Source organism: Electrophorus electricus, chromosome 2 (assembly GCF_013358815.1).
Source record: "Electrophorus electricus isolate fEleEle1 chromosome 2, fEleEle1.pri, whole genome shotgun sequence".
In the NCBI taxonomy this organism is placed as follows: Eukaryota; Metazoa; Chordata; class Actinopteri; order Gymnotiformes; family Gymnotidae; genus Electrophorus; species Electrophorus electricus.
In genome coordinates, this window is record NC_049536.1 from 22885767 (window position 1) to 23019625 (window position 133859).

Here is a 133859-nt window from a genome sequence, read left to right on the forward strand (position 1 = left end):
CATATGCAAAAATCATACACTGCAAATTATAGAAGTATGATTGTGCATATTTTTAAGTGTAAACCAACCTCATTAATGGCTAAGTAATATATACTCACTGGCAACTTTATTAGGTACAATTTGATATTACTGTGTTGGACCCTCTTTTGCCTGCAGAACTGCCTTATTTCTGGGTGGCATAGATTCAACAAGCTGAGAGAAACATCCCTCAGATATTTTGGTCCAAGTTGACATGATGGCCTCATACAGTTGCAGATTTGTCAGCTGCACATCCATGATGCAAATCTACTGTTCCACCACATCCCAAAGTTGCTCTACTGGACTGAGATCTGGTGACTGTGGAAGCTATATGAATACAGTGAACTCATTGTCATGTTCGAGAAACCAGTTTGAGATGATATAATGGGATGGGCATGGTCAGCAACAACACTCAGCTAGGCTGTGGTGTTTAAACGATGCTCAGTTGGTATTGAGGGACCCAAAGTGTGCCAAGAAAATATCCCCCACACCATTACACCACCAGAAGCCTGAATCATTGATACAAGGCAGGACGGATCCGTGCTTTCATGTTGATTATGTCAAATTCTAACCCTACCTTCTGAATGGTGCAGCAGAAATTTAAATTCCAATCTTCCAATTGTCCAATTTTTGTTATTCTGTGTGAATTGTAGCCTCAGTTGCCTGTCCTAGGCTGACAGGAATGGCATCTGGTGTGGTCTTCTGCTGCTGTAGCCCATCTGATTCAAGATTGAAAATCCCAGGAAATCAGTAGTTCTGGAAAACTCAGACCAGCCCATCTAATACCAACAAGCATGCCATGTTCAAAGTCACTTAAATCATCTTTCTTTCCCCATTCTGATGCTCCATTTGAACTTCAGCAGGTCACCTTGACCATGTCTAAATGCACTGAGCTGTTGCCATTTGTTTGGCTAATTAGATACTTGCATGTGGAGAGTGGTAACTTACTGGTTAATGTGTTTGACTAGTAGTCAAAGGTTTTCAGCTCAAGCCCCACCACTGCTAAGTTGCCACTGTTGGGCCCCTGAGCAAGACCTTTAATCCTCAACTTCTACTCAGTCATAATTGTAAGTTGCTTTGGATAAAATTATCAGCTAAATGCCACAAATATTAATGGACGTGTGTACCTAATTTAGTGGCCAGTGAGTGTATATTTATGTAAAACCTAATTGCACTTAAAAACCATGAATGATAGAACAATTCTAAAAAAAAAAAATTGGAATTTGTAAAAAGTACCATAAGATCTTTTTTTTCAGTTTGTGCAACAAACTTCAAATTCCAAAAAAAGTTCACATTTTGTTGCCCAGTGTAATATAATAAAAATAAAAATAATTAAAAAACCCCTCATGATCTAATAATATTTACTATAACATACTTGTTTAGAAACATCTATGGACAATGAGTGAAACTGCGCCCAGACCACAATAATGTCTGCATTTTATACTATAGGACTGAGTTCTAACATCACTGTTACTGAAGAGTCATGCTGTTTAGTGCATCGAGATACTTTTTTCAGAGAAAAATACTGATCGTATCAAGTTGAAGCAAATCAAATGGCTGAAAATGATATGTTGATGTGTTTGAGTATCGTCAAACATGCACAGACATATGATGTGACTGTTAGAACAAGTTAGAACACAAGATCTTTTATCTTATTTAAGTCCTACATCTGTGACACCTGGGACACATGCAAAAGCCAGTTATTTGAGTGAAATGTCTCATGTCCTGGACAAGGCATGTCTTACACTGCTACAGCCATACGGCCATACTCTAGTAGACTGCAGGGTCCATGTCCAGATCTCATGCATTTGGCTGTCAGTCTGTGTTGATTGTAGTTTGATGGCTGTCTGTCTGTTTGCAATTGAACAGTCTTTTGTAATAATAACACTCTTGCTGCCTTGTATTTTACAGCATTGTAGTGTATCTCTCAATCTAGATTTCAGAACGGACTCTTGTTTTTGGAGGTATCTTAGTTTAAGGGTATTCCCCCCCCCCCCCCCCCCCCCAGCTAGAGACACTTCTGAGTAGGCAGCTAAAACACTATTTTAAATTGCTCTGGATAAGATAGCCCACTAAATGCCATAAGTGCAAATAATAATAATAATAATAATAATAAAATAACTTTAAGAAATGATACTTCTGTAGCATGACACGCCAGAAAACCAGCTTGAATATTTCAGGTCAGCTATTAGAATTGAGATCAATATAGAATTCAACAGAAATAAACTTTTCAATGATTTTGCCTAGTAAGGGAACATTTGAAATTGGTTTATACTTGAAATTATTAATAATTATGAGAATACATGATTTTTTTCAGGAGAGGTCTGATAATAGCTGTTTTAAGACTGAAAAAAAATACTTGTTGAAGTGACTGGTTGACAGTGTGTGAAAGCCATTGAACATTGGTAGGTTGAGAATCGAAAAGGTGTCTAACAATGTGGAGAAGTGAAAACACAAAGAAGTGAAAACACTTTAAGAATTCTGTGCACCTTGTCTCACTGTGGACAAGGAGGTCTATAGACAGGTGATAATAATTTGCAGTGCTGTCTCTAATGGAATGTGTTTTTGGCAAAATGTCCATTGGAGTCAAGAGAAATCTAGGGTTATCTTTATGACTGTCGATGAGACTTAAAAAAAGTAGGCCTTCTTCACTGTATGGCCAAGGGTATGTGAACACCTGAGTTCAGGTGTTTCCGCCCTACCCATTTAGGTGTCTAAAATCATAGCCATGCATTTCCATAGACGAGCATTAGCAGTAGCTGTACTGAACAGCTCAGTGACATTGTCATAAGATGCCACTTTTCTGTCCAAGTCGTCTGTAAGTGCTACGAAATGAAAGTGTCAAGGAGAAACCACAGCTCAGCCATGTAAATTCTCAGAGCTTGGCCACCAAGTGCTAAAGCATATAACACATAAAAATCTCCTCTCATCTGTTCCATCACTAACTACAGCCTTCCAAACTGCCACTGGAAGCAACATCAGCACAAGAACTGGACCTTCAGGAAATGGGTTTCCATGGCTACACTGATGCCTAGGAGCCTAAGGTCACTCTGTGCCGAGTAAAGCACGCCGCCACTAGACTCAGTGGAGCAGTGAAAATGTATGTGCTTTGGATTAAGCCCCTTAGTTCCAATTAAGGGTAATGTTAATGTTACCGCATACGAAGGCAGTTCTTATTTTAAATGCACAAATACATGCATCCGACTTTGTAGCGACAGCTTGGGGAAAACCCTTTCCTGTTCTAGCAAGACTGTGCCCCTTTGCACAAATTGAGGTCTATAAAGATATGATTTGATTTTATGTGGAAGAATTCCAGTGGCCTGCAAAGACCCTTGACCTCACTGAGTACCTTTAGGGGTGAATTATGAACATTGATTGTGAGCCAGGCCTTCCTGTCCAGCATCAATGCCTGACTTCACATATGCTAAAATACTTCCAATGACCTACAAATACCCCACAGTACCTTAGAGAACTCCTAGTGCATTATGACCCACCATGTCATCTTAGATCAAAAGGTGAAGGCTCTTTACTAGTACCAAGAATAAAAATGGAATACAGCGGGCAGAGCCTTTTCCTATAATGCTCCCAAACTATGGAATAACCTTCCTGTAAATGTTCGAGACTCAGACACAGTCTCAATATTTCAGGCTAGGCTGAAAACCTATCTGTACAGTCAGGCATTTTATTAACTTCTTCCCATCTTAGGTAAAGGTGTAGATTTAGGGGTCCATGGGCATTGAGAGTTATGGTAATCTGGGATGTTATGATGCTGTCACTTCACCTCTCTCTTGTCACTCAAGTTTGTTGAGTGAGAGTGGTGGAGTGCTGATGTTCCAGGTTGCACTCATGTCTGTGTTTCCTTCTGGCTCTTTCTTTTTAGCTGTGCTGTGAGTCCATTTTTGCACATTATAATTCCCTAATTTACACACCTTTGTACCAGGACATGCCTAATCTATACTCTCTTTCTGCCGAGGTACACCAATCCCTGATGTCATGATGTTAGTGAGCCTCAACCCTTCTCAGCTGCAATGGCTACTCCCCCACCCCCTGATGCCCCCTACTGTAGCCCACCCAACCCTCCACCCCAGCCAACTACTACTCCGTTGCCCTTGATGGATGTTCTTTTGCAGGATGGGTTTCAGACAAGTGAACACAATTTGGACAAGACTATGATCTCTAGAAAACTGGACTAGACATTAATTGCTTGGTTTTTTCATTTTATTATTATTTATTTATTTTTCTCTTAAAATTGTTACTATTGTGGTGACCGTGTTCGACCAGAGGAGGATGAGGCCCCCCTTTGAGTCTTGGTTCCTCTCAAGGTTTCTTCCTCACGCTCTGGGGAGTTTTTCCTTTCCACTGTCGCACTTGGCTTGCTCATTGGGGGCTCGGACTTGGACATTTGTAAAGCATCTGTTGTAAAAAACGCTATATAAACTGATTTGATTTGATATGATTCAATAGGGTTTTCCAGGGTAGGAGTTGAAAATGACAGAATTCTATGTTTCTCTACAAGAGGATGGAGCATGTGGAAAAATGAAATGCATCAGAAGCACTTTAGTTATTGAATCAAAGACAACCTTTACTGAGCTGATGCCAGGGAAGAGCTACTCACGACTACCACGCAATTACCAGCTGAACTCAAAATAATCTTAGCTGTCCTTTTTTTCCCATTATAGGAATGAAATGGGCTCACCTGTAAGTGTGACTGTGTCTCTGACTGTATTGACATTACAAAGGCAGACATTAGTGGCTTGAGTCACAAGAGCTGGGCCACGCTGTTCATTTTCCTACTATAATCTGTCTGATGGGTGAACAAATTAAATGGAATGAAAAAATAACTGGTGTTTAGGTGTGTGGCCAGTCAAACAACAGGCTAAATATCACGCATCAATATGCATATCACATACATAGGCCTATTACTCAAACTGATGCAAAACCATCTTGCTGGCATACTCTTTGATGATGTTCTCATCTATTCTTAAGATGTGGTCTATGATTTGCAACCCAACTTTAGTTTCTCATCTTAAAGATATCACATACAATGTCTCATTTGCTAATACTGCTACAAATTATTGCAAATATTTTTTAAAGAGAAACAGGATGAGGTGTAACTGCATAAATGGAAGTACATATATGAAATTGCTCCTCAACCCACATTATATTTGTGCTGCTTCTGCAAAGCCACAAGCCAGGGTTAGGCAGAACACACTAATTAGCCTGCGTCATCAAATATGTCATAAACTAAGGGCTGTTGAAGAAATGAAGAGTTCCTTCCCCTGCTAATTTTGTGACTTGGCTGATGTTTCTGCTCACTTTCTTAAATGTCACTGAAACTTTGACAGTATGATCATATGAGACTAATTTAAAACCTTTTTACTACAATCACCATAGTTGAGTGAACATAAACAGAAAATATGGCAGGTGTGTCGTTGCAGGGCTGTATTGTTCCCAGAGGTCTTGAAAACGTGAGTATGACAGGGTTCACAATATGGACTCTATGGAATGAGTCAATCAATCTCAACCCTAAGTAGTCATATATTACAATAATCCACTAATGAATAACCCACCTCTAGAACTAATCCCAACCCTAAATAGTCATAAATTACAACTACCCCTAATGAATAACCCACCTCTACAACTAATCCCAACCCTAATTAGCCATGAATTACACCTATCCCTAATGAATAACCCACCTTTACAACTAATCCCAACCCTAAGTAGTTATAAATTACAACTACCCCTAATGAATAACCCATCTCTACAACTAATCCCAACCATAAGTAATCATATATTACAACTACCCCTAATAAATAACCCACCTCTATAACTAATCCCAACCCTAAGTAGTCATGAATTACACCTACCCCTAATAACCTACCTCTACAACTAATCCCAACCCTAAGTAGTCATAAATTACAACTACCCCTAATGAATAACCAACCTCTACAGGTAACTCTGATCATAAACAATCTGTGATATACTACAACAATTACTAGTGTTATTTAATCACATCCTAGATGACATGTTATGCATGACACTCAATATGCTGTCCAGAGCATTCTTTGCGGTTCCATCTAAGACTTGAGAAAATGCTATTCCAGCTGCTTGCTCTGTGGGCTGAACTGAGGGAGACATCGCTATGCTAGAGCCAAACACTTGCTCTGTATCAAGGAACAGACTCAGCTCTCCTGTCCTGTGTTGTTCAAACCCAGAAAAGATCTATGTAATTTATCAGCAAAAGGGAATATGTATAAGGGACTAAACTCAGGAATGCTGAGTCATCAAAAGTGTTTTTCTCTGAGCAATACTATCACAATAACATGAAGCTTTATGCATTTTGCACTTCTAGGCATCAGCATTGATCCCTGTATTTCTACAGTATTCTAGTTCATTGGTATGCTGGACTTTAACCTACTGTACTTTACTGGGATGTATTCTATGAGTAAATGACAAAGAACTTTTGTAAGTTGCTCTGGCTAAGAGAGTCTGCTAAATGCTGTAAATGTAAATAGGTTTTCTTAACAAATCTTTTTGAACTGAAAACATAATAATGGTAATTTGTTTCAATATTTTTGAAGAAAACATTTTCTTTCACATTTACATTTACAGTATTTGGCTTGAAAAATATATCCTGCAAAGAACCTCCTGGACCTGGCTTATAACTCACTCACTCACTCACTCACTCACTCACTCAGACAGGCTTAGCAGGATAAAGATACTCCAGAAGGGGGCAGTATTTGCAGTCAAGTAAGGGCTCCGTCTAAGGGTATTGATATATATAGATGGTAGCTGCGGGTAGGTGTGCTACAGCTAAATGTTTATCATAAATCTTTAGGAGAACATCATAGAATCAGCTGAAACATGGCAAATCACTATGACTCATTTGTCTCTGTTACTCATGAGCTATCTATCTATCTATCTATCTATCTATCTATCTATCTATCTATCTATCTATCTATCTATCTATCTATCTATCTATCTATCTATCTATCTATCTATCTATCTATCTATCTATCTATCTATCTATCTATACTGCAATATGAACTGGCTTGCTAACCATGAAACGAGGAATGACCAAACTAACTCATCATGTTAGACATTAAGCTTTTGTTTAATTGACAACCATCATATCAAACTGGTAGCAGGTTATGGGATACACACAGTGCATCAGTGAGACCCAGTTCATTACAATCAGCATAAATGCCCCTGATTGAAGGTGAAATTGTGGACAAGTTTGATTGAAGCGTCAGACAGACTCTGACCTTGCGATGCAGGGGCATATTCACCAGCTGCTCACACACTTTTACTTCTATTTTATTCCTTGTTCCTATTCCTGCTGGCCTTGGCCGGCCTAAGAAATATTATTTGAAATACCCACATGCCTTTTCTCTCTCTCTCTCCCTGTTTCTCTGTCTCTCTATCTCACTCTTCCTCTTTCTCTCTCTCCCATTTCTATTAAAATGATATCTACAGTGCATAGTTTGTAGTAACTAACTAATAAGAACATCTGTTTGTTGTTACACTCTTGTGTATCTGCTTCACCGGCCCCTTAATTAGAACCACCTAACTTGTAGGTGGGGGATAATCTACGCAGGATGGCAGCATTGGTGCCTTGTGGGAACTATAGTGTGTCTGTGGTCACACATTAGTCATCTAATATTAGTCATCTAGTTTCTGAGCTGTTGGCTAGTTATTTTTATATGGTGGGTCACTCTCAATGCAGCAGTGACAATAATGTGTTAAAAGCTCCAGAGGTGTGGTTGTGCCTGACATACTTGTACCATTGCAACACATGTATCAGAATGATATTAATGCTCTTAGGGTGTTGAAAATATACCACCATGGAAATGAGATCTGGTCAATGGTGGTCCTTTGATCAGAAACTGACCAGTGATGAATGGGGTAGATGGATGTGTCATGGGAGGGACTAGAGTCTGGAAGTGTACACTTATCAAGTGTGCCTATAAGATGTTACACTTTAACCTAATAAAGTGACCACTAGGTGTAGGTGTAGTCCCTACTGAGTCACAGAGTGGGTTTTTTATTCTCTCAGTCACTCAGAAGTGTCAGAAGAAGAAGAAAGGGAGACGTGTAGGCCTTTGCTAGAGGGGTAAAACCTTCAGCCAGCAAAACCAATAGCACAGTTTGGCCTTCTGCCAGCAAAACCAATAGCAAAGTTTGGCACACATGAGAATCCTGCACCTCTGACTTGAAGGAACCCATGAAATTCAGGCAGCACTTGGGCCTAAACAATAGTTTAGCCAGATAGCTGGCACACCACACAGAACCAAGGTACTGATGTAGGGCAGGAGTCCAGGGGAAGAGACAGAGCTTTGTTTGTGTAATGTGCATCTGTATACATTTTCCTTTCCATGCTCCAGCTCGCCTGGTAGTGAAGGTACAGCAAACTGTTAGCAAGGTCAGGGGTTCACTTCAGAGGGAACACAAACACTGTCATACCGATAATGATGTAAGTTGCTCTGGATAAAGGTGTCTACTGAGTGCTGAAAATGCTGACTCAGCTATGGCAGAGCATCCTGGATGTGAGAGATGACCGTAGCCTTTCTAGATAAGGTCATGGGATGTTGTCCCAGTGGCAGAAAGTGGAGTGCTGGAACTGGATTGGGGTGTTTGACTGTACATAAGATGCTTTCTTTAATCTGCTTAGCTGAGGTGACAGTCTAACTAAGACACAGTAATAAACCAGAGTCAGGTTGCATAAATCTGTCTGATCATGACATAGATAATGTGGGACATGTGTATGCGCTACACAAGTTCTACCTTAGGAAACAGGTCGTAGGTTTTCCACGTAGGTTGGCGTAACTAGTTGAATGACACCTGTGTTTTTTCCCGAACCCAAGTTTCTTTTTAAACTTCTGAGTGGTGAACAAACTTCCTGTCTGGTATGTATAAAGACGAGAACAGAGAGAGAGAGAGAGAGAGAGAGAGAGAGAGAGAGAGAGATAGATCGTTATCACTAGAAAGCATCTTTGTGAAAGGGAACATGCGTATGACAATATTTCTCATCGTGTTGTCTGTGAGCTTGGCAGATGATACTTTTGAAAGATGCAAAATCTTCAAGGCAATCAGGCAGGATCTTGAAATTCTTAAAAAACTCAAGAATGAACCAATCAGCTTTGTAAGTACATTTTAAATATTCACTGTTATATGCTATTGTTGTATAGGTATATATTTATACCTATACATTCTTTACATTTATATTATATAGTGGATGTTATTTTTTAAAATATGTACATATTGAGTTTGGATTGTGAATAGGACAGTGTAACGATAATGACCAGACTTAAAAACATAGTGGTGTATTATTATTTTTAAATTCTATTATTCTTTTCAGATCTCTGCCAACTCCCATTTGCTAGTACCAAAGCAAGATAATGTAAGTCATATATTCCTTCCTTTAACAGAACACTTAATTACTACTTTGATGAAAATGTGATGTGGGAAACGTATAACCAAACATGACGTTTCCTTTTGATCACAGCAGTGTTCATGTGACATGATGATTATGAAAAATCTACAGGACCAGCTACAGAAAGTGAATAAAACCAAACTTTCTGAACAACACAAGGCAGTTGTGGAAATGATTAAAATAAATCTAAGTCTTCTGCCACTTTCCACGGTGGGTAACTAATTCTTATAATAAAATATTAGATGTAGAAAAAAATCTTGCATTGTGACTTGGTACACAGTTCAGATTAATCAGTCAAGAAGGTCTGAGTCCAACAATTCAGCTAATTTACAGAACTCATGGATCCCCAAATGTTCCTTGATAAATACTACAGTAAAATGGTCTATAAGTATGTTCATATTAACTGGTATAATAAGAAATATTTAGTAAGAAACACACTATGTTTTATAACCTTAATATAACACCCATGGCCTGTAGACTGACGTAGGGGGAAAATATGGGTTGGTTATGAGAGTAAAGATCTTACCTTGAATAAATGATAAGATTTCTTTTGATTTTTTTTAAAGGCGAAGGGAGACTGCATGGTCCCATGGCGGCTCAGGAACACATGGAGTTTTTTAAACCCTTACCACAGGTACATCCTGAGATGTCACCAAATGCGATGTAATCACTCTTAATGGGAATAGCTGCTCCATAGACAATTCATTATTATTCTTATCCTAACTTATTTAGTTATTTATTTGTGTTATTTATTATCTTTTTAACATGTATTTTAAAAATCTTTTGGAAATATTTATATATTTATTTTGTATTTACAAATTTGAGGTGCTTTTTTATTGAATGTAATTTTTTTTTAAATACTACACAAAATTTTGTTAAGAATGCAACTGAACAGGTGTTCTGTTGTTCTATTCCAGTGTATTGCAACAATACAGCATATAATATGTTTACAGATACAGATGTTGAACTTTATTTTAAAGGTTCAACTGTTATTTATTTGTCAACATTGTAAATGATGAATCACTATATCGTAGATTCTGATTTGTTTATAACAAATAAACAATTTTAAAATAAAAAGCTGCATCATCTCATATTGTACATTTTATTCGCACTGAACTTCATGGCCCTAGAATATGTGTGAATATGTGTACAGATTAACATTAAACCAAATAACAAAAATACAAGAAACTGAGCACTGAAAATGACCCTGTAATAACATTTTTTTTTAATTTTTTAAATAAAAATATGCTCTCGGTTACAGCAGTATGGAATTTCTATCCTGAAAACCCAGAGTGGCTGGAGCTCTGACCGATAGTGCACATCCAGCTTTAGTGGATATGGGTTGCAGACATCATTAAAACTGTGTGTACTTTATTTAGTCCATATCTGGACTGAAGGAGATAGCAGTGTGATGAAGACCACCACTGAGGAGAGTGCCAGTGGCCTCTGGCTCCCATGCCAGGGAATTGATTCTTTGGTCTGGTGGTCAGAGCACACATTTGTCACCTTGATGCCCTGGGACTGAGGCTGGGCCTGAATGCTGCCCTCTTGCTTTTTCTACAGAGGGGTGTCAGAAATGGGAAAGCATTATGAGATCACTATGGGTGAACCCCTAATCAGAGAATCCTCTCCTACTGTAAGGGGACAGTGTAAACCCCTGGTGAGGGTTTTGAGTGTGACCCTTGATGATAGGTGGATGCACATGAAAAATGTGAATTCAATAATCAGGCAGTCCTAAACGCTCACCGTACAAGTTGTGTAGGGCTCCACAAATTGTGCAAGGATCTCCTCGTCCTGTCAAAGAAGACGTCAGCGTTTACAAGTTTGATGAGAAGATGAAGTGAAACTGTCTGGTCACCGCGAGAGTGAGGAACAACTATAAGATAAACATGTGTTCTCTTTTTTTCCGCCGAGTTTGATGCCAGTAAATAGCAGTAATATTAAGTTGATATGCTAGTATTGCAATGCATCTCTCCCTAGTCTGTCTTTTTCCCTAACCGAACTTGGTCTGGGTCTCTTCCAGGGTTGTGTTCTCTGACTTTGTGGCTAAAAAAAAGTGAGAGTGAAATACATCTATTTATTACATATGATAACTACCAACAGGTAACTGTGTTTCTAAATTGCAGCTTGGAAATTATAAGCTGTTGTGAACATGTGTTAATATGTGTGTTCAAGAAATGAAACTTGCACCTCAGCATAATTTTGCTTGTTGTCCCAGGGAGGCCAGGACCAGCATAGCTGCTGTGCTCTCAAGCAGTTGGCAGTGTGATGGAGATGGTTGTTAAAATGTTTAATCAATGTAGAGGCAAAAATAATTAAGTGAAAAGAAAAATATTTCTGGGAAATTGTCAAAAGATGCCAATGTTTTATTAATTCAGTGAACAGCTATAAACAATAATCATCATTACAGCCTTCCATTTAATATATTCTTATTTTTCCTAATAACTGAACAGATTAAAATATCTATGGATTAACATTAGCATTTTAGATAATGTGCAATGTGAATGCGAGATTCATTATATGCATGTCATAAGCCAACACTTCTGTTCTCTATGGAGAGGATAAATAAGATCTGCATCGCTAGTAAGCTAACTAACTGGCTAGCTAGCTAAGATCGCTAGCAACATAATGTCATTACAGTTCTCACATCAGGTCCATCAAACTTTCAAGTCTTCATACCACCAGAACTTCTGGGTCATAACATATATCATGAACCATTCTACCAGAAGTTCTGGGTCAAAACATATATCATGAACCATTCTACCAGAAGTTCTGGGTCAAAACATACCAGGGACAATTCTACATGAACTTCTGGGTCATACAAATCAAAACATATTCCAAAGTTAGAAATGTAAAAATATAAAATAAATATTCCAAAACTTAATGTACAGCACCCAGACCATCCGCTTAAAGCAGAAGTTTTGTAAATTCATAGCCAAGGAAATAAATCTGTAAATTCAGAAAAGAGAAGACATTTTTATTATCCATTTGTTGATTTTGTGACAAATTATCCTTGATATTTTTCGTGGTTTTCTGTGCTTAGTGTGCACTGGCAGACTTCTTCATTTAAACTTTCTACAGTTATTAAATATTGAAGGTCCGCTACTATTAATCAATCAATCAATCAATCAATCAATCAATCAATCTCTCTCTCTCTCTCTCTCTATTTCTATCACACCAAGACACACACAGACACCAAGACACACACACTAAAATGTACCTACTGAAATGGTGATTGGCTCAAATCATTTGGTTAAGAGATAGAAGATAAATCTAATTTTATCACATGAGCAAAAGGTCAAGTTTCACTAAGATTCCATATTTAGAATGACTGCCACAGTGTGAGGTTAGAGGAGGGAAGAGAAGTTCCCTGGTCTGAATTAGCGTGTGTGTGTGTGTGTGTGTGTGTGTATGTGTGTGTGTGTGTGTGTGTGGGTGTAGGGAGGTGATGGTGCTTTCCTTTATGTAATGGGCAAATATATATACAAACTTACCATCAGAGAGAGAATGAGGAGGAGACAAGGGAGGGGGGAGGGGGGGAGGAGTCCTCCTCCCCTCAAATCAGAGCATGTTCAGAAAAATGATAGAAGTACCAAGATAATATGAAATGGAATCAGTCACAAATGAAGCAGTCATGAGAGGGACATATCAATTCCGTCATCCTTTACATGCTACGCTGACAGGAACCATCTAGTCTCCGAAGAGAAGCCACTTCTGCAATTTTGCACAGCAGCACATGTGCTGGAGCCAGCTGAGGGCAGCCTCTGATCCTCTGTAGGCAGTGCAGGAGGGTGGGGGAAGGTTGGGGGAGGGAGGTGTTTCTGAAGAGGTGATTTATCTGTGACTGGGGCCACCTATGGACACAAACATGAACTGCTGAGACTCTGAAGTTTTATATTGAATTAGACCACGTTTAGCACTAACAGCCCGAGAAATCAGAAGAAGCATTAGAACTAACTGCTCTGCACATAATGTAGGTGAACTTCCTTAAGAAGAGTTATCATTAATTAATTCAGTTATGTTTAATCAGTTGAGTTAAACATATTTAATGGCTGACCTTTTTGTGCTTTAGTGCAGCAATTTAGATTTTAAGTGATATACATTGACTGTGGTAAACCAGAATGATAGTTTTAACTGGTGATGTTTTTAAACATTTATATATTTCTATCATAGTTTATACCTGCTAATCAACCCATGTGAGAGCACCAAAAGAGCACACATTGTGCTGATTGAGGAAGTTATGAGAAACGGTTTATTGCTTATTGTTTGCAATGACATCCAGTAACACATATAAATCACACGATTGAAGGTATCTTCCAGTGTGTTGTTCTGATGCTTAGTCCCTGCTGGCTTTCCTTGTTATGGCTCCTGCTAGGGGTTTTTTGCTTTATGTCTCATTCTTTTGTATGTGACATATTATTGGATTTCACCTGGTGACCGGCTTGGCCATTCTAAGAATTGTCTATTTTGTTGTCGGCATGATGCATTTCAGCTGATTGTATGTGTGCAGGATGGAGCTTTAGAGTGAATTGGTCATATCTGGGCAGTCGAGCTTGTTGTGTAGACTTCAGAATGGCCTATTGATAGAACAACCTCCTACGCGTTTCTCACATGAAGCGGCTTTAGACTATTGACAATTTCCTTTGCACGTTGTGAAAAGTTCAAGTTCATTTTCATTTCACCTGGCCTTAAGACCTTGTTCCCAACCTGAATTGTACATATATACTCTTCACATAATTATAGTGTGCTGTTTTGTCTGTGACCTTTATTAGTGATTTGCAATTTATGGTGTACTCCATTTGGTGATCTTGGACATAGGCCTAGCAAAGTCTAAAGAGTGTTTGGAATTTAATGATCTGTTTACGTTTTTTTCCTCAAGAACTGAAAGAACTCTGTGGTCAGGTACTGATATCAGTAGTCCTCTAGAAAGGTGTGTCTACATTCATAAACTCTTTCTTCCCTCTTAGTTGCGGATGATTCACCAGTGATTTTGGCATGCCTGACATTTGAATTGTCTCTCAGGTTGGTCTTCTTGTCACTCTCAGCATTTTTGGACAATGTTCTTTTTTTCAATGTTCTGAATGCCAGGCTGCAACAGGTGCACTTGACCTTTGCTTGATGGATTTTATGAGCTGAAGTGGACCAGCACTTGCGAACAGAGTCTATAGTTTATCTTTGTTCCGGAGGAAATGCACTCTGTATTGGCCTTGTATCATACTTGATCACTGGCAACTTTGTACAGTGTTTTTAAAAGCTATTTTGACATTACAACAGTTTTAAAGGTACATTACCACATTTTTAAAGTATTGAACAGGTGGTCAGTATTAACAGCACATCATTTCCTGTAGTGCCTCTTAATGACATTGTGTGATACCTTAAGCGTTTTTAGTAATAAGACTGTCTTCCCTGAGGACCTCGACGGACCTTTGTCAGGTGAACAGGTTTGTGGGAAGAAAGGGGAATAACATAGCATGTGGTGCCATATAGGTAAAACCCAAAAAGAGAATGAAGAGGAAGAGACACTAAGAAAGATGTCTCAGCACTTATGCTTTGCTTATCATTGCTTGTAAAGGTTTCATATTGGTTCATGATCAGCTAAAAAGAACTTTACACTTTAGTGACCTCAAACTTACTTTCAAAAGTTACCTTCAAGTACAGCTGTGAGCCTGTTTTGTGTATCTACAAGTGTGCATGAATGACTCATAAAACATGATCATTTAAGCTTTAATTGCAGTCAGATGTTCTAATCAATATTTGCTCAATATTTGATCTGGCCTGCTATATTAAAAGAAAATCATGCGTAACCCATCTGTAACCTGCTCTTCACAAATTAAATTTAGCTGCAATATAACTTGGTCAAAATACTCTTTGTAGAAAAAGTTATTTAAGAAAGTTATTTAAGCTCAAAAGATCCTTGATCAGTCAGACAGCTCAGAAATGGAAGTAATTCAGCACCAATTCTCCTATAGGGGTGGGTGTCCTGTAAAGATCAAGACAAGGGTATGCTGTAGAATTATTAAACGAGAAACAACGAACCCTGAGGTGACACCTAAAAATCTACAGGAAACTCTTGCACTTGATAACATTTGTGTTTATAAGTCTTCCTGCTCAATTTAGTCAATTGTAGTACACAATTTACATGATGGAATGATGTATTTATGGTATTCGTGGTATTCATACATGGTGTTCTACATGGGTGTTTTTTATGGTTGTCACCTATGATGGGAGACATTGCATTTGGGCCACAGGGCCAAACAGAGCTGGTGCTAGTATTTATAGGGCACTCTGGATACAGACAGTTAGGACCTATGATACATTAGCCACTCAGGGCAGGTGTCTTTCCACTTCCACCTGCTGTTAAGATATGAACACCCACTGTGCTCTGAATATTACTCACACCAGGTACACCAAAATACTTTAACAATTAATTTATACTTTTATATATACTTTTAGAGAATGCTTAATGTAACCCTTTGGTATTGTTGGACCCACTTTTGTTGTTATAAATTGGCATTGTTTAGCAGATTGATGTAAATATTTCTTGTAGTCGTTAGCTATAAATGATATATATTAGGGATGAAGCACTCCCAGTGCGTTTGTATTTTAACTTATGGCGAACCCATACAGACATATACAGCAATGCTTTTCATGGCTAAAAACAAACGTGAAAAATAAATGTAGGATGAACTGTGTGGTTCTGTGGCAAAATTAATCTCATACATGCTACCTTTTTTAAAATGTAAGTATGTAGATAAAATAGATTTTAATAGTATGTTTTTAAAGGTTGTAGATACATTAGCTCCATTAAAAAACACAAAAATAAAGCAAACAACTGCCGCTGGATGAATAGTGAGATTCTAGATGATATTAAGAAAAGGAAAAGACACTATTTAAAGTATATGAAAATAGAGATGAAGAGAGTTGGGCAGATTTTTTAAAAAAAGTAAATATATTAAAAGGCTTATTTTTAAGAAAAAATAAATTAATATAGGAAAGATACTAGTAAATTGAGGAAATCTCTTCAGCAGTTCCGATACAGTAAAAGATTGAAAACTAAAAGGAATGATATTAATTTAGAGTGTGATAAAATTATATTAGATAAATCCTTCAGCTACAGATGTGGATACTGTTCCAACCAGATTTGTAACAATGGCTGCTGAGGTAATTTCCCCAAGCATTATGTATAGTGTAAATAGTACAGTATATATAGTATAAATATGTCAATAAAATGTGTACATTTTCCTAAACAGATTAAAGTTGCCAGGTTAATGCTAGGGTGTACAAAAAGGGAATAAATTAAAACAAGAGAATTATAGGCTGCATTTATTTGGAGTATTTTATCAAAGATAGTTGAAAAAAAAATTACATTTGGACAGTTAGATTTTTACTTAGTTGTTGAAAATCTTATTTATGAATTTTAATCAGGTTTTAGAAAGCCTCACTCTACTGATGCTAACTCTACTTAACTGATTTTATTACAAGTGAGATAGACAAAAGGAATTTGTGTGGTATGGTAATGTTAGATTTGCAGAAGGCTTTTGATATCATTGACCATGATGTTTGATTATTTAAGTTAAAACCTCTGTGTTTTAATGATTTGGCAGTTAAATAGATTGCTTCTTACTTGAAAGAATGAAACAACAGTTTGATGTATGGGGTACTTTACAGATATTAATTGTTTACAACTATTAGCTGCGGAGTTCCCCAAGGATATATTTTGGGTCCTGTTTTTTTCTTTCATATATTAATGATTTAAATTATGCTTGTTCATGTAAGTTACTTTTGTATGCAGATGATTCTGCAGTTTTACTTTCTCATGAAGAGTGTCATAGAACGCACATTAAGTGAAGAACTTTTAAGTGTTAGTAGGTAGATGTCAGAGAATAGATTGTGATGTAATTTGGGGAAAAGTTAGTCAATATTCTTTGGAATAAGAAAAAAAGTTAGAAGATTCATTAGGCTTTAGTGTGGTGTTTGGGGATATGGTGGTTGAAGCTAAGAATTTTTAGATAGAAGAAATGCATTGTCAGGAGCTTTGGTACAGCCCCTGTTGTTTGTGGTACGATGGTATTCTTAAGTATATTAAAAACAGATTTCAAATTTCTCAAAATAAATTGATTAAGGTTACTTTAAATCTCCCAATGAGAACGCATTTGGAATTGTCTCATTATGAAATGATGGGATGGTTAAAAGTGCAGGACAGAGCTGCACTAATAGAGTTATATAAGGTATATAGGATTTTGCATGGAGTTGTTCAACAGTATTTGAAAAATTATTTTGTACAGGTGAAAGAAGTTCACATTTATTCTACTAGAAGAAGAACCACAGGATTGGTTCCAGTTGGTTTTAAAAGTAGAGTGTGGAGGGACTGCTTTACTTATGTAGCTGCAACTCTGTGGACTCGGTTGCCAAGGTGTTTTAAAATAAATGATTGATAGTATGTGAGGTTTTATAAATGATGTTAATAGATCGATTCAAGAGGGAGGTATGGGTAATAATTAGATGAATACATTATGTATTCATCAGGAGGGGTAGGAGTAGCGCAGTAGTTAAGGTACTTGCCTTGTAAGGCCCTTAACTCTCAATTGCTCAAGTTATTCTCAGTCATAATTGTAAGTTGCTTTGGATAAAAGCATCAGCTAAATGCATGATGTTATTTATTTTAGTTATTAGGAGCAAATGTATTGTGATAATTGTTTTATTATGCCACGTTTGCTGTTTTCATCTGCTGCCTAATATGGGATTTGGTATTGTATAATGGACTGTAGACCTTTTTTTGTTATCTGGGACTGTTTTTATTATGGTCACCACATGTAATGTCAGTGTGGATTTTGTTTGTGTAAAATATTATATGATCTAATAAAATAAAGTCAAATAAATGTGAACAGACTACCCATAATTTAGTGTGAGGTCTGAATTAGCTGTGGTGTGAACCGCAAGTGGTCTGAGATCACTGCTAAAGAGGACCAGACAGAGAATTGAGTCCTTTTTCCAAGTTCACAGGTGGTTTCCTTTTCTGATTCACATTAGCAGGACTTCATTTAAAAACAACTATATGAGAAAACACCTAAAAGGTTAGTTGCACTTCAACAAAAATCACTCCACCCCTGTTTGATAAATGTACACATAGTTAGATTTGGAGAAGTCAAAACAGCTGATCCCAACCGTGCAGCTGAATATGGAACAAAAGTGTGATTTGACTGCTCCAGTGCCTGAAGTGCGTGCACTCAATGAAGCACTTCTAAAGCAGAAAATAAGAGCGTCTGTAATCTAAGGCTCACCAGAGGATGGGGCGTGAAACATGGCAAATATGCAAAACAGGAAGTAAATCACAGCGTGGTTTAATAAACAGCGTGGTTTTAAAAGAAGACAACCAGGCAACCCACGAGCGGAATGGGATAGAATAACTGGTGTAAACCGCAGCTACTGAAAATGTTTGTTTGATGTTACTGCCAAAAACGAGGTTCCGGAAGTTACTAAATATAAGAGTTAGATTATTATGATGGTTTTGATTGTAATACTGATAAAATTACTTTTATGAAGAAGCAATTAAATGAATGCAATGGTCTAGGTAATTCCTATTGGTTCTCCAAGGTTTTTCCCACAATTATATATTTATGTACATGTATGCATGTGACTATAGAAAAGATTAAATAAACAGAGCTTCATGAATCACTGCGTGACTTGCCTTGGCCTATAGCTGTCTCAATAATATCTTATGTACGTAGACCGTATCGAAAGCTGATGTTCACTGTATTTACATAGTTACACGCGCCCATGCTTTTAAATGTCTATAAGAAATTATTTATGATATGATCTACAAGTTGAAAACGCGGCTTAATAATTTTCAGTAGTTTGCCATAACTAGAGCTGTTAGCCCTCATCAAAGGGCTGGATGTTTTCCGCTATGAGGCGTATTTGTTTTGTTAATTATTTTTGTTTCCTCTTGTATGCGAAATTCGGTAGAACTGAGGAATCACGGGAAGTGTGTCTGGGACCACTTTAATGAACTGTGGTTTATTTATTGAAACACATTCGAGTCTAATTTCGCCTGTACGAGGGTAGAGGGTTCATTCTGCGTAAATACGTTATTCCTAGCCTCAGTACAGACTTGTAGAGTCACTTGTTTGAGTGACAAAAACTGTAAGAAGAATAATGAAATAATTCTGATAACAATAAACAACAGCAACTAAACAATATCAATTTATTCAAAAAGCGATTCAAAAAGCGAGAAAGGTGATCTATCTATCTACTCTAACCGAGAAACCTTTGACACAGGACAGGTGTTGGGAAAAATTTAAACACACGTTTTCAAAGTCAAAGTTGTATACCCGGTAGGCTATAGCTACTATTCCATTACTAAGTTTATCTTCGGAAACCCAGTCAATGTGCAAAAGCGCAGACCGCGTAAATAAATTTCCTATTTAGTAAAAAACATAGTTGTTAAATTGTTGGGTTGTGGTTTGATCACTTTTAAGCGTTTGCCTGGAATGAGTAAATAATGTAAGATAGGCCTATTTTTAAAATAATTGTAAAGATAAATGTTTCGTGAAGCCTCATAGGCAGCTTAGTTTTGCAGCTGGAAGAAACATGAGGTGATGAGCCCACACAGTCCTGCAGAACACGCGCCTTGCAGACTACTGTGAAAGCGATACGGAGTGCAGGTTGCTGGGACTCGACATCATTTTGCAGGTGAGAAACGGGATCACACGTTACCTAGTATGGATGTCGAGTCAGCCACACCAGGTGGCAATTACGCACCTGCGATTTGCAGTTTATCCATCTATGTCAATTCGAATGTTTACTTTTCTTTCATTGAGCCAAACATGAGCAAAGAGGCACTCTGGATGAAACGAAGACATTTTATTTCACCGAGGCTTTCTAGAAGAATCGGAAAGTTTTAAATGTGTGCTTCGAAAACATCTCGCGGGGTAATGTTATTTTATTTTTATTTTTTTTACATTTTTAAAGTGCGCAACGAATGCAGTGAGCAGATTGACAAATTTTGGAGAAAGAAAATGGATAAGGCAACGTGCATGAGACACGCTGGTGCAGGCATATGAAGGAAAATCAAACCCGCTTTTAGCTCTCCCATCTCTGTTGGTGAGTGGACTTGAGGTACAGAGGACATGGGTATCGTTATGCACGCGCGTAAATAACAGACATACTCTTCGTAATGATTAAATGCCCTTTTCACGAAATCTCGAGGTTTACATCAGTTTTACCCAATTATTTTAATATGTATGAATATTCATTATATTTGGACTAAAGCAACTCGATGGCTTCTCATCTCGTTCGACAACGTGCGGGGCAGGAGCGTCTTCTCCGGGAAGCAGGGCATTTCAGAGGATAAGGTAAGTGGATGAATGGGAGCCATGTTTGTGTGAAATACTGAACAAGCAAGAAATAATAATAATATTTTAATTGTCATTCTCATTAACAAAATAGTTTTTAGTAATGATTTAATGCATTTGTGTGGGAAATGCATGCACACATGAGTGTTCTATAACAATCCAATTACAGACTAGAGTCATAACATGTTGACCAAAAACTGAAAATGAATACATAGGATTTTGCATATGAGAGTATAAAACTGAATCTAAAATAGTCAGGTGAAAGAATTGACCATGCTCAGTGATGTCAGTATTTACACTATATGTGAGTAAGTTTGATATTTTGGCCTCTGCTCTTTTAATTTCAATGATTCCAGGAAGGGCACCAACCGGCAGTGATGGATTTGAACTCTACAGTGAACGAAAGTGGTTTTAGGGAGCGTGACCAATCAACAAGAGTTCTCACTGGCTGCTTCCTGTCCCTCCTTATACTATCCACCCTGCTAGGGAATATGCTAGTCTGTGCAGCAGTCACCAAATTCCGTCACCTCCGCTCCAAAGTCACCAATTTCTTTGTCATCTCCCTGGCTGTATCTGATCTTCTAGTGGCCATCTTGGTCATGCCTTGGAAGGCTGTGACAGAAATTACTGGTTTCTGGCCATTTGGTTCATTCTGTAATGTCTGGGTGGCCTTCGATATAATGTGCTCCACTGCATCTATTCTCAACCTTTGTGTTATTAGCGTAGACCGATATTGGGCCATTTCTAGCCCGTTCCGCTATGAGCGGAAGATGACTCCCAGGGTAGCGTTCGTGATGATCAGCGCAGCCTGGACGCTATCCGTGCTCATCTCTTTCATTCCCGTTCATCTTAAATGGCACAAGGCTCCTCCCACAAACCTCTTGCTGCCAAACGCGTCCCGCAGGGCCCATCGGACGGACAACTGCGACTCCAGCCTCAACCGCACCTATGCCATCTCCTCCTCGCTTGTCAGCTTCTACATCCCTGTGGCCATCATGATTATGACATACACACAGATCTACCGGATCGCCCAGAAGCAGATTAGAAGGATCACGGCATTGGAGAGGGCTGCCGAGAGCGCCAAGATTCGCCACGAGGGCACGGCCAGTGCCCCTAGCGCAGATCCGGAGAGCTCCTTTAAGCTGTCCTTCAAAAGAGAGACGAAGGTGTTGAAGACGTTGTCAGTCATAATGGGAGTGTTTGTGTGCTGCTGGCTGCCCTTTTTTGTCCTGAATTGCGTGGTACCATTTTGCGAGCGTGACCATGCTGCTGGTGCTGACGTCCACGCCACATGCGTCAGCCCCACCACCTTTGATGTGTTTGTCTGGTTCGGGTGGGCAAACTCCTCTCTCAACCCCATCATATATGCCTTCAATACAGACTTTCGCAGGGCTTTTGCTTTGCTCCTGGGCTGCCAGAGAGTCTGTCCAGGGAAGAACATGATGGAGACGCCTTGTCTGAAGCAGCAACTGAAGAAGCACTATACTGCATTGCTCTCGTCCTCTGTTGGGCCAGATGGGCCACTGGCAAGAAAACAAACCTGCTCTAAAATGCAGCCAGTGTCACAACACTTAGTGCAAGAAAAAGCATCTGGACAAGAGGGTGAAGGGATTTGGGATTAAAACTCTTGGAAGAAAGTCCACCTGCTGCATAGTGAACCAGGTAGAATGTTTAAAGGGATCATCTTTATGCCAGGCAATGCTCCTCCAAAGGCTGAAGCATAGATGGCCTCTAACTCCTGTAGTTAACTACTCCAACCTCTGTACTGACAACTTCCGTGAATGTCCAAGTGACATTCGGGAATGTGGATTCCCTTCACTCCGGTAAATGTGCATCACGTAATGACCTCAATCTTAAGGATGACCATCAAACTGAGAGTGTGTTCACATGACAGGGCTCTTTAAATGTGACAGAAACTGTGTGCAGAATGAACATTTTATATTTACGAAGCAGAAATGAAACTGATTAATTCAGCTGGGCAAAAATGCAATACAATGAGACACATTGTCTATAGTTCTGCTCTCTTTCTCATTCATTTCCAGTTTTAACCTGGGTTCTTCGACCCGAACTGCATTATGTCCGGGGTTATTCCAAAACGAGGGCAGACGTCCAATTACCAGACAGCTGCTCTCTGATTGTCATAATGCATATGCATGTCATTCACTGTTGCCTGAGTTTCTCAAAACTCCATTACTAAACTCGGATAACTAAATACCACGATAACCTGAACAGATGGCCATTCAATATGAATGCAGAGGTAGCAATGAATAAAGATGTATGAGCCCTGATGAATATCTAATGGATCTATTGTTATTGGAGCCATTGGTCTAATGGACCATAACTGTGTTGTCTACATGAGGCCTGGTTGATTGTATTGTTCATGCTTTTATCTCATTAGTAAAGGGTGTTTGTCATTATACTTGTTGTATGTGAGCAATACAAATATTTAGCTGTATGGTAATATGGCGAAATCAAGTGGTCTGTGGATGAGAATTATAGAAATGTTCAAATGAAAAAAGGAAGTTAGTTTAAAAAAAAATTTCACAAATGTTTTTGTCCCAGAAGTATTCCTTATAGCTTAGTCACTTCTAGAACTTTGACATTCAGCACAGATCATTTGTTTGCATAATTAAAGTCTGTTTGGTGAAGGCCACAGTATTAGCAACAATCACAGCTCAATAATTAACTTTATGATCATCAGTCAAGTACACTCGGAGCAAGGACTCATTAAAATCAAAAATAAATTTCCTTTATTAATGTCTGCAGCAGTAATATGTTTACAAAAAAGACCTATTTGTGTCTCATCATCCTACTATATCCCATTTAAAATGAGCAGAAATTATGTATAAACACAATTCTGTATAAATACAGGTGATATAGCCTTTTGAGTAGCTGAACGGATAAAAGTCCCGTTATGCTATCGGGGCAGACTTTGTGTAAACAGCTGCTATAGCCACGGTGATGAGATATTGGCTAAATGTGTTCATGTGCTGTGATAAAAATAAGCTACTTAAAAGACATCAATGCTACTCAAACAATATGGCAAGACCGTAGCTAACAACGTGACGCTGCCATCGGCATCCATTGTTGTGAGTTCGTTCCCTTGAGTTTCGTTAAATAAATGTCGCTGGTTGTTTTTCTTCGCAAGCTCTTTTTGTTTTGTTTGCTCTCACACGAGTGTTGAGTGATCTTCGCATGCTAGCTCCACAGAAACAAACACTGACTGCCTGTCACCCACGCTCTCGTTCCCGATGCGACCAGACCGAGACATGAAACAACAGACCAGGGTGAATGGGGCCTCCCTTCCCCTCACACGTCCATTAGTTCCTACGGCGCAGCGTGACGCAGAACCCAGCTATCATGAAGACAGATAATAAACTCGAGCCGAAATGGAGGAACTCCAGTCGGGAAAGACTTTTTTTGTTGGTTTGCGTGCGTGCGTATAGTCTGTGGCAAATTCTTGGCTCACAGCAGGACCCACTGAGCTGTCATTACTGTTCACGCACAAACTCAACGCTCTCACGTCAGACACAATGGGCAGCATATTGAGTGACTCATTAAAGGCTAGAGTTGGAGTGAAGGACCGGTATCACAGTGAGTGAGTCACCGCGGTAATACAATACTGTGTTTGGTGTTCAGGCCGCAATAGCAGGCACAGGTACCTGTGGAAACACTCGGTATAATTACCTTCTGGAAGTCCATTAGTATTTTATGACAAGCTCAGTAGGAAAACATGGTGAGAGCAGTAACAAAAACATCAGCTCGGTGTGAATTCAGTTTTTTCTATTTCATGTTTGACATGTCAGTTATATAGTGTTGATGTAATATTAGTGTTAATTCCTCAAATCACTTTCTTTCTTGGAGAAAGATTAAGTAATATAATGCTATATAAACAATGTGATATTATGATGCCCCCTTGATGTGCAGAAAATATTACAGACCAAATTATTGTAATGGATAAACTATAATTTATATATATATATATATATTTTTTTTTCTTTTTTTTTTTCTTGTCTGGACAGTTTTAAGAGAGTGTTTATTTGAATTAATCAGTAACATGACTTCATAAGGTCACAGGTTAATTATGAGCTTTAGCAATTTTTAGGCAGGATGTGTGAGAGAAAGTTAGACAAAGAAAAATATAAACTTTTTTGCAGTGGGACAAGCCAGACAAGCACTTACCAACCCATTAAAGCAATTACCCAACAATGTAAGTTTTGGGCAATATGCAGCACAACCTTACCGGCACCTTAATTGGGGGGGGGGGGGGGATGTTCTACAGAATGTGCAATAAACACTGCATGAAAATGAACAAGATTGAATGTTTAAGGTGTTCAGACAAGACTTGTCAGTATCCGTCTCACCTGGGGCTCAAGGGTTAATGCAAAATCAGAATATGAAATCTGTGCCAGGGAAGTGCAGTCAGGTCCCCCCATTAATCATATTCGGTCTCACTCAAAATTGAATAAATCCCACTTCATTTTATTGTTACCGCACGGTGAACACATTTGGAAAGAATCACGGGACATAGCCGTGACAGAATAACGACCAGAAAGAGGGAAGCTACAGAGACTCGGCGTGAGGGAGATATGGCAGCTCATATCAGCACCTGCACAGACTGGGATGCATGCGCTCACCGCCCCCTACCTTCATGCCCAGCGCCTCTCTGTGATGATCAGGGCATTTGTTTTTCCACCGCAGGCTGAGACTCCATGCCATCAATGGGGCTATTAAACCTACCAAAATAATCATCACTCTGCTCACTGTCCCCATGTCCCCACCCATGCACACGCTGCTATTTGTCATACTTTGTATTCTTTCCATTTTCTTCCTCTAGAGAACTGGCAAGTGCCTGTGAAATGCATTATCCAGCCTTATTACAGCATGGAAATGAGGGCATGCACCATGGAGGGTGCAATAACACAGCTCCCCGCTAAGATAAATCTAGGTAGCCATTAGGCAGACTCCCCTATTAATCCAACCTGATCCTTACTGTGCATTCATGTCAGGCCCAAATGCTACGTGCATCTCATGTCCTGCACCCCTGCCAAGGAGGCCCCATGTTGGGACTTAACAGGGATGAACAAGTTCCATTTGAAAAATGAAAACGTACTGCAGTTGGTTCAGTGTTTACAAAAATCAACTGACTGGAGAAGCAACCGTTATATAAATACCCTTAACTGAAGTGTCAAATGAGCCAGCGAATCAACTGTGAATAAACTTGTTATGGTCAAGTTTCAGGGTGAACTTAATGATGCAAATCCAATTTTTATTAGTTTAATACAGCACTTGTCCGTCATGCTTAGCATCAGGATTAATGGGCATATTAGCATTTAGATGGCCTAAATCAGTTCACATTACTCCGCAGAACCTGTTGATGTCCTTCAAGTAATTTCCCTATTTTGATCAATGTAAAAGTTAAGCAATGAATAATGTAAATGAGACGCAGATGAATCGGCCTTTCAGAAACGGGACTGCCATGTCCATGGAAGGACAACGTGAGGAGAAACTGTGTCATGTCTAAATGGATGAAATGCTAATGCAGGTGCCCTCTGGTCTTGTTTCTGAAGTGCCGGCTGTCCAATCTGACTCATCTCATCACGTCAATGCCGATGGCAAGCAGACGCCCTTTATCATCATCACAAGAGAAACAGGGACCAGAGCAATGAGTTGGGAAGGATGGATAGAGAGAGAGAGAGACTTTAGAATCCAAGCAGAAATACGAACATTGTTATAGGATTTATGTAAGAAGTAACTCAACATGGTGGACTCATCCCAACTGCCTTAAGCAAGAAGACAACTATTACCTCAGGTGACTGCTGGACACTTTTCAAAAAAGTGCCGAATACAGCTGCATGCGTTTGAGACTCAAGTCAGCCAAAAAAGTCAATTAAGACTCTCAGCTGACATTTACAACTCCAAGAAGGACCAGCGATTGAGCATCAGACTCCCCTCGGGAGACTCCCAAGCACCTGAATATCTCATGTCTTAGCAGTGACATAGAGAGAAGAATCCCAACAAGCAACTGAACTACTACTTATCATCAAAACACATGCCCATGGGCAGAAAGAGCCACATATTGTTCTCTGAAGCCACGAGAACAGAGCTATGATATATGTGCAGAATTTGATTTATGTTTGGAGCCTGTTTTAGGACCTATGTCTGAATGTGAGCAATGTTGTTTCTGTATTAGAACACGAGTAAAGAGGAGATGATCAAAGTTGTAACTGTAGTCTAATTAACAAGCCTTGCTCCTATATTCATGAGATTAGAGGAGCATCCAAGTGTAGCTGATGGCACTAATGACTCAGTAATGCACAGCTAGCCTGTTTGCGCTACTGAGCCAAGCTAGGCAAACATCTCTGTGTTTGAGAAACAGCCTTAAGTTATATTGCACCAATGGCCCTTTGTAACTAGGTCTCTAAAAATTCCATAACAACAAAAGAGGCAATAAACAATTGACTAAATCTAGTGCTGTCGGAAAAATATTTCTGTGAGATAAGTCTCTGGGAGCCAGCTGACCCCCCCGAAACCTTAGCTGCAGCCACAAATGGAAGCAGCTTGCATTCTCCTATGCTGTTTGCCCAGTGAACATCCCAACCCTCCAAATACCGCTAGACTAGGCAAGCAAGGCCAAAGACAGATCCTCACTTAGAAAAACAATCTATTTTCCCCTCAATTTTCTCTCCAAGTGAAAGGTTGAGTGATGCTATCTTAGAGTGTGGGACTATTATGAATCATTCACTGGCAAAAAAAAAACCAAAAACACAAAATCACTGTCATGCTATGAAGATGAAGAAATCATAAAATTACTGCCTGTTTAATAGTTGTTCATTGAAAATGTTATTAATAGTTTCAACAAATACAATGAAATGATTGAAGTTCTTGGAAAAAGAAATTATATGTTCACAGCATTTATTAATTAACTGCAACTTTATAATACTTATAACCTTATAATAATAATAATTTCTATTAGATGTTTTTGCAGATCAGTGTAAGATATGCCAAGACACACTGTCCTCAAAAAACCTTGAGTTGATTTCAGAAGGGGCTGTCACATGTACCACAGAGTCCAATAGAGACTAATGATTCAATTTAGATACCAAAAAAAAAAAAACCCACCCCAAAACCCTCAACCAAGCAACGCGCAATAAATTTCAAGAAGGGCCGTTGAATGGCAAATTTGTTAGAATTCCCAGGAGACCATGGAAGAGAAGGCAAACATTACTGTTTTCACGATGTACCAGTTGTGTACTTATGTAATTGCCGACTGTGCTTCTGCAGAGTATGGGACAACTCATTGTGCATTCTTCTGCTTATTCACTGCAGCGCATTATCTTGCTCAGTCCAGCAGCTCCAGTGAGAGCGAGAGTTCAGCAAACATCATTAAAGCCCTCAAGGCACACATTCTGGGTGAGATGAGTGGACACTGCTTTTACTGTGACCCAGAGAAGCTTCCAGAGTCTTCCCACAGAAACTGCATTTATCATAGTGCACGTTCAGCACTGTGGAACTGAGGGGAGGGGATGCGACCCAATGCAGCTTTCTTTGCATGGCCTTAAAGTATCTAAAAAGAACACATCCTAAGGGTGCTGGTTTTGTTTACATTGTATTTCTCGCTACGAATAGGCCCATAGATGAGGGCTCCACTTCTTCCAGTGTGGATGTAGCATGACCACCAAAGTAAGGTGAACAGTTGAGCATGCTGGGAAACAACACCAGTTGCTAATATAGGTTTAAAACAGCCCATGAAGGTAAGAACTTAGTGGGGGCTCTTTCTTGTTAGTTATTCTCATTTCTAGACTCTTTTGTGAGTGCGTAACACATTAAAAAAAAAAAAAACAACCCAAAAAAAAACCCCAAACAAACAAACAAACCCCCAAACACCACTCTATACCTGCTCAGGGGCTTTGAAGACAAGATGAAGGGCTTTCACATAATGATACCCTCAGGAACAAAAGACTTTCTGTGGTGTACTGTGCTCTGTGCTCCGAGTAGTGTTCTGCTCTTATTCTAATCCTTTGGGGCCATGTCTCCAACATCCACAGTGGAAAATCAAGCTTCCCTGCTTTAGCCTTTCAGCAGTGCTGCTCCAGGTCAGATATTACCTCGTCTGTCACCAAAAGAAAAAAAGCGAATTGGATGTGTGATTTTACTCCATACATGATCATCTGTGAATCGTTCCAGAGCACAATACCAAACAAGCTTTTGTACATCTGTCTTCTGAAAGCATTGCATTCAACCCTTAAGCATCTAATTTTCTGCACTGAGGTGTTCAGGAATAACTGAATTCCAAAAGAAGCTGCATGTAATATCTCAAAAAATAGCTATGGCCTTAAATATCATGTAGAGATCTGTGACTCAACAAGGCCTTTTACCTTCAAAAGTTACAGTCTTCTTAGAAGACAAAAGATAATATCAGCAACAGTCACCACATGCTTGCTCTTAGCAGGGGTGACAAATTGCCAGCTAAAGCTGCAAATTCAATCAGCACTTTTTCATTTCAAGTAAGCACATTTCACCAAAGCTCAAAGGAAAAAGGAAAGCACATGTGTGCACATCTGTGTGCCTGTTCCCTCTGTCACTCGCAAAGGCTTAGCTTTATTCTTAGCAGAGCTGGGAGATGACTAGCTGCTGGCAAACGGCACTGCAGCGTCGTGGGGCTTTCTCGCCACCCTGTCAGAGTCATTGGGCTGACTGTCAATCACTGTGAACAATTACCATGGCTTATTCAGCCCCACCTTCCCCTAAGCCTCTGGTAAAAACACAGCAAGGCCGCTATACAGGCAGCTAGGCATGCTCTCATGCAATGCGAAGTATCAAGCATACATCAGCAAATCAAAATGGCAGTTTAAATGACTCATAAGACAATATGAAACATGCCTGCTAGAATGAAACAAGACAATATGAAACAAGCTTACTACAATGGTTTGAACTAAAATGATTTGCATGCAAGGCACATGAAAATGAAAAATACAGGAAATTCACCTGTTTAAAATAATGACTATGTAATGAATCTAAGAATGTGTATGTGTGTATGTGTCTGCATTTGTTGTGTTATGTTGGGCAAACTAAGTTAGGGCAATTGTTTACAAAAAACTAGCTGAATTAACAACTAAATAAACTTACGTTTTATGTTAAGATTCTGTTTATATATAAGTTGATGTTCTGTTTTTTCCACATACTTCGTGATCGCTTTTCTATGTTCAGCTACACATTTGTTACAAGCAATATGAATAACTTTATACACAGGCAGGAGAGGCAGGCGAGGTTTTGTGTATATACATATAAAAGTATATGAATTAGTTTAAAATATTCAAAAGTATTTGGATATCAGTATGTACAAGTCACTCACAACATGCATGGTCTAAACCAGGTTGCTCATGAAAAAGGTCACTAAAGTGAAGCACAACATTCAGAGGATATAGGACTCTGGTACCAGATGTGGTAACAGGCACAGTTTTCTGATATGTGCAAACATGTACATTTATACAGGAGGAATATCACCTTAACTGCAGTTTGAAAAGAGCCTTTAATTAAACTGTGCTGGGAAAGTTTTATATATACATTTTATAGATAGATAGATAGATAGATAGATAGATAGATAGATAGATAGATAGATAGATAGATAGATAGATAGATAGATAGATAGATAGATAGATAGATAGATAGATAGATAGATAGGTGTGTGTGTGTGTGTGTGTGTGTGTGTGTGTGTGTGTGTGTGTGTGCGTGTGTGTGTGTGTTAGCCAAGAGCGCCATCTACAGCACTTTCAAATGAACACTTGGAAGAAATCCCCCCATGAGTCATCCTAGCCATAGTCTCATATGGACTATATATGCATCATATTCTTCTTTCTATGTTGTAGCTAATAAAAGGACAAATGTACTTTTTGAGACATATTGGCTCTGTTGAAAAAATTAACTGATAATATCTGTACTGAAAATACACCTCCTCAGAAAAAAAAGAAAAAGAAAATTAGGAAATGGCTACATCTGGTTGGTTCTTTAAATATAACTTTACATGTATTACTGAAAAAAAGGATGTAGAAAACTTAAGGGTCACTGAAGGTACAATTATTTGCATGTAATTGTTTTTTATAGGACTATGAAAACCCCTGTGCTTTGGCTGATGAGCACAGCTCAAAGTTCCACTAATTTAACCATAAATATGCTTCACTAAGCCAAAATACCATCAGTAATTTGTGTGCATTAAAGGCTTATATCTGCACTAACAGTATCATGCCACTTTTGGGGACCTCCCAGGTTTGAGGCATTTACAATAAGTGCACTAAGCAGACGGAACAATAAAGCAAACCTGGCAATGAGACCCTGACGTTTCAAACCAAAGGAATGAAACTTATCTCTAGAGCCAGGAGGCAATTTTGCACCTCAAAAAGGTACTATTATCAAACCAATGTTGGAGTGTGTTTTCAAAACAAAGGACAGGAAATGGACTGTAAAATCACTCTTAATTGTAACAAGGTTCCACAGGACTGAGCGCCAGTAAGCCAGAGCCAGCAAACTCCACAGTTAAGTGAGAAAGAGAAGGTGAACCCAGCCATATAATGTTTTCAGGTCTTTATCGCAAGGGACTGTGCACACAGATGATTTCACAGTGGTTGAACTAAAATTGGAGGCCGAGTGCAATTAAGCGAGGGTCTGGTTGACATAGAGCTTGGCATGTTGAGCTCTGATAAGCCTCCAAGTCAAACCACAGTGAGGGAAAGCAATGATGTTTCAAAAGAAGGCAGGTCATGGAAAGAAGACGTGTTTACCCTTGCTAAGAGTCCGTAACCAAGGGTCTGCTGAACGAAGCAAACGCCACTGTGAGAAGTGCTCGTGCTCTAGGGCCTGTCTGACTAGTAATAAACACTCATGTTGAGCCCACACATTAGCTAATGGAGCCACAGTGTACTGTGCGTGTGCCTATTACCACTGTGAGAGAGAGCGCCACAACAAACAATCACTATTAATGAGGAAGTGGGTGGGGGAGGCCGTGTGATGAATGCCAAAGGTGCCAGACCACATGCCTACCATACCCAGCCTGAAACCAGGCGGGGCACTCGCAAAGCACGAGCTAAATGCGCAATGAATGAACCTTTAATAACTCTCAAGATTCCCTTATGGGAGTCTGTGTACTGCCTCAACTAATTCATGTACAAAATTATAATTACACTAATAGCCAATCCCCCATATTTAATGGCAACCCGTGTGTCATAAGTGATTTACCACAAAAGATGGATTAGGTCAGTTCTGGAAATATAAGAGAGAGTCACATTCCTCTGCTGAAACACAGGGGGAGATTAAATATTCTGAATAGCTCGGGTCCGACCAGTGGTTTGGTGCGTAATGTAATGACACCGTTTAATTAACTTTTCCAGAGACCACCAGGACAGCAGCAAAAGCCACACAGATCAACCTCAACATTTCCAAAGATTATGAGCATGAAATACAAGCCTCTTTTCAGCAGCTCAATTTAAAAAGCATTAGCCACCCTACAGCCTTTGGGACAGAGTTTATCTCCCATTCTCAAAGTCTGGCTCACCACACCTGCACAGATGTCATAATAGGCTGAATTCTACAGCTTCGCACAGAACCTCTCTGGCCAACCTGTGCTGCTTTTGTTACAAGTTTCTCCTGTATTGTGGTCTTATGGTGTGGGACCATCAATTTGTATTAACCCACCAAGTTTCCTCTGCAAGTCAAATTTAATCAACTTTACACAAATTCAACATACAATTCCTATGAAACATATAATACATTTCTTTCTTAATTAAATATAAATACTTGACAACTACAAAAATTCATGAAAGGCTATATAGATGTGAACTGATGAACTTAATTTGGCATTGTATGTTGTTTAGCTTTCTCATGGTTTTGGAAAAAATACAAATTATGAATCGGTGAAGATTACAAATTGAAATTGGTCCTCTAGAAAATGTAAAATACTGACCACTAATAATATTTTCCATAAAACGTACCATATGTTTGATATGAGTTAGTGTAACTTAAAAAAAAACAAAAAACTGTAAAATACCAATTATTGACAACAATTATTTGAAACATTATAAAAAGCACATAAGAAAAAAAATTACCCTTGAAATGACATCAAACATGTTGCTTTTCTTCACTGTACCCAATAAAAACCCATTAGTTCAGTACACCCAGCATCTGAACTTGCATAGTCTTTGTGATAAGGTGCATTTAGACGAGGAGTTTTCTAAGACTGTTCTAAGAATACTTTCTGTTTGAGCTGCCATACGACATTTTCTTTGAGAAATAGTATCGCTGCAGATAAATGACACAAAGTCTTTCTGGTTAGTGGTGGGCATTCCAACTCAACACTCAGATTACATTTTGGCCAGTGGGGCAAAAATGTTTAGGAGCCACTGATTTAGAACCACTGTCAGAAAAATCCTTGTGACTGCCTATAATATGCCCCTCAGGATAAATGATACATACTGTAGCCCACTGGTGTGGAGTAAATTCCAAGAGAAGGCATGGGGAGCGGGTATCTGCAGAAGGGCACCTGGCTGGACTGTCCGTAGAGCAGTAGTGCTGCCTGAGGCTGTGTACTGAGGGGTAACGGTAAGGAGAGGCCAGAGTGCAAAACAGACTTGGTGGCCATTTTGAGTTTCTCCATTTCAGCCTCCTGCAGACGCTTGGCTTTGGCCCGTCTGTTCTGGAACCAGATCTTAACCTGTGTCTCGGTCAAGCACAGAGAGCTGGAGAACTCAGCCCGCTCGGCAATAGAGAGGTACTGCTTCTGACGGAACTTCCGCTCTAGAGCCAGGAGCTGTGCGGTGGTGAATGGTGTACGAGGTTTACGATTCATCTTGTGCTTTCTGAGAGAACATGTGTTTGGAGTCAGCTGTCCTGTAACATGACATGGATAAAAAAAATATTTCATTTTCCTTCTCAGAAAATGAAAAACAAAACAAAAGAAAAAATTGTTCAGTCTAGATATTATAGGCTCAAAGGCCATAAAAGTAATTCCCACCATGATTTCCCCTTTCGCTATTAAATTTGGCTGATACTGATACCTCCTACATGTTTGGATTGTTATAATGCACACAAAAGCTGCAATTCCTCCACATTCATGTCAACTCGACATTTAGTTTCCATTGTTTATGTAATTTCCTTATAGTTTGTACTGATACAGAATAAACATTTATAAACATCTATTACTAGCCATAAATGTTTGATTTTACACTGTTAAAAACCTATTGGCGAGCTGCCAAGGTCTTTTAACTATTCCGGGAAGTTTATTCATGGCGAAAATTTAGTGCGTAAACATACGTGGTGGTGGCGATGATGACACGGATTTTATCCAAGACGCATCCTCTTGATCCGATACTTCTGACTTCACGGGCGACGACGGCCCAGAGATCTTGGAGAAATCCTCGAAATAAGACGGATCTTGGACAGATCTTGTTGACCGCAGAGTAATGAAGTGCGCTGGGTTTGTTTGCTGAGCGCGTCCATTCCTTGCTCCTCGCTCCGACATCAGGGCTTCCACGCTGAAAGGGAGACTTGACACACGCAACGTGTGCTCCTTTGAAGATGACGGAGAACCGTGATCGTCCCAGGAGGATACGGTGTCTTTTTGAAGCTCTGTATTCATCCCTGAACAACTGCCTCTAAGTATCAGACTCTAAGTTTAGCATTAAATGCGATACAAAAAGTGCAGTCAAGGAAGAGTAAAGTGTAGCTATTGTTTGCCACTTTACCTTAACTCCAGCATCAACTTGACGACATGGTTAGGAGCAGCCAAAGTTTGAACCAATCAGCGCCCAGCTAAAAAGTTCTGAGGGAAGTGTGCGTGCGATTTGCTCGTTTGGGATCGCGTTCTTTAATGCGTTATAGCTGATAATGCGCAAAGGCTATTTTTTTCTAATAATTGTAGTAGTTTTCCATGAGATGTCTTTTGAGGGGATTCATTTAAGACTTCAAATAATAATTGTAATTTTTAAAATAAACGCGTGGATCACCTTCATGACTCACGAGGTCCTTCGGGATTCTAATTAATGTGTGAGAAACGTTTACTGTCGTTCGTCACCAAACGTTCTGAAAGAGTATGACGTCCAATATAACCTTTACCTTTTGGTTTTTAGATGAAATTCAGAGAATGTGGTAATGTGCAAAAGAGACAGACCCCTTTAAAACACACAACTGTTCAGATCAGTAAATAGAGCAGGGTCAGCATTTGACCAACTTTGTACTTTTGAATTATAATCTGAGTAATTTGGATGCATGAAATATGATTGATAAGGGCAGTTCCCTTAATTTGCTTCTTATAGCAAACTTTGAAGGGAAGTGGGATTGGGCTAGCCTGAAAATTACTGTCATTACATTGTTATTATTAACACCTTGTAATTAGGCCTTTGGAATCTGGTTCTTTTAACCAGGATTTAACAGTAATGATACAAAATTGCTACCTTACTAAAGTGTATGGCGCCCACTCTGATTAGCTGGAGACTGTCGTTTTAAAAACTATGAATTTTGCCCTGCTGTCATTTAAACTTCAGACTTTGGATGATGCTATATTTGCCACAACAGTGCACAACTGCTTAGGATGCAATGGAGTGAACATACAGAGAATTACATCTGTTACTTCTGTAGCTGACTGCGTGGCAGATGGGGGGGTGATGGTGGGGTGCAGAACGTTTTTGACAAATGAAACAAGAGCACATTACTGTTATTGCGAATACAATTTTAAACTGAAGACATTCTCAAGCCTCACTTTAGTCCGGAGGTCCACAGACAACTGTGTCAGACAACAGGATTTACAATATGTCCGTGACAAAGTATACTTCAAACAGAGCCTTTCCTTTATAGCACACACTGCAGTAATTATTTGATTCTCGCTGGGAATGTAATGGTACAAGTCAAAAGTAATACTTAGGTGCCTCCACCAAGTCTGGGCTCCTGTGTTCTTATTACAGCCTTTTAGAGGAATGCTGCTCTGTAATTGTGACAGGTTTAGTGTCCCATGAGAGGGACTTGGCTTATGGACTCATTACCTTTTATGTATCGCCATGTTCACAGCATGACTTGTTGTGTAAAATGCTCGTAAATCAATTATCAGCCTGCTTCTTCATTGGTTCATGGGTCACATCTGCAAAAGCAGAAGTTAAGGGGTGCTTGGGTTAAAAACACCCACGTACTTGTTCCTATGCTGCTAATTTGGAGTCTTTTAGGTTACTTAATGAAAAGAAAGAGAAGACATCATTAGGAGGAAATTCTATTAAAAGGTAGCAGAAGGCATTCAGGTGTTTAATGCTCATTAGTGACAAGAGGAAGGAAGGTCTTTGCTTCTGCCAGATAAGCAGTTCTAGTATACTGGTGCTCCATACAATAGCCAGATGTGACGCTCATTGTATATATAAGACCCCTTTATGCAAAATAAGGGAGCAGACTCTCTCTGTCTAACTGATCACATGATAACTAGCATGCAGTGATGAAGTGTACTGGGATAGGTCATCCCAAATGTCTGTTTTAAAACAAACTCTTACAATGATACAGGCTTGATAAACAATTAGACTGAGAGGGATTTTATATTGATACTATACCAGCCTTACGCTCCTGGGAGAATAAAGCACTATGTACCTCCCACCGCAGTTCAAAGATGTGAAAATAAGAGTATTTGAATCAAAGCGATTCGACTGTTTAAAGAATGCACTGGGTAATGGAGTACAGTGTAAACCATTTGGCCATCCTTGCTTATTTGAGTGCAGTATATGCTCTGCAATATTTACTTTATAACTCAACAACTGGGATTAATAACATTCTTTTTAAAAATGGATTTTAATCAAATGTGGAAGTCTCCATGATTCCCGTCCTTTTTGCATAATGGGAAACACAATGTAGTTTGCATTAACGTTTTGAAATGCAGCTGTCAGTCAAACATTCCATGCAGAATGTGCATAGCCACAAACATTCAATCAGTCAAAATTGGTTAGTTTAAGAATCAATCAGTTCCATTTATACACCCATACATGACTCTAAAGTAGTGAGGGAAGGGTGTGTAATGCGTCTGTTAGCTACCATGGTGACCTGAGATTTACTCATCCGCGGTATCATTACACCACGGTTCATAAACAATGTCGCTTCAAAACATTCGTTTTTAATGGTCCTTTAAAGCCAAAAACACATATTACTTAATTCTTTCTTAAACAAGCTATTTAAAAAGGTAAAAATGTATCAAAGGGCCACGCAAAATGGTGTTCTTCACTATTACTCTAATTGATGCCTTAAACAGCTAATTTCTGTGCGTCACGCTACACTGAAATGTAAGCAGATCATTAAACGCTGTTCAAGTCCCCCCGGTACTAGACGAGATAGCTCCACGTCTAGGACCGGATTTGAACCACAGGAACCCTTTACTCCAACTAGTGCTGCATTTTGTTCTACTCTTCTCTCTGCGGGAAAAAAAACTAACAGGACAAGCGAAGCAAGTTCAGAACATCACTGACAAGGCGTCTATGCCTGCAGCGGTACGCATGCGCAGAGAGACGAGCACGCTTGAACTCCAGCGTACGCACACCGAAGCAGCGCTAGTGCCGCAGCCACGGGCGAACCGGCTGCCTTTCGGCTGTGTGGATCCGGCTCGAGTCCTTATCGTGCTCTCATCACAACTTATGCAAGGCACATGGCGCCGAAGCTCTCTCAACTACCATTGACACCGCTTACTTCCCTCTGGGCGACGCACAATTATAACTGCTCCAGCAGTTAGACAGCCGTTTCTGAGAATGAGCTGCAAGACAAGCTTAAATATCGGTCTGATATCACCGTATGAATGTACAGGCCTTCAGCCAGTGTGTAATGAAAATGCTCGCAGTCAGGGAGAAAAGTTATTTTCGGCTAATTAACTGTTGGGCTACTACAACACTTACGTTTAAGCAAAAAAAGGAAAAATAAAGAAATACTACCTTACGCTGGACATACAAATTCGCTATCTCTGAACCTCTCGTTGACACTTAAATGAACTCTTAAGTATGAACTGCTCAAACAGGTTCGAACTGAAACAGAATTTGCAAAGCATGTTTTTCATCCTACGCGGCTGCCCGAGACTTGACCTCCTGACTAACACATTAACGCAGCCTCTAACATAACCAGTTCAACTGAATCCGCTATATTAATTCAGGAAAAAAAACCCATTAAACTCAGGTGTTACCCACAGGGAAAAAACAAAACAAAAAACAAGTTCACAGATTGAATGTGGATACAGGAATGAGGGATGGCATTGCATTAGAATTGTTCCCGAGTTCTAAGCTTTTGCCCTCAAGAGACCAGATTAATTAGTTACAAATCTAACCAGATATTAAAACATGCATTAGTACATTTTACTGTCTATTCAGCCTTTTGATGATGTTAATGTCAGTCAGCTTGTAGAGAGCAGCTGCACCCGAGGTCAAACTTATTTGGGGATGTACAGGCTAATTCCGTACATGCTGTTATTTCTTCAGTTAAGATGATGATGAAATAAAACTAGATCAAGATAAACCTCTCCCGATCTATTTTGCCATTAAAGTCCAAACCTGCATTTATAATTATGAAAGAAGAACACAATAAACACTTAGATAATTGCATTACTAACACATGAGGAATTTTCCAAACATATAGACACATTAATTTTTGTAAAAAATCCCTGAAAGGTGGGGAACAAAGAAAGATGAAAAGTTCTATTGATCAATTTTCAAGTCAGGTAAAATGCAAATTAGGTTAAACAATGCAAATTAGTTAAAAGTACATAAAAGAAGCTGTCACATTGTATCTTATGCTAGAAAAATGTGTACATTGACGCAGTGTGGCCTGATTTGACACTCTTTTCCCTAGAGGGATAATTGCTGTTTGTGTTGTTCCTGTTTCTTTACCCATCATTATGGAGATTATATTGAGCAGAGGTGGCTTGTGGCTCAGGGCTCATATTACTGCAATTACAGGCAAGGTGTGGCTCTATTTGCTTTGTGTGTTTCAACATATGACCTGAAACAAGCCTAGTGGTGAAAATAATTGCATCTTAAATAGGCATTTGCGTCTGTATCAAAACGTACATGGCCTTAATAGTGTGCTGTGGTCACAGGACACCATGCAATACTCTGTTTTCCTCTTTTTACTGGTCTCCAACTCCAAGATAGATTGTACATTGAGCCTCGTTGGCAACCAGGCCAACTTTGCTTCAGGATTAATATTAATCCAAGGATATGATTATCCTCAATAATTTTCATTTTTCGAGTTTCAGCTTGCCACACACCATCAGTTCCATCTTCACCGTCAGTTCTGTGCTCAGTACTCTCAGGTTCAGTGCAGAATATAATATACATGTAAACATCATCAAAGAGTAATCCCCATTATTCAACCAAATCAAAGTTAAACTCTAAGCTCTAAGTACAAGGATTCTCATTCTTTTACATCTAATTTAAGGACTTTGCGAGATTTTTCAAAGACTAAATTAAAATTTTACATATACTTAACTTCACACGATGTAGCGTTGGCAGTGATGTGGTGATTGTGCTGGGAATCTGCAGTTATATGGTAAAGTCAAGGAATTATGTCTCTTCATATTATTTTTTAATCATAGTCATTTATACCTTAATTCCGGAAACATGCTATGCAAGTTTTTTCATTAATGGATGGGAGTATCTAACCGACAATGTACCTATAACTTCAAAACATGGCTCTTTAAACTTTCTGTGGAAATGTCATATAAAGATATATGTAAAGGTGGCTTTGAGTTAAGTAGAGCTGATTAGGGCACTATTAGTGTTTTGCTACATTTCTTGGACTGTTCTTAAAGATAGGTTAATTTAATTAAACTGTGTGACCAGTTATTGCAAATTAAATATTTAAAAAGGACTGGTTCCCCTATTCTGGGCATTGTACAAGCTTCCCCGAGAAGGAAAAACATTGTGCCTTTTCTTTAATTACTTTATATAATTAAGAGTCTGCATGAAGAACCTTCCATACCTTTTATATACTAGTCCAAGTTTTTGGACTACTCTATTAAATTCATAATACAGGCCTTAATCAGATTCACAGCTGAAGCCTAAAATGACTAAAATACAAAGCGGTTTTATTTTTCAGTTGGTTAGTTCTTACTGATTTTGTTTGTGGTCAGTCCATCTATTTACCAGTCCATCGACGCTGGTAAATATCTATATGTGTATTTTTTTAGAACATTGCTTGGTTTGTTTCTGAAGTAATGTGGGGGGAAAAAGACAAAACAAAAAAACAACAGAATACATTTTATATCTGATGCCCAAAACATACAATAATAAAGCCAAACTGAGGGAGGAAAAAAACTAAACCAAACAAAAAAACCAAAAAACAAATAAAAAAAAGTTTACCACATTATCCCAGGATAGTCAAAGCCTTGTTCCTGAGCATCATTCAAAAGGGCTGTAATAAATACAGTGAGGACAATTCTACAAAGCAGTACCTAAATATAATACAGCTGTAAAAATCTAGCATGTGCACAAACTGAATGGAATTATAATTGCAACTCAGAAAACATCCTCGTATTTTGTGGAGAAACATTCGACTGCAAAGCACACCTTCACTTCATTACTCTCTGAGAACCTGTGGAAAAAAACACTTTGCATACATATAGAAATGTCCTTATATAAAACTATAGGAGACTACATGGAAACAGGCTGTAGTGGTAGAAATACCCCAATCAAAGGGACAGTGCAACGTCCCTTTCAGACCATAATCCTGATGAAAATGGTTATGTGTAGATAGTTATCTATTCCATTTAAACATTGCACATTTACTTGCAATGCTGCACACAGAATTTGATGGGAACCATAGTCAGTGCCCAAAAATGGTTTGAAATTCTGAAGGGTAATATTGCCAGCCCCTAATCTAACAAATAAGACAAAATAATTACCTATAATTAATGAAACCTATGACTGAAAGACAGTACGTGTCAAACCAATTCATCGGAACTGCAGTAGATTAGACACATCAGACGACGTCATGTGTATAATCTGAAGAGGCGATCTGACATGTAACACACATTAACCTTCTAGCCAAAGTTTTAATGCTGATAATCCAAAAATCTGATTTTGATTGTTGTGATGTCTGCATGATTAATTGTAAGGCTCATAACTGTGTCACTGTCATCTAAGAAACTGAATCTGAGTAGCTGTCTAGAAGTGTTTTAAGATTACACCAAGTGCAATTAAATAGTTTTGTATACTAAAACAGACAGAACCTGATATATTTGGGTCACTTTCAAGGTCTGTTAATTTTAACTGACTAAAAATAAAGCACAGAGTTCAAACGTTTTCTTGTGATTTTCATAACTAGCTGTATTTAGGCTTTTTTCCTTTCCTCCTGCAAGAGTAAGACTATTGAAATGATGCTTTAAAATGATGTCATCATAAGGTAGCCTGCGTTTGCAAACTGCTGATGTTCAAACAGAACTGTCCAACTAGGAGCTTGTGCTGCCAAATTATTGCACTACTAAAAAACAGCAAAAAAAAACACAAAAAACAAAAAAACAAAAAAAGATTATGAAGCCCATTTATCAATGATCTAAAGAGAAGAAAAAAACTGCTTGTACATTTTGTGTGATCATATCAAATATGCATAAGCATGAATAAATGCTTGTTTAAAGGAGTAATAATTACCAAATGGTGAAAAGTTCTATTTATTTATTTTTAAAGAACCATAATGCCAAATTGCTCAGAATTTTAAATAATACCTGTCAAATGGTCACGCTAAAATGTAAATTAGTTTATACTCCCACGCCACCAAATTCCTAACACACTTAAAGGGTTTTCATCATTACACTGAGAACATGATCAGATTAAAAACCTGATTAATCAGGTTTTTAGTGCTTTGAATATAGCACCATCTAGTGCTCAAATTCAAATGAACATATATACACAAACAAACAAAAATAAATAATTAACTCAATTTTTACAATAGCTCAATGATATTAAAAGTTTGTTTCTCATAAAGCTTTATCTACATACTTTGGCTTGGCAACACAACTTGCATGCACTTCCGTCCAGTCTCAGACAACAAATTTTATTTTTTTTTCTTAACAAATAATGTTAACTTCATACCACATTTCAGTTAAAACAATGGTAAGCCAATATTTAATATGCAACAACATTCTAAACTGACAGAAGAAAAAGAGCACACGATAACTTTGGTAACTTGTGTAAACAAAACTCATCTAATTTCAAACCTGACTTTCCATTAGCTACCTGCCTGAATCCGCTGTTGAAAAACACACCATCATAGCAGCTGATTCTTCAGAATAATTAAGAGCATTTTTAGTGATACTATGTGTTTTTAGTGATGCCTGTGTTACTCTAGGATACCTGTAGGATATGCCGACACACTGCAACGCTTCCACCAGTTGTAGAGTGAAATGAAAGTTTTACTTGCTGAGGTTTTCTGGCCTTTTTACAGCTTCTTGGCTCCCTGGTTTAAGGTGAGAGACCGCTGTCTGATGGCTCTGTTCTCCTGTACCATCCTGGTAATTGTCCTTAACACATGCTGTTTGACCTCAGACTGGTGGTGAAATCAGGACAAAGTCACTCAACTACCCAATTAATTGCTGATGGTACAGTATACACATTTAAAAGTGAACTAAATTATTAATGTAAATTAAACTTACTTTCTTGTCTCCCTTTACAGGTCCAAGTTGTGGTGTAAAGCAGAAGACATCTGACATGTAAGAATATGGCCCTGTTAGCATAACTTAAATTGAATAAGTTACATTTCTGAAAAATCTTTAAGTTGCCGTCAGCCATAACCTAAAAATTCAACTAGTGTGGAAACAAGGACACAATTGATATGAAGCACTAAAGCTATTTGAGTACCAACAATGCCCCCTTGTGGAGAAATATATTTTTGCTCTAAATGAGAGTGAGTCAGTGAGATATTTGCCATGTCCATGAGGTTTTCATGCGGTATTGGACAGATGAAAGGTGATGCAATGTTGAGCATTTAGAATGTTATTAGACCTTCTACAACTCCTTGAACGCCTGAAAGAACAAACGCTACCTACCAAACCCCTACATTGTTTCAATGGTCATTAAAGATTTATACAGACATGCCTAATGAAAATGGTTTGAGAGCTTTAAAATACTTTCTTGATGCAAAACCAGAGAAGAACCCTCCCACACATATTCTTTTAAGATTGTTGGAATGTGTGTTAATTCTAAACTGTATCTTTGACTCCAAGACTACTCACAAATAAGAGAAGAAAAATGTTTGAAACAGTATACTGGACCTGTACCTTTAGTATTGCTGAGATACATTAATGACATTTTTTGCTACTGCAAAACATATATTTTAAAAGTGCCAACGGTTTTTTCTTCTTTGCTCATGTTTTATCTGTTCAGAGAGTGGACGCACTGACCTATATGCAATCTACTGTTAGAAACACAAGAATTCCTTTGGTGCTGACCTATCATCTACTAAAATAAAACAGTGGCTAAAATTATACTTAAACACTACAGAATCCTCCAAGACGAAACAGAATCTGCATCCATTTTTAAGGATCCTGTAATCTTCTACAGATTAGACAAAAACATCAAAGACATACTCATCAAAAGTGAAATAAATGACCATTAGTATACTGTGATACTGTAGCCTGCAACTGCTCTAGATGTGCTGATTGTACATTTAACTCAGTCACTAAAATAATTAGCACAAAAGGATAAATTATTATCACCTATTCTTCCCCATGCATTACTGTGGGAGCTGTCTACTGTCCTACTTTCAAGAGATGTAATCATCTTTATATTGGAGAAACCAAGTGGCTTGTCTTCAGACTATCAAAATTAATCATGTCATTTCCAGTGACAAGGCATTTCAGTGCTAATGAACATTGCATTAATTACATATCTGTACTGTTGTTGTTATGGAAGAAATTAAATTAGGAAACTTGAAGAAAAAGAACTGATCTAAATCTCTGAACTTTAGAACCCCATGGATTGAATGTTATGATTTTAACAGCTACTATTTCATATATAACCTAGATATTCAGATGCACTCTGCTTGCACAACTGATGAAGGACCCTTGTCTGAAATGTACACAAGGTTTCCAGAGAAACAGGACTTCACTACAATTTTGAATATCTCTACATGTTTTACCACAGTACACTGCAGTTACTGACATGGAATCTTCTTTGAATTTATATACAAATGCATAAAAAGTATGTATAATGCAATTCTTTATGTGGTCGGTTGGTATGCATTTAAGGGTTAAACATCAGAACAGGAATAGGTGCCTGCTTTTTCTCCCTCAGTAACTGGGTGCTTCTGGAACTACTAGTGTGCATTTTAAGTTACTTGCTGGACTGGTTAAATTCATTTGGTTAGGACAGCAGAATCACTGTTACACTGAATATGTTAAAATGAAAACTTGCTGCACTGCAATTATAAATAGCTAATCTATCTAATCACTAGATTACATTACTGCAACATATTTAGTTACTGGCTGCCACACTTCAGGCATGTTTTCTGAAAGAAATTGCCTGCCCTCTTTTTGCTTTCTCTCTCTCTCCACTCATTTCCTTTCTGAAATCCTGATTTTTCTTTCATTTTAACCAGGACTGAATTTCTCTGGTCACCAGCACATAAATTACAGCAGAGTTCTGCGTGTAGGAATATTAAACCACTTTTGCTTTTGAGGCGGGGTAGGGAGAGAAATGAAAGGAAACAACACGTAATGGAAAACAGAATTTAAGGAAGACACAATTTTTTTTTTCTCTAATAACAGCGAGTATAAAAATTTTATAAACCTAAATCTGTTTCTTCTCGGGGCTATTGAAGCTAAGCCTTCAACATCTAAGGAGGGCCCTGGGTAATCAGTTCCAACATTACGCGCTGTCCGACGCCCCTGAGCATGAAATCCAATTATGGGCTTTAGCCCCATACGCGGATCTTTAGCATAAATCATATTTCAAAAATTCTACACAGAATATTCAAAATAATTTTAATAGGATATGGGGGGACCAAACAGCTAAGTTAGGGCAGCCTTAGGATGTATAGGTTAACGCTAGATAACTCCAATGTTTGTCTTGCAGCCCAGGTACTCACGAATTTCTCTTAACTTGGGGATCAGATGGGATACAAATTGGCCAACCAATAACAATAATCTGAATGCTCTGAATTAGCCATCAGTAACTACAAAGGTTAGCTAGACTGAAAAACGATTCACATGGCTCTGCTATACGATATAACGTTAGGATGATATGTCGAGGGAAGAAAAATGGAGAAAAGGAAGTCGTCCAGAAAGGGTTGTAGTCAAAATAAGGTGAAAAACAAACCAAACTGGCCATCTTGCTAACCTAGATAACGGATGTCGTTTAACTGAACTCAGACAGCTATTTTAGCTAACCTAGGTTAACCTACCTTGTTCAGAAACCTTGTGTTGTTGCATTTTTTTGAGAGCTGGTCCCAATGAAGCATTCGTAATGTCCTTCCCCTTTAGTGTCATTAAATAATTTAACTTGAAGTCCTGTAACTTTCTCTTTGTTGTGAGAGACGGAGGATCGGTAACGTTAATTTCTGGACTATTCCTTTCTGAGATTGGCGACAGGGTCTCACTAATCCCCAACTTTCTTTTTAATTTCGGCCCTGAGTTCTTGTCAGGTTTTGCGTTCATGACTTTATTTTTGGAAACCTGAGAGAAACGTCGTGGTACATAAAGAGATCTGTTTTAGTAGGCGTAAGGAACAAAGACGCCAATAGTGAAGTAAAAGTGCCAGCTAGCGTTAGCTAGTTATCATGTGAGCGAGCTGCTAGCGCGTGCCACTGGGTATGAAATTATATACATAATTACCTAAATTTGTATTACTGAAGAGCTCGGCAAAACGTTAACTAAGTTTACTGGGAGTAATCAAACATCAAGGACACAACATAAGAGCCGGAACTGCCTAATGGTACCACAAGGATGTGCTGTTGTCTCTGGCTCGTAGGCACTGTCAGGTGCGCGTGAAGTTACCATAGCGGATCGGAAGCTAGTCCTAGTAGGATTTGTCTTAGCAAGCAGCACTCATGCGTCTAACCTAGTACAGTTACAATGCATAATTGTGGTTACAGAGCTGTCATTTAAATCAGTCTCTAATGATAAGCTATTCTCCATTGTTTCTGAGGATGTACACGTGTATTGTAAACTTAACAGGCTGAACCAATGCATCGGGCTGTCGTTTATTTATGTCAATACTGCTCCATTTTGAAAGTACACTCTATAAAATAATCTAAAAATATATGACCTCATGTAAACCACCCTGCCAGAAACCAGCAGATACCTGTGCCTACCTGAGATTTGGGTCTCTCTCACGCACACACACACACACACACACACACACATGCCACAATTTCCATTATTTAATTTAGGTCATTTTCACATTTGAAAAAAATACAATGTAGCAGTTTACTCATTAAGTTTATTCATACAACATTTCACAATACAAATACTTAGAAATTAAGCATACAGTTATAAATAGCTGGCAAATAATTAAGACATAGGACTCAACTACAACAGCACATTAATGACTAACCCAACTATAAAATAATGCTTTCTTTTACATAACTCCATATGGTGGTAAAATATAAAAAATCTAAACTTATAAATGGCATAGCAAAAATTATACCTCTTATAAAAATCTATTGATAAATACAACCTTCTGATACAGTTATAAACTATGTAAATTTAAATTATCAGTCACAGAATATTCTGATATTTTTCTTATCCTTCTGTAGACATGAAGCACAACAATGTGATTAATAAAACTTAGAACTCTTAATAGGTATACTTTTGATAACTATGTTCAAAATGACAAAAGTTTAGCATTCCAGTCCAAAATAACTACATGTTTAATACATTTCTCCATTTACAATGATTTTAATCACAGTAGCATGAAATTAAGTAAGAAAATATGTGAATACACAAAAGTAAAAATAACTTTTTTTTTTACACATATATTAGTGGTATTATTAGTATACAAATGGGAAAATGGAAAAAAGTGTTATAATGACTAAGGAATTATATTAAGGGATGGGACAGGTTAAATTTCCGCAGGTCCGTGAGCCACTGAAGAATTACAGATCAGATTGTTTATGAAGAGAAAATCGTATTGCACATAACTCTAGGTTATTTTGCAAGATTGAACACATTCACATGTGAAAGCCCCAGATCCATTCTGTGTAGGATTCTGAGTGCAGTAGTAGGCAAGGCCACAGCAAAACTCCGCTAGTATTTCTGTTTGCTCACCTTCAGTACAAGAAAGTTATAATTCTGTCTACGAGCTTGGAAGGAGTTACATAAAACACAAGCATAATCTGAATGAAGCCAAGACCAGATCATCTTTATCTTAATTTTAGGTCATGCATATTTAGCAAAAATTAGTCTTTCTGCCTTTCAGGATTATATGTAATGCTAAACATTATTGATACTTCACTATGGAACATTCCTAATTCTGATACAAGATGCATCCTATGCAGAATCTTATTTACACTGATTTTATTTCTAGAAGTAAAAAGGGAAGTAATGTACCATTTCCAATATTGAGAATAGGCTGGTTTTATATATTTTTACAAGTGCCACACATGTCAAGGTTCTCTCATGCTTGATTCAATGTTTACCCTTCAAATCTCTGCTGTCGTGTATATATATATATAAAGCTTAATTAAAAAGTATATTAACTTTTCCATTTTCATGTTTGACTTATAACCAGATCTCTTAGTAACAAAGGTACAAAATCTATACCCAACAAGTGAAAAAATGAGGTATCGCAAAAAGACTTTCCATTTGTGAAAAGAATGTGCCTAAATGACTTGAAAAACAATATATAGAAAAGTAGTGCATATGTTCATGTTAATGATAAAATAACCATCTAGAAAACACAGTACAAAAATCAGCAGACCACTTATAAAATAATATTCGTTTCTCTGTGACAGAAAATTCTTTGAAATGTCTTCAGCTACCACAATGCTCAATCCAATGGAAAAAAAAAACAAAAAAAAAAAACATGCAATAAAACACTATCAGTACAACACATGGTAATTCTCATTAGTAATACGATATTAAGTTAGCTTTTAGCACAATTTCCCTGACAAGTGAGCAAATGTTACTGCCATAACCATCACAAGAATTATTTGTTTGTTTGTTTGTTTTTTTAAATCAAATTCAAATGAACATTTAAATCACCCCATTATCTTTCCACAACAATAACTGCCATGATTTCACAGAGGTCAAGACATTTATTATCTCTAAGGCTCATCTTTGGTTCGCCTGTCTAACGAAAAAATAAAAACGCGTGGAGCAGATAATACAAGTTAAGCCACAGACAACCTTACTGCTGACTGCCCCACCATCATCCTTGAGTTTGGGTCCTCAGGCTCACCAGGTTGTCCTGGGTGTGCCATGTTGCCATTATCTAAGTTGGTTATGCCGAAGTGGCCACTACTGCAAATGATTGCAGCGAGTACAAATAAAATGCATATTTCTACAGGTTTTGCTTCTTGTACACTTGGCAGTTAGCATAAGAGTAAGCATAACTATCACCAACACATCTCCCGTAATAGTCTGAGCCATTTCACCTAACGTTCATCAAACAGCCTTTCATATATCAGCATTTTGTTAGTTATACAGTAGGTTTGGTCTCCTGCTAGTAAGGTCCAAGTAGGTTATGCTAGAACTACCAGCATTAAACGTTTTCATGCAACTACTTGAGCTCAGTGTCTGAAAACTAGTCATCACCATTTGCATGTACAATGAAATGTGCATCTTGACTGCTCCTGCTGATTTTCTCCATGTAGTCAACTAGTGCATTCTGACCACGTCCTAAATGTGACCCTTCACACACAAAAAAAAAAAAAAAAAAAAAAAAAAAAAAGAGGCCTCATCAGTAGTACAATTAAAATAAAACAGCATGTTAGAGTCAAGTCAGGCTAAACATCCATATTTATAAATCTAAAGCATTCAAGTTTTCATGCGCACCAACTTAGATTTTTTTTTTTTACACAAAAAAAAAAAAAAAAAAAAAGAAATCTTGGTAATACACCATTTTCTTTTATCATCAGTTTGCAAAAAATTAAAAACTTAGAATAAATTAAATTTATACTTAAAAAAAGAACTCTAAATAAAAAGGAACTAGCAAAAATGGAAAAGTGCATGTATGCAAGTTCAGTAAGCTGTAGGCCCTGGCTCCTCCCCCGGGGTCAGTTCCAGCGGAAGGAGATGTGGCGCGGCCGGTCGCCCCCCTCCTTCACCAGGGGCTTGTGGAACTCCCGCCCAGCTCGCGAATGGATGGCTGCCCAGCAGTATTCACAGTAGTACTGCAGACATGTGACATTGGCACAAAAGAAGGGTGCAAACTTCCCCGCGCAGCGTGTGCCCTGACACTCATCACACAGCTGGTCGTCCAGGACGTATGGCTTCACTTCCACCTGGACAGAGACGACACAGAGACAATATGAGCGTAGTGTGAAGAGCAAATGACAGATGGCCACTTAAATAATGACTGGCCTGTGAAGAGTGAGAGAGAGAGAAATGATATTCAGGATATTGGACATTTATATTATTCCCCAAACCTCATCTAAACCTCCCGTCAACCTCCTACAACTTATCCTAATACAGTAGTGTTTTTCACAAACTATCCCGGTGACCCACTGTGCAAGCCTTGATTTAAAAAACACAAATAAAATACACAGCATGTACCAGGCATCAGCTGCAGTGTCCTGGGACTGAATCAACAGCAGACTCACACCCCACCCCCACCCTCCCACGCCTTCACCCACCCGTTTATCGATCTCGCCATGCTGCAGCTGCACAAAGCGGGCACTGATCGCTGCGATGTAACTCTGCTGGTTGGAGAAGGCCACACGGCCAGCCCCCTTGGGATACTTCAGCTCAGGGTCAGTGTCAATGCCAGCATAGCACACCCCTCCATACAGTCTGTCCATGATCATTGCCAGCTCCACTGCCATGGGGTGCGTGTACACACAAACACAAACACACACACACACACACACACACACACCAGTCAAAAACAAACCAGGACAGCACGAAAGGGACATTTCTGTCCCGGGAGACACATGCCATAACTGGTGACTGCGGTACTGAGCACGGGATTGAAGCTTGAATGTCCCATCTTACATTTTCCAGCATGAGAGTCATGTCATACAGCAGGAGAGACTGTTACATGCATTGTTTCCTTCTAAGTCTGAGTCAGTAGGAATTACTCAGTGAGTAATTGAATGAACAGTAATTATTGAAATATTCCATTACCTAAATGCACCATTTTCTCAAATGAGAATTCTAAGTTCTACAATAACATTTCCTGTTTATTTTTGTGCAAGAGGGAGAGTGAAATGTGTTCTTCTAATGTTATACTGCACAGACATGACCTCTTGTATGTTTACGCTGTGCAGAGAATGAGAAATCCAATGCTGTGATACAGTATTTATTAACAGTTATGCTATATTTACAAAGCAACTCCCAATAAAGAACAGGGCACATTTAAGCTTATAAACTACCTTGCATTATTTTCCTGCTCACATTTATTGGATTATGTAGTGATGCATTGTTGGTCTTAATACTAAAAGCCAAACTCTGTACCTGCTCGAAGAGGTCGTGGAACTCCCCCAACAAAGATGGTCTTTCTGGGGTCAAGGGGCTGTGAGCCATCCATGACAAAATCACTGTCGTTTAGATTCCATGGACGGATTTGGACCTAAGAATACACAAATCACTAAAGGTTTTCCAACAGTATTCTAGGAATCTGCTACAAATAAAAACATTCTAAATAAAATGTAGTCTTTGTGGATTTCAATCAAACTTAAATGAGCATACTGCCTACAGAGTGGTTTCACTTTCAAGTTTATTTAAGATGCTAAATAGTTTTTGAACTTGGAACCTTTTAAAATACCTGCCGGCATCCTCATATTGTCTGTAGGTTTTTCCACTGCAAATGGAGCAATGTGTATGCTAGAGTCCAGGGCTGCTGCCTCAAGTTTATATTTAACAGCACCTATTTTGAGATGGCGGCACCGTTGCAGAGCCAGCCCACCATTTCGATTTGTACGGAAGGTTAAAAATACTGGCTGAGGTGTAGTGGGTGGGCAGGCTGCAGGTGCTTACAGGCTTGTCTTTGATGGTGGGGCTGGACACACACAAGTACAACTTCCCATCCTCCTCCATGCATGCATCGATCAGGGCCTGGACCGAGCTCTCTTCTTGGAACAGAAGGAACGCATATCCTGAGGAGGAAGGACAGGTTTGAAGGAGCTCCACACAGTCGTTCATGGCGTATATTATAATGAATGGTCTATCACACAGGGTGGCAGGAGGACACTAAAATCAACCAGAAGGTGCAAAAAGAAAAACAACCCTCTCTTACATTAGCAGAAATATCAAACTCTTTTTAAGATTAAAATCATATGGACATTGTGACTCAGCATGGACTTTGTGAAAACAATCTAAATTTTTGAAAAATTAAGAACTTGCTTCATTTGGGTAACTTGATTACTCAAACATTTAACAACAAATAATTATATGAATATGAATACATGTGGTAAATTACCCTTAAGGTTTCTTGGATGTTCAGTACAAATTCCAACCCATACCAGTGAGAAATAGCCAACAAAGTAAGATTAAGTGAGGCTTAGCCTACACACAAAGAATTGCTAAAGCTATAAAATTTAGACTGGAGGGCCAAACTTAAATAAATAATAAGTGTTGGAGTAACGCTATAGGTTTTTGCAGGGTCTCATGAATCTAGTAGAAGTTTTCACTTTTTTTTTTCGTTCAAGAAAATCCATGCTATAACCCAGGAGGTCTAGGTGAGTTGCCATAGAACACACCTGGGGTGCGAATGCTGAATGATAACTCTAGATGTGCTTGACTAAAAACCATTTCTCCTGGCTTCATTTCCCTTCCCTCTTATAGTATACCTCTTAACAAGAAAACCCATCACAAGACCTTGGAGGTCTAGGAGAGCTGGCATGGAATGACCCCTCAGGGAATTCGCAGTCACAACAGCTAAAATATCTGTTGCTAAATAGCTACAGTACTTCCATAAATAGTCAGTTTGGCCATGTAAAGTAATTAATTTAAGCTTGACATGTTGCTTAGAGGAATCAGAGGAGTCACGTTTTGGGGGCAAAAGAAGCGCTGAACTAGACGGTTTACTAATATTAATATTAGTGAGCAAGTCATCATACAGTATTTTTTAAGAGCATTTAAATCTGATCTTAGAAATACACCTGTATGATAATGTGGTTACTAATATCAATATTTCATTCTGTATGTACAGCAAGCCAGAATATCAGCAATTTTCAGAGCCTGACCTTTGGGTGGGAAGTAGGATTTGCTCTCTGCTTTGTGTGGCCAATCCACAAACAAGTGTCCAAACCGACGGAAACTAGCGGTGATCTCATCTGAAACAAGATGCATTTCATTCAACACACAATGAGCTTTTGATCCTGCACATCGAGAAGGATTACCAGAATGAAAAGAAATGTGAAAAAAAAAAGCATCCAGATTAAATCCTGCCTCAAGGGCAAGTTTAATGTATGAAAAGCTCCACAGAATTAGTGTCGTCTTTGAAAACACATTTAGCCGGCGTTGGACTGGCAGCAGGCCTGCCTGTGGACTGCGAGACCACAGCGAGCCAGCGTCAAACGTGTACCTTCATCTATATCAGGAGGTAGTCCGCCAACGAAGACCTTGCGGGAGTAGCGTTCGATGCGCTCCCCGTTCTGGTGAGGGAAGCAGTGTGGGGAACCTAGGCCACCGAGACCCTGTTCAGACCGCTCGTCCTCCCCGAACCCACGCTCGTCCTCCATGGGGAACAGGGATGAATGACCTAATGCAGGCACACACACCCAGCCTGTTTTTTTGGATGCTCACTGTTGAAACAGTTAACATCCTAAACTAGTTCATGACAAAGACTGTTCAACTGGCAAAGAATGCGGGTGGGAGGGGAGGCACATAGCATGAAGCATTACCTCGACGTCTCCCATAATTCCTTGCTGCATGCAAAATAAGAAAGAATACAATTCAGGAGCAACACCACCAATCAAGTTCACAGTCATCTTCAACAATCAATTTCTTTTTGTTTAATGAAATGTTTAATGCCATGTTTTTCGTACATGGCAGAAGACAGCCCACACAAAATATACCACGTACCGTTCCCAGAGAGAGAGCCATCGCCACCTGGGTGGGAAAAGCCAAAGCGACCTACAACAAAGGTGAGCAAGCTATATAAGCACTTCATGCAGCCACACGTTCAGAATTAATGATACCAGTCTGTCGAAGCTGCAATGTACATTCATAATTACAAGATGTCATTTATCAGGCCTGTGAGTTCAACATTAAGTCATAGAGGTCAGAAATTATTACAGCTTCCTAAGAAGATGTAACCATTATAGAATATAATACATTTTCTGATTAAATGGAAACACACCATATGTACGCAGGAAAAAACAGAGTTTAATCAGGAATAATAGCAATATTCTGTATGGTGTTTGCCCTCTCTTCCCTATCTTAACCATCTACCCCTGGAGGTTCAGATTCAGCAGAAGGCTCACTGGAAACAAACTTCTGCTGTACAATTTAACACTGAAAACTATTTTTGCCATTAGTTTACCATATATTAGGAGATATAACATGTATAAATGTATTTAGGACACCTAAATGATAATGATTTCTTAATAAGGATATTTTTCAGTTCAGTTTCCATTCCTATATACTCTACACATTTCTTGCAAACAGTGTATACACATAAGGGTTGGGCCCTAATCACAATTTTTCTAGGCAAAATGTGACAGAAGGAGCAAACAGGAGGGGGGGAGGGGGAGAGAATTTATTAATTATTTGTGAAGGATCACAAACAAAGACCAACATGAACACCGCTCAGGTTAAGGAGTGAAGGGCATCTGGATTTCATATCTCGTATCTCGTAACCTGCCACAGCTGTGAAGGTCTAACATGGACACTGTTCCAGGAAAACCCAACTCTTATCATGCTCCATTATTAATGAAGAAAGAAAACTGTGGCACACTTCTCACTGTATACCTAATCTTACTTGTTGCATTACGTTATCACTGCAGAGATACTCACACTGGAAAGTCATGCGACACGGAATTAATTTTTTTATTGGCAATACCACCACCTGTCACATCCAAAGGCAAAGTGGATTCAGAGCTTTCTAAACATTTTCCATCATTATTGAGTGAGGACACTGGTATGACGTGTGCAGAAATGCACTAGTTCCGATTAACTTCCTCTGCACATTCTGCAATTCTACATTCAACAACAAAAGTTGGAGTTCTGTAGAAAGGATTGAAGAACTGCTATATTGAGAAAAAGGGAAAGTTATACAGTTCTATGGTTATACAGTGACATTTCTCTCAAACTAACCCAATGAATCTAGCATGATTCAAAAATAAGTATAACAATTATAAATGTTAGCCACTCTAACTATGCTACTGTTAGCACATGGTAGGAGGGATCAAATTTACATAAAATGCTTAAAAACATCTCCAAATATCAAAATTAATTAAAATATAGAACATGCAAAACCTCAAAGCACAAAGAATTTACATCATTTACCTGACGCCTTTATCAAAAGTGACTTACAATTCTGACTGAATACAACTTGAGCAAGTGAGAGTTAAATATCCTTGCTCAGGGGCCCAACAGTGCCTGGTAGTAGTTGGACTTGAACTGGCAACCTTCCGATTACTAGTTAAGTACCTTAAGCACTGAGCTACCACTGGTCTCAGAGTGTAAAGGCTACAAAAGGATTTGGAGTGCAGTAACTAATTCAGTAAAACAACTTTGAGGACATTCAAACCTGTGGGGAATACCAGAGTCTGATGCAACACAGAAGGCCTGAACAAGAGAGTACCTTTCTGTGCCCATCATCTGCTGACATGCGTGGTCAAACTTCTCCCACGCCTGACCAATATACCCACCATACCCACCAAAATCATTTCCCGGACATGTAATGCGGATGGTACCTTTCAAAGAATCCTGTTCAGCTCTCATAATGTCGATCAGGGAGTTCTCCAGGGAATGCATGCTGAAGCCGTCAAAGGACCGACTGCGCTCCTGCCAAGGGGCCAGGAAGAACCATCGTTAGCCTCCAACCCCTTCCTGTATCATTTCTACACATATCCAGTCTATTGAGCAGGGAGCATGAGGACGAGGACAACTGTTCACTGAAGGTTCAGAGTTTGAGAAGATTAATCTGGAGGGATGTTACTAAGTAAAACCACCCTCACATCCTGTGACTCAGCTAATCCATGGAGCAGCCTGTGAGCATAAAAACGGAGGATTCTGAATAGGTCTCCCTCTTTTTTCTGGAAACAATAGTTTTTTGGTTTTTTTTTTTAAAAGGACACCGATCACCCTTCACATCCGATACGTTTGCTCGGACAGGTGTGCCCTTCACTCCCCTTAACCAGCTAATGCTTCATAAACAGCAAACAAGCCAATGGCAAGGAAGGTCTTTGAAAGTCTAAAACAGGCCAGTCTGAACACTTTAAACAACAAATACCTTGCATATTTTCATAAGACACACTACTGTCAGGCACTTCCTAATTCTTATCAACTGTTTATTCATACAACAAGCCTGCTCTAATAAGAGGGGGTGAGGAAAACATCAGATCTGTTCTTGGAATTAGGCTAGTAAGGCGGGATGACTGTGCATGTGAAACAATAGTGCTTGTTTTCAAAGTCACCACCGTCTCCACTGGGTTCAAATGAGAACACAAAATGAGTAAACATAAATAAAAGGACAATGCACTAAATATTAACCAGTCAGTAACAGGAGTAGTACAATTTTTACCAAAGTACTACCATAAACAACTACTTTTTTAACAAGCTATTTCATTTTTAAAAATGCGTCTGAAATACAAAAACAATTTTAAATAAATCTGTGGAGGAAATACATTTAAAAAGTGATGTGATGAGTTTGTTACAAATTATGTCCCTCATCCAATGTAGGAAGCCATCACTGATGCATGATGGGTAGTAGAAGAAAAATGAATACTCTCTGTGATTGACCTTAGAAATGTCCCTGGTGTTTTTCCCTTCCTGAAGTCTGGAATTACAGATAATCATGCTCTCCTGAGCCGTTAATGGAACCAGACATTCGTTCATGTTCCCATTTTTCTTTAGCTGTGTGACTTACAGGCCTGATCCACTGTTTTTGACTCACTCCTGTGTATCTTTTTATAGCAGCCACATGCTAACCTTTAAGAAGTGTAATGGCAGGGGGACATTTCACATCTGGGCTTTGATCTAACACATCCATTAAACTACATGACGGCCATGCCTACCAGTCAGGCCTGGCCAAAGAGTATAAGTGGCTAACCGTTGCACCCAGCCCCCCCAACACAATACTAACCATTTCTCTCCCCATCAAGCACAGATGAAGACAAGGGGATTTTGGCCTCTTACCTGAAAAGGGAAGATGCCATCATTACGGTTGAGGTTATCCTCCATCCAAGGTTTGGGGTTGAAGCTGGAGTTGTTGCGGGAATACTTCTGCGATGGAGTCTGGTTGTTTGGGAAGGATTTCTTCAATGGCGAGATAGAGTTGAGGGGAGTTACACCCCCATTTAGGCCCCGTCTGTACTCTCCCCGGCCTTGAGAGCAACCCCAGCCTCCATAACCTCCACCCGGGCTCCAAGAGCTGGAGGTAGGGGTGGAACCCGGGCTCTGATAGTTGCCCCACGGTGAAGGAGGCTTATTTAAATTATTCCCTAAATGAGGCAGCTGGTTAAAAGCAGCATTGCGGTGGTTAAAGGGTGGAGGGTTCGGGCTTGCAGGGGACCTGCGGTGTTGTTGGTGCTGGCTGTGGGGGTGCTGAAAGTGGGGGTGAGGTGCAGGAGCAGGGGCATGCTGGGACAGCGGCCCGACCTGGTGGGAAAAGCCACCTCCGAATGCCGGGGTGTTGTGATGGGAGAAGTTCTGAAACAGCAGGGGTGGCGGAGCGTTGGTAGTCGTAGTAGCAGCAGCTTGGCTGAAGAAGCCCACCTCTTCCATCATGCTGGAGGGGTTGGATGGAAGAGCTGAGGACCAGCTGCTGAAGCCTGGCAGAGAGGAGGACGACGAGCTGCTGGACTGCACCAGAGGCCCGATGCCTGCAGTCTCTTGATAGTCAAACCCTGACAGCACGGGAGAGTCTAGACGCAGGCCTTCCTTTCCACCACCGTTCTCCAGGGCACCCTTCTCCAGCTGAGTCTCCTCTGGCGCGGGGTTCTCCAGATCGGATATGATGCCTGCGGGTTCCTGGTGGCCTTGCGGGGAGACAGGCTGCTTGTCCTGTTCTTCTTGGTTGTCCTGGTGCTGTAGCTGGGCCTTGGCTTTCTCAGGGTCCAGAATCTCATCTTGCATGTTAGAGTGAGTTGTTACGGTGGGGAAAAGCCAAGCAGAACCTGCATTTCCACCGCTGCTTGGAGTGTTGCTATTAATGAAAGCAGGGGGACTCTGAGGAGCTGTCTGCTGATGTACCGGATGCTGAAGGTGTGGGTGAATTCTTACGGGGAAAACGGATTTGTTAGAGGCGTTGTTTTTAACAAGGACTCCAAAGCTGTAATCCCCCATTTAGGTAGCCTAATCTTTTCACTTGCTGTTAATTCTCTCAATTTCCTTGAATACCTTGAGGTAGAGGAAGAAAAAAAAATTCAACCATCACAGACCGAATCAATTAATCATTAATCTATTAATTCATCGTTAAACCTTTCATCCACCTATTTCAGTTATCTATGACTATCTGACCACAAATACAAAACCATCTTTTAAAAAGCCTTTGCTTGTAGAAACCATCTTCTATGTTCCCTGATGTAAGCATTTCACACAAACGCTCAATGCATTTCAGAATCTGAAGCCTAATCGACAACCTTAGAGACGATAGCTAAAGGGAGTTAACCGGTTCGCCGAAATCTCATCGACAGCATTTTTCGGGTAAACGAGTGCGTAATTAAGTCTAAATGCTGATATTACGCTAAAGCGTCACGACGGGCCATCTTATCAAACACCACAATGTCTGATCATAAAAAAGGAATTACGCACTTGCTCGTGGCGTGATCTCAAAATCTTTTCGAGAAAATGCAATCGACCTACCAATTTTCCTTCTTTTTTTCACCAATGACCTCCTCGGTCCGGACCATTTAAATACAGGAAAATGCGGATGACGCCTCCCTTCTATGTGAGATAGGGGTAGTTTCCCCTTCGATGTCAGCTGGTTGTTGTATTCTATAGCCTAGTATCGCGATCACACTGAAGTGTTTCAGCCATTCAAGAGCACTCCGAAGGCTAACTGAATGCCTTCAGGTGAAAGTCTAGACACGTTACCTTATATCCAGCGTTGAAATACTGCCGATATCTTGGTATAAGTACAGTGACACTGAAAACGACACTTAGCGTTCGTGTTCTGGTTGCTTGATGACACGGTGCATCACATTCAGTAGACTGCTACGGGCAAGTCAGTTACAGAGAAGACATACGTGCCATGATCGATTTTCGGTATAATATCAGTTTACGCTTCGCATACTTGCTCTGTCGTTGTCACACATTTGTCATACTGCTCAAAAAAACATTTTCCACCGTTTCCTAGCGGTGGGCAGGTTGTACATGCTAACTATACGCGTGACCGAGTAGCCAGTCTTGCAATACTTCCGGCTTTAACCCCGCCTCATTCCTGTGTTACCCCACCCAGTTTAACATATGAGTGCTGTGCCATTGGACAGCAGCTTTCAAACCACACCCATTTTGGATAATTTATTAAAAAAATCATCAGATTAATGAATAAAATTACAGTCATCAGGTAGAAATACCACTGATTTAAAATGTAAAACTCAAGTTGCCAAACATAGTCATATGTTCATAAAACCCGACATTATACATTGACATTATACATTCATGTTCATATTCAGTGATATAAATATTATAGATTAGTGTTTTAATCACATACATTGAAACAGAACTATGAATATAGTTTCGTGATTATAAGACCAAAAGTCCGTTTACGCAGGAATTGGATACAAATGCCCTTCAGAGCACCCAATCCGTTAGCCTGTGTTGTCAGAGCTGCTATAAACGCTTTCCTTTATAATCCTTTGAGCAAAGAAAAGAAAGACTAAATCTGACATGTTTTATGTACTGAGAAATGGTAATTAAAAAAAGATATGTACCGAGGCCACACTCATTCCGAGTCTGAGTCTGTATTCAGTGCGTGTGTCTTTAGTTTCGTCTGTCTGCTTTCACTTCTGCGTGTGTACGGCTCTTTACTTCAGTCTGTCTGCATTCGCTGCACTCGGTGAACAGAGCATGTCTATGTAATGGTGGGTTATGAGGCTCTGAGATTGTGTAGGACCACTCTGGTGTTCATTGCAGGCCGAAATCTCGTTAAAGTACGCTGCTGCTATTTTCGGCCTGTAATCGAGCTTTAGGACTTGATTATTCGTGTCTGGGCCAAATCAACATCGTTCTGCTTCTCTGCAGCATTGACTGGGGGGTGGGGGGGTTGCATCACACAGCAGGTGACACAGACAGAATACAAAATGGCTTTTCACAGGTGCACTGACTCACTTAGACATGTACTGCATATAACTTGTGTTTGCCTGTAACTTGCAGGTAGTGACCAGAGATTTAACGAAGAGTTTTAATATTTGGTTGTCTTTATATTTGGGAAGACTTGAGCAGATTGTGTACTTATATGACAGAGATCTCTTACAGAAATCATTTGTTTCAGAAATACATAGTTCTGATAGCTTTATAGAAATATTTTATAAATCATGATTACAAGAACTGCTTTACTTTCAGCCTCTTGGACATTAACAAAATTTTAGTATAGATGAAAATTTTACATGCAATGATCTGACTATGTAATTAAATAATTAATTTTCATTGTTCCAGCACTAGAAATGAAGCATTAATGTATCATGAATATATTGCCCTGAGTTGGCCTTCTGGCTCACGCTCACCCACTGTATCTTTAACAACACAGAGGCGAGCAGAAGGTACCATATTCAGCCCTGCGGCATCATACGATCCGCTCTCCGGCTAAAGTGCATGCATGACTGACATCGCTGGCTGGCTGCTCCGTTTCCCAGAAACCAGGCCGAGCCTGATTAACCATCCACGTGCGGGCGTTGCCTGTGGCCCATCTTTCCACGGCCACATCACGGGATCCCAGACGCAAGGTCACCCTGCAGAGAGCTGCGCCCCGACAGCCAGGTGTACAACTGGCAAAGCTCAGTGGTGACAAAGCAGCGCGCAGCTGAGCTCACATGGGACACTATGTACCGCCCACGGGTACCTGACCCCGCTGACTCACCTGGGGTCAACCCTTACTGACCTCCTGACTCCCTCTCAAGACCATGGATGAGTACAACATTGACTCTTGATTTGTTACTTTGGCATCTTAAGGCTCTTAGCAAAACATGAGCTTAGAATGCTTGTCCGAACAGCATTGATCTCAGTGTACTCTCTCACAGCACTGCTCTCAGCGCATGACTAGATGTGAGGTTCAAATATAGCCTTTGATGTCTTGTCTCTCCATGGCAACTGCTTGAATGAAACTGAAGCCGATGAGGTACGCAGGCTGTGGGACACAGTGCATGGTGTGTGTGTGTGTGTGTGTGTGTGTGTGTGTGTGTGTGTGTGTGTGAGTGCGCATGCGTGCGTGCGTCATCAGCCCTGTAGGCTGAAGGAGGTAAGGGTGCGGCCTTCTGACACTCCACCTCTGGATCCCTCAGGCTAGAAATGGGAGGCTTTGAAACAGAGACATGGCTGTGTGACTCAGGAACAGTCAGTGGAGAAGCCAGCGCCCCCTGGCTGCAGCTGGGCTGATCACAAGGTTCCAGTTCGACGGTGTGTAGGGCAGTTTGTTATGCCATTTTGGGTGCCATCATATTTGAAATTTATGGAGGAATGGAGAGTAGAGGTAATAGAGCTACTTGGCATTGTTAATTGCAGCAACAAAGCACTCACAATCTATCTGCCATTCTTTCTTCTCTGTCTCCCTCACTTTGCCTAATGTTCAGATCTCTCCTACAGATGGTAAATATCTGTTTTTCTCTCTCTCTCTCTCTCTCTCTCTCTCTCTCTCTCTCTCTCTCTCTCTCTCTCTCTCTCTCTCTCTCTCTCTCTCTCTCTCTCTCTCTCTCTCTCTCTCTCTCTCTCTCTCTCCATTTGTCTCCTGATTTAGCTCTGACCTTTCTCACCTCCTCTCATCTGTTCTCCCCCAAGTCATATTCTCTGTTTCATTTCCAATCATCATCATCATGACTGTCATCATCATTCTCTTTCCCTCTCTCATCCTGTCCTTGGAATGGACATGGAAAGTAAAGTGGAATGTAGTGTGTGTGCTGAGCACTGAGAACCAGTGCAGCAAAGCACATGCCCAGCCCATGTGACTCATGACTCCATCCATGTGAGAGGTTCTGGTTTGGCCTGGCGGCAGCAAGAAGGATCACAGCACAGGAGAATACACAATCACCCATACACACACACACACACACACACACACACACACACACACACACACACACACACACACACACACACACACACACAGAGTACAGAAACACAATGATAGTTTTTGTCCAGTCCACGGTTGCTGCAGAACAAAAAGCACTTTCTCCCCATATTTTCACGAGTGACGCATGATGGGATAAACAGAAAAAGTTAAACAGTTTATACAAATCTCCTTTGTAGTATGACTGCTTGTTTAATTTTGGAACATATAGCACAAACTTTGGCTTAGGTACACTTGAGTAACTAAATGCTTCCTCTGATATAGATGTTCAACTCTTTAAAATATTAAATTAATATACATCCTATAATGGATGTTCAACTATAGTTTTTATTGAGTCTAGTTGTTCTATGTATGTATATAATTAAAAATGACTCATCCATTATTACAGCCATCAGATATTCTTGACCTACAATAACAGTCACTATTGTTAATTATTATTATTATTATTATTATTATTATTATTATTATTACTGTTGTTGTTGATGATTAAAGATCTTTTGCTAGGTTTCATGGTTTAAGTGAATCATTGGACAAGTAACATTTCTGAAACTTCTGAAATAAAGAGATCAATGGTGACAGAAGGCATTACTAGTAACTTAGTCAGGGAATGAATGTGGGTCAGGCCACCCTGCACTTCACTTTGTTCATTATTACCATACAACTTTTATTCTGATTCTTTAATAAGAACATAAGACCCAAACCAATACCAACTACTACTGTTTCAGAATGCCCTGCTTCCTAATCTGTGTTCTCTTTCTCTCTTTTTTGCTCTCTCCCCATCTATCTATCTATCTATCTATCTATCTATCTATCTATCTATCTATCTATCTATCTATCTATCTATCTATCTATCTATCTATCTATCTATCTATCTATCTATCTATCTATCTATCTATCTATCTATCTATCTATCGCTCTTACAGTATGAGTTGTCTCCATGGTAGTCTGTTCCATATCAAACCACAGGACAACCACAATGGCTCAGAAAACACTGTGGCCTTCAGTTGCATTCCCTTATTTCACCACGGGGACATGTACGCCATAACAGAATGTCTCCTCTGTGGAGACTGGGCTTTATTTACACTTGATTGAACTCTTTATTTCTAAGAGCTACCACACTGCATCCTGCCCAAAGGACCAACATTGTTACATTTACTATGATTATTTATTAACTACTTTGCGACAAACCATAAGGACAGAAAAACAATGAACCTGGTTGATAGGCAGAGAAGCATAAACGTATCACCTTTCTGATCAAACTTTGCAAAAAAGTATTTTTCTTACCATAGAGAAGAAAGGGACTTCAAGCTTTATATGAGAGAGAGAGAGAGAGAGAGAGAGAGGAGGAGGAGGAAAAAGAGTTAAGCTACTTGACAGTCACTGACAAATAGGTGAGAGAGACAGTATTGTTACTTGTGAGAGTGTCCATTCCAGTGTTCCTTAGGCTACACTCCTCTGCCTGAGTCTTCCATCCACACTACTTTATGGCTGCTTTCCTCATGGCCTTTCATAGTTTATCCTCCATAAAGTAATGTGGAAAATGCAGAGATGAGGCATTTTGTCATATAACGAGCCCGGGGGTGAAGACCCAGGACAGAAATGCTTCACCTTCACTCTTCAGCTTAGCAGTTTGTATCAGATCATCAGCTAAAATGGATTTCAAGCTGTCCAGATGTAGAAGGACATGTGGCCTCATATGAACCTTACATTGCCGTTAAAAATCCAAATCTGCACAATCACATCAGAATGCTAAAATAGACACTTGTGAGACATGGTAACTGCACACACATACACACACACATACATACACACACACACACACACACACACACACACACACACACACACACACACACACACAGTGCCTGTGGATAAGAGGCTAAAGGAGCGTGTGGCAGGGATGAGACATGTGCTATGTTATCAGGTTGAAGGCATGTGTGGGACAGAAATAGTTCAGCGGAAGCAACGCTCGGCTCTCCAAGCTGCAGATTACACCTGCAGGAGTGCTAGCACACTGAGCTTACACACACACACACACACACACACACACACACACACACACACACACACACACACACACACACACACACACACACACACAGAGAAGGAGGGACAGGCTCACAGAGCAAATATAAAACACAACTAAAGAGAGCATATATATATATATATATATATATATATATATATATATATATATATATATATATATATATATATAGATATATATATACATAGACACACACACACACACACACACACACACACACACACACACACACACACACACATATACACACATATAAAAGTTGTGTTGTGTTTATATTTGCCCCATGAGAGCAAGAGAGAGGGAGAAGGGGGAGATTCCAGGGAATGACTGTAGTATAGTGTAGTTAAAGCTGTTCAGTGTAGTTCAAGGTTTCTAAAGAAATGGGATGTTTTGGTCATAAGTATATGTGTATGTGTTTGTGTTTGTGTTTGTTAATACACTCGAGAAGATCTAGACATATTAACCCTTAGCTGAGTAAGGCTAAGGACTTATGGATCTACACACTACATTATAAAGATTTCTGATTATTAACATATCATAATAATTGTGTGGCATGCCACTTTACAGTTGACTCTGAATGTGTCTTTGGCACGTGTGTGTGTGTGTGTGTGTGTGTGTGTGTGTGTGTATACAGTCTGCACAAGCAGTCAGTGCTCTGATCCAACCATACATACAACCACAGACTGAAGCCCATGGCACTCCTTACTGGTTCACTGGTGCCAAGCTCCAAGTGAGCGATCATGTTCAGCTTTACTACAAACAGCCCATATAATGTTCCATTTCCAAACATGGCATTAAGTTTGGTATTCTGCGCACTGTAGCAGTGGAAGCCGCCATACTCTGTGAGACTGTGACGCCTGTAAAATTGCAGTCCTTTGTCTCCTCCCCTTGGGAAGTGCATGTGTGAAATAACTAGTTCGGTGACCAGAGCTTGACTGGACTTGTGGGTAAGACAGTTTCATGTAGGTGGCTTTATTTTTCATAACACTAACATAGGCTACAGAACAGGTTAGAGATGCAGTTTTTTTTTTAAATTAGGCAGTTAAAGTGTTGAAATTTAGTGCAGTTTGCACTTGCAGATGCAGAAATGTCACAGGTCCATCTCATGTGAAAAAATTGTCTAAAGAAGAACAGTTCTGGATGCCAAGTGCCTGTCACCTGCACAGTCCAGCCTATAGGCTTTAAGTGTAATATCTACAGTGATTAATATATATTCTTTGACCTCTGCTGTACTGCAAATAGGCCTGCAAACAATGTGTGCTATTTTAATCTCAAATATATAGGGACCTGCTGCAGACTGGTTACCCATGTTATGACACTATTATCTAATCCTACCATGAGCACACTCCTCTTTAGGAGAGCTGGAGAAAACAGTGGAAGCGCTGAGTTGGAGGAAACTGGACAGGGGCTCTTATCTCACAATGAACGGACCAGCGGGGCCGATAAGCAGAGGTGTGGGAGCTGTCCCCTGGCGGGACGAACCCCTGGGGCGAGTGTTGGCATTCAGCACGGACAGCCTCAGCCACTCTGCGAGGCCCACGAACCCCACATGAACGCCTTGCACTGCCGTGCCAGTACTGGGTCACTGTGTGACAGAGGAATGACTGCTGTCATGTCACGCTTCTGTTATGCCGGATGTAGGCTATGTGGTTTTTAAGGTGATTTCATCTACAATTGATCCTTTTCAACAACCTTTATAATTGGCCGGACGTTTTCAGGTCAGGACCTTGATCGGCACTGCTTTTCTTCACAAATGATCTCGTGATGTGTGAGAGAGTAAACAAGCCTTCAGATCTTTGTCCAGAACAGCCATGTGATGACGTCTATAATCTGATTAACGGCCTAAATGAAAAGCATGTTTGATTTTCATGATGGAAAATGTACATATGATTTAGTGGGATTGTTAGGGATGCAATCATCTCGTGTTCAAGCCCTTATGACAAACACAAGAAATTCTTTGGAAGAAAATATTACGTTAATTGTGAGATACTCTTTGTTTTTAAAATGTGCTAGTTCTTTAAGATGTGTAGTGTGTCTTTACATAAAACACATGATGGTGCACCAAAATAAACTCTGTGTTCAAGATCTTGAACTGGGGCTAAAAGTGAATAATGAACCTGGTTAAGATGACTTGATCTTGAATTTGTGTAATGGCCTTTAGCTTGAAGTCACCAGGGTGCATTCAACAGAGAAAAAGAAACCATGAGGGAAAGTTTATGAACGCTCACAAAAATGAATCTCACTGTTAATCACTTTGCCCTGCTTGGTTTTCAACTAGCTTGGCCTGTAGGAGCTCCCTGACTTTCTTGCACAAGCAAGAGATGAAAACAGTTGAGAATGTGAGTCAGCTCTGAATCACTCTGTTGCAAACGCAATGTCGAGAGCCTGCACTGTGCTGAAATGTGCTTTGCTCAGAGCCCATTCAACTTGTCATTCAATTAATCAGATGTAATTTTGCCACTCAGATGTCATTTCTTATTCACTATAAGAAATACATATTTAAGTTAATATTTTGTAACGGAATAATGATCTTTAGGCAAACACTGTGATATATTTTAGAAGTAAAAATCACTGTAATGCGCAGTCCAGCAACAATTAGCACAATAATCCATACACACATATTCTATGTACATTAACACATATATACACACTGATGAATATACAACAAAAAGAAACCTTTCCGTTACACATAAGTTCAGTTCAGATAAGATGGACAGTATTGTGTCGAAACTAAGGCCTCAGTGTACGTAGATATGACGGCAGTTTGGTATGTGAGTTTTGGTTTGTCTAGAATGATTTTCACAACCCTACCCTATCATGCACATCTATAGCTGACTGAATTATCTAAGGCTTACAGAACATTTAGGGTATATGCAGGTGACATGCATTGGCAGTGATCTTTATCACTTATGTATGACAGTGTCAGAAACAAGTACAATAACCCCCTCTAGTGGTATCCTTGTTTATTACAACAAAAAGCTGGTTAGACCCATTAGCTGTGTTAATCTAATGTAATTCTATCCTCCCCTTAAGAAAAAAGATCTTAGTAAAATGTATCTACTTTTTAAAATTTGTCTATATGCACACTATAACACTGTTTGAACCTTTAGTCCAAATGCATTAAATGTAGACAAAATAACATTGTTTAAAATCTAAAGGATATACAGTACTATTTCACCATTCAAGACAAGTGGCCACGGTACACAGCAAGTCACATGACACCTAATTCCCTTAAACCAAAAGAGTGAGGTGGGGGAGGGGTACTGAATCTCTGTCTCACCTTCCCTTGCAGTTTGAAACACACTGTAAGTTTTTATTGTGGGCTTAGCTAGTGCACTCTTTTCCTTGTTTTTTTATATTAACTTAAACCTTTAACATGACTACTTACCAATGATTGACACTGTGTGTGTGTGTGCATTTGCACATGCCAACATTATGGCTGCAAGCATGTGCAAGGGTTAGGACTTTATGTCATATCCCATGAATGCACATTAGCATAATCATGACTTCAGCACACAATGACACAGAGCATCTATGCAACATTAAGTTCCCAAATCACAATGTACCACTGTAGGCCTAATTCAGCCTGCAGGTCAACCATTTGCCAGGATGACTTGTTCATTTTCCATGCAATCTATGTTAACTAAGGAATGAGGTAACTGCATTGCTAATAAGGATAAATGACAAGCATTATTTACATTTACTGCTTTTAGCTGACACTTTCATCCAAAGCAACTTACAATTATGACAACTTGAGCAATTGAGGGTTAAGGGTCTTGCCCAGGGGCTGAACACGGCAACTTGACAGCAGTGGGGCTTGAACCAGCAACCTCATGATTACTAGTCGAGTTAGTCAAGCTACCACTGCCCATTATAGGTGTGCTTCGCCTAAGAGGCTTGATTACTTCAACACACTACGGATTATTCAAAGGGAGACAAACGTTGGCCTGGAAGGAGCACTGGCTGTCACATATGTCTGTGTTTTGCGCCCTTAGCTGTACCGCAGGTGCACACAGGGCTTTGTTAACCACAGCCCTGGCCTATGTGGGCATTGGCAAGCCCTTGGCAGTTTACACTCGAGTTCCTGTCCAAAATTCCCGTGCCGCAGGGTGACGGCATCCTCGTCGGGGTCACGCAGGCGCGGGGGCCTCACCTAAGCTCTGTGCAAGAACTCCGTGCCCAGCCGCCCCCCAGTCAGAATGACCAGCAAGAAGCGCCACTACCTTCATTGAAGCGTCTGCGTTCGGTTGGTAAGGTGTTAAACACTTCCCTCTGTGCTCTCCTGTGTGGTATTCAGTATTCCTGCGCAGTCCTGGAAAGGGCTGTGTCCTCTCAACCCAAAGAACAGTCCAAACATGACACATGTTTCTCATTCCAGCTGGGAATGAAATTCTAGACCATTGCCAGGAATTCCAGCCACGAATTCCGCCCACTGCTAACAGGTATGCAGTGTATCTACTAACAGGTATGCAATAAATGGAAAAATCGAGAAGAAATCAACACAATGGCTCTCTTGGTGTGTGGGATAATAACGATATGCAGAATGGTAATTGATATAATTGTGCAGGATAATATTAGTAAAGAGCTGCTGTGACACGACACTCAGCAGTTCGAGGGCCACAGTCCGTGAGCCGAGCACAGACAGAGTATCAGCGTGAGTTGTGGTCAGAAGCACCCAAAGCTCCTGCTCTACCACATTTAAGTGACACTAAACACATTCAGCTAATGATAAATGGCCCAAGCTGAGAGTAACTTTTGTGTGAGGTCATGGGGTGGTAGCTCACGAGGAATAGGGATGGCGTGTTTGGTGTGAAGCATGTGGACCGGAGCAGAACCTGGCCACGGGGGAACTAGTGTCCCTGGAGCCTTCCCTTCTGCCTAATGTGTCCTGACAGCATGAGAGCAGGACTTGTGCTGCCCACTCGGACCTTTCTAATTGCCACGGCAACAGAAGAGGCAGCACAGAGGGTGTCTGTGTTCGCACCAGGTCAGCCATGCCGGAGACACGCTGGCAGAGACAGAGTCATCACTCAGGTGGCGCGTCCGCCAGCCTCAGCCCTGTTCACAGGCCCCCACATAGAGAACATCATTCATTAGCACTAAACAGCAGTGGGAGGGGACGCACAGCAGAAGAGGAAAGCAAAATGTGATGTCTGGGATTAAAAAGACAGAGGGGGAGAGTGAGAGAGAGAGAGAGAGAGAAAGGGTGAGGGAGAGATGAGGAGAGAGGGAGAGATGGGGAGGGAGAAGGAGAGAAACAGAGGGTGGTGGAGAGAGAGAGAGAAAGAGCCAGTGGGGGCAGGAGGGGGGGATTTATGCCTGTGACTTCATTCATATCATTTGCACTGGTGACAGAGGTGTTGTAAATGGGGTTTGTGTATATGGGTGTGCGTGATGTCCGTTTTTGGGGGGGTGGGGTTACAGGTTCTGTTACGACCCTCCACACCAGGGATGGGTACTGCTGCCGAAACCATGGGGAGCGGAGCTGTGGCATTAGATACATGCTCTAAAATCCACACAGCCTGCAGGATATGAAATTCCTGGAGGCTGCCAGGGAGTGAAAAGTCTCCTGTTGACAGATAGGCAACGCATTCCTCTGGCCCAAGCCACAGGCCAGCATGCTGTCTGGACGGGATGCCTGCGCTTTTTGCACATACATGCCTCATTTCTGCGAATTGCCACTGGACACGGTCACCTGCACATGGGACACTTCTGCTCCCAGAGACTTGCACGGTGCTGCATGGTGGAGATCCTGCCCCAGACCTTGGCAACCAGCTGTTTATGCGCTAAGTAGGTCACACATACATATACAAATAGTTAAACCATGAGCCATACACAAAAAAAACATTACCTTAAGAACTGTAGAGTACAGCAAGCACATGCAAAAATCTGCTTCTTGAATCCCTTCAGCCGTCCATGCGAGTCCCGTTCTGATCGTGTGCTGAAACTATCAGCCTTGTTTTGGAATTGTGGCAGTGCTGGTAGATGTGGACCACATATGCATCCCTCTGGCATCTGCTGTCATGTCCGGCAAGCTTCTGCTAAACATCAGACCCTTTCTGACAGACAGGCCACTGCACCAGCTCCCAAATATAACAGTCTCCACCCACATCAGTATCAACACAGCTTTTTATTTCAAGTCATACCATGCTCTTCAGGGAACGTGAACTGAGTGACCGAAGCTTTGGCTAGAGTAGCTTATCATCTGACTGTTTCCATCAAAGACAGAGACATAAAGATATAAAGTGGTTTACTGGGGTGAGGACTACGGCCTTTCCTTCACTGCAGGCCAGCTCTGCTGAAGAGATCTCCCCTCTGCTTTTTGGCATGGCGATGCAGGCTTTACACTTGATTGACTGCCTCTTTATAGCTCTGTGATGCTTCAGTTATAGGGTTGGGAGGTCACGGCCACACACACACAGAGGGGGCCTTGTGTGTAAAGAGCAGGCACTAATTAATCTCTGGTTGCCATTTATGAGCCATCCTGCGTCTTTGGGACGACACAGGCCATGGACAGCATGTTTAAATGAGGACAGAGGAGCAAGAGGCAACACACACACATATGCACACACACATGTACACACACACACACACACACACACTTACACACACATGCACATGCACATGCACACACACAGACACACATGCACATGCACACACACATGCACGCACATGCACACACACGTGCACACACACACACACACACACACACACACACACACATCACAGTCTGGGACAAAGTGGAAAAATGATTGCGAAATACTGCAATGTCTGAAGAAAAAAGAAAAAGAAAGAAAAGAAAACAATAAATAAACAACAGAGTAAGGCATGTGAAGCAGTGTGACCTCACCTAGTAATTATTTCCCCCGTGTGAATGACATGGGGCTGCAGACCGATGGACGGGAGCCTGTGGCCGGCTCCGTGCTGTGAGGGATCATGGGAAACACGCAGGGCTGGCTGCCTCCATGATGTGGGCCTGCTCTACGTCGGCCTCCAGTGACTGGACACGGTCACAGCAGCCAACCTTTCCACCCATGCCACTGCGGCTAGCTCACCAACTTCCTTCTCCCAGAGGAATAAGTCACCAGAGCTAGGATGTAATCTGCAGGGTGACGCCTTGAATAAACGGACCACCACATGCAGTGCACAACCAGTCCTGGAGGGTCATGGCACTGCACAGTCTAAAGAGTAGATCCAAGAATCCATCATTTTCAGTCCAGTTAAGGAATACCATCCACATCCATCCTTACATGAAATACCATATGTGCTATCCACACAAGAAAGGGAAGTGCGGGGAGATTCTGTGGAGAGTAAGGTCCACCCTATGTAGGTGCAGAGAGCAAAGATGCCACTGCATCACTGGTCTCTGTTTCTGCTTCTACCTTTCCTCATGGGAGAAGCCTTCAGCACAGACTCTGGAAGTGCACTGGCCCAGTACTCACCACAGATACCAACCTGCTGACAGACATTTCAGCCCCAGCCTGAAGGCACACATGGCCATTTTTAAAATCTCCATGCTATACATGGCTAGTTGCATCCAAGTTCTGTTCCCTACAACAACACATTAGGAATGGAGAACGTCTGTAAGGACTATTCGATGGCCACCAGAGGGCATAATTCAGTTGCATCAACATAATGCATATTGCAACCCAAACTACAGTTAGCAGGTCCTCCTCTGAATCCTTTCACATATCTCTATGAAAATGTCCCTGACTCCACAGAAAATAAAATGGACCTATTATACAAGGCAGTAATATGGCAAATTTATCTATAAATGCATTGACAAGTCATCCAGAAGATTAAAAAAAACAACAACAACAAAAAAAAACAAACACAAAAGAAAAAGAGTTTTTGGGATGTGTGTTCATTACAAACTAAGATGAGAACACACAGAGCGCTAGTGTTATTCCTGTGTCTGGATTAAATCCACTCTTTAAGGGTCATATGAAACCTACCATGTCTGTCGCGTCAGTGTCAGTTTTACGACCTTTTTATTTGGACACTCTTCACACAAAATGGTTTGCTTATTTTACACTGCAATCTGCATCCAGACAGACGCCTTGGACATTTGCTAAACCAAATTGCTCTTAAAAAACAGTGAAAGCAAGAAAAGACTCCTTGTCAAAGCATAAATTAGATCATGTATACTTAAATCTATCATTTATGTACTTGATTTACTGATAACACTTCAATTTTCTGTCTATTAATTTATTAATAGTGGTTATTTTGAAACTTCTCATGACACTTTCAAGCGTGTATTATTACATGAGCAGGGTTTGCCGCATAGCCAAACACAAGAACGGACATAATTAGCAGCAGAACTCAAAGGTGTACTGAAAAGCATGGCCCACAAATGAACTATAAAAAGCCACCAACAAAACATTTAGTGCTTTCTGGAGAAGATGAATAATGTATATTCATCCTTTGCCTGCAACAAATGAAAACTTCAGAAATGTTTGGCATTACATCGTTGCATGTGTGAGTGAGACTCATAAGTTGTCCAACTCTTTCTCTGGGCCAGCTATTATGGTTTGTACTAATGTCCTGGTTTTAAAATATAAGATACCCAAAAGCTGTTATTTGACTTTCCTTTGCCCTGTTCTTTTACTCAAAAATTCAGTTTCTTATTCATCAAATTAACTCTGTCAACAGAGAGGAGAACCAGACCTGGATGGCCTCATTACTGAGTTTAAGAGTGTTCTGTTGCTAAACTAGTTTTCCGGTTTCACATATAAATACCCATATATGTGTGTGTTTACATTTCTTTAAGTGTATGTGCATACATAAGGTGAAAGGAAAACAGACAAAACAATATTTGTTTTCATCTACTTCTGTAGCAGTTAGTACAGGTGCTAGGCCTTGTCCTTATCTGTGGGTTATCCTTCTCAACACAGTGAAAAGATGTTGGAAGGCCATTGCATGGCGTTAAAATTAAAATGATACAATGAGGATTAGGATTATGTGGTCACCTAGAGATTGAGAGGCCTGGGGTTGCTTAAGACACCATTTTAAACCGGTTGAAAATGACAGACGTGATTGTCAGCATTGAATGGAGGCGTGACAAACATCTCACTGAGCCACTTTTCAAAATGATGTGGTCAGCTTCACATTAATATCTTATTATGCATGTTACTGATATGTTGTGATTCCATGCAAACACACATCTGTTGCCATATTCATTCCTGTGTGTCAGGACACCATGCAGGGTCCTGTTTGCCATCAATTGCAGCTCTTTACATCCTTTACAACTCTGCCAAACGGTGTTCCACTTGCAATTTTACAACAATCTCCGAAGGGTCTTGGTGGGAAAATGTTAAAACTGATTAACAGTTTCTATAATAATCTGCACCATTATAAACATGGAGACACTGTTAACTAGGAGTAACCAAGGCTGAAGGCAACCACGCAACCTGGGACTGTAATCCAGGTCTAACAGGAGGTAAAGTGAGCACTGACCACCCAAAAAAAGAGCCAGATCTCTGAAAGCCAAAGCACCCATTTAACCTTCACGAAGTCCCCATCACACTACGTCAACATTATTCTCTGTGTGGTTAGCAATACAGAAAAGAAAACGTATTTCCTTTTTTTTTCTTCTGTCTGTTCATTTTTATATTAATGGCACTGTATCTACAGCAGGTTTTATAACTCACTGGGGATTAATATTACAGATGAAAGACTGTCATAAGAATGGATTGCATTTACTGTCAGAATGACAATGCAGGATGTGAAGTTACATATTAGACTTTTTTTACCCAGCACATGCTCATGCAAATCCAAGTTCAAAAGAACTCCATTATGATTCAAAAGCAAACCCTAATTAGGAATGGATGTACACACACACACACACAGAGAGAGAGAGAGAGAGAGAGAGAGAGAGAGAGAGAAGGCACGTTTGGGAGCATAAACTACTGTGATCATCCGCATTTCCATTGCCCTCGTTCCTGGCCCGCATTAGGCACACGGATGAGAGGTCATTCATTGACTGCACATTGACTGTATTCTTACCGTAGTATACAGCTGAAAGCACGTGTCCTCAGATGGATCTAGACACTCAGATTATTATTATTATTATTATTATTATTATTATTATTATTATTATCAGTTGCATTTATATAGTACCTTTCTCAAACTCAAGGATGCTTTACAAATATCACTTTTTTTTACACACTCACACACCTGATTATGACCTTGCCAACGTATGACAGCTGACATGCCATCCTGAAACGTGCCCGAGGCCGATTGGCGTCGATTGGCATGCTGCAACTGCAGAAAAAGTCGCTGCCCTATTGAAACCTAGTTGTTTCTAAATGAGGTTGACGGTGTGTATACTGTGTAGAGACTATGTGGTCCACGCGGCGCTTCCCAAACGCGCCTGAAGTCTCCACAGGCTACTACCCAGTCGGCTCGAGGCTGTGTTTCATTAAATACATGACTCTGAATTTGATAAATCACGTCTAAGCGCTGGCAGCAGACTTCCAGTGCGCGAGGGCTTTTCGTGAGCAGAACACCCCGGCCTGGCACGACAGGTCCAGACCTCGGTCTTTCCGCGTGGCTGAGTAGCGAGTAACGAGAAGCAATTCCGTGTGATTCACTCTCATCTCTTCCTAGCACATGTGTCATGTTTGAGTGAAAGAAAAACAGATTGCGCCGACTGAGGATCCAAACTAAAATTAAATCCACTTTCTTTTGTCCAAACAGCACAGCGCGAGTTTAAGGAAGGTTCGGTGGCATCTAAATTCATGCAATTTAATCATTAATTTTTAAAATGAAATTCTCTGTTTTTAACTTTGTCTTTTACTAGGTCTTTCTGATAGGTAATGATAGCACAAGTATACAATTTACTTTGTGAAGTGAATAAACTAAGACAAACGAAGCTTCTAATATTGGGAGATTTTGTAAAATTCTAAATGTAGAAGTGGTGAGTGAGTCTTCATCATCATCATCATCATAATCTTTCTCTGCTGCTGCTGCTGTTTCAGAGTGTGAATAGTTGACTGATTTTTACACAGAGAGTCTTTTCTACGTGAATAACAGCTCAGCTTCTAGGGCAGGTAAAACATAACTTTTATATGGTGGCTTTGGGCTATCTTTCGAAATCTCTCCTGAGCTGTGAAAACGTAGTTGTCACTCAAACAGCAAGACAGAATTCAGGCATGTACAAATTTGTCTTTTCTGATTTGTTAGTCCAAATCAATACACAAAGTGCAGGTATTTTAAATAAATTGATTTATTATTTTTAACACACCAATTGCAAGGCAAATTCCCTTCCCAGACTCTGAAATAAACAAGGCTGAAAAATTTATCCAATAATTATGGTTTTTAAAGTCCTGATGTGGTATTTGTGACCTTTTGCCAAGTCTGTTTTCATGTTTCAACCTTGATTTACTGCTGAACATAGACTCTCTGAGTCATTCATCAATACACAGCCCTTAATGAGTGAGACTCTGAAAGGTCTGCTGAGTTAGGGGATGTACGCACAGCGCTCGGCCCCCACGGTTCATTCCTGAGCCAATGGAATGTTCCATATATAATGCCCTCCTTAATAAATCAAAGTCTTGGTGAATTATCTCTAAAAAGAACTGGCTTATACTATCACCATTCATCCTGTTCCCAGCCCCTGAAGCCTTGCTCTTTCATCATGAAGCCATCTCGGGTCATATCCTGAACCCCCCCAACCCACCCCCCATCTCCTATACATCTGTCCTTAAATATGTCAACAAGCACAGGGCTCACGCTTCACACTGACAACACAGCACACCTCAGTTCTCCTGCAGCCTCATTTTACTCCTCTTGGTTCAGATGTTGGGCTTTGTTATGATGCAGTGATCTACTGAAAGAAGGCTGTCTGCAAAAATAGAACTGTGATAGGGACAGAAGGAAAATGTATATGTGTGTGTGTGTGTGTGTGTGTGTGTGTGTGTGTGTGTGAGAGAGAGAGAGAGAGAGAGAGAGAGAGAGAGAGAGAGAGACCGACACCTCACCTTACTGGCTGCATCAAACTCAAGACCTGTACCTTGAGTGTGTCAGGCCAAGAGCCACATCTGACATATGAGATGGAGAGTAATTCTCACACACGCATGCGCACACACACACACACACACACTCTATCACCCATGCATGCATGCACATTTGCACACAAATGTAAGAGTTTTGCAGTGTGCTCTGTTTTATGTACCACTGACGGCCATGCCAGTCAGTCAATGCAGCAGCACTGAGCTGTGCTGGATCTGAAAGTCTCTTATCAACATGACCAATGCTTGCACCCATCAGAAACAAGTGCAGCTCCAGCAGCAAATACTCTCTTCACTTCAATTGCTTGGACATTAGAATAACATAATAACCAAAGAGTTGGACATACACTCTCTGCACTTACTCACATATCACCCCAGGTCAGTGTTCGGTCTTGACCACAGGTTCTCTTGACCCTGGGTGATCACCTTTCAATGGCTGCACAACATGGTCTTTCAGCAAACCTAAAGGAAGTATTACAAATGAACATTATTCTAGTCGATTCTATTAGTTGCGGCCCTTGCAAACATCTTGAGAGTCGAGTCCTTATCCATCCATGACTTGCACGCAAGTTATGCCTGCATGTGAACTCCTGCAGGTTTGTAATAGTGAGCTCCGAGCTGTGACGTACCTGTGACTTTGCTGAGGGTGCCCGCAGGTCCCTGCCCCTGTGTACCCAGCCAGGGCTGCTGGGGCTGGCACTGGGTCCCAGTGCTCCAAACGGGCTGGCACCATGCCTGTGTTGGGATTGGCTGGTTGCACTGAGAGCTCTCGACACTGGCAGTACACTCCTGCTTTTTGGGAGCTCACTGGCTAACGGTCAGCATGCCTGTCACACAGAAGGGTGATGATTTAGGAGTCCAAATGAGGTTTTACACTGTGCTGCATTTGTTCCACTGTGTTTATGGATCATTAGCAAGTGCCACTCCCACTCCTGCAAGGGCTAGAGCCCTGACTAATAGACCAATTCCACTAAAGAAACTGGGATTGATACAGCAACAGCGTCCCTCTACTTGCATTCCAGTAGTTGTTAGTGTAAAAAAAAAGCAAGTCAAACTGGTCTTAGGTCAACCAAAAAAAGGCCAGTACACATTGGGATTTGGACAGACAAGGATGTAAGCTATGGATGTTAGAGTGCCCTGTACATCAAAGTTAAATGTATCACTATTATTAATTATGACTCTATATAAATATGAATAAAAGTTTATATAAATAATAAAAATAATTAGCTTAAATAATATTTTGTTATTAAATATATATAATTTTACATTCAAAGCTTGATCTGATGTCAGCAGGTTAAATGTAGACTGTAGAAGGTATTAAAATTGTACTTCAGCACTTCAGCACTTCAGAAGTCTATCCTAAAGTCAGTTTGCCCAGCAGCCATTAAATATAACATAAAACTTAATTTCCCTCTCGGTCTGACAGATTTATTCCGGAATGGGCAGAACCCATTCTGTTCTATTTAATGAGGACACGCGGCTGATCTGCATATACCAGAGGGGCGTGGGTCTCAGCAGGCATCCTGCACTCAGGCCACTCTCTGCACCGGCCACGCTACACTGGCATCGTTAGCAATGCCCTCAGCTACTTTGAATTTCTAATGGGAATAAAATTTTGCAGTCACGATGGTTGCTTGAGCTGGTGTGATATAATGGATGCGAAGCAATTTTGAGAGAACGACCTGTTTGTGCTTGTGAAGCTGTACGGAAAGGCCCACGGAAAACATGGAGCCGTACTGCGCGGTACACACGCTCTAAATAAACGAACAGTGCAGAAGCTGGTAAAGTGCTCACAGGACTACATGCAGCGACTGTGTGCAGTGTTTGCAGGCGAGACAGGAGCACGGGAGTCTGAAACACTGGTGTGGGCCGGAGTCTGAAAATCTGAAAGATTTCTGATGTTTTTTAGCTGTAATTGGCCAGGATGTCATGAACACCTTTTATGCTCTTGATAAATTAGGCTTTTTGTTTTTTCAAGGCCCAAGTTTTCCACCCATCAATTTAAAATCCTGCACCAGCACAGCAGTACTGAATTACATCATATAAAACAGAGCTAGGGGATTCATTCTAGACTTGGATGAATTGTTCATTTTTGGTTAAAAAAGTGTTTACTTTAATGGTAAAGGCTCCTAAATCTGATCTCTCTTGCTCTCTCTCTCTCTCTTTGGCTCTCAGTCTAATCCTTTTGCATCGACATAAGGCAGTAATTTTCTGCTACCCCCCACCACCCAAAAAAGCCATCTTCTTTTGTAATAATCTACTCTCAATCCTCCAGGCCTGATTCTGCACTCAGGACACAGACTAGGCTCAGCCCTGCCACTATCTCTGGGTGCAGATCGTGGTGAAGAGGCAGCCAAAAGATCTCTCCTCCACTGTGTCAGATGAGCACACAAGCTGATCTCTGGAGCCAGGGGCTAGTCGTGTGGTTGGCAAAAGAAAGCCATTAATATCATCTTTGGTTTCAATGTAAAGCACAAAAACGCAGCCTGTCTGTGTGCACAGAAACCTGATGGAAAGCGAAGAGTCACCACAGGAGTATTACGCTTGGACTGACCTGCTTACATGCCATTCACACAAAAACATTTTGACAGGAAAAAACGAATTCCACAAGGATTTAGTTTCAAATCCCCTCCATTGTCACTCTTGGGTTTTTAAACACTCTTTCATTATCTAGCATTCTTCAGTGAAAGCAGAGCTTCAGTGAGAGATTTCCTCCGTCCATTGACAGTTGGAGAAAACAAAATATAAAAAGAGTTGAGAAAGTTCATTTATGCTTTATTGATTACTTAAAAGCACCTAGAATAAAGGTAGATTTAAGTAATCACTGAAATCGTACTGGTCACTGCGGGTACTGCCCACATTCAGCACCACTACAAAATACTTTGTGTGAAGTTTGGCTAAATATTTCCAAATTCTTTCTTGAACTATTCTACTAAACTATTATATAAATTTGTAATTTCTTCCCACTTCAGCCGGTCCTTGTAAATGGTCTTTATTCGAACATACAAAAGCACGCCTGATCTAGGCAAAGTCAGGGCTTCCGCTGTCCTCCTCTTCTGCTTCCAGCATCTTGGCAAATGTGTGGAGCTGTCAGCTGTCCGCTCCACGTGCACAACTGTAAGCATAGAGACGTAGGCGAAGAAACCCTGCGTGCTGGCCTAAGTGACCGGAAGCCATGTTCCCTGCCAGCAGGCCCTATGTCATGCTGCATGCTGACAGGCAGGGGGCGTCAATGAGAACACAACCTATTTGTTTTTTCCAGTGACCCCCTTGGACATGGATGGCACAGCTGGGACCGAGAGCTGGATCCCAGCTACGCCACACGCCTCCGCACTGCACAGCAGGGCTTTTGTGAGGCGCACCATTTGGGCAGGACCTACTGTAGCCGGTCAGTGGACATCCTGCGTGTGTTCCTGACATGTTGCTTTCTCCTAATGCTGTGGTGTACTTTGTGCAGAGGGACTGCAGGTTTTGGAGCTTTAACAGGTAAATGTACCACAGTGCACATCATCTGTGAGATCACTGTACACATTAAGTGCCTGGTGTGGATAAGTACGTGAGCCAAAAACAGAAACCAGTCCCTCCGTCGAAAGGATGTTGAGTGAAGATTATCCAGTATTTAGACTTTATTCGTGTTTGTATTTTTCATTTTGCCGATCTTCACACAACTCAGGCCAGTCTTCTAGGAATCTCTTAAAGCTGACAGCCAAATATTAATCAATTGTTGCCAAAAACGAAAGCATTCCTCTATGGTTTAATAACGGCTGCGTGGTGACAGCTCTCACTCTCCGAGGAGCGCAACCTTTAAACAAATAATAAACTGAAGAGAGACCAGCCACGCGATGGTCCAGAGGGTGTCACGACTAGCCTGATGATTAGCAGCTGTGACACGCACGCACGCCCACACGACTTCAGCGACCCAGAGACGCGGTTGTGACTAGATGCACGGAGGAGAAGAAAAGGGCTAATAATAACTGAACCGCGAGAGAAAGCGAGGGAATTACTGCAGAGATAAGCTACGAGGCTACACTCGTGCGCTGGGGGCTCGGTGCGGCTCGGGTGCAGAAATTGATACCAGCTGTCTAGCCTGCGAAAATGTTGCTCCGGAAAGGGAGAAGTGTCCAAATATGAGGAATTAATCATTCACTCATAAAATCTGGATACTTAAGAAACCTCAGGCACTCCATGTATTTATTTCTATTTAAATGTGGTGTTTTTATTTATTTAATTGTTTATTTATTTATTCCTTCCTTTTCGTGGAGACTTTCCTGTCCAGTTAGGCAGCCCAGTGCTGAGGGGGGGGGGGGGGGGGGGGGGGGGGGGGGGGGGGTTGAAGGCATTAACAGCCATATCCCATCAGGAATCACAGGAAGTTACAGGGGAACCAAGACCCACTCTGGCTATGTGCAACAGAAGAACTTGTCTTTTTCATTTGAAGTAAAGTTTTTTTTTTTGTTTGTTTTTTTTTTTTTTGGGGGGTGGTCCAAAATTCAGTGCAGATAAACCGAAACAATGAAGTGGTCTGTTGGCCAGTAGGATGTGCAATGAAGACTTTGAAATTATATGAATATGAAACAAAGCAAAAGTGAAATGTAAAGAAGAGACTTCAGCTAAAAACAGCCCTGTGTACATGTTTTTGCATTGACTAACATACAATGGCACCATCAGAAGATTAGAAATTTAAATAATCTCACCAGAACCATGTTGCCTTGTTGAACATTACTGGGGGCGAACAGCGATTAGTCTAGTTACAATTTGTCTGTGTTTTGCTTTTGTATTAATGGCACTAATCCTCTACACATACAGGTATTATATTAGATCTAGTTTTACTTTTTCTGTACAGTATTTCTATATCACTAAAAATGCAGCATGGACAATTATTTCCAGCTTTTAAATGACTACCAACTGACAAAGTAGTCATATATTTTCATTTTTGTTATTTATTTATTTATCTGTGATTAAGAACTTCACAAAACCCCTCCATGGGGCCCCAGGAGCCCCCATTTAAAGGTGATACTGTACTTGTTACTTAAGTCCAGAAGTCTTCATCCCGTTAACAACCGAGCTTTTGTTAAGGGCCTAGCCTAGCGTGACCCAGTGGGTGAGTCAGTTACAGCTATAGAGCTGAGACTTAGGAATGCAGCTCGGACGTCCTGGCACTGAATCAGTGCAGGTGCAGAAGGTTTCAAGCCTTTTCACTGCCTCTGTATTGTCCAGACATCCATGGCAGCCTCTGTGACCACCGCTTTGAGTAACTAACTCTCAAACATTCCTGAAGTAACCAAACCTGACTCATTCGGTTATTGGGCCTTTTTTATGGAGGAAGGGGGTACAGGGACAGTGATGACTCAGTGAATTTTAGCTGAGGAGAATAAATACACATATACGTGTATGGGCACACAGCCACCGATACACACACACCTTAGTGTAGGTCCCTGGTTTATAGGTCTGGGGGTGCTACATGTGTAGCTCAGTGAAACTTCTGTTTACACTCACTGTTTTTATTGGTCTATAAAATATTATTCAGAATCTCTCAGGTCTAGTATAACTTGAAAAACCACATCTGTGGGCTTCTGACTTGTCGTATAAGGCCATGGGGAATATGTTCAAAAACTACGTGCTAAGCAAGCTCCAGTCATTTGGATGTCTCCTCATTCAATCTAAAATCTACTTGGTTAAGTAAACAGAAGTGATGCTTAAAACCTTAACCTGATGATTAAAGATTTACTTCTCTACTACATCAGAGCTTTAACTGGGGGTACAGGTTTGGGCAGCCAAACAATGTAGCCGTGCTTTCTGATGCAAGGTTAACTCACCCTAGTTTTCACTATTCTCTGTTTTAAAGTATACGCTTCTACTGTTTTGCTGCAGACTAAAATGGCCACACTGCAGGGTTTTGCACCTGATATCACAGGGATGTGCATCAATTACTAATGCTGTTTATTACCTGTTAATGTTCTGGGAGCAACCAAACTGCCAAAGTTGAATGTCTGACGTAAGAGACCCGATGCACAGAGCAGTGACATTAGTCCTGCTTCACTGCTCCTGGTAGTGAACAAGGCGGAAGAGAAAGAATGAGGCAGGGAGAGTGGGAGTGTGAAAGAGCCAGAGTGAGAGTGCAGGAATGTGTGTGTGTGTGTGTGTGTGTGTGTGTGTGTGTGTGTGTGTGTGAGAGAGTGTGAGACAGAGAGAGAAAGGGTCATGTTAGAGACTATCATAATGCCATTTACTGAAAGATCCACCTGAGGTCATGAAATAATGCAGAATATTTTAGATTTTTTTTAAACTGAAGCTTTCCAGCAGCTAGCTATCGTCTCGCAAACCAAAGTGACTGTGAGGCATGTTCAATCAAGCAGCTAGGAGCGTTTCCCCCAGCATTACACAGGGTGTTAGGCAACAAGCTCGCTTGGCTAACTACAGTGGAAAAAGCTATTTAGAAGCAACCTCTGGGGCGAGCTCCGGCCAGCCACTATTACTGCAGCGTCAAAACTCATTAGCTCTCCATGCTAAGGTCACGTGGTGCACTGAAGGGGGACTATAAGCCATTGACCAACTCAATTCACATACATTTTGTTTTCTGTAGCAAAATAATTCCCTAAATAATCATAGTTCGCTGGCGTTCACATGTAGTCCAAAAGCCGTACTTTAACTTTAACTTTCACCATTGCTTCTGTTGTCTTGAGAGCTGGCAGAAATGTGATAGATGAACACAGATTTTGGTTTGGTTTGTGGAATCTGATCACATAATTGCAGCATGTGGGTGCCGAGGCAGAAGCCGGCTATAAGGACGGTTTGGAGTGGGAGGTTAAGGACAGCACATGATGTCATGGAAGTCCTATAGAACAGAAGGGCAACAGAATGCACAGAGGGTTAGTCCTTAACAACATTTATTATTTGCATGTTAGGATAGCACAGTTTGTCTCCATTCCCTCACTCATCTAAAATGTAAAAGCTAAAGTTCAAAACTAAAATGCAGTAACGATCACTGCATGGAATCAAAGTTCTCTTGTAAGACAGAAACTCCCCTGGAGGTTCCCGCATCCTCACTGACTGGACAGACACTTTAAAAACCACATATATAAACAGGGCAGGAGTCTAGGCATGAAAAGAAAATAGCTGCAGTTCTAAAAATGTAAATGATTCCAAAAAAGGAAGCAATAGGAAAGAAAGATGAAGCAAGAGAAAGAGTGAGATGGAGGGGAGAGATATAGAGAGATAAGGAAGGAGAGGGAGAGGGGGAGGGAGAGCAGATAGTGTGGTGGAGGTTGAGGTTATCATACCTCCAACTCAATAGCCTGCACTGCAACAGTCTCTTTCTCTCTCTCTCTCTCTCACTCACACACACACACACACACACACACACACACACTCTCTCTCTCTCTCGGTCTCCTAATGTGTTTTAAAGCCACAAGGCAAGCCACAAGTCCCATGCGCCCGGCTTCATTCTGTCTTCAGCGGTAAGAACGTGTGGGCTGTTAACCTCTCACTGGAAGGGAGAATTGGCCAGTTGATCTTCTAAAGACATTGATTACCACATATTTCTCTCCAGTGGGCAAGTCTCCGAAATGACCCTCACAACAGTGCCAGGACTAGGACTGATACACACAGAGATTGACTGTTTATTACAAATGAGAATCCATGCAGGGAATCCTAGCTGAAGCACTATACATTAAATCCTTATTAGGAGGTGTTATGGACATTATTACAGTATTACATTATTGCAGTATTGAAACAAATCACATATACCACCAAGACAAAAAACAAGACAATAAGACACAGTAGAAATATCTGAGTTATCTGCCCAGGACTGCTGTCATAAAAATCACCAGCATACTTAAAAAATAACCAAACTTAAAATTCAGAGTGCAAAATTTTCGCCACCAGTCAGCGTTTGGTCATAGGCCCATGCGATTATGAGTTATGTGCACTTCCGACTGCCTCCTGGCGCTCTGCTGTGGTGCAGGGACCCTAGTGTAAACTGTCAGCAGGAAGTAATGATAGGGGGTAAACTTTCACCTCCAGGTCAGGGGGTCATGTGGCTCGAGCATGTTAGTAGATATTCTTCCTGCTTTACAGGACTGCCGCTGGAGACTTGTTAATTTCATTCTCCCATATCAGAAGTTATAAGATGAACTGCACAGTAACACATTCTGGCAAAACACACTGAATAACATGAACTCAGTGTGGAATTCTTTATGGCCATCAGATAATCCTGATTTTACTTCACAGAGGCAACGGATTTGTGTGAAAATGGAACAGAACAGAGTCATTTGCACTTTGACTTCATATCAGTATGGCTGGACAAGCACATGTCTGATGGACATCTGCAAAGCCTTCACCTTCCAAGCAGAAAGTGCACAGATAAAGGGTGAAGCACGTCAATCATGCATGGCTGCTTCTGGTGCCTGATGCTGAACTGACTGAGCTCTTCTTGGTCAGTGGCGCAGAGCAGTCTACGAGAGGGCGTGAGGGAGGAACGAGTGTCAGGAGCCACTGCACCATGGATTTCGTAATTATGAAGGAAGCATTCCCAGAATTCCAATAGAATGTGTGACGCTCTCAGATGCCTCCTTTAATCTGCGTTAATGTCTAAGCTCACAGCCTCTTGGAAGAAGATGACGTGTTCCAACAAGCAGGGGAAAGAAGCATCAACAAAGCCCTGGGAGATCAACATTACAGAGCCATTTTCCATGGGCCAAAATAAAAGTCTCTGTAAACAAAATGACAAACATTGTTGAGAGGCTGCCATGACTTTTTATTGAGCTGTTATATCATTAGAGCGTCTTGTAATGCAGTCACGAATCTGTTTGATTTGACTGACCTATCATTAAAGAGAGCCAGTCTGCTCTCTTATCAGGCTGGTTTGACAGTCTAGAATTTGACATCAATTTGCCAAATTCCCAGCCATTATGAAATTACAACTCTGCATGGAAAATATTTAGGCCAGGGACAGTGCAGGAGTGAGCGTGCTGATGAGGCTGTGAAAGCAGAGTACTGAGAAGGAAGACCTTAGCAGCTCTTATTCATTCCACAGTTTTCTCCATATAAACACACACTGTGATTCTTCGATTCTGTGAAGCAGCGCTCTTTTTACATGACCCATGGGTTTGGCTTTTTAACAAATCTTACATCTTACCTCAGAGTATTTAGCACTGAAGCTGTAATAACTAGGTTGTAGTTGTAGTGCATTTGTATATTTGAGAGCCAGCTATAATCCAGCTTTCACTAATCCTGGGCAACAGGCTACAGGAGAAACCTGGTTTAACAAGGAACTACAGGAGAAATATCACTGAACAAGGAACTGCAGGAGAAACGTCGTTTAAACAGGAGGCGAACAAGGGCAAATTTGTTCAGAAGGGGGAGAAAAAAGTTCTGTTTTAAAAGAAGCAAAAAATGCTGCTTGTGAAGCTAAAAACTATCACCAGATCATTAGACACATGACAACTAGAAGGAAAAAAAGAAAACTGTATTTTATTGACACATGCTTACATGAAAATTATAACAGAGATCCAACTGTTTATAAGATGTAATGTAAATGTCAATGATAGTCTAACTTCTCTATATGTTTTATGTTCTTTGTATTTCACCCTTTCCCCTTTATTAGCCAGTTACAATTTTCTACTTCCTTCTGTTGTCATATTATAGTCATGGTATGAAGATGCAAACAGAATATGCTCTTTGAACATGCTCCTGTGTGTTCTTCTATTAAGGCACAATTGAGCAAACAAATCAGAGAACAAATCAGGTTGATTGGCACAATCAACCATATACTTCTCCCCCAATCACCACCCTGAAACAATGGGGAAAATCAATCATTGTCCATTCTGTGTAGGTGTGTCTTTGTGTGTGTGTGGGGGGGGGGGGGGGGGGTCTACTGCCATAATGCGCAACAAAAGGACTTGTAAGATGATCCAGCCCCCCTGGCTAGCTCTCGGTGTTGGATCCCAACGGGAAACAGATTGAAAAGCCTGGGGGGGGTCACAGGGTGATGGGGTGGGGGTGGGAGGGTTCCATGTGCACACTCTCCAAGTCACATCCACCATGGAAGACTACTCCACTAAAACTGTCCCTCTTATGTGCCATGGACCACATAAATCACTGACGTCAATGGCAAACTACAAGACACACGCATACACACACACACACACATACACACACACTATGCCTGTAAGTAGTAAATGTTTACTTTTGTTTTTCTCCACTTTAGACCTACTTTAGTAATGCCTGTCAACATGAATAAGAGAGAAAGAGAAACAGACAATTCTGTGTGTCCTATTCTGAGAACTGACAGTTAATACTTCAGAGTCCAGAGACTGTGTGTCTTCCACTCACACTAGCTGTGTCTCTGGGGGCATACAATTACCTTTTAATTAACAAAATTAAACAGAAAGGGGTTTTAATGATCTGCTGAGGTCTCCAACCCCCCCCCCACAATACACTATTCATCTCTAATGAGGGGTTAGTGTGTCATCCTGTGGTGGCTAATCATTTTTGGCCTTGCACCTCAGTACATACAGCATCTCTGGGTCACAGGACGGGAGGAAGTGCAGCATAACCACAGAGACCTTGCTGAAATCCAAAAATCTTCTCACATAATAAACAGCCGAGGACACTTTGTACAGGTCAGCACAGTGGCCTCACACCGCTGATACTGTTCCCACCTTTTCTCCAACCACCCACACTAAAACCCACATCTCCCAGTTACAGGCTCTCTACGTGCGAGCCATTGTGTCGTGCTGGGATGAGGCATTGTCTCCTCTCTTTGTCTGTGCTCAGAGCAGCCAAAACAGGATGGCAGCAACCCCTCTCCTCACTCAGTAAGGGTAAGGGACCACCCAGTACCATCCGGGTTAGGAGCCCCAGGTTTGGTTCCCTCTAAAGTCATTGTCTCACAGCAGAAAAGCCAAACTGATACTGGAAAAAAGCGCAGCTCGTTCCGTGACTGCCAAAACTGCTGGAATATAAATTTTAGCAGAAAGATATTCAATAAAAGCACATTGTTCCACATCGATAAAAATAATTTGGTGCATTATTTTCAAACTACTCGGAGGGAAAGTACTGAATTTTGAATGTTGCAATATGCGTGTAAAAGCGGTCTTTTTTCATGACTCACGTGAGTTTACCGACAAAAGCGGACTTTCATGCTTTTAAACGCACCAGGTCTTCCGCCAGCATAGCAAGCACTGCTTAATAACAGTGCTCAATAACAGTACTGTCAGACACAATAACATACAAACACACAATTAAATACAAACAATAACAACAAACATGAATTGGTAACCATGCAATTAATGGATATTCTCACTGATCCTGAGAAAGGACCGTGACATCTAATCCCCTACCTCTCACTCAATCTCTCTCACTATTCATCCAAGTTCCCGTGCCCATATCATTTCTCATCCACGCGTTCAAAGCGCTGTGCTGGAATGTTGCGGTAATGCCGCATCGCAGCGAGAAGCCAGTTCTGCATATATGATATTACAGCACGCTTTTTTATTCCGTGATTCCGCAGATGGCTCGATCGCTTATCTGCACCACCACATCGTTAGGTTGTGCTGAGTTGGCAGTAGGGTTTATCGTAACAACTTTAGTGTCAGTTTTATTATCAGCGGTCTACAAGCTAAAGATTCCCTTCTGAGAGCTAAAATGGCTAAACTTTATGAAAACATTTGTGCCACATATTATCGCACTATGTTCATAATACCCAGAAAAGTGCAAGATTGACCTTAATCAGCTGATGTTTTTGTAACTATTTATACTGACTAAAGGCGTAATAATAACGATCTTGCACGTGCACGTAGAATGAATTTCTCTAAATTATATGATTTGGTCAGATAGCCCTGACCACGGTTGTACAACCATGTGGATAGCATGCGCTTACGATGCCATTAAAATAAGTCGTTTTACTCAGTAATTGCGCATTCCGGTCTGGCGAAAGCGCTTGCTCCCGGCGAGATGCTGGAGGATCTCAACAGTACTAAAATATACGGGGAGCATCATCGGAAATCTTTCAGCTCTGTAGTCTGTGGTGGCACGCACCATTACAAGGCTGTGGTCTCCAACCCTTCTCTGATTGGTCGAGGCCGAGGGTGTGTTAGAGACGTGGGCTTGCACGCTCACAGGCGCAGATTCAGTTAATAGATACTCCACGCTCGGAGGTACGCAGAACCGAAATCACCGCACAAAAAAGGTACAAAACACGGACTCAGTTTTCCTATCTACTCGTTTAACCGCACTTTAGCAAAGAAGCAGCAAAGGAAGCCCTTAAATCCGACTCGTATAAAACGGAGTACAGCCATGAGTAGCCAACGCCTGCCCAAGTCGTATGATATTTTCTTGAAATGTTTCCTGGAAAGCCATGACTACACTTTACCATTTTTAAGGAGAGGGTCATAATTCTATACTGTTTACCGACTAGTTATATCTTCAGTAAGTGGATTACAGTTTGACACCCTCATAAAATGTGAAGCCGTCGTTCCAACACCTTAATCCTATTCTCTTTTCAACGCGAGAGGCGAGAGTGATGAGCAAATATTTGTCTACAACTGCACTGCCAGTCTCCCGTTCTATTTTCGGCCGCGCTCTAGTTAGGTGGTCGCACGAGAAACCCATCCGAGAGAACAATTTCTCGGAAGTCCGAGACCTATCCTCGAGGATCGCCTACACCCCGTTAAGTATGTTACACGAATCATTCAAGTCATAGTGCGAGTGTTCTCAGACCAAAGTCGCCATTGAGGAAATCTTTTGAGTGATGTTCTGTGTGTGTTTTGTTTAATATAAAACTCCTTAAATTAGGTTCTTGGGTGGTTGGTTAAATCGCTTTTCAGTTAAGAGACAAATCTGCGCTTGTAGACTTCACGTATAGGCCTATAAACAATAGATCACTAACTCACTTACAAATGCAAACGATAACTTCTCAAAATAGCCTATATAGGCCTAACGATATCCGATCAGTTAATCCTGTCTGTATCATTAATTTTCGAACACAAAATATGATAAAAATAAATAGGCTATTGCAAGAAGCCTAATTAAATTTCACATCTTAATCTGGGACAGGTCTACTTCATTAAGTCCGTTGTAAATCCTGAAAATGGATCATTGAAACGTAACTATTGTAGTAATTACGAAAGCATAAGTCTGACTCCTGCTGGCACATGTTTATTGCAGTAGAACCAGAAATGAAATCAAAACTCATTGTCATCTTTATCTTTATGGTTTTAGGTGTGCCTACTCATTAGACTATTTGACTGGTTGGTGTGTGTGTTCATGTGTGAGTCAGATGTGCACACATGCCCATGTCTTTTGTCCATCTAATGGAGCAGCTGCCTTTGAGTTGAGGGTTTTTTTTTGGGGGGGGGGGGGGGGATGATGCAATCCCTTCCGTCCATAGTTGTCCCCTTTTCTCCACTGTGTGAACTTGGCACATACTGACTACTGTGACACAATACAGGCAGAAGCTGATTACGTCTGTTGATTGGTGATTTTTCAGAACACCACAGTGTAAAATTTCACCTTCTGTTCTGTTTCTATACACATCCTCGCCTTCTTTCTGACAAGAAAGACACTTATCCACCAATTTAAAATTAACATTCAATTCTGTATAACCATAAGTGCCTGTTACACTAAGGATGATACAAACTGTGTTCAACCCATTTTAATTTGTTTTTTAATGGTTTTACTGTTCTATAGTGCATATGCATCCTACAAAACACAAACCATATTTATTGCAGAATTGTATATATCTAGGACAAACTGAAAGAGTTGGCTGTGATTCCTACAAAATCATGAATGAGGAACTGACTTCAGCTGATATGAGGCATAATCAGAAGACACAGGAAACAGCTGAATGCAGACATATGAACAAACTGTTTTATGAGAATTATTTCAAATCTGACAGCATGAGATAAATCTGTCCTGTAGTCAGGACATACTAAACGTTTTTGTTCACGTCACATCCTAACCTAACCTACATTTAGAATACGTCCTAATAATCACAGAACAGTATGCCAAAAACAGGTAGCCATGGCAAATATTCGCGCATACTGAACAGTTTAGACACAAACAGGCCTATTTCATATCAAACACTTTCAGAGTAAACATTCACCTACCCATACATACTTTACAAGTTCAGTTTATGGCAAGCAGAGGCAACTTTTGCCACAGACACACCCCTCAAACTTGGACGTGGATGTCTGCGTTTCTGATTGGTTGAGAACCACGACTGACAACACCTGCTTAACCGATTCATCAAAATTGACACCCGTGCTACGGGAAATATAGCCAGCATCCATCCCGCTTCCACGCTCATTCTGAGCGTCACATCGAGCAGCATCTGCGGCGTACCGGCACGCGCTCAAAGAAACTTGATTTTTGCGGACAAACTCGAGGTTTGCAGAAAATGTTGGTCAGATTTGCAATAGCGCTGATGATTTTCTCCGTCGTTGAGCGAGTAGAGGGAACGGATACGATCGATGTTCATGACAGTCACCCAGAGAAACCGGCAAGCCAGAAAGGACGTCTCTCCTTGCAAAACACAGGTAGGACAATAACTACGGAAAGATGTTTAATGAGTCGTGGGGAAAAGCAGTAGCTCTATCACTCAACACGTCGCGAACCGTTGATGTCCAGTCGACAAAAAAGCAACACAACCCCCCCCCCTCAAAAAACAACAAAAAAAAACCTGGAAGCTTCGTACAGGCACGTGCTCCCCGTAGTCACAAATTAGACCTTGCTGGGTAACGCGGGTCTTCTAGTCGGTGTGCGCGATTTCGGGACAAAAATACCAAAAATGGTTAAGCTACATCTTATTAGGCATAGCTCTAGGTTTTCCGATCATGAAGGAAGGCGATCTCTTGTAAATATACGGAGCTAACGGGGACAGAAATTCAATATCTTCGTAAACTATTAATAGCACGGCACAAGGTAGGCAAAGGTAATGTATACGGTGCCATTTCTTCTAGGAGGGTGTTTTCGAACGTACGTGCGAGTAAGAGTGTCTGCTTGCTATGTTCTGATGTAGATCCCCGTCCGTGTAGTGGTGTTTACACTACAGACGGCTCGCATTATCATTAGTGTTGTTAAATAGACCCTTAAAATAGTATGCTTGTGAGGTCGTCCAACGCGACGAATCGATTGGCGCAACTTTAGTGTACCAGGAAGAGAAAGTCGTGACTCGGATCTGTGTGATGCAATGACCCCTCACACTGCACACGTTTTTTAAATGGATAAATACTAAACATTCTCCGTGTGATTTGGAGAATTCACCCTGCATGTATCTTAGGGTAAAGCAAGCCTTGCACTGTAAAGCAAGGCTTCTATCGGGATTTAATTACATGTAAGCGTTGGTTAGCTAGTACGGACTTGCAAAGGCTGACAGGCTTATAGCATGTCTTTATGCGAAATACAGGGTCTGAAGCACACTTGCATGGTCGAGTCCATCAGTCCGTTACACCACTATGTAATTCAATGCACGTTGCGGCCAGCTCGTGCGATCCAAGCACATTCCCGCACAAATGCCAACACAAGCAGTGCAGACAGCGACTCACTTTTCCTGCGCGCTCGAAAGTTCGGTCCAGTGCCTCCCCCGATCACAGAGTCCTTCTGTTGACAGTCAGTATTTCTTCAGTCACACTAACAACGTGCTTTCACCACGGGCAGGAGAGTTCAGACGGCCGGTCTTCGCACTTCGACGCAAAGACTTAAGTTGTCTGTTCCTCGATGGAGTTCTCGCGTCCAAAAGACGCGCGGTGAGAATATCACGTGTATCGGAGTGTACACTAACGAGTCTCGAGTTTTTCGTAGCATTAAAAAGTATCTCTCTCTCTCATCCTGAGAACAATGTCCTTAATATGACTAAAAATAACACTACGCGTAATGACGTAAGAAGAGTGCGCGTGCCGATGCAGCTTTTTTGGAAACACGTTTAAAGCCGTTTAAAGGGCCCATTCTATCCACCTACATGCCATGTTTGTTAATGGCATGAACTGTACTGAGATTGGGATTGCCGTGATACTGTTAAGTGTAATATTTAATCCTTGCATACTTAAATATCATTACATCTGTATGCCTCTAATTCATCCACTAATATTAGTGACAATTGGGGCATTTCACTGACATGTTGGGTGTGCTTACACACTTTCTTTTCAAAACGCTGAAAAGGCACCAGCAGCCTGTGTCAGGAGCTGCAGGTTAAACATGTCACACAACGATGGACACATTACTGTTTTCCATGTCTTCTCATCCGCCTAGTTCGTCTTGTCTTTGTGCATCTTCTGCAGTTCTACAATCACACTAACCTACAGTGAGGTGAAGCCAGGCTCATCCTGCCTTGTATGCAGTTAACCTCGCGCTCCATAGCCAAGTTTCTTCTGCCAGACTGCCTCCCACTCAGATGAAGTTTAACAGCATTTACCTTTAATCACTGCAGTGGTGTCCTTTCTCTCTCTCTCTCTCTCTCTCTCTCTCTCTCTCTCTTACTGTATTCCACTCTCTGTCTTTCTCTCCCTCGCTCCCTCTCTATGTACAGTTCCTACATGTTCAATGGAAGAACAAAGCCCAGAAAAGTTCCTAAGCAATCTTATTCCAAGATGGTAAACATCATGAGGTCAAAGGATGTGTCAGTATATTCATAGCAGTTCTTTTTTTTACCAATGGTGTCTTCAAGCATATTCAGGTTATATTTAGCTCAGTAGAGGGAGATTAAGATTAAGTAAAATTTTTAAAAAGGCTTATTCTTGGTTACATTCTCAATCTCTTTCTTTCTTTCTTTCTTTCTTTCTTTCTTTCTTTCTTTCTTTCTTTCTTTCTTTCTTTCTCTTCTCAGCTGAGATCCAGCATTGCCTGGTGAATGCCGGAGACGTAGGGTGTGGTGTGTTTGAGTGCTTCGAGAACAACTCGTGTGAAATCCGGGGACTCCAGGAGATCTGCATGAACTTCTTACACAATGCTGGCAAGTTTGACTCGCAGGTATGCTCCAGCGTGCCCCGCGCCACACCGCAGCATATCCTGGATGTCCCACGACCCCATCCCACTCCCGATTTGGTGCCCCCGATCGCCTGTAGAGGTTGTGCCCTCCTGGCTGTGGCAGAATATGGACACAATTCCTTTTCAGGTCGATTATGAACGCCAGAGCTGGGGGCCTGAGACACAGACCATGTGGTTCAGTAGACAGTTGGGGCGGACTTCCGGTGTGGCAATCACACTGGTTCACTTTATCCAAGAAGATGAAAAAGCTTTAGGGTATTGTGTATCTCGTGATGGCAGTAAGCTTGGACAATCTGAGAAAAGTCACATTTCTCCTTAGTTTTTTTTTTTGTTTGTTTGTTTGTTTGTTTTTGCAATAAATATTGTAATATTTGAAAATTTAAAAACGTCAAAATATACTTAACTGGAGCCAATTATCACTTTATCAATGGGGTATATTGAGTATGGCAATAGATACACAATGTAATTGCAATGTGGAATATATTTGCAATATGTTAAACAGACTGGTGAACTGTTAGTGAGTCATGGTTAAAGATTTTACCAGCACTGCTTTGTTAGATCATATGAATGCATGATTAATCAAAACTACCGTGGGATACTCTTCTGGGATGTCTGCGCTTGGGCAAAATACTCTCGGCAGACGCAACAAATGGTCTTGTTTGAGGGCCCATATTGCAAACTGCAATAATGTCCAGCAAATACTGTATATTCCACCCCTCCAGATGACAGGAGTGGGAAGACAAATTGGATCTTGTGTTTCCTCAGGGCAAGTCTTTCATCAAAGACGCTCTGAGGTGCATGGCCCACGGTCTGAGGCATAAGTTCAGCTGTATCAGTCGCAAGTGCCTGGCAATAAGGGATATGGTGTTCCAACTGCAGCGCGAATGCTACATGAAACACAACTTGTGTTCGGCGGCGAAGGACAACGTTAACGTCATTGTAGAGATGATCCGCTTCCAGGATCTGCTTCCTAAAGGGTGAGTGCTCCAGGCTGCCCTGTCAGCCAGCACCGTACATGAGTGCTTAACCTACAGATATACAGCTATATGTTATACAGCTAAACCTACAGTTATACAGCTATATATTATATAGCTAAACCTACAGTTATACAGCTGTTATACAGCTAAACCTACAGTTATACAGCTATGTTATACAGCTAAACCTACAGATATACATCTATATGTTATACAGCTAAACCAACAGTTATACATCTATATGTTATATAGCTAAACCCACAGTTATACATCTATGTTATACAGCTAAACCTAGTTATACAGCTATATATTATACAGCTAAACCTAGTTATACAGCTATGTTATACAGCTAAACCAACAGTTATACATCTATGTTATATAGCAAAACCCACTTATACATCTATGTTATACAGCTAAACCTACAGTTATACAGCTATGTTATATAGCTAAACCTAGTTATACAGCTATATATTATACAGCTAAACCTATAGTTATACAGCTATATATTATACAGCTAAACCTATAGTTATACAGCTATGTTATACAGCTAAATCTACAAATATACATATATGTTATACAGCTAAACCAACAGTTATACATCTATATGTTATATAGCTAAACCCACAGTTATACATCTATGTTATACACCTAAACCTACAGTTATACATCTATATGTTATATAGCTAAACCCACAGTTATACATCTATATGTTATACAGCTAAACCTACAGTTATACATCTATGTTATATAGCTAAACCCACAGTTATACATCTATATGTTATACAGCTAAACCTAGTTATACAGCTATGTTATACAGCTAAACCTACAGTTATACAGCTATATATTATACAGCTAAACCTACAGATATACATCTATATGTTATACAGCTAAACCAGCAGTTATACATCTATATGTTATATAGCTAAACCCACAGTTATACATCTATATGTTATACAGCTTTTAGATTCCAAGTACTAAATGGCTACCTGTCCACTCTAATAAATAAAAATGAAAAACTCATCTTCTAAATAAAACTGTTATTATTTGTTTTCTTGCCATATGTTTGTGTCTGGGTTTTAATATTGGCCGTGCTACTTGAGACGAGCATTAAGGCTTGTCTGCTCAACGGCTGTCCATCCAGCTTCATGAAAGGTCCATGTTGTCACGGCTGCAGTGACATAACCTTCCTACAGCAGAGCGTATGCCGCTCCTTTTCCCCTCGTGCTGGCGCGCGGGCCTTCAATGCGGTCCCGTTAGCTTTCCTGCACGGCAGCAGGTCCCAGGGGATTCTTTCAGGACTAGCGGAATGCGACTGCAGTCCCTCGGCGCCTATCGGTGAGATCGTGGCATAGAACAGTGGAATGTGGGTTTGGGTGGGTTTCCCCCACTGAGGTGCCTTCCTTCGCATCCCAACATGCTAGGTAGCTAGCTGTGTGGCACCACGTGTTTTCTGACTCTTTCACTTTTTGCCTCTCGCTCTCTCTCTTTCTCTCTCTCCCCCTCAGGCCATACGTGGAGCTGGTGAACATTCTCCTTTCCTGCGGTGAGGAGGTGAAGGAAGCGATCGGCAGGAGCGTACGCCTGCAGTGCGAACAGAACTGGGGTGCCCTCTGTGAAACTCTGAGCTTCTGCTCCTCTCCGCCCCCCGAGCGCCGCCCCGCTGCCCCATCACCCCCCGAACAGGAGCACCCTCGAGGCCCACGCCAAGGAGACAAAGACAGGCCTTCCAAGGGCGGCTCCGGAGCCCATGGCAGGAGTCGGGGACAGGGCCCTCGCCGCGCCAGCCTCGACGTCAGCGTGGTTGACCAGGAGGACCCCGAGACTACAGATATCCGGAGGTAAAAGGCCAGGAAATATGGCCCTGCCCCGACCCCATCACCCCGGACCACCCCACCCATAGACCAGCACAGACTGAGTAACAGGAAGACGGTACTCAACCAATGAAGCTCTCCCTTTCTCCTTTGCCCTCTAGCAGTCATTCCAGCTCTCCCAGGCTGTGTTCTTCGGCAGGGTGTTTGTGATGTGTCTCGTTTTGATACTACAGCTTGTAGGTCGGATACATCTCTGTCATCACAACAGTGGTTATGGTTCAGCTCTAATATAGCAATTGAATTTGTTAAATTCTACTCTTTATGAAATTTAATCTATTATTTATTTTATTCCTTATGCAATGTTTGAATATAAAATGTACATATAAATCCATGTATACCTATTATTATATAAACTTGTATAAATATAGCCGTCGTATGTGGTACATATATACTGTATGTAATATAGTATACACAGTATACTAAATTTAGAATGCGTGTATTATTCACATTATTGCACCTATTATATTTGAACTGTAGATATGTAACATATTTTTGTTTGTTTCAAAGCTGGAAATGTATGTGTTTCAAAGCTGGGCGTGCGTGTGTGTGTGTGTGTGTGTGTGTGTGTGTGTGTGTGTGTGTGTGTGCGTGTGTGTGTGTGTGTGTGTGTGAGAGAGAGATGAGTTAAAAACTTGTTGATTAAATATAAACTGTACAGTAAAGTCCAGGTCTGGCACATAAGACAGGAAAAAGATTATTAAATGGCAAAAAAAAAAACTTAAACGAAGGCAGAATGACATGGCAGTCCAGACAATATTTCTCTGGTATTTTCTGTCTTCCTGTTTCACAGCAGTAATTAGGCCTTGCTGATCCAAATTAATTCTATTAATTCTGGGATGCCTGAGTAGATAAACCTTATTTATGTGTTCATTTTCCCATACCGCAGTTAGGAACACCATGCTAACGCAGTCACTGCAGAGTCCCGAAATGGAGAGCTGTCTGTGACTATATCACTTTCAGTGTCACTTATGTACCGTTCAGGATTTACCCCAAACACATTAGACTGACACAAGAACGGCTGCAACTCACCGAGCGTGTAATGGAAAGGCCGTCTGTTCACAGCTCGGCCAACTCCTCTGACAGCCCTGCTGGTTCCAAGTTAAAAAATAGCACTTCTCTCTCTCTCTCTCTCTCTCTCTCTCTCTCTCTCTCTCTCTCTCTCTCTCTCTCTCTCTCTCTCTCCCTCCCTCCCTCCCTCCCTCCAAGCTACTGAGAAGAGCCAGTGGTTGGGGCCATAGTAAATTGGCCCTAGACCTAGAAACAGTTAAATCTACAGAAGAAGCAAAAGCTATTATTGACATTAATGTTAAAAGTATCGTCTTTGCCTCGGATGTTGGAGAATTCCCTTTGGTGTTCACTATAGAAGGGTTTCACAAAGAGAATAGACATATAAATAGAGCGGCATTTTAACAGTAAGTTGAACACTTTTCTTACAGCAACATTTAGTGATCGTAGCAAAGCCCAATTTACTGCCATTTCTACACAGTACTTCATACAAACAGGACTAACAATAAACTTACCATCTTTCTGATTCTTGCTCTCACAGACATTTTCATGACAGAGCGTCAGTGTGAAAAGTAATGAGAACATTCAATTTTGTGGCATAATTTACAATATGTTATTACTGAAATATGACCTGCAACATATGCTAAAATATCGTGGCGATTTCTAGAACTGTGGTCATGCTGGTTATATTCTCATTTTTATATGATCATGGTTAGTCGTGGCACACTATTACATCACTATAGTCATGAGTACACTCTCAATCACTTATTAAACACCGTCCTGTCACACGTTTGAATGTAATGATTTTTTTTTTTTTTTTGCTATATTCACCAAGCAAGACATGGCTGAAACATTATCCACACCGACAAACGCACACGACACCCTGCCTTGATTTACACAGCAGAGGCGATTATTCCACACCAGAGAGGACGCAAACATTAATCACGCCATGGCAGGGTCCAAGCCACCACGGATTCTAGGAATCATCCCTCTCTAAGCAGGAAGCAGCCAGAGCTTCGATGTCCTCGGAGCGGCGGGAGCCAGCAGCAGCGATCCGAGGATCGCTCCCTCTAAAACTGCTGCATAAAGCTGTCAAGCCGTGTGGCACAGCCTTGGCGCCAGGCGCTGCTATGGCAGCAGCAGCGGTGGCGACAGCGGGCACCACCTATGGGCCGCTGCAGGATGCATCAGGCCCACCCGGGCAGTGGTGGGAAAAAACGCTCGCTCTCTCGCTCTCCCGCTCTCTCGTTCCAGCCATAAACAAGCTTCCCGGCGTTCTGACCCGACCCCTGCTGTAACTAAGCGAGAGATCTATAAACGGGCTTTACAAGTCCCCGACGGGCAACGCTCCCATGCAGTCTGCCCAACGCACTGCCCAGAACCTCTGCACCTGAGAGATGATGGCCCCGAGCCGCAACAGAGTGGCCTTTCTGAATGCCGCCCGCTTTATGGGACTGGAGGTGTAGGGGTGATCTGGTCAGGCCAAGTCAAAGACGCACTGTCAGACTTCAAGTACGCCTGGGAGTGTGTTCTCTGCAGAGTCCAGAGAAGGTCAGGGTAAACACACGGACATCATGTTACAGCCCCGCCGTGGTCTTTTATTACTGGAACGTCATAGTGAAAACTCTGTCCAGCTTCTCATAGGAACCTGTTACATAACTATGCTTCCCATATCACACTATAGCAGGGTGTCACCATCTCGCCCTGTGGGTTTTGCTCAGCATAGCTGGGACTGTAGGCAAGGAAAGCATTTATAAGTGAAGTGACACTATAAAGTTTCACCCAGGCTTTGGTTTGGGTCTATAGTTTGTGTCTACAGCTCAACGTCGAGATGATGTGACTTACTGAGAAAATAACTTTTCACATGTGCTTAACATGGAGTGTCTGGCCTCAATGGACTCAGTCTCTGTCACTAACAAAGCAAAAGGTCAACTAGTGTAACAACTAGTGTTACAAAGGTCGACTAACGTAACAAAGGTCAGCTAGGATGTAAGGACGCTGGCTGAACATTGTCTGACAGCCAGGAGGCAGGAGTTTATTTAATAATGTTTTGTTTGTGTTTTCAGTGACACCTGAGACATAGATTAAGGTGAGGGTGAGGTAGAGGGTTAAAGAAATTGTAAAGGATTTTTTTCCAAGGAAAGGGATGGGAGGCATAAAGGTGGAGCAAACAAGAAATGCAAATTATTTAGTGAGGGTTACTGTATTCTGGCTGTTCCAGGGCCCCATGCACTGCACTGTTTACTACACCACAGTCCTGACAAAACTAGACCTGATTCAACTCAGCACTATGTGAACTGAACAAGTAGAGTACAAAATAACACACCCACCCACACACACAAAAAAACGAACAGGGCCCCAAGACAGTGAGAACCACTGGATAATGCAACGTTTGAATAAAACACCAGAACAACATCAATGCATTACTGCCACCTAGTGGACATTTCCAGACAAAGTTTTAAGTAGATGCCAATTATTATGATCTAGATATTCTGGATGATTACTCTTGTGTTTAGTTCGAAATATAATGGTCGTTATGTGTTTTAAAAGAAGGCAGTCGGGCTAACAGTTAATGTATTGTAATATCTTAATGTAAAAAAACGTGTTAGGGCTTATGAAAACATTAGCGTTCATAACAGATCAAGGTAAGACGTTTCATGAGGCGCGCTACACGTTGGTTTATCTGTTTTCCGTTAACTTCCCTCAACTTTCCTGTAATAGATTTATGTAACAGGATGAAATGGCTTTAACGGTACATTCTATGAACAACAGTAATAACCCAGTCACTGAATCTTCTACTAAACCTGTAAAATTGTGAGGACTAGAGACATTGCCCCTCCACAAACCCAGAGACTCGGTAATCATTAATGTGATCTGGCATGTTTTGGAGTAGCACGTGCTTTGTTTACACCATGTACGTTTATAAAAGTCATGGGCTAAAAGGCTAAATGTTTGTATACAATAGGGGCATGTATAAACACAACGGCTTTTTTTTAAAGCACACTGTAGCTTTAAAACTCATTACTGCTGAGCATATCACAGCTATTATGCCTAAAATATGGAGTTTGCCAATATTTGGACAGAATGTGGAGTCTGGTCATCAGACACCCTGCACTTTGTGGGCAACGAGTGGTTCCCAGGGGAGGGGACAGTTCTTAAAGTCTTTTAAACATGAGAGGGCTACTAGATCTCTGCCTGTAAAAACTAAAACACTCCGTGTACTGGATGAAGCACTTTTGTCTCTTGTCGGTCCGTTCAGTTCAGGTTGCGGCATTTTCTTTGAGAAAATCCTGCACTCTTGAAGAACATCTTCAGTGTAGTTTCCTGTTTATTTCTAGGACTATATATATACAGTGCAAATTTTGCAGGTTTACACATTTGGAGTTAACTTAGCATTGTGAAATTTGGACTGTAGATGGACCTGGACATGTGAAATGCACTGCAGCAAAAAAGAATGTTATTTCTCTCTCTCTTTTTAAAAAAATGTATTTATTTTGCAAAGTTTACCAGAGGGTTCAATTATTATTCAACCCCTCAAACCACCAGAATTCTGTTTGGTTCCCTCAAGTATTAAGAAGTAATTGAGGTATTAAGAACAATGAGCATCACATGCTTGGATTAATTTTCTGTTTTTTCCCACCTTTTCTGACTATAAAAGCCCCTCCCCAAACAAGTGAACAGCACTCATACATGGTCAACATGGGAAAGACTAAGGAGCATTCCAAGGCCATCAGAGACAAAACTGTGGAGGGTTACAAGGCTGGCAAGGGGTACAAAACCCTTTCCAAGGAGTTGGACCTACCTGTCTCCACCACGGGGAGCATCATCCAGAACTGGAAGGCTTCTGGAACTACTGTGAACCTTCCAAGGCCTGGACAGCTTTTCAAACTTTACTCCCGTGCTGAGGCCAGGCTTGTCCGAACGGTCAAGGCTGACCCAAGGACAACAAGAAGGGAGCTCCGGGAAGATCTCATGGCGGTGGGGGACATTGGTTTCAATAAATACCATAAGTAATGTATTCCACCGCAATGGTTTACATTCCAGCAGTAGCGCGAGCCCGTAAGGTAACTTTATTTTCAAAGCATCATGTCAAGGCCCGTCTAAAGTTTGCTTATGATCACTTGGAGGACTCTGAGGCAGACTGCTTCGAGGTTCTCTGGTCTAATGAGACCAAGATCGAGGACTTTGGTGCTGACCACACCCGGGGCGTTTGGCGAGAGGATGGCACTGCATACGACCCCAAGAATACCATCCCTACAGTCAAGCATGGTGGTGGCAGCATCATGCTGTGGGGCTGCTTCTCAGCCAAGGCACCCGGCCATTTGGTCCGCATCCACGGGAAGATGGATAGCACAGCCTACCTGGAGATTTTGGCCATAAACGTCCGCTCCTCCATCATGGATCTTAAGATGGGTTGTCAATTCATCTTCCAACAGGAGAACGACCCCAAGAACACGGCCAAGAAAACCAAGGCCTGGTTTAAGAGGGAAAAGATTAAGGTGTTGCAGTGGCCTAGTCAGTCTTCTGACCTTAAGACAATTGAAAGCTTGTGGAAGGAGCCCAAGATCAACATCCACAAGAGATGCCCAAAGAACCTAGACAACTTGGAGAAGATATGCATGGAGGAGTGGGCCAAGATTACTTCAGAGAACTGTGCCGGCCTGATCAGGTCTTATAAAAAACGATTAATAGCTGTAATTACAAACAAGGGTTATTCCACAAAATATAAAACCTAGGGGTTGAATAATAATTGACCCTAATTTTTATGTTTAAAATGTATTATAATTTAATTGAGCAACTTGTACTTTTTGTTAATAAATGCTACTCTTGTTCAAAGTTTGAAGGCTCTAAATTATTTGCAACTTATTGAATTTGCAAAATCTGCCCCTGCATACTACTTGGATTGGAGGCACTGTGTGTGTGTGTGTGTGTGTGTGTGTGTGTGTGTGTGTGTGTGTGTGTGTGTGTGTGTGTGTGTGTGTATCTATATATCTAAATACAAATTAGGAGATATATATATATATATATATCCTAATTTGTATTTAGATATTGATAATATGTGGATAAAATAGTGCAGTTGGCTAAATGTTCACTAAAGGTAAACGTTCAGAACTTCTCTATGACTTTAAAATTTGTGTTTGTGTTATTATTCAATATATTGAAAACTGTGGGTGTACAACTTTAGATTTGTGATTTCTGTTCTGGAATTTCTGATGGTGGGATGGTTAGAAGCTTCTGTTTGAAGGTATATGAGAGTATAAAGTCACTGTAGATAACCACGAGCCATCGGAGCACAACAGGTTGGAACCAGTCAGCTGCTAAAGATCTGACTTCACCAGTAGAGCCAAGCCCAAAAGTGTGTGACAGACCCCAAACAGACCCCATACACCAATTACCACATTATAGCTTTACTATACATAACTTTTCCTTTATGTCTTGCAATGCCACAAACACCCTGAAGTATCACAGTAAAAGGAACTGGATGAGCTAAAAAAAAAAAAAAAGCTTCAGGCGCTATCGGACTCGTTCCGTCAAGCATGCTTACGGCGAAGCTCACAGAGAGTTAAAACAGAAGCAGTAGGGGCTCCAGCAAGGGGGATTAAAAACCTCACAGGCAGGGAGATGACAGATAGTGGACTGATGGTCCGCACACATCCAGCCAGAGACAGCAGAGCTCAGGAGCAGAGCAGAGGAAGCATGGTAGTCTTGTTTTGTCCAGCTATGTATGACTGACACTCTAAGCAATGGGGAATGTGGATAGCAATTTATATGGTGTTGGGCTGTTTTCTTTTTTAAAACGTGTATGGACCTGTTGGAATGCTCATGTCCAAGACTTGAACAGTGTGTAGTAGATGAACCATTCTTCTGCTAGATCAGGTCCACCAACAATTAGTAACAGACAGTGCAAAAGACTCTCATCCAGACAGAGAGAACAGAAGAGAAAATGACTCACCAGAGAAAAGCATTTTTGCAAAAAGTTCCAGTCTTGTGCAAATAGTTCCACATTCTGTATAGTCTGGGTATTTTACACCTGCAGCTCCATCATAAGATTTTGCTCTGCATAGAAAATACACAAACAGCACTGTGGCCAACATTTTATATATATATATATATATATATATATATATATATATATATATATATATATATATATATATATATATATATATATATATATATATATATATATATATGAACTTCAAACCCGAACCATCTGATTGTCCACTTACCTGATGTAATATTGTCTTGTGATCTTGAGAATTTTTCTTGCCACATTATTACATGTAATTCAATGTAATTCAATAATATGTCAAAATAAATCTGAGAACCAGATGTTAAAAAATCTTATTAAAAATAACCAGTCCAGTTGTACAATAAATGTAATCAATTATAAGTAGGAAATGTATATGTGAGTTTTTTAGAGGCTAAAGATACTTTTCAAGGTTGTGTCCTGTCCACTGTCTGGACAGGACACAGCCCATGAGATTTATAAAAGATTCTACCTCTGACAGATCCTTAGAAAGACCCACCAAGGCCTCCAGTTAAGATGAAAGACCATAGTAGCATGTCATGGGCACAACTGTTGTATATCTACCGCCGCTTTTGAGAAAATGGCCAAAAAAGAGAGAGAGAAAAGTAAGTCAAACCCCCCCTGATGTCAAAAACAGAAAATTCCCTGCAGGAGAAAATATCACTTAATTAAGATTAATAGGCTCTAGGTGCAAGGACTTTTTTATGTTTTGAAATGCGAGAAACTGAACATCAGTTCAACGTGAGCAAGTAGTCAAAACTATTTCCTGACATCTAACAGAGAACAGGTCAACTAACTCCCTTTGGGAGCTGCTATGTTGCTTTGTAACCACTAATAGACTGTTTAATCTACTGCCAAACATCTGAACATGAGGCCAGAATGAAAACTATGATCCCTGACAAATGGAGAACAAATTGTGTGATGATAAAAGACATTAGTGTGAATTCACCCTAATTATTCTTTTTTTTTAAATGATACTTTAATGGCATGTGTCTTATGGTCTGAACCTGTAAGTTACTTTCTAATACATAGCTTTTTAACAGATACTTATCTTGTAGATATTCTTCTAAATCGACAAATCTTTGATGCAACAGGTGACACTTTATTTATTGTTCTGTAGTATATGTATAAATACCTACACACACACACACACACACACACACACACACACACACACACACACACACACACACACACACACACACACAAAGCTGAGTGTTCATCTACGTAGTTTAATCACAAAGAAAATAAATACATGCAATATTAAGTCTTACTATATGTGTGTGTGTGTGTGTGTGTGTGTGTGTGTGTGTGTGTAGGACTTAATATCGCATATATTTATTTTCTTTGTGATGAAACTACGTAGATGAACACTGAGCTTTTGAATGCATATGACCACCAGAAGTGTTATTGGCTCGAGCGTTTTCTCTTTCGGTTGACGTTAAACAATGACATAATTATCGTAAGAAAAATGTAAATAAAGAAATGTTGCTTCAGTGCCGTGTAGGTAGAACTCTGCGTCCAGAGCCTTTAAACTGAATGCATTACTTTATCTGCTATTAATTCATTGCACATAATTTTATGAACATGGAAATGGCGGCTTTATTTATAATTTTTGACCATGGGATTGGCGCCAAAGATCTGAAGGCTAACTGGAAGTGCAGCAGCAGTAAAACTATAATTACTGAGTCTAAAACATACGATAAAAAAGATAATTCCGTAAAGGGGGAAATTCCTCTTATTAGTCCCCATTAAAAAGGTGTCAAGTCTGGAAGCTGATGGATAATAACTGTCGCGTATCTAAAGCAGCGGAAACACGCCAGCCCTGGTTTCAGTAAGCGTGGCGTCTATGAGACATACCCTCAACACAGACACAGGAATGGCCGCAGACCAATTAAGATAGCGCATATTGGCCCATTCCACCTCGCAGCCGATAATATCCCGTGCAGGTCAGCATAGAGGAAGTTTTAAAGAACTCTTATCCCCGTTTTTATCTCCTGGAAACGCGCTGTTGACAGACGGACCTCAAGATGCAAGCGCATGTTGCTTAAATTGTGATGTTGCTTAAATTAGGCTGTATAAAGCCTAACCGGAACCGAATTAGGCCTTCATTTGTTTATAGGCTTTTCATACAAGTACGTTTATCAGAATTGACTAATCAGTCAGTCATGTGTGGAGCCCTGCGAACTTTTTTTGTCATAACATGTTTTCCCTTTCCTGAAACAGAAAAATGTATACAGGTAAATTTGTCATGAGCTACTTCTATATATGAAAACGCTTCATTCGTCATCAACATTGTCACCAACTGTAGTGACGCACTGAGGACGGTGGACAGGAGACCGTTAATAAATCATCGTGATAAAAAGCAGTTTCCATAAGCTGTGCAGCGAGTTTACGTTATTTCACCAATTATTGCTGGGATGGACACGGGAGTGTTGACTCTCTGATCCACAAAAGTGCCTACGTTCATTCATCAGAGACGCCCATTCCGAGACCGAGGCGCACAGATATTCCCCACAACTATAAACACGAACTCGGAGACGGAGACACGGGGACCATTTACGCTGTAGCACCCACCGTTAGAGATAAAACAAACGATAATAGTGTCTGTCTCCCAGAACCGACTCCATGAGCATCACCCATGAGTAATTGCAGCTCCCTTCTCGGTCTAGGATAGGCAAATCGTGCCAGGTCTTTCGAAAACTTGATTAAACCCATGTTATAGTGTTAGTAAAGAAGAACAAAATTTGAACATAAAATGATCAACTCTCTTCATTTTCATTAACATGAATGTTTAATTACATTTCATAACTCACGGTTGAGCGAATTCATTTGGTCACGTTATTAAAATAGGTTTGCACTGCCGATACATTCTAGATTCTGGAGAACTCGTTAAAATACTGCCCGATTTAAATCTTTAGACTAAATATGTGAATTTCAAATTCGCAATTTTACGTTTTATTACAATGATATGTCACTAGCACAAGTTGGACAGTTTTTGTCTTTTCTAAGAAAAATTAGAACACGCATGTTAACTTTACACGTGTGTAATTTTCCTTTAAAAATAAGATTCGATTTAGGTGGCATGGAGTATGACTTTGCGGCAATATATACTATCTTGGGTTCATTTATATAGCGTTAAAGCCCCGGCTGTTGGGCGTAGGTGGGTGTTGGTTTGTTGTCATCTGTTATCACGTCTTGATAACAAAACTAGTGGCACCGGGATCTTTCAATGGCGGACAGTTGGGTTTGTCATTGCAGGTTTCAGATTCCGGCACCGTGGCACGGCGCGAGCCCTTGCCGAAGACTCCCTTATACGACTAACAATTAAGGAAAAGAAAACAAACAGTCTAAGGACCTTCCGGGTACTTAGTGATTCTGAAGACACTTAACGCTTTTCATTTCTCTGCACGCCAAAGAGGCTCGAGGCCTATCGTAGATAGTACTGCGCACCGAACAGATTAGCAAATTTAATTTTTTTTAAATGCCAAAAAAATTTGTTTATGAGAAATGGCACTATATTAAATTGATTTATAAAAAATATGCATGACTGATAACCACGGCGGTTTACAAATGTTGGAAACAAAATGAAGCAAAATAAGATCACAACGTAGGCGTAAAACGATTGGCCAGTTGGTATGCGTAAATTGATAATGACAAATGAGCGCTTTTTTATTTTGACGCATAGACTTGTTATTTACCGCGTCACCGAAACTGAACTAACCAATGAGAGTTTATGAAACTTATTACGCGCTGGTCCCTCCTTCTCTACACACAGCATGCGTTCCTCAGTCCCAGGACCCCAAAAGTAAGGTTCCAGGAGACGAATAGAACGATGCACATTTTGGTGAAATATTACCTCGAAAAATATCATTGTGTGTCCATTTAATAAACTCAATTTATTAAACGTATCCTTATAAATGCCAACAGGATTATTCAGAGGTGGAAGTTGAAGAGGGCTTGTGATACATGACAATGTTTTCAAGTCAAATGTCTTCCACTCCTTTTTCTGTTAGAGACATTTTGAACCTGGAACAAAACCACGAAGACATGGTCTCGTTAGAAATGTCACAGCGACTGGACACCGCACTTCCGACTTCATCTTGTATGATGGCCACATTCAAACAAGAGCCGTTCATGGATGTGCCGTCTGGAGCAGCTCTCTTCGGCGACGATGACCCACACAAAGGCAGCAAAAACGCGTCCCTGAACTTCGCGTCTGCCTTTTATGGGAAAAGTTTCTTAGAAATGGATCTGGCCAAAGACGCAAAGACGGATGACACGTTTGACGACAAAGAGCGAAAAGGTGATAATATTAAGGATGATTTGGCACGGATATTTTTAACATTTCTTTATATTAAATAGAGGAAGCTGTAAATATAGAATCTGTTAAATAAAGAATCGAATTATTTAGAATTCTTAATACATAAAACAGCTTATAATTGATTTGCAAAATTATATAGTCCACTATTATATATAATATTTTTGTGGCATTTTTTAAATAATTTCAATGTCTTAATGATTTGTTGTTATGGCCTTAAAACTTAGTTACGATTTCACAGTTGGACATAAAAGCTTTTCAAACATTAGTCAGATAGATATACAAGAATAGTGCACTGTAAGATCCGAAGTTACGTGTCCCATGTTCTGAAAAGAATTCAGGTCTTTATGTGCTATTTACTTCTAAAATGTTAAATTTACTCTGAGTTAAAAACAAATCTAGACCATTTATCATTTGCATTTCTCCTTTTCTCTGGTCGCAGTTTCATGTTCTTTATAAAAACGATAATTGTAACCTCGGGCTCTTCATTGTTTATCTCTGTAAATATTACTTTGTCAAACAGCTCCTATGTTACTATGACAACAGATTTCTTGAGTTTTTGCGATCAATTTAAAATAATCTAAACTAATTGACAAATCAGTAACAAGTATAGCTAATTTTCGCGGTGTATACTAATGCCATTAAATGACTACCCTAGACTAGCAACATGTTCACAAGTCACCAACAACAATTTGAGTCTTCTTTTAAGACCACTGAATGATATTTATTCAATTGCTACTTGTAGAATAGTGTAAGCTAGTTAAGTAGCACGCTTCTTTTTCTCCCAACCGACAGATTTTTCTCAGGCGCAAAGCCCTGAATCACGCACGTGTTATATAGCTTACTCATTTACTGCTACTGCGGTTTCTGATAGCGAGCACGATGTGCGCAATCTGTCTGCGTGAGGGTGTGTGAGTGATTTGATGTGTGAGTGATTTGATTGTAAAAGCTGATTTCTGTCTGTAAAGCTCCCTTGGGTTTGAAAAAGGCGCTATATAAATGTGACTAATAATAATAATAATAATAATAATAATAATAATAATAATGTTGTGGACTAAACAAAGTTAAAAAATCTATACAAAGTCGGTAAACGTAACTGAACTAAGTCACTCTTATTTCAGACATTAGCTGTTCACACGAGCCCGCAGAGCAGATGAAGCTGGATGAAGCGGAACGGCCCAAACAGCGGAAAAGGAGGAAGCCGCGCGTGCTGTTCTCTCAGGCGCAGGTGTACGAGCTCGAGCGCCGCTTCAAACAACAGAAGTACCTGTCGGCACCCGAAAGAGACCACTTGGCTAACGTACTTAAACTCACGTCCACTCAGGTTAAAATCTGGTTTCAGAACAGGCGCTACAAATGTAAAAGGCAGCGGCAGGATCAGACGCTGGAGATGGTTGGCATCGCCCCACCCAGACGTATCTCGGTGCCCGTGTTGGTTCGAGACGGAAAGCCATGCCTGGGGGACACGTCGACGTACAACGCTTCATACAACGTGGGAATCAACCATTTCGCTTATAACACCTACCCTGCGTTCAGTAACTTCCCGAGCCCAGGAAACACAAACTACACTTGCAACTACTCCGCCACCGCGAGTATGCCCTCCATCCAGTCTTCACCATCAAACAGTAATTATATGAATTTTGGAGTCGGGGATCTAAATAACGTGCAACCGTCTTTTCCGTCCAGCAGTGGCGTATCCTCGTTACACGGCATTCGTGCCTGGTGAAGGGGACACCGAGTTGTAGTATAACAGCGCGAAGATTGCAGACTGCACGAATGCTTTCCATAGTAGTTCATTAATCATGGATATTTGTAATTTGCTGTGAATTAAGCTTTGGATCAAATTTGGTTAGCTATTTTGTAGGTATGCCTCCTTTAAAATGTGATTAATATAACTTAATTTTGCGCGTGGCTTGGTATATTTGTAAATGCATCGAATTTATCCTCTGAACAAATTTGTTTACTGTTATTAGTTTAAATGAAGGGGGACGAATGATGTTGTACAACGTTATGTCCAGTAGGTATGTCCTAGGTGCTGAAAACACATGCTCATGTGTTTCGCTTTTTTAAAACCATTGCAGGCCTATGTTCTGTATTTAACCTGGGTGACCACTCAAAGCGGACCCACACTTCAAAAGTGTCAAAAACACTTTACCAACCAAAACCTCGTGGGAAATGACACAGGTTTTGTAGGCTATAGACGAAAATCAGAGGATATGCAGAATGCATTTAGAAACAGGAATGCAATGTAATTTAAATACAGTACGTTTATATATACATTATCTGTAATCTTGTGAACTGAAAAATAAAATCTTTGCAAAAAAAAAAACGTTATAATGATGTGGTTTCGAGAAGAAAACTTTACTATTAACGTATTAGTTTATTATTATTTTCGATTAAAATATGCAAAAAAAAATACGCTAAAGAAAATGGCTATTATTATTTTTATTATCTGATCAAATAATTAACACAATGTTATGAATTATATATCTAAGATATAGCCCTAACGACTAATGAACTAACCTTTCTATTTGTACAAGTATATAATAATCATAACTAAATTATAAAAAATTACCTATATAAACAACTTTCAGAAATACATGACAGAGCTTAAGAAAACGAACTATTCAATGGTAGGAAGGTTGAAGGAAACCAATAAGGAAGTTCTTTCAAGCAGTGACATCCATGAACTGTCGTGGTCTCCTTCATTTTGATGTAACCTAGGCCTCAACCAGCCAGCACGCAAACTGTATGTTTGCCAAATACGTCTGTCCGTTAATAAATATAACAAAACAATAACCCCTCTGCTCCGAGGGCATTTCAAGCGTGTTTAACGTCATCTTAAATATTTCAAGTGCTTATTAAGGGCTTTCATTCAAAGGGCTGCGAGCAGTAACGATGCGTTTATACCTACTTGAATGATGTTGTAACAATTAATAATCGGTCGCTACTAAAAATCGTCTTAGAAGGTCTTTGTTTTGTAAGACATCGGCCACTTGGCACAGTTTATGCCAAGACTGAGCGATGTTCGGGTAGAGAAAAAAATGGAATGGTGTGCACCTAAAAAAACATAAATCAAAAACTGCAAATATTTATTTAAGTCAGAGACTACTCGTATGTTCGCAGGCGAAGATGATTTGACATGTCTTCCCGGTAAAGCGCCTACAGCGCGCGCTTCAGTGAATGGCTCATCATTTCGTTGAATGACTGCTGCTATTAGGAGACGTTAATCAAAAGCTTGTCCTCCATTTGCATCGCAAGATTTGCTACACCATCCGCTTACAAAGAAAAAGCAGATCTAATATGGTAATCTACAAGTTGTCAATTTTACAGATAGTTCTAAACCCCGCGCGACTCTCCTTGCCTGCATTACTATCTGATTTCTGTCTGTCAGTGTCACAACTGACAGCACAAAGGTATTGTGCTTAATGTTTAAAAGGGCTTAGTTTCCTTACAACAGAGGGATGGGAGTGGGAGTGGAAGAGGACAGACAGAATTGCATCCACTTCAGAAGCCTAAGAGACAATCCTTGGGCGTCCATGTGGTCTCCCCAAACGTCAGTGGGCACAAGTGTGCTTGTCCAGCTCTGTCCGCATAAACAGTCGAAGGCCTGGCTTTAAATCGGAACGACTTCAGCGAACAGTCCGAACAGCAGCTAGATCTTGGCTGCTGGCTAGTTTTCAGGGACCAGCGAGGGGGTCGAGAGGAAGGTCACACGGGCACAATGGCGAGCCACTCTCTGAGGCGTTGAAAAGAACAAGTCAGATAACATAGACGCACGACTCTAAAAATAACAGACCTCATCTTCCACTCACTATGGAAAGAGAGGGAGAAGGAAAGAACTCTGAGGGGTTGAGCGTGAAAGAGGAAGCGTGAGAAAGGGAGACCTGACGAGAGGGAAACGTAGAGCTATAGGGAGAGAAAGACGGAGAGAAAGAGGACATGAAAGAAAGAGAGAGAGAGAGAGAGAGAGAGAGAGAGAGAGAGAGAGAGAGAGAGAGAGAGAGATGGAGGCTTGGGGGGGGGGGGTGTACTAATCAGCTCTTCCGACTCTTATCGGAGAAAGGACAGAGCCGCATGCCTCTCTATCAGTGGTGCTGAGATGGCAGGCAGAGCTTTTTTGAGCTTTTCTTCTCTGATACTGCAGCTGTTTCAAGGCCAGCACACAACAGCTGCCAGTGTCCCCATGCACAGGATGGCGGTTTAAGTCACCCGAACCACAGTGCCACGCTGTAGGTGATCTTGTGACAGCCTGCAGCGCCTGGCCTGTAAATAGCTGGGGATATGCACAACGGAGAAGCCATTAATAACAGCTGGTGTTGGTGCCCAAGACGTTCATAGATAAGTCTTGGTTTTCTGAAAATGTTTCGATGTGGACGCTGTTTAAAATGGCTTTTAGCTAAGACTCATGGGTAATATGGGTCTGAGGGGACCATAATGCCAGAAAAAGCAAAGTGCCAGTAGTGGATGTTGAATATCAACATAGATATAAATGCTGGATTGTAATATTTATTTTAGAAATATTTTTGCCAATATTTACCATAAATATATTCTGATCTCTTAAACACAACTGAAACTTGACTTGCAACTTCTAAATTGTTGACAGATGGCAAATAAATAAAAAAAATAACTGCACAAACTGTAAATTTCTTTTGATTAAATTTCTAACATCATCCATATCACATTATCCATTCACAACTGGTTTACAACAGTGAAAGCTTGTTAATTTTTTTAATGTGCAGTAATGCACTTTACAAGGAAAAAAAAAAAGATTACTACAGGCAGATGAGTTGTCTTTTCTGGAGTTAAATAACACATATTGAATTAGGTAATATTGATAGTGAGTTCTGTCATATTATGTAATTGGTTAGTACAGAAGCCTGTCAGCTACTTTGCACTTCACTATTTAGAGAGGTTTAAACTGTATTTCCATCCTAAAAAGGTTTTTCAGCTATCAGTTAGAGCTAGTCAAAGACTAAAAATGTTAGTCCAAGACTAATCTTAATCTGTGCCGGGAAAACTGGCCTACTGTTGAAATTCATCATTTTCAGGCTCCGCTGAACTTTGTGAACGTGCATTTCCAGGAGCAGCTCAGAGGAACGGGAGCAGTCTTTTCTTCAGAATATAGAGCACGGTGGCCAGGAAAAGCGCCAAAGCCAGGAAGATCAGCAGCTTGTCTGTCAGCTCCCGCCGATTATACTTGGTGATGAGTTTTCTCCCTAGCTTTATGGTCCCCGTCATGGCCTTAAACTCCTCATTGGTTTCCAGCACAGTTCTCGACGAAGTAGCTAGAGAAAAGAGGAAAAGATTAAAAGAATCCAATTTTCTGCTTCCCCCGGGAATGTGGGCATGGGGCTGGAGGACAGGACTTCCTGGGTGCGCTTACCCAGAGTGCTCATGGTCTCCGTGCTCTGCTTCACCTGCTGTGACATCATCCTACTGATGCTCATCAAGTTCTCTGTGATGTCACTGGAAGTCTGAGCCAGACTCTGTTTGGTCAGCTTTCTGAGTAGAGGAACAAAGGAATCAGCACCAAAACCCTGCCCCCTGGCGCCTCGGGGCTATCTGTATTTTGTTTTGTGGTTGTAGTTTGATGCAACATGCAAGGTATGGTACTTCATGGTAACAAAGTCCAAAAGTAATTACAGGCCATGTCATGACATGCCATGGATGTCACAGACTCAGTGCCACCTGTCTCAAAGCACTGGAACAACTGCCCCACAAAAAGGTAAAGTGATAGTTTGTCAGGTTAATTGTCTTTTGCAAGTTGCTTTAGTTAAAGTCGTGAGAATTTATTTTATTTTGAATCACAATAATTTCCTGTGTGTCATATTTTGAAAGCCTTTGTTTGTGTGGAAAGGTCAAGTGTCAAAGACTGAAGATAAAAAGGATTGGTTTACAGAATGTAGATGGCCATTTATATGGTCTGTCAAAAGTTTTTTTAACATGGGTATCAATACATTTTAACATTACACTTCTTAAAAATATCTCCACAACAGTATGTCAAAGAATGAGATCATTTGTTCTCATCCTGATACACAAAGGAGGCAAAAACAAAGCTGCATTTTTCTTGACTGTCCACATACAGAATAATGCCTTGTCATTGTTTATATCAAACTGAGCAATGTGACATGCTGTTCTACAAGGTGTTTGGATTGGCTGCTCCAATGTGACATCACAGCACATCAAGGAAACCCAGTCTAAATTCATTGGTTCAAAGGCTACAGAACTCTACATCACTGCAGTGTCTAACCCCACCCACCACGAAGGTAGCCAAGGAAGAGTGGTCATTAGCAAAACCAGTGCCCAGAAAATGACATTTTCTTCATAGTGAAGAAAACATCTTACAAAAGCTGGACTAGAGTGTAGTTTTTGGTCTTTTCACAGATTAAACGTAGTGTAAATTATATCTTCTATACACAAGCTGTAAAGCCTCTGAATCTGCAGAATAAAAAGGTACTGTCACTTAAATTCATGTAAGAGCAAGTTCAGAAAAGACTGAAATTTGCTCAAATCAGGAACTCTCCTCTTTGGTTTGCCTAAATTCTTTACTGGGAGCCTCCATCCCCATGACATGCTTCCCAAGTCATTTGTTTAAAAATGATCAGCAATCAACAGCAATGTCTGACTGCAAATAGTTAGGTTATATTTTTCTTAATCCAATTAATATTTACAGATACATCTGTGATATAAAACAGGTACACCCATCTTTCTTGAGCATGTACACTTACTATAATATATATAGGTGCCTTAGAAAAACAAAAGCCCAATTTAAAGTAAACCCTTTTCATATACTTCGTACACATAATTACCTTTGCTTTGCTTCAGTGCCCCCCACATTCAACAAATTTTCTTTCTCCATCTTATCAATGGCCAGGTTACTGGCCAGGTTGGCCTTTCTCCAGGCTGTCTGATTACTGCAAGACAGACCCACCTCTATTACACAGAGAATGCATTCACTTCACACTTTAGTCAATAAACTTCCAAATGTCCAGTGGTTTAATATTAACTTTAATTAGAAACATATTAACTTTATTACCATAATCAGTTTACTGATTTTTTTTTACTAGCTTTATTAATATTATTCAGAGTTCTCACCTAAGCATCTGTTTCCGATGGCCCTCCACCTGTCTGAGTAAGGCCAGCCTGTCAGACTCTCTATCCTGTTCCTTCCCCATTTGCTCCAGATCCTGCCGACACAGTTGTTCAGAAGTTGAGCCCAAGAAGGGGGGGGGGGGGGAGAAATCCCATTTTATGTGCAGCACACCTGAATCCGCAGTCGAAGGTGCTTAAATCTCTCCTTCACTTTGCAGTTTAACTCCGTCAGTTCACTCTGTGGTCCGGCGCATTCACTGATGTCCTGGAATAATTCACACGCACATGGATATGGCAGCATCAGTCTGAAAGATATGACCGATTTTGATAATGTAAAATCGACTGGACTTTCTGCGTGCCCAAACAAGTTTTTTAAAAAAAGGCGCAATTCATATTTATAAATGCACAACACATACTGAGTGTAAATGTGAACCTTGTTGACATCCTTGTAACTAGCCGCCGGTATATTCATCACACGCAAAACGACATGCCCACGATACCGCGACACCTAAGCTAACTAAAGCGCCAGAGGACCTGATGCATAGCCATACCTGTACGAGAGCTTTTATTTCCAGATCATACTTAATAATTTCTTGCTCACATATTCGTACGTGTACGTCGTCCATCGTTGTTGGTTCGTGAAAGTCGGGAAGACTTCCGGTATAAAGATACACGCAATCTTCACGTTGGTCTGCGCAGACTCCCTGATCTACACACGCATACTTCCCAAATGTTCTACTGGAATATGACGTGTAGATCACGAAGTCACAGCTGTTCGCGAACTGCAATAAGGAACAAGACCGGAAGAACCATGCTGTGTTACCCTTTCAAAATATCTATTTTGTAAAGAAAGATGTAGCCTAAGTAACGGATATATAAAACGCAAAAAACAGATCTCATGCTACTTTAAAAATATTTGCATACACAACAAAAATACAGAATATAATAATATTTTTTTGGAAATAAAATCCATAACCAGCACCATCTGGTTCAATGTTTCATGTTCGAGTTCGTTTGTCCAAAATATTAAATACTAATGAGGGAGCGCCCCCTGGACAATATTTTTAGAAACTACAATTGCAATCGGAAATATTCAACCCCCAAAGTAAGGATTTATAACTTTAATCTTTTCTGTAGGTCTAGATTTTGCTTTAGATTAAGTCTTTATCAGTTGAACGATACACCAAATAAACAAATAAGATTAATGAAGTAGTAGTTTAGAGTAGCAAGACAGTATTAACAAATTGTCATATCACTTTTATTCAACCCTGTATAATATTGCTGATTTTAAAAAGTACAGCTAGTCTGTAGAGTAGAGATAAGACTGTAGGGTTTTGGGACAAAGTTCTACAGAATGACAAAACAAAACTGGAACTGTTTGGCCATATGGATCAGCAGTTTGTTTGACGCAAGAAAGGTGAGACTTATGACCAGAGCAATTCTGTGGGTCTGTTATGATGTGGGAATGCTACGGAAACAGGCAATTGTAACCATGAGATGGATTCATCATGGATTCACACAAACACCAAACCACTTTGAGGAGGAATGTTGCACCTCCTTTGGTGAACCTTGGCGATAACTGAACTCTCCAGCAGGACAGTGATCTCGAGCACACTTCCAAGTCACAAGGCAAAAGGACTCTCGACCAAGCACAAAGGCTGCGGGCTGAATAATAGTACAAACGTAGTTGTCAACAGAACTGGGTGTTTTTCATTTAATCTCAAAATTAAGTCAACTAAATTTATCTAAATTGTTTTTATGCATCAGTGGATATTCTTTCTCTGTTTACTGAGTTTTATTGTTGTATATTTCCATTCAGTCCTGTACACATCACCATAATACCTTCTACGGCATGCGTGTGCCAGAGGGGGGTGTTGAATACTTTCTGATGGCAACTATAAGAGCTTGATCATTCACTTACAGCTTTGCTGACAGCACCTCTACATTTTTATTAGATCGTTTTGCACTATCCTGGACCATTCTTTTAAAAACTTTCCCATTTCAATATACATCATAAAACATTTAAAATCAAGTCAGTATTTGGAACCATGAATGTAGTAAGCAATATAGGGCATTATCTATCATGCGACAGTACCACAAATGTGCCATAATATTCTTATCCTGCCAATTATACTGCTGCACCATTTCACAAGCAAGAAGTTCTGCACGTTCTATATATATTTTGTAAATAATCCTACAGTTGTACAGCCAAATGCTTCGATGCACCTGAAGGACAGCACACAAACCCCAGGTCATTTCTCCTCTATTATAAGCCATATATCAACTTGTTATGTTTCTATGTTAAACTTCTTTGCTGGGAGACTGTAATAAGATACCATGTGTTTCTCCTTTTATCATTAAATCTGAGTAAGATTTAACCGTGGTCTGTGGTTTTCGAACTCCGGGTAATGGATTTGCAGTCTATGAACCAAGTATACTGTTGGTCTTTTTTGATAAACCGCACTGTCCGCTAGGGGGAGCCAGGGGTCCAACAAAAAGCCACGAAAACACAGTAATCAATCCTTTCACAAGTTCTTCATGTCCTTCAAGTCCTACAAAAGATGTCTCTCCTACAACCAGTTCTTTCCACAAAATCACTCTTGTCAGTTTCAGTGACGCCTATAAGTGTTAGGCCAGCTTGTGACATGGAAGGTCCGTTAATGGACGCAGTGAAAAGAGGAACCAATTATCCGTGACATTCAACCTCCAAAAGGTGCGACGGACGCACGCAGGCTGTGACTGCACAGAGGAAACAGGAAACAGATGCAATTAGTGTCGCTCTGGAGAGGGCTTTCCTACTGTGACAATATCAGAATGTCTGCTGATCGTGTCACGCTTAGTCAGAGCGACGCATCTCTGAACGTGCAAGCTGCTTCCCCTCGATAGGCAAGACACACACCCTCATAACACACATGGATATGACATGAACTTTTCATTCCTTGCTGGAACCTTCTTGTGAACATTGCAAAAAAAAAACAAAAAACCGTGCATTACAGCAGTTACACCTTTCTATTTTTACTGTATCATTTTTTTCTTAAATGCAAATAGGCCGTGCATTACAATAAATGGTGGTTTATACAGAAAAACAGAAGAGAAAAGACCGTTGGCTCCAAATCACAAAGCAACTTGAATGTGGGGGTTTGCCCTGAATACGGATTTAGAATTGGGGAACACGCACGGGCGAGGGAAATATGGGAGCACCGAACCTCTTCCTGCACACATCACCACATTTTTCCCCCCTCATAGCATCCAGGAAATCAAGTCGAAACAACTGAATTATTTCACTGCTATGTTGAAAACTGGATGTCCAGCCAGGCCTCATCAAATTCACATTCCTCATCCCAACTACACTTCTTGTCAACTCATTCGTTCGCTATGTTGCATCAGTGGTGATTCTGTGTATGTTGACATTTGATATGCGTTAGCTCTGATTAAACGTTGCTCGGAGGGCCCGTTTCATTCAGTCTGCTGGCCCATAGATGGACAAAACATTCAGTGCATAATTAACTGCACTCGACTACATTACGAAATGTATTCCTGGCATTCTGCAAGAGTTGATAAATAGGACCTCTCTTACACACGTGCAGGTGTGCTGGATACAGCGTAGCTCATCCGTCGGTGTCTCAGACACATGGCTGCATTTTGTGCGTTTAGTTTCTTTGCGTATTCTGTTTTTAAGATTTATTTTACCGTATTGTTGCGTTTTAGGTATCTTACTGTGATTTGTTAAACTATGATGACTTTGTGACTTACAAGCTCCCCTCGTGAGGCTAACTGTTAGATAACGTTTTTTATGACATGCCAAATAACTAAACTGAACATTTAACATGCCAGAGAAGCACCAATTTCACTTTGCTGAGCTCGACCTTTTCCAGCTAAACGCTTGCCCGAGGTCAGGAAACCGCAACCTGTTTGAAGTAAGTGGTATTTTGAGGCCGAAAGCTGCGCTGTGAGCGCGGCAAGTCACCGGTACACCACGCAAGGCTTGCTATTTCATACCGGAAGCGCCTCACGCGGTAATCCGGTGAAGGGAATGGCGATGCGTCTTAGCCCCCTTCTGCACCAATGCCCCCTAGTGGGCCAGCCGGCGGGCCCAAACTAGCATACTCAAATATGAATATTCTTAAAGTATAGTACATTTAACAACATAACATTTCTTGGGACTAATACAAGTACCTGCTTACCGATTTTCAGCCGTCTACATGCATCCGTTTGCCAGAAATCGCACGCTGAAGACACCATGTTTTTCGCGTAAATTTCCACATCAATGTGCCTGCCCTTTTAAGTGGCCTTTTAAAACATTCTTCTGGTATAAGATAAGCTCAGACTTTGTTCTAGAAAACTCAATCACCATCAAAACAACTGCGTGACATGTTTAAATGGTTTAAATACAGGGTGTTAGTAAAGTTCTTTAAATGCGTGCTCACTTCTTCGCATAAATACGCATTCGGTTCCTTCGCAAGCGAACCTAAACGACGCAAGCCTTTGGTTAACTCAAAATGCACGCTACTGACATAAGTGTTCCTGAATAGAGTATTAGACCCCCCTTTTCTATTTTATATTGATTTCTATTGGCCATTGCAGTGCCATTGTCTTGGAATGACAACAATTCTCACCTATGTGTGCTGGGGGAGGGGGGAGGGTGACTATCATTTACTTCCAGGTGTTTCTAGGGCAAGCAGCGTGATTGGCAGCTGTTTCATCAAATAGAGGAGGCTTAGGAGGACCATGCTATATCAATATTCTCTGGATGCCGCAGAGGCGTCCAAGGGGTCTTAAAATGGTCCCAAAAGAGCGGCACATGAAACACTAATACACACTTCTGAATAAATGGACCACGTGCTAAAAAGGTTCCAAAACCGATCTGACATGTTTTGTCATGCATACGTTTATCCTTCAAAAACCTCTGGATCCTTTGAATTGTGAGGTTGTTTGGGTCGAAAAACGTGGTTTATATGTAAACATTTTTTTAAAAGATTTTAATCAAACTTCAAGTTTTTGTCAGACTAGCTTGTGTTGCAATGATCAGGTAATTGTAGCGCGTTAGCTACAGCTATTTTGTAGTTAGGCCTAATATGATGCAACCAGCTAGCTAACTTGATTCATCCGATGCTCACACAGGATCGATATTTGCCCTGCGTTCACAGCCTGCTCTTCCCTGCACTCAAACAACACGTTTAATGTGAGTGGACTGAAAGGGGCTTTCAGTACTCTTAAATTAATACCCCTTTGGTTATTCTCAAAAAAGGCTGACCATGGCCAGCCTCTTACACAACTTACTCATTCAGTTTCGATGTCAGTAGCTTTAGCTTGCAAGTAGCAATATTCCTGTTTTGACTAGCCTACTTAACCATATCGTATTTAAGATCCGTTGACATTTGGAGAAAGAAATGTAGGTTGCAGAAAATTTATCTGGTTTTAAAACGTTTTTTTTTATTCATGCCAGGGTGGGACAAAGGCCATTTTCCAAAACAGCTCTAATTATTTTCACAGAGAAAACCCTTTAAAGTTAGGTGTCTCCTGGTGATGCTGCTTTTGTTTCCCTGACTTTAACCACTTGGCTCATTCTTATCTGACTTTGGCCAGTACATTAACACTTTTACATAATTGTTATGGCTACATTTTAAATGCCAACAATGCAAAACCTAAAACACGTCTGGCAAATTCTGATAACGTCATCTGACGCCAAAATGCAAGACTGCACTTGAAAAGTGCAAGGCACTGATTAAGACTGTGTGTGTATACAGTGAGGATGGCATAGAAATGGTGACATCTTCCTCAACACAGATGTCCATCAGACAACAGAGAGACTAGTTGACTACGTTAATTCATGTGTGGACAGTGCGCATGCCAATAAGAAAATAATTGTGTATCCCAACAATAAAGCATGCATAAGACAGGTGAAGGGTTCTATAAACAGGGAAAAACTGCTCTTAGGAATCATAACATAGAGAAAATGGTACAAATGGAAGTCAACCAGCTGTTGAGGGAGGCCAGGAGGTGACAACGAGACATTAAAGAGCAACACTATTACTATAAACTAAAAAACAGGGTTTCCATAACAGAACTGCAACCACACTGTAGGTGTCTTATCACTTTGGGTGACTTCATCCAATGAATGGTTTTGATTTTGGGTTCCTTGTGAATCAGCGTGTTGCAAACCATGTTAATGGATGTTGGCACCAGGCTGGTGGTAATTAATTTCATCAAGTTGGTAAAGATGAACATTATTTCTGACCACTAAATCAGCACAAGGGCTCCTGAGGGATGCCTGAGTTCACCTGTTCTTTTTACTCTGTATAGGAATAAAAGTGTGAGTACCCATGTAATTACATACTGAAGTTTTCTGATGACACTGTTTCTGTTTCTACAGGCAGCTGTAGAGCTTCATCAGTTATGGGATACAGTCATATAGTAAGTCTTTCTTTGTAGTTTCATTGTAGTCTCAGCATTCCTCCATGGAAACTGTGCCATGGAGACTAATGCCATGGAAACTGTGCCATGGAGACTAATGCCATGGACACTCGGGAGGGGTGTGGGTAGGAATTTAAACCCTCTAGGCTGCATGTGAGCAGGCCAGGCTCAGTGATGCACAGAAAATTAGGGCTGACCCGCCCCATATCCTTTATCCAGAATATCAGTTCCTACCCTCTGGCAGAAGGGTGCTAAGGTGTAAACTGATTCAAACACTTATATGTGTAAGCTTTAAAAAAAGACTTTAAATTGTTAAATTGTTAAATTGTTTCTGTATGTATATATACATATATATATATATATATATATATATATATATATATATATATATATATATATATATATATATATATATATATATATACACACAGAAAAAGAGAGAGAGAGAGAGAGAGAGAGAGAACAAAAAAATTAGAATGTCATTGCACACCCAACATGAGCCATGCAAGCCACCATAATCGTATTGCACAGAGCCACAATATTGCATAGTTTCCTAGGCGTATGTGTTTGTGTTCGATGGAATTGTTTGTACAGATGTGTTTTGTTACTATTGTGCTACTCTGAGCCCAAGAAGTATTTCCCTGAGGGGACAAAGTCTATATCTTAATATCCTGTTGCAGGACACGGTTTGTAGGAGACCTGCAGACTTTAGCTTTTAGCTTTTCACACGTTAACCAGTGACGTCCCTTCACTGAGTGTGTAACAATCACATGGGTTAAAAATGTATATGTGTATCAACCTTTTTCCTTTTTTAAAGTTCATGTTTTCAGTTTAGCGCATGCCCTGTAAAGGGGGGGGGGGAGGCGTGATACGCGAGCATAGGGCTCATCCCTCGCAGAGCACCTGATGATGGTTGGGACTGATTGCCCAATGGGAAGGACGATCACAGATAGAAGACCACAGAAAAAGTTGGAAGTAACAGGTCATGGGTTTGAAGAAGGAAAATACGTCCGCCTTGACAACATACCGGGAATGTTTTTTATATTTATTTTCCTACCCCGGGGTACTATTGACTATCAAAGAAGCTTTCCTTAGGGATTTACTGACTACATTTTCCACTCTACCTAAGGGAACCGTTGGGGTGAGCTTTAAACAGGAACAGAGGGAGACCGCCAAGTCTCCAGATTTGATTTATCGTGCTCGCTAATCCCCGGTTATGAATGCTTTGTACTTCTCTCAGAGGGGTAATGTCAGATGACCGGATATGTAACACTATGGGGGAATACTTGTGTAAAGTAAAAAATATAATGTTGATGTACACACATGTTGGTGAAAGGGAAGAATTAAATGTTATAACTCACAGCGTGAGTGCGTGTGTTCACAAAGTTTACGTCGCTAAAGTGTTAGTCGCACCACCCCGTCCTTGTTTGTGTATTTGATAAAGTCCTGAGGGAAGCAGGGTGAACGTCACAAGTGTTCTGGGTAATTACTGTTATAACGTACTATTACGTTATAACTTCTCTGTTACGTTATAACGTCTATTACGTTTATACTATTACGTTATAACTTCCATATCTTCTCTGTCTCATGCCAGCTAGGATGCTTTTGTATAAAGACATTTCAGAGTGGCACATGTTTTGTTTATTATCTCATAATAACCTGATAAATTATTGCCAAAATTCCTTTGTAGAATTTTTACTAATTTGACAAGAGCAATAACAGCTGTATAAAACAAATCAAAACACATCTTTGGGGAAAAAAACAAACAGGCTAGTGATGCATGTTGTGTGCAGCTAACAGTTTTGGGCTGATAGTAAGGATAGTGGAAATAGCTACTCTATGTGTGCCTTAAGCATATGTGCAGGAATAACTGCAGAGGTGAGACAGTGGTCCAGCTAAGCCCCAAACAGCTGTTTCTCACATTATTTCATTTTCCCTAAATATAGCCTTTTTCTAATAGCATTAGTTTATAGCTTTAATTTCAAGTTTAATTTCAAAGATGACATGAGAATTGTTCAACCAGAGAGACTGCTTTTTCATTTTTATTTTTTAGAAAATGTCATAACATAGTTAATGCTCACAATCTCAAAGATGAGCTAACCCAGTGCTGCACCAAACAGCGTCATTCAGACATTTAAAAGTGTATGAGCACTGCTTAGAAAGGATTAGTCATATTGATTGCCGCATGCTGACTAAATTTTTATGGACAGGAATTTTGCAGCATGCTGTCTCCGTGTCATTCTCTCAGACAGCCAGAAGTGCCTTGTCATCTTCCATACTCCTCACTCAAAACCGTGATGCAGGCCAAGCATCTGACACACCTCCAGATGGCCAGGAAGTGTTGAGTGGACATCAGTGAAGGAGGAAGAGGGAGAGGGCACGGAGACAGAGGGAAGAAGAGGAATGTGGAGGAGTGGGCAGATTGCTTAAAAAAAGTTTTTAAAAAAAAGATTATTGGCAATTAGAGGGAGAAGAGACAGCTGAAATCAAGATGACAGTTCTACTGCTTGCCAAAAATCACTCTTGATTCATGCTCCTTATTTAAGCACATCAAAGTGCGTCCAAGTATATATATATATATATATATATATATATATATATATATATATATATATATGTATGTGTGTGTGTGTGTGTGTGTGTGTGTACATATATATATATATATATATATATATATATATATATATATATATATATATATATATATATATATATATATATATATATATATGTGTGTACACACACACACACACACACACACACACACATACATACATACATACATACATATATATATATGGATGGAGAGGGGTAGATAAAGTTTAGTGGTGTTCCCCATCTGTGGCTTTCCCCATATTGAGACTGAAGAGTACCTTTTACACTGCCACTCTGCCTCATGCCTTCTGCCCTCGTCAGTTGCAGCCAGCCATATGAGATTCAGATGTCCTGCCCTTCTGCTCATTCTTGGGTGGCAGTACACAACAGTGGTGCCAAGCTGCCATCCTGGTGCAGATTCAGCACTCTCTAGCACCTGCAGACTCTGGATTGGCTCACATGGGCCGTCCTGGCATGTACGTACATACTGGAGCCTTGACCGCAGGAGTCCAGCAACATCAGACAGCGTAGACCAAGGCAACATCAATAACAACCAGAGGGAATGGCAACATGTCAGGTGTGGCCTCATCCAACAGATCTCAGAGACACATGGAAAGAGCAAGAAACTGTAATGACAAGGTAAGTCCAAATGGTAAATAAAATAATGTATTCTCTTAGTGTCTGGAATGGACTGTTCCATCTGGCAATAACTTCTTTTACCCCTCAGCAAACTTGAAGTTTTGGTTAGGCGACCAGACCAGTTTCCTGGCTGATAATTTTGTATCATCTCATAGCAGCAGTCAACCTGCTCCTTTTGGCATTTGAGGACATGCTCAATGCGTTGATGGGTTTGGTCCCATACTTCCTCACTTCAGTGCATCCAATCATTCCCAGCCAGGTCATCTGAAGAAGAGGCTGTCCAGGGCGTAAGAGGGAGCTAATAGCCAAGCCAAGTCAATCCAGTAACCGATCTGGTCAAGGAGTTCTGGGCCATCTCAGCTCAAGGGAGATGACGAACCCAGTCAGAGAAAAGCCTCAGAAACTTTTCTAATTCTTGATCGGCTTGCTCACATTGGCCATTAGAATGTAGTTGATAGTCTGAAATAAAGCTAACAGAAACCCCTAGGTCCACTGCCAAATGCAACCTTGGACTTGATGATACAGGCAAGAGCATGAGATTATGGTCATGTTTAGTGAAGAACTTGGCTCCTCCTCTTGGGCCACTGGGGCAGAAGGCAAAGTCATACACTCTTTTGTGATTTGCTTTAAACTTCCATAATCAATACGTGGACGAAAGCCTTCATCCTTCTTCTCAACAAGGAACCGCCCCACTGCCGCTGGAGAGGAAGATGGATGAATAAACCCCTGAATAAACCATAAGAGAATCCAATTGCTCAATATGGCCAATAGGGGAGACAGAATATGGCTGAGAGCAGTCGCCAATAATGGAGGTGTCAATGGACGCCATGACAGATTGAGTGTGTGTGTGTATTTTATTTATATATTTTTATATATGTCATCCACCATTTATTTGGCTATTTGTAAGTTTTTGTTTTCTTTTTTGGTTTACATGCACATACTTTATGGATTGATCCTTGATTTAACATGTCCAATAATTGAGTAATTCACCTGAATATAAATGCCAGGCTCTATAGGCAAAATTCGACCAATTGTTTTCTTTATCCCCATTTCTTTTTTGTTCTACCTACAGCTTCGTTGCTTTTGAAACAGATCTGAATCTCTCCCAGTAAGACTTCGGTTATGCAACACATTGCATAGGCCGGTGCTGTGCAGATCTGCGATTTAATGATGAATTAAAAGTTTATTTATAATGAGGAGTGCATGTGGATGTAGGACAGGGAAGTCCCAACTGTGAGCTGAACCGCGTGCTAGAGCAAATACACACTCTCTCAGCCAACCTTTCAGAACTGTAGTGAAACCTTTAGATGTTTCTCACTTCTCCATTGTTATAGAGAGAGAGATGAAAAGAGGTGTTGAGGAGCACTGTCCTGCACTGCCCAGTCTTCTGGAGAGGAGCCAATTACTCTCTGAGGCAGGAGACAGACAACTTTGAAAGTCCTGATGACAGAATTGCTCAAAATAAAGGATTTTGCCATCAACTGCTTGAGTCAGCATGACTACTCAGACTTCATCACAAGAGCAAATGCCACTACTGCACATCTGTGGAGGATCGCTGCAGAAAGCCGAGGTCATCTAGGCAAGGCACTGTTGGGCTTTTCACTTCACAGGAAAGGGTAGGAAAAGCCAGAAAGGTTTTATTAGGGAAAACCCGAGAAGGTAAACAAAGAAAAATAGAAGGCATCATATGCTCCAGACCCGTTTACTTCAGAAGTGTTCCACTCTACGTAACATTTTCTCATGACAGTAACTGATTTACTGCCACATACTTACAAGCATTTTTCTAGCTTATATTTTACTTAGATGGAAAAAGAAATCTCAAATCTCAGTCGCTTATTTTCATGCAATCAGCCATTTCTAGTTTAGGAAATCAAGTGGTGCAGATGGGATTCTGACTGAACTTCACAAAAAACTAGCACTGAGGTATGAAATTTCACTGTGATTTAGCAAGTCCTGCTTTTTGTTCCAAAAATAAATGAACTAGTATAAATTTTTTCCATACCAGGCAAAGCATGGTATGGAAAGGATCACTGTGCCTTTTTGACAATAATCAAAATATCAGTTGATCAATTGACACTGAGCAGTGAGTTTAAATTTGATGACGACAGCACAGGAGTCTAGTCGAGTTCTGTGCCTTACTATACCTTTTTTAGAGTAATGCTGTTATTTCTGACAGCAGATAAAGGTGTCCAATATCACCATTTGATTTTGGTAATTGTTACATTGGGTAAAGGTAGAAAAGGTCAAATCCATTTTAAAACTACCCCAAGTTTCCCTCTGTGTTTTCAGAAGACAGAACCCAGCTCCTGTGTTGCGTGTCACGAAAAGCACCTGATACGTTCACGTTCTTGCATCTGATAACACTAGGCGCTGATAGTACGGACCGCTAAAGCATTCCATGCTACAGAGACAGTACAACAGCACAAGGGTCAGCGAGGAAGGGCACAGAAAGCCATACAAGTCCAGCCACCCACTGGAGATCCGACCTGATGACAACAACGGACGCTGGAACACCAGACCACGGCAGCAGGTCAGGGAAGAATAGAGGGTGGCAAAGACAGCAGATACACGAACAGACAGAGGACACATAAAAGGAGACAGTGAATACACAAGAGAAGACACAAGTGAATCAAAGAGGGAACCCAAGGACCATGTGGTCATGATTTTAAATGATTTTAAAAATTAAATATTGCAGCCAGTACCTCCTTTCACTACAAAGACAGTAATAGTTTGTGTGCTACATTTTATAATCATTTTTATTTCCAGAGTAGATACCTATGTGCTTCTAAAAGAGATGACAAGTGTTTGACTGTAAATCTCTCTTGGTTTCATCCTGAAATCCAGACTGGCTGCTGCTGCTTGTTGCCACCACTTTTGAATGTCTGACAAGAACCGAGCACTACATTATTAAGATGGGGCAAAATTCAGCTTCAAAATCAGGGATGAGAAAGGCATTAAAAGGAAAAGGCAGTAGGGAAAGAGAAAAGAGAAAGCAATGGAGCGATATGTGATGGAGTGTGTAGGGCGGGTGTCAGACCTCTGAAGACTTGTACAGTTGGTGTCCTGTGCTTTTTGAATGACAGAGGTAGGAGAGATGGAGTTCCATGTAAATGAGATGAGGCAGCGTGCAGCTGTGTTTGTGAAGTTACATCACCAAGGAGAAATCCTGAGGACCACGTTTGGGCCATCTTTTGATTATTTGGTGATTCTAGCTGTAGGTGAAAAAATGTGCTGAAAATATGCAGCAATTGCAGTGGGTCCTGGAATAAGGATAAACCCAACAGAATCTGGCAGTAGAGGGACATGATTACCAGCAGATATAGAACTTACTAATAATACAATAGATCTTAACCTATTTAACTGTAGGATACTTGCAATGAATTGTACCTCCAGCCTTACGTGATAAATATAAGAAGTGCCCTCTTATCTCTGTATTTATCAAGTATGGGTCGGGGTGTATGAAAAGGCATAACCCTCTCGGGACAAAAACAAATCATGATCTTTTGCTTTTTGAGTGCTGCATGAAATCACAAGCTGCAGCCATGATGTTATTTGATTTTCTTTCTGCTCTAACTAATTAACTACTTCCAACGGGAGCATGTGAAGACAGATAGGGCAGAAGCAAGTGAGGAACTTGAGAGGTACACGGAGTAAGCCGTTCAGTTTCCACTGTGGATGCTGTTTATGGCTTCCTCAGGGAGGAAAAAAACTAATATGTTTGTTAATCTAATTTCCCTAAAAGGTGCAAAAATCATTATTGCAATACACAGCCAACAGGGACAAATCAATAAAGCGAAACCAAATTTAAACACCGCGACATCACTGAAGGCCAAGTCTATATTCCTGCACGAGCAGGCATGGTGCAATAAGGAGAGACAGAGGCAAAGCCAAGTGAAACACCCACACGAGATCGAGTGCTTGCCGGCTCCCGGCACTTGGTTAGGAATCTGCAGTCAAGTGCCTTCCACACCGGAGCCGGATCAGCAGAGAGCATGGCCAGAGACCAAGTCCGGCCGGCTGCTCTGATGAGGTCCTGGCAGGAGGGGGATCTGAACACAGCTCCGCAGGCTGGACCTGTGCTAGCACACACCACACCTCCCACTGACTAGTGAAGAGCACTGGCCTGAAACTTATTCTAAGACAGCAGGAGCAAATTTACGGCTGTGGTCAAGCTCAGCGGGGATGTGTGACCATGCAAGCAGAATTATATGTTGTTTCTGAAATGACAACTTTGATATATGGTAGTGGATGCTACAGTAGCATATAGTCGAAGTATAGATTTCATATAAAGTAACTGATATAAAACCACTTGATTAATTGGTTATATATCAATTAATGATTTACTTCAAGAGGCCATCAGTTATGGAAACTGGTTGGTAATTGTTAACACAGTCTCATTTAAAACATAGTCCCAAGGCTCTTCAACTGTGTAAACATACTGCGAGTCCTGGCATCAGCAGGAGCTAAACATGGCACAGTAGTAGAAGAGTTTCAGTGAGCCTGATATTTTAGCCTGAGAGAGAGGAGTGGGCAGGCTGCAGGTCAGATTCAGCATGGGCTTCTCCAGCCTTGCTTTGCCGTGGTCCTGCCCTGAACTGTTTGGGGTCTTAATTTACTGACACATTCAGTCCAGATCATAAGCTGCCTGAAAGTGATCCAAGTAGCATGGGAGCCCTTCAGGGCCAGGGCTGGGAAACACCTCGGTGGAAAGCTTTTAGGCTTCAGCTGCAACCCTTCCACAGCGGCTCTGCAAGAGAGTATGAAGGGGATTTTACCTACTAAATCACATGCATTTACTACAATACAATAATTAATTACCCTCACCGATTAGCCTCTTAATTTCACATACTTTTCATCTATGTTATTAAATCAAAATCACCACAACTGAAGTTTTAACTGAAGAAAGTAACTACTGATTTGATCTCTGAAAGGTTTAAATAGTGGATTTCTTTTAAGATAGTGGCAGTGACCAGCATTTGAATGAAAGCACGACAAACATGATGAAAATAAGTGACACCTTTAACACAGACCATTCTAAGACAAACAAACGCATCAGGTCAATGTATTTACGGAGAAACAAGCAAAGCAGCCATTTAGCGTGTGTACATACAGTTGGTGAGAGCTGACGGGAGGAGAGTGAATGCGTGCGGGTAGATATGTGCACGCTCCTGTGAGCGAGTATGTGTAATGTAAGAAGAATTTGTCGTCTTGGTCCTCCTGCAGAGAACAATGAAAAAATAGTAAAATGGCACCGAATTTGAACAGCAGAGCCACATGGCTGTATGCACGATTACAGAACTAGGCACAAAGGCGACCGATTTAACATCTAAAGTCAGTGGTGTGTTTGGAAAGTCGACATCATAAGAGATTGTGTATGTTGTTAGCAGAGAGAGATCGCATACAAAGAGGAGAGAGAGGCTTAACTTCCATTGTGCACAAGTCTTTAAGATTATGTAAACAAAGATGGGTTGAAGAAAAAGCATACATGCATTAAAAGTAGCATTTAAATATCCTATGTTCGTTAATGTGCAGTTTAGATTAACTATTTAAAGTGCATAGCCTAATTATGCTCTTGAAGTGAGCTATGCTCATGTTCTAACGTGTTGATTTTGAAGTTATCCAAGCCCGTCTTCCTCGTTGAAGTCCATGCGCACTCCCAGGGTAGCTGACCCACACATCCCAGACCTTACCCTTTCCATCAACAGCAGCCTGGAATATGATGGAACGCCACCCTTCTCTTTTGTAGCAGCTACGCAGGAACAGTTCTGGTGCTATTATGGGAATGTGACTACCATCTATTACTCCCCATCTGATGTTAAAAAATGTTGCCATCTTTTACCTTAATGTATTCTGGAAGCAGCACTTTTATAACAGCACTGCAGATGTCCTGTGCATACAGACCAAAAAGGTGACTTGCGCTCTGGTATCAGTGTTGGTGGCCCGTCTCTGTAGTGCGACAGCAATCTGCTTATTCGCAGGTATACACAAATGGTAGATGGTTTTCCTTTGCGAAACGAGGTCTCCTACGACACCTGAAAGTTGCTGATGAATTGGTTGTTGGTAAAGTTGGGAACAACAGCATCCCCCCATAGCTGCGCACGAGGACATATCCATACAATAGCATGACATAGCGGTCTTACAACTCTAATAAATTGTCGATCATTGTTAATAAGTTTAATTGGGGCACCACTCTTGATTAACAGGTGCAGTTAGTAGTCCAGTTATGATGATCGTGTGACTTGCTGGTGACCTGCTGGGTTCTCTTCTGAGTTGTCATTGGAATGCTGGGAATTGTAGTAATACAGGAACACTGGTGGCGTGACCGTCGCCAATTCGATATGTGATTATTTCTCAGCTACTGAACATAATAATAATAACAGAAAGTAACTAAGTTATGTTTACTGGATATAAGCAAAGATAAGAAAAACATGCACAACAAACACTGACTAAAATTCAACTAATGATCAGGAGTATGGGGATCACTAGAATCATTATAATCACCATCATAACAAGGCAACCAGGCGAAAATTAACATAAATGATTAGTGGTGAATAAAGGCAGCTAAAAAGGCTAATAAAGAAAAGAGAAAGAAAAGAAAGCAACCTGTGGGAATGACCAATCGGGCAAACTACTTACAAACCAAACAAGACCAACAAAGAAAACTTCTTAGTCAAATTAGATTCGTGGTGAAACAGCATGACTGAAAGTATAACAAGACTCGGGAGAAGAAGGAGGAGACTGACGTGAAACAGCCAGAGGGAGAACTAATTACAGGTTTGAGAAGGTTGTATCACAGATGAGAGGAAAGAGTTAACACAAAAGTCGCTACCAGCTGGAACAAAAGTTGATACCAACTGGTAATTTCAAAAGGGAAATGCCTGTGCTTAAGATGGTAAAACCATCGGGGTGGCAGTGAGGGAGAGTGCCCATTTACCACTGAAGCCGTCTGGAGGGCACTGGGAGAGAGTGTCCGTCTTCCTTCAAACTGCCGGGATGGCACTGGGAGAGAGTTCGTTTTCCAGTGAAGTCGTCTGGATGGCACTGATAGAGAGTGCCCGTCTTCCCCAGTGTTGCTGGCTCGACAGTGCATGAGTGATGGATGCCAATGACAATAACACAACTAGGCTTCCCAGTCTGCAGGACTGGATATTCGAAGCTGGCTCAGAGTGTCATAGGCCTTCGTGGGCAAACCTTTCCAAAGCAGGAATTTGGATTCATTGCCACCAGCACAATGGAACTCAAGTCTTAACCAACACACCCAGGCGAGTTTGCTTGATATAAGCTGCGATGAGCAAATTTAGATGAACCCAAACTAACCATAATAAAATTAAGGAGATAACCTGAGATTTGAGTCTTTCTAAGCACTTCATGAGAAGCTATTTTCTTAGTTCAAAGAAAATAGAGTCAAGAGACTTGATTTTCCCCTCACAGATTTTCTGGGGAGGGACCCACTCATTTCACACCTGGTCCCAAACTGAAGAGGGGGTCGAACTTTCAAGGTATATGTTGGGAGACAAAGCATGCCTGGTTCATGCATATTCAACAGCCTTTGCTTTCACAATGGAGGAAAATAATTTATGTAGTTCTGAAGGACATCCAGGAATACAGGAATAAATCACAAATCAACTAAACAAAGAAAATCATACATTTACTATCAATCCCCCCCCGCCGGTTTTAGAATGTAGTTTGTAAAATGAACCCTAGGATGGGTGGAGCAATTAGATAATCAACTAATTACTTTCCTTTTTTTTTAAAATATATTGTCTAATTGGTTCATATAAGATTTCTAGTAAACATGACTAGGAATGATTAACAATCTGTTTACAGCATGAGTTAAGCAACATACAATTGAAGAGAATTGGTTGAATAATGCAAATGAGTAATGAACAGAATAATGAAACAATAGACACTTATAGACACAAATAATAGGAGCAAATGTCACAATTCTGAGATAAATTTAAAATAGCCACACATTACTGGCTGATTACCATTTGACACCATGACCAGGTCAAATTTTCATCAGAAGAATAATCTGTAGTCTATCTTCACTATACCCACTGTTTATCAATGCATATAGAGTTTAATATATAAATGAAATGTCAATTCTCCAATTTTATGTAGATATAAATTCTAGCAAGCAAAACTCTTATTAAGTGGTTGCTAGTTTCGTTTACACTTTATACTAAAAGTCTGTAAATTAAGACATTTTACATAAGCTTCTTCTATGATTCTACTTCTAGAGTTCTTTTTGATTTTTGGATAAAAACAAACATCTGTATCAACAGCACAGGTGCACACAGGTCATGTATGCATTCTGCGATGTTATCAATAACATTTACTTCCGTTTTGTCGAAACCAAAATGGAATAGAACCCATTCCTTGTTGGTAGAAACGGGCTATTTTAGAGCTAACCTTGTTGAAGTGAAACCCAGTGAGAATGAAGTTCTGTTGCTCAAATGTATTGAAACACCTGAGTTCTGTGTGCAGTTGAACACACCCCCTTTCTTCCCTTGACGCAGCTTGCTCTGTGCATTACTGGTGGTCCTGCCACCTGCTGGTCCAGAAAGTAGCTACAAACACATGGAGAACATGCCCATGTATTCACTCAAAAACCTGGAACTGCACCTTATTTATTTATAATTTTTGCATTGTATTTGTGAGATTGGCATTTTTGTTTATTGCGCATTGGACTTACATTTTGGAACCTTCTCAACAGTCAGAGGGTGAGAACAGTTCAGCATCTCTCCCTCTTGCACACACAGACACACTAACATTGGCTCATTAGAGGTGAGGCCTATAAATATTGCAGGGCATCAAGAGGCTTTGATGAAGATGAAAGAAGCACAATGTCTGTCTGTTAAATTGAAATAAATATGAACTTTTTGAGCTTTTGCAGTGTTGATGTTCTGCCATATTCACACACAACTACAAAATTTTAACGTTTCATTCGCTTATGTCTGTGCATCAGTAAATGTTCTGCTTTTAGAACAAATCCTCATTGTAGAAGGATTTTGTTCAAATATTTGAGGTCAAACAATTTCATGCACACACTCTCTTCACTCTCTCACTCTCTTTTTGTGCATGCACACACACACACACACACACACACACACACACACACACACACACACACACCTTCACTCATTTAAATATGAAACGATTCTGTTGTAAATTGAAATCATTGCAATTACAGTAGCAACGCCACTAAGCATTAGTGTCATGCAGTGGTTCGTGAAGCTAAAGCAGACTGTGTGTTTAACCATAATTTCATTGTAGTGTGATAGCTTGACATTAGCTACACACACTGAATACATATTTGGTTTTAAGCATGTGTATCTTTCAAATTCTGCCACATAAACACACTGTCATGAGACAAACAGGAAAGATGTGTGATGATATGACACTGGTCCATCAAAAGCAAGAAGGGAACAGACACACATGGGATAACGGAACGTGATCAGAAACACAGATGTTGGAACTGAATTTATGGAGGCATCCCATGTATATCTACAGTCTCTCACACATGACTTTTTACAATTCAAATGAGTTTATTGGCATGGACTGTGAGTTACAACATTGATTGTGATTTACAACTCCCTCTCTTTCTGTCTCTCTCTCTCTGTCTCTCTCTCTCTCTCTCTCTCTCTCTCTGATCTGACCAAGAGCAGAGACATTCTACACCACCTTGACATCTCAAACAGTTATTTTTGGATTTTTGGCTTCAGGAGGAATGAGAAAAGAATGAGAGAGTCAGCGAGAATGAAAGAGAAAGAGAGGGGGCAAAGAAAGAAAGAGAAACGGAGGGAGGAAGATGCATGGATTCAAACAAGCACAGAAGTGACTTTCAAAGCTGTGCTCATATGTGCACCTAGCAGAAAACAGAGCCATATCTGAAAACACTTCAGTCCCATGTAGGACCCAAGGAGGCAGATCTGAGGCTGCTAATCTCACTCACAATCAAGCCATCTGCACAAGACAGTAGCATGTGGTCAAAGTTACTAATGAATATAATCACCCGCCTGCTGTTTAGCTCATTACGTGTAATAAACTGATGAGGAGGTATATGCACCTAGTTTATGAGTGAGATCAGTAGGTTAAATCATCTGAAGTTGAAATAAATCTTACCAAGAAATATGACTTGTGTGTATTTGTGTTTTCCATCTTTTTTTTCTTTTCTTTTTTTTAAATTACTGCAGGACAGATTTCTGGAAAATGAATTTTAATATACTTTTTATAGACCATTGGAGGTTGGGCTCCAGTTACAACCAAAGACATGATACCAACCAGCATTTGGTGTCTCTAAAACCTTCAGCTGAAGATAGATGGTTATCACTGGAATTTGTGAAAAGTAAACCAGGCAGTCTCCATTGTCATGGAGAAGAAACAAGGAGTACTCTAACCCAAACATAACTGAGAGCTCTCTTCTGTCTGTCTGTCTCGCTCGCTCGCTCTCTCTCTCTCGCTCTCTCTCTCTCTCTCTGCTTAGACATCTTTAATTGGAATTCAGTAAAACACAAGCTGTTCTTCTGTGCA

The 133859-nt window shown here is 40.7% G+C and overlaps 6 protein-coding genes and 1 long non-coding RNA gene across 15 annotated transcripts; 4 read left to right on the forward strand and 3 right to left on the reverse strand.

The window, feature by feature from the left end:
* Positions 1-9019: 9019 nt before the first annotated feature.
* LOC118240959 lies at positions 9020-10180 on the forward strand. The gene is made up of 4 exons (XR_004775734.1): positions 9020-9160; positions 9377-9418; positions 9524-9661; positions 10018-10180. It is a non-coding gene; the product is annotated as an uncharacterized LOC118240959 (long non-coding RNA).
* Positions 10181-20726: 10546 nt separating this feature from the next.
* On the forward strand, positions 20727-22435 carry drd1a (dopamine receptor D1a). The gene is made up of 2 exons (XM_027017094.2): positions 20727-20805; positions 21162-22435. The coding sequence occupies exon 2, from the start codon at positions 21183-21185 to the stop codon at positions 22425-22427; it is 1245 nt and encodes a 414-aa protein (XP_026872895.2). The 5' UTR covers positions 20727-20805; positions 21162-21182; the 3' UTR covers positions 22428-22435.
* Positions 22436-32627: 10192 nt separating this feature from the next.
* On the reverse strand, positions 32628-34503 carry msx2a (muscle segment homeobox 2a). Its single transcript, XM_027017095.2, has 2 exons — positions 34108-34503; positions 32628-33684 (listed from the first exon to the last, which is right to left on the reverse strand). The coding sequence occupies exons 1-2, from the start codon at positions 34430-34432 to the stop codon at positions 33251-33253; spliced, it is 759 nt and encodes a 252-aa protein (XP_026872896.2). The 5' UTR covers positions 34433-34503; the 3' UTR covers positions 32628-33250.
* Positions 34504-46211: 11708 nt separating this feature from the next.
* Positions 46212-91112, reverse strand: cpeb4a (cytoplasmic polyadenylation element binding protein 4a). 5 transcript variants are annotated; one of them, XM_027017087.2, is made up of 11 exons: positions 90944-91112; positions 56255-57457; positions 54811-54901; positions 52976-53026; positions 52795-52818; positions 52476-52652; positions 52135-52224; positions 50927-51045; positions 50405-50519; positions 49585-49766; positions 46212-49233 (listed from the first exon to the last, which is right to left on the reverse strand). In XM_027017087.2, exons 2-11 carry the CDS (start codon positions 57401-57403, stop codon positions 49006-49008), a joined length of 2226 nt encoding a protein of 741 aa, XP_026872888.2. In that variant the 5' UTR covers positions 57404-57457; positions 90944-91112; the 3' UTR covers positions 46212-49005. The 5 variants fall into 5 exon arrangements, with proteins under 5 accessions (XP_026872888.2, XP_026872886.2, XP_026872887.2 ...); XM_027017085.2 differs by lacking the exon at positions 90944-91112 and adding an exon at positions 58154-58450; XM_027017086.2 differs by lacking the exon at positions 90944-91112 and adding an exon at positions 57923-58141.
* On the forward strand, positions 89147-95779 carry stc2a (stanniocalcin 2a). The gene is made up of 4 exons (XM_027017090.2): positions 89147-89935; positions 92221-92363; positions 93147-93358; positions 94861-95779. The coding sequence occupies exons 1-4, from the start codon at positions 89797-89799 to the stop codon at positions 95195-95197; spliced, it is 831 nt and encodes a 276-aa protein (XP_026872891.2). The 5' UTR covers positions 89147-89796; the 3' UTR covers positions 95198-95779.
* Positions 95780-106031: 10252 nt separating this feature from the next.
* nkx2.5 (NK2 homeobox 5) lies at positions 106032-108905 on the forward strand. Of its 4 annotated transcripts, none has more exons than XM_027017097.2 (3): positions 106032-106070; positions 106279-106568; positions 107705-108905. In XM_027017097.2, exons 1-3 carry the CDS (start codon positions 106042-106044, stop codon positions 108307-108309), a joined length of 924 nt encoding a protein of 307 aa, XP_026872898.1. In that variant the 5' UTR covers positions 106032-106041; the 3' UTR covers positions 108310-108905. The 4 variants fall into 4 exon arrangements, with proteins under 4 accessions (XP_026872898.1, XP_026872899.1, XP_026872900.1 ...); XM_027017098.2 differs by lacking the exon at positions 106032-106070 and having other exon boundaries at positions 106077-106568; positions 107705-108175; positions 108270-108905; XM_027017099.2 differs by lacking the exon at positions 106032-106070 and having other exon boundaries at positions 106077-106568; positions 107705-108175; positions 108273-108905.
* Positions 108906-111072: 2167 nt separating this feature from the next.
* Positions 111073-114393, reverse strand: bnip1a (BCL2 interacting protein 1a). Of its 2 annotated transcripts, none has more exons than XM_035534942.1 (6): positions 114230-114393; positions 113851-113943; positions 113682-113773; positions 113396-113500; positions 111970-112088; positions 111073-111871 (listed from the first exon to the last, which is right to left on the reverse strand). In XM_035534942.1, exons 1-6 carry the CDS (start codon positions 114302-114304, stop codon positions 111675-111677), a joined length of 681 nt encoding a protein of 226 aa, XP_035390835.1. In that variant the 5' UTR covers positions 114305-114393; the 3' UTR covers positions 111073-111674. The 2 variants fall into 2 exon arrangements, with proteins under 2 accessions (XP_035390835.1, XP_035390837.1); XM_035534944.1 differs by having other exon boundaries at positions 113851-113983; positions 114230-114320.
* Positions 114394-133859: the final 19466 nt, after the last annotated feature.

Coding starts and splice junctions, on each gene's coding strand:
- drd1a (XM_027017094.2), top strand. CDS start 21,183: ATGGATTTGAACTCTACAGTGAACGAAAGTGGTTTTAGGGAGCGTGAC.
- msx2a (XM_027017095.2), bottom strand. CDS start 34,432: ATGAATACAGAGCTTCAAAAAGACACCGTATCCTCCTGGGACGATCAC. Junction 33,685..34,107: donor GTCATCATCGCCACCACCAC/GTATGTTTACGC, acceptor GTCATGTTACAG/GACAGCTGACTCCAAACACA.
- cpeb4a (XM_027017087.2), bottom strand. CDS start 57,403: ATGGGGGATTACAGCTTTGGAGTCCTTGTTAAAAACAACGCCTCTAAC. Junction 52,819..52,975: donor TGGCTCTCTCTCTGGGAACG/GTACGTGGTATA, acceptor TTTTGCATGCAG/CAAGGAATTATGGGAGACGT. Junction 51,046..52,134: donor ATCCTACTTCCCACCCAAAG/GTCAGGCTCTGA, acceptor CTTCCTCCTCAG/GATATGCGTTCCTTCTGTTC.
- stc2a (XM_027017090.2), top strand. CDS start 89,797: ATGTTGGTCAGATTTGCAATAGCGCTGATGATTTTCTCCGTCGTTGAG. Junction 89,936..92,220: donor TCTCTCCTTGCAAAACACAG/GTAGGACAATAA, acceptor TTCTCTTCTCAG/CTGAGATCCAGCATTGCCTG. Junction 93,359..94,860: donor CAGGATCTGCTTCCTAAAGG/GTGAGTGCTCCA, acceptor TCTCCCCCTCAG/GCCATACGTGGAGCTGGTGA.
- nkx2.5 (XM_027017096.2), top strand. CDS start 106,232: ATGACAATGTTTTCAAGTCAAATGTCTTCCACTCCTTTTTCTGTTAGA. Junction 106,569..107,704: donor TGACGACAAAGAGCGAAAAG/GTGATAATATTA, acceptor CTCTTATTTCAG/ACATTAGCTGTTCACACGAG.
- bnip1a (XM_035534942.1), bottom strand. CDS start 114,304: ATGGACGACGTACACGTACGAATATGTGAGCAAGAAATTATTAAGTAT. Junction 113,774..113,850: donor ACCTTCGACTGCGGATTCAG/GTGTGCTGCACA, acceptor CTGTGTCGGCAG/GATCTGGAGCAAATGGGGAA. Junction 113,501..113,681: donor CATCGGAAACAGATGCTTAG/GTGAGAACTCTG, acceptor TCTGTCTTGCAG/TAATCAGACAGCCTGGAGAA.